This window comes from Erpetoichthys calabaricus, chromosome 12, assembly GCF_900747795.2.
Source record: "Erpetoichthys calabaricus chromosome 12, fErpCal1.3, whole genome shotgun sequence".
NCBI lineage: Eukaryota > Metazoa > Chordata > Cladistia > Polypteriformes > Polypteridae > Erpetoichthys > Erpetoichthys calabaricus.
The window spans coordinates 55,410,261-55,554,439 of NC_041405.2; the positions used below are offsets into that span (position 1 = coordinate 55,410,261).

Here is a 144,179-nt window from a genome sequence, read left to right on the forward strand (position 1 = left end):
TAACATGTAGGTTGTCTATTCCTTCCTTCTTCTTCCTTTTTCTATCTGCGGTTGCCCTTGAAACGTGAAATTTTCATTTCCTCTTCCTTTCCATGCCAGTATCGACTGTATATATACATGCAAAAAAGCATGCAAACAAATTCCTACACAGGAACTTGTTGGCAGCATGTTTATCGGCAAGCCATTGTCTCTTCCTTCTGTTCCTCTTATTTCTACATTTGAATTTGCGGCTCAGCTCCCTTGGATTATGATCATCAAGGCCTTCTCAACATTCATTCTTCTGTTGTGAGCATACAGTAACTCGTCTGAATATTCAGACATTAGAGGTTCATTCTTCCATGGCTTGCTTCATCAACATCTGAGCATATTTTTGTCAGTTGTCCTGTACTCTCTCAGAAAAGTCATTATCAATCCCCATCATTTACCACTGAGGTTACAACTCTGTAGATGTGGGCCCGATCCGTGTAGTGTTTGTGGTTTGGAATATGCACTGTTCTCGGTCCTTTTAGAGAATCTGCTATCAACTTCCTGCCATTGGTGCAGACAACTCTTGGGACTGCTTCAGTGAAGACAGCTTTAATGCAAGATCACTCAGAAAGACTTATTTAAATTACTTCTTTGTGCCTTGCAGACAGAAATTTTTATTTTGAACAGAAGCCTAACTGGAAGTTGGCGAGCCAAGGCCACTGTTAGAACTTTTTCCTGCTGACTGCAGTTTTGTTAGTGTATGCATTTCTTTAATTTCTCCCAAATCCCTCATTTGTTTAATTATGTTGAATTCAGTTTATGATAAAATTATGCTAAATTATTTTTTTCCTGTATTTTACTTATTCATTGTTGACCTCTGTCCATGTTGTTTCATTACTCACAAGCTTTGTGTGCTGTCTCCTGAGCTGCAGCAGGTTTGGCTGAGGCGGAGTACGTAATGCACAAGCTCCTATTTGGATTATTTTACTGTTGTTGTAAAATGTCATTTTTAATATTAATGTGTTTTGTGGTTGCAGCACGTTTCTGTGTAATTATTTTTATTTTTTGTATAATTTTATTCAGACCTCAGTATAAAAAAAAACCCGACTGGTGTGTTTTTTTTCCATTTATCCACAACGCAGAGTAGCAGCTGAGTCTCAGATGCAATGGCCGGCTTACATTAGCACGCCAAAGGGTAATGGTAGGGGTAGCCATGTGGCTATTATATGTGAAAGTTGTTTTAAATGTTCTCCACTTTTTAGGGTACAGTTGTTAAAACTACTTTGTCCATAGGGTGGTATGCTGCTGAATTCCTCAGCTTGCCTTCAGGCTCTTTGCTGTGTCCTATGCTACTTCATAGCAAAAAGCATTAGTCTGTCTGGCACAACAGTGTAGGTGCTAAAGTTCACCTCTTGAAGTAATGGCTGGGCTGGGTTCAGTCATAGGCACAGAACTTAGCTTGGCAGAGTGGATCTTCCATCTAGTTTAGGACGTCCAGCTCCAAGGATCTATGAAGAGTAGATTCCAGGGTAAAGAAAGTTTGTGAGCTTTTTGTTCCTCAGAGCATGGGTGGCTTCTCACCCCAGCCCTTGAGAGTGCAGCTTGTCAGCTTTCAGCTCCCCAAAGACTGCAGATCGGCAGTCCCCCTACACAAGAGGTCCCTGAAAAGACCAAAGAGATAAACGCACCTTGTTTTGAAGGAAGGTGTAACCTCTAGTGATAAGACAAAGGTCCCATCCATTTACAGACCCAGTGTCTGCTAATAGGTGCCTTATTTTGTCCATCACATCCAGCCAGCCAGAGACCAGTTTGTGGTTATAAGCATAACATCAATGTCCATCTGGGCACTTTTTTTGGCTGAAGGAGTCTCTGCAGAAGCGTCAGATGAACTCTGACTTACACTATTGGGAAAACTGCAGTTCGGCCATTCACTTTACTGTTAACTCAGGAATGCAGGCAGTGGGGGTGACTCCCTGTTACATCTGTTGTCTTGACAGACTTTATGCAACACTAAAAGCGTAGCAAAACAGGCAATGTCCACTTTGTCCCCTCATTCATGAGGTTTTCAAGGACTGGGCACAACATGGATGATCCTACAGAGTTACTGAAAGCAAACTGAGTTTTTATGCATTGAATGTAACTTGTAAAGATGATATTCATGCAGATGTTCACAAGTATTGGACCACACTTCTCAGTTTTTATGAATGCTTCAATTTTATTGGTAGTCATAACATAAGAAAAATGACACTGGGCTTTCTTTCTTGTCTTTATTTGTGTTGTTGGTTTAAAAATATCAGTGTAGGATGGTAAGGAAAAAAGCACATCATACTTGGCCCTAAAATAGCTTGAAGTCAAGTATTTTTTCATTGTAATTTACATTACTGTGAACATCTCTAGGTTACTTGGTGTTAAAGGTTTATGAACTTGGAACTTGAGAAGTTCTATAGTTAACAATTTTAATTTTAAGGTCTTTTCCTTTTGTCTCTTACTGACAAAAAAATTCTTAATAATTTAAGTGTGGTTTATTATTCATCTTTAGCATTTTCAATGGACTGTATAGCCTTTAATCTTTTATCATTTTGTAACAAACATATCCAATTAACAAAAACAATAGTGGAAGTAAGAATGCAACAGTCTTAGATATGCTATAAAAAACCCTGTTTCTGATAAGATTAAAAAAAAAAGATGGTGAAAAATGGCAGAATTTAAATGTCACATATTATTAATTCTTTCCCTTTTCAATGAATAGTTTAGCTTATAATCATTTTGTAATGAACATATTAATGTAAACAAGAAAGTAGCAAAATAAATATGTTAAGAAAATCCCCTGAACCCTTCTCTCTAGTGCTTAAATATTTTACAGAGCCATCCATAATTTGTGGGAGAGAGTTGTTTACCATCTGATTGGTTAGAGGTTGGTTTTATTCTAATAGTCTATCTTGTGCCAACAGCAGGGGCCACTCGCCTTCTCTTTCTGTTCTTGATCAAAGGTATGGCCTCACCACTTGAGCTCAGGAAGGTCTGTCTGAAGTGGTACAACATTCGGATGTACCGGTACTTTTAAAAGTTATGAACTATACATCATGTGTGTATTTCTTTTTTTTATATTCTTGTGCTCTCAAGCCATGCTTGGAGTGCCAAAGCAGGTCACTCCCTCGACAGACTCATTCAACAGGTTAAAAGTGACCTTGAAAAACAAAGACATTCAGTTTGTTGGTGATAAATAACAAATTATTTATATTTGTTGCTTTTAATTTAAGCAATGTTTTGGAAATGGCAGCAAAATATATAAATTCAGCAGTCCACTTGCAATGGAAATTTGAAATTGATATTTAATTATAAACAAAGTATTGCATTGCCTTAGAATGTGAATGCAGGATTTACTTTACCTGTTGGGGCAGACAACCTGGGACCTTGGCCCACTAGGATGCCTGGATCAGGGAAGGACCTGGAGAGGGGCAGTATCTCCTCTGGGCGCAAGAGGGCAGCCCCCCTGATTTCCATCAAGGACCACGGATACGGAGCTGGGAAGCTCAACCCTGTGGGGTTCCGTGGTCAACCACAGGGGACGCCTGGATGGTTCCCAAGCCCTGGAGGACAGCACTTCCACCACACTAGGAAGTGCTGCTGCTCCAGGAACTGTGTATGCCCGGAGTGAATTACGGGTGCAAGGGCAGCACTTCCTGGTGTAGCGGAAGACCATCTCAGAGCACCTGGAGCACATCCGGGGTGTTATAAAAGGGGCCACCTCACTCCATTCGGGGAGCTGGAGTCGGGAGGAGGAAGACGGAGCTTGCGAGACAGGAGTGGAGGCGGCCAAGAGAGAAAAAGGACTGAGTAGTCGTGTGTGAGTTGGTGGAACCAGTTTGTAAATAAACACGTGTGTTGTGGACATCAAGTGTCGTGTCTGTCTGTGGCCGGGCTATTTGTTACACTGACATTAGTCCCACAGCAGCCGAAGAAATGATCATTGGCACCTGTAACTTCAACAAGTGCCCTTTATGTTTAGCAGAAATACTGTTTTTGTTTTCAACTTAACTTTTTGCAATATTCCTGAATGCGCTGTTCTGAATGAAAACATGAGATTAACATCTATCCATCCATTTTTTCTCAAAACACACGGGAAGTACCACATACAAAATATTACTTTTGGGTAGAGTATTCCTTTAAAACAACATTCATTATGAATATGTTAATCACTCTGCAATCTTTATTTCAACACACCTGTCATTCTTGGTATTAACTTTATTTTAGTTAAAAGTCAATTAATTAAATTGCCCAGCAGCAAATGGTGTTATTTCTGTGTGACTCATCAGGAGTGTAATGATACTCAATAAATTCTTCTTTGAATCCCTGGAACACCCATTTCCTGAGTCCTTACACTATTTTTATATTGTAAATGCACTTAAAAAGCCAAAATATGTTCCATAATTAAGCATTGCTGTGAACTCTTTACAGGTGTTCTGTGCCGACTTGATTCCAGGACAAGTGCAGAGTTCAGCTGTATTAATATTAAATGTCATTTATTACATATTATCTTGCAATCTGCCTTGGTATTTTGTGTTCTTGTCCACTTTGTAAAAGTGCCTCATTACATTATTGTCTATGACAGAGGCTATAAGAACAACACAACATAATATTCTCAAATCTGAATAGTCCAATTCGTGGGCGCAGCAGGTTACAGTCTATCTCTATAACATTGACTGTCCGCTGCAGGATCCATTCAACACTGACAAAATTTACAGTCACCTGTCAAACTACCACAAATATCTTTGAGATGTGAGAATAAAAGCTGAGCGCCTGGAGAAAAACCCAGGATACAAAAAACAATGAAGTTTATACACAACACTAACCACCGCTTACAAACTCATACAAATGTCTACAGAAATACTGCAGGAAAAATTTAAAATGATATGCTACAACTAATGTAAGTGTTTGTTTTATTTAATTTTTTTAAAAAACATTTTAAAACAAAATAAGAAACAAGTTGAAACTTACAATGCTGAACAGATGAGGAAAGTCAAAATATTCCTGAAATCTCATATGAAACGTTGTCATCAACATTTGTCTTCTTTGCAGACAGTTTAAACACAGACAGTTGTCGTTGATCAGCCATGTAACTCATTATTTGAAAAGACCACATAATTTGTGAGTACTGATACATAAACAAGAACAACACCACTGCCATCCTCTGGTCTGTCCCGGTGACCTCAGCTCCCAATGGTCCTCATCCATTCCTCATTATTCTTGGCACTTTAAACTCCCCATCATTGACAGCTTATTAAAATGTATAAAGTTTTCAGAGAAAAAAGTCCTTTTTAAAAAAACACATATGCTGTCAACATATAAAAAAAAAGTTTTTTGTTCTCCAATAAAACAGTTGTGTCACATTTTAAAGAAAATTTAAAAATATAAAATAGATTTCTTTTTTCTATTATCTACACAAAAGCTGAAGGTATGTTGTCCTCCAAGCCGTCACTGCTGTCAGAGGCCTGGCATGATGTATGCAATGTTGTCCAAGGTATTTGACTGGAGCAACAGAAGAGAAACAAATATGGGAGCATAAATGAAAATGAGACACATAAACAGAACAGCAGCTTCATAAATTCTTTATTCTAAAAGAAACTTCGTTCAAAGCAATAATTTGTCAAAAACATAAAAGAAAAACAACACAAACTGAATTAGCTGTGTGTTTCTGTTCTCAACAAAAATATACCCTTTATTAACTGCAATTTAGTATTTATTCTTATATTTTTATTTCTGGTCAATATTTAACATATTTATAGGAGTCATGCACACTAAAAATGTTACAACCTGATATAAGGAAGAGATTTACAACACTTTTGTGCTAAATTTAGAGATCATGCATTTGTAAAGTACCAATGGATGTTGTAAGATGTATGTTAGTGTTCACTGGACTTTTGATGAAAATCAAAACTTGTTTAGTGTTACTGGGACATCTTTTATAAGGTTTTAATTACTCTTGTCTACTCCTTAGAAGACCACTGCTTACGCTCTTTGTCTCATTTAGTCCAGAAAAGTATACTTCCAGGTATAATATGCAGCCTGACCATATCATTCCTCTACAAGAAGTTTGACAAATGTCCAGTATGAAACACCCAGCTCCCTTCTTCAACCAACATTTACTGTCGGATGCATTTTTTGCAATTAATAAATACCTGTCAGGTTCAACCAGTTTGTGCTTTTATCCACTGTTGCCTAAGCTAATGAGGTTTTTATCTGCCAATTCTATGCCAACATCAATTCAATCACTATTCTTCATAAAGCCTAATACAGTCTTTCACTAAAATCTCTTTTACAGGCCATTGTAAATATTTATATACCTACCCTTAAGCATGTGGACATTAATTGCACATTAATCACATTGTCTACACCTGTGTAGAAGCTCTCGCTTCCACTGATGTTTGTGCTTCCTTCACTTGTCAGTTCAGCTTGTACCTCCTCCCCAACCAGAAATTGGTTCTCAGCTCTCTTCCACCTCAAACCGAGCAAACAGGATGCTTGATTTATCTCGAGCAAGGGTTGTCAAACTCATCCTGGAGAATTGCAGTGGCTGCTGGTTTTTTGTTCTGGCCACTTTAATTAGCAACTCATTACTGTTTCTCATGGAATGTATGGCTTTTTGCCATACTTTTTTCCATAACCAATAGCCAAACAATATTCTTGTTGGCTCACTTTGCATTTCATTATTTTTGGCTGCTTGTTAAGGAAAAAAAATAAAGGACACTCAACCTTAAAAAATAACTGAATTAAAATTAGGCAAGTTACATATACAGTAGATCCCATTGCTTCTTTTCCTGAATGCATGGGTCTTCGGTTTTGGTCTGGAAGGGCTGCAGGTTTTCAGTCCAACCAGTTTCTTAATTAGAAGCTAGCTCTTTCTGATCATGAAACTTAGCATGTAATTCTATGGTTTCTTTGTGCTCTCATTCTACCATATCAGATCTTTATAATATTGTAGATTTATTTTTCTGAGCAATTTATTCAAATGTGTTGTGGTTCAGAGTTAGATTTTTACTAGATATCATGGCTGGCCTGTACACTGACTGGTACTGTGAATGCTGTGCAGAGTGGAGGCAGAACCTCTGTGTTTTTCCCAGTTGATTCTGGCGTTTGTCAGGGGTGTGTTCTTGCTCCTACTCTGTTCAATGCTTGTATGGACTGGGTTTTGAGCAAGGTTGTGGGGTCCAGCAGCTGTGGGGCATCTGTTGGTGAAGAAAGATTCACGGATCTTGACTTTGCTGACGATGCTGTGATCTTCGCGGAGTCAATGGAGGCTCTGATCGGTGCGCTCGAGAGACTGAGCGAGGAGTCTGAGTGTCTGGGCTTGCGAGTATACTGGATAAAAACCAAGATCCAGACCTTTAATGACCTCTTGGGCACAGCCATCAGCAGTGTGTCCGTCTGCGGAGAGAGTGTCGACCTTGTCGAGAGGTTTACTTACCTTGGCAGTGACATTCATGTCTCTGATGACTCTTCCTATGAAGTCACTAGACAGAATGGAACGGCATGGAGGGTCATGAGGTCGCTGGAAAGGGGTGTGTGGTGCTCCCGATATCTATGCAAAAGGACAAAGGTCCAAGTCTTTAGAGTCCTGGTGCTTCCTGTCTTGCTATATGGTTGCGAGACATGGACGCTATCCAGTGACATGAGACGAAGGCTGGACTCCTTTGGTACTGTGTCTCTCCGGTAAATCCTTGGGTACCGTTGGTTAGTGTCGAATGAACAGTTGCTCATGGAGTCCCGAATGAGGCACATTACCTGCATTGTGAGGGAGCGTCAGTTACAGCACTACGGCCATGTGGCGCGTTTCTCCGAGGGTAATCCAGCTTGTAAGATCCTCATTGTTGGGGACCCAAGTGGCTGGACCAGGCCAAGGGGTTGCCCACATAACACCTGGCTGCAGCAGATAGAGGGTCATTTCTGGAGGGAGGGACTGGAGCATGTGTCTACCTGGGGAGTTGCCAACCGGGATCCTGAGTTGTTTCGTCATGTAGTGGGTGCGGCAACACACTGTACCAGTGCATGCTCCCCAACTTGACTTTGATAACTGACGCTACCCAAGTTCACTAGAGTAGCTGGTTACAAAAAGAATTAAAATTTGAATAGAGTTATTTAAAATGAAAATCAGCAATTAACGGTTCTGAGTATTAACTCCAGCAATAATAAATAGCTTCTAATTAAGAAACTGACTGAAGAAAAATCCTTCAGAGACTGTGGCCAACTGATTTAGGACTCCAGATTCTATTTGCCTTTTTTTCTTTGTATAGTTTTCTGCTTGTTTAGTTTAGAAAACTCTAAGCTAAATGATAGTATTTTACAATAATTTAAATAAAATGTATGCTACGTAAAAAAACACAGTATTTACAGAAAAAAAAAATACTCACTAGTACTGGTCTAGGACATCCATTCAGTTCAGGAACTTGAGCTGTCAGGCAGGCCAGAGGTCCAAGAGCACAAAGAATTGAGTCAAGTAAAACAGAAAGGCTACCAGATACTGCAACCATGCCCTGTGCACAACAAACAACAGAGAAAAAGAATCTTGAGAAGTGCATTTTAGTTAACTGCAGACTCTAAAGTGGTTATTTCAAGGGTATACTGCAATGCTGCTTCAATCCACCTTTCTGCCACACTGTACTTGAACAAGCAGGCTTGAACAATGAATGAGGGACTGAAGAATAACTGGATAACTAGAGTGACTCCTGTGGTCTCATAACTTAACTTGTTATATTTCATGTAGGAATTGACTACCAGATTAAAAAATTTTAAAAAGCAAAACCTAAACAAAACAATTTCAGAAATTATACCTTCAGCTGCACAAATCAAGAGTAAGTTTGCCATGAAAAAGTGGTCATACATCATTATACAGAAACAGCATGGCTTAATTTTATGATACAAAATCCTACAATAGAAAGAGTGCAGTACAGTGCAAGCTTTATAAGACTAGCAAAGATACTGTATGTCTGGCTATTTCACACCACAAGGCACTATACAGTAAGGTTTCCAAAAGGTTCCTCTGATGAACAGAGGATTTACATCAACAATAAAAGGATGACAAAATTTAAGTACACTGTAAATAAGAATGCAAAGGAGAACATAAAGGGTAACCTTCGGTGCCTTCTGTGATCCTGGGAAATGTGAACTCACTACCAAATAAGATCGAAGAACTGGCCACGCTAGTGAAAAATGTCAGGGCCTACAGAGAATGCAGTTTGTTGTGCTTTTGTGAAACGTGGCTAACAACTAGCATCCCAGATGCTAACGTGGAGCTACCCGGGTTTAGCACAGTTGGAGCGGACAGAGACGCAAATACCTGCGGGAAGTGGAAAGGAGTAGGACTCGCTCTATATGTGAATACAAGATGGTGCAACTCTGGACATGTAAACGTAAAAATCTCCACTTGCTGCAGGGACATTGAACTGTTGGCCGTAAGTTTGCGTCCCTATTACTTGCCCAGAGAGTTTGCACACATCATTGTTGTTATTGTTTACATCCCTCCTTGGGTGGACATGGAGATAGTGGGTGACATCATCCATTCTGATGTTGCTAAACTGCAAACGCAGCACCCCGAGGCACTTGTGCTAATCGCTGGAGACTTTAACCATGTGACGCTGGACAAAACATGATCTGCCTTCTCCCAGTATGTGGATTGTTATAACACCCGGGGAAATAGGACTATTGACTTACTGTATGCAAACGTTAAAGATGCATACAGCGCCACCCCGCTGCCTGCGCTTGGGAAAGCAGATCATAACCTGGTTCTGCTTCAGCCTCACTACAAACCAAGAGTGAGGGAGCTACCTACAACCACACGCTCATTCAGGAAGTGGTCCCCTGAGGCAGAGAAGGCTCTGAGAGACTGCTTTGGAACTACAGACTGGGATATCCTGCAGGGATCATATAGTGAGAACATTGAGGAGGTTGTTGACTGCACTACTGACTACATCAACTTCTGTATGGTCATTGTAGTTCCAGTAAGAACTGTACGCTGCTATGCTAACAACAAGCCATGGATTACAAGTGACATCAAGGGCCTTTTGAACCAGAAGAAAAGGGCTTTTATAGGCGGTGATCAGCATGAGCTCAAGCGCGTGGAGAAGGAACTCAGAGTCCAGCTCAGGGTGGCAAAGGAGCAGTACAGGAGAAAGCTGGAGCAGAAGTTGCAGAATAACAGCATGAAGGAAGTGTGGGATGGGATGAAGATCATCACTGGCTGCAACTCGAAGCAGGGTGCCACCATCAAGAGAGATGTGGAGAGAGCACACCAGATGAACAACTTCTTTAACAGGTTTGACCACCCTAACCCACTCTCACCTCAGGGTACTGCACCCTCCACCCATCCTTCTGCTGACAGCAGCATAGGAGAGAGTTCCCCTCCACCCATAATTACAGCAGCCCAGGTAAGCAGAGAGCTGAGGAGACTTCGTGCCAGCAAAGCAGTGAGTCCAGATGGAGTATCGCCACGACTGCTGAAGGCCTGTGCATTGGAGCTGGGGAGTCCTCTACAGCGCATCTTCAACCTGAGCTTGGAACAGGGGAGAGTCCCAAGGCTTTGGAAAACATCTTGCATCACTCCAGTCCCAAAGGTATCACGTCCTAGTGAGCTGAATGACTTCCGGCCTGTCACTCTGACGTCACATATGATGAAGACCATGGAGCGGCTGCTGCGGAGGATGCCATCATTTACATGCTACACCGAACCCTCTCCCACTTGGACAGAGGCAGTGGTGCTGTAAGAATTATGTTTCTGGACTTCTCTAGCACCTTCAACACCATCCAACCTCTGCTCCTTAGGGACAAGCTGACAGAGATGGGAGTAGATTCATACCTGGTGGCACTGATCGTGGACTATCTTACAAACAGACCTCAGTATGTGCGTCTCGGGAACTGCAGGTCTGACATTTTGGTCAACAACACAGGAGCGCCGCAGGGGACTATACTTTCTCCGGTCCTGTTCAGCCTATATACATCGGACTTCCAATACAACTCGGAGTCCTGCCACGTGCAAAAGTTCGCTGACGACACTGCTATTGTGGGCTGCATCAGGAGTGGGCAGGAGGAGGAGTATAGGAACCTAATCAAGGACTTTGTTAAATGATGCGACTCAAACCACCTACACCTGAACACTAGCAAAACCAAGGAGCTGGTGGTGGATTTTAGGAGATCCAGGCCCCTCCTGGACCGTGATCATCAGAGGTGACTGTGTGCAGAGGGTGCAGACCTATAAATACCTGGGAGTGCAGCTGGATGATAAATTGGACTGGACTGCCAATATTGATGCTCTGTGCAAGAGAGGACAGAGCCGACTATAATTCATTAGAAGGCTGGCGTCCTTCAACATCTGCAATAAGATGCTGCAGATGTTCTATCAGACGGTTGTGGCAACTGCCCTCTTCTACGCAGTGGTGTGCTGGGGAGGCAGCATAAAGAAGGACACCTCACGCCTGGACAAGCTGGTGAGGAAGGCAGGCTCTATTGTAGACATTGAACTGGACAGTTTGACATCTGTGGCAGAGCGATGGGTACTAAGCAGGCTCCTGTCAATTATGGAGAATCCACTAAACAGTGTCATCTCCAGACAGAGGAGCAGCTTCAGCGACAGACTGCTGTCACTGTCCTGCTCCACTGACAGACTGAGGAGATTGTTCCTCCCCCACACTATGTGACTCTTCAATTCCACCCGGGGGGGTAAACGTCAACATTATACAAAATTATTCTCTGTTTTACCTGCATTTTTTATCACTCTTTAAATTAATATTGTTTCTTTATCAGTATGCTGCTGCTGGAGTATGTGAATTTCCCCTTGGGATTAATAATTTATCTATCTATCTATTTTCATTTATCAATTTTATTTTTACATGGTATCTCTCTAGCTTAATGTTTACCTTCAAAAATAAACATAACTGAATTTTAAGTTAACCAATCACAAAATGTGTCAGGTGATTAATAAAATGTAAATCTGAATTCAAATGGAGGCCAATCTGTTGCCATAGGTGACTCAATTCCATTATATTCTTAAATAGTTTAATCCAAGAAAGGGTTAGAAAAATTTGAAGCTAATCATTTTCAAAATCAGGAGGAAGGCAGAATTAAACCCTGAAAAGTGATATCAGCCAATCACAGACTACCCATCAAGTGCACCCAGCTTATTTACAAATGCCAGGTAACAAGTAAACCAGTGTACTCAGAGAAAATCCAAGCTAATACACATTACATAAAATAAAGGGTTAAGGCAAAATAATTATTAAGTTCACCTGTATTACGTTTTTGCTGAAACTGAAAAAGAGAAACAGAGTTTAGTTTAATCCTGTATGCTATTCACACTGCAAAAAATGAAATCTAAGCCAAGTGAGAAATATTTAAATCATGACATTAAGTCTAGTTTTCTTATTGTAGGAATCATTGACTTATCCAAAAATGTGTACTTACGATTATTTAGCTTACTTTAAGAAATCTTGTCAAGTAAATTTTGCTTACCCCTTTGGCAGATTCATTTGCTAAATACAGCAAAACAACTCCTATTTAAAGTTTTTTGTTTGTTTTTTGCATATGCATTTTTTGCAGTGCAGTGACTCAGCCTCTGCTGAGAAAGGAAAGAAATGAGATTTCGGAAATAGGTAATAGTAGCTGTGCTACCCAACATTGTCCAGGAGAATTTCTAAGACAGTGGGCCTCAGTTATAGTTCCATTGGTTAACTGGATGTATCAGTAGTAGAATGTAACTAGCTAAGTACTTTTCTGTATACAATATTTATATTTTTTAACCAGGGGCTAATATTAATTCAACTGAGCTGCTTAGTGTAGATCAATTCCTACTTTTGTTGATGATCACTGTAAAACAGAATTTTATAGGAAACTGTATTCTTTTGAATTGTAACAGGTTTTGGTGCGACAAAGATTGCTGTAGAACTCTGTATTAAAGTGGTATTCAGCAATGTTACAAAGATAATTTAAAGATGATTTAAAGCTGATTTATTCAAGGGTAAAAAACACAAAAAATCTTGACTGTTCATTAGCATCAACGCCTAAAGTTACTACTATCTATATGTGTGTGTGTTTGTTTGGTTTTTTTTTTTTAAACTTTAAAAAGTACATAACACTCATCGTTGATTGATATTGTGATCCTTCATCACAATATGCTGGTGGACAACAGCGGAGTTTGCTTGTGAATATGTCACATTTTACGTTCAAGTTTGCTATACCAAAACTTATTAAAAACAGGTATTTGGGTGTGGGAGTCTTTTAAGGTTGGGGATGGGGAAGGAGCAACACTGCATACACTGGTTTTGACAACACATTTCTCAGAAAGGAGTCCAGATTAAAATAAACGGAGAAAATTGTCTTGTAAATACAGTATGTCTAAACACAATCCAAGATGAGACAAAAAGACTAAGATAATTGCTGTGAGACAGAGAAATTGCTACCTTTGATGAAATGCCACTTTTGCCGATGCTATTATTTAAACTTTGTGAGCACTGAAGAAATTGTCTGGAGCAGTGCACTGGCTGATGTAACTTTTAGTCCGCATTAACTTCCAACTTAGAATATTGAGACAAATACTGACTTCCTTTCTTCAAATTCAGAAGATTAAGACATTTCTAAGATGTTCATATAATACAGAAAATTAAAATATACCTGAACACTCTTTACAGGGGACATACATTTCTTATACCAAAACAACCAAACCAAACCAAACCAAAACAAAACAAACCAAAACTGATTCAGTCTAGACTAACTTTTAGGTGTTTTTCTTATTTCTCAGATTCTGGATATCACTGTCTGTAATACTTATTGCATTTAATTTTACTAAATTTAAAAACAAAACAAAACATGGTCTACATTCTAGCATAATCAGACCTCAATTTCAATGTAATAAATTCAGAAAAACAGTAAGTTATGCCTGACCTCAGTTTCTTGCAAACGATGTCCAATGAGGCTTAGAGATTCACCAAGCAATTGTAGGTGTGCTGCTACGTCTATTGGGTCGACATCTGGAACACGGGCTGGTGACATAGACATGGACACACTTCCTGTAGGGGACTTCCTACATGGTGAGGTTACACGAGGTGAAGGAACTAAAAGATAAGCAGAAGATGCCCATTAAACAGGTATCAAACAGCAAGCTACTTTTCTTCTATTTAAATATTTTATCAAAGATTAATATTTACATAATTCTACATGGGCACACAATTTATACCTAATGATTCACAGAAACCAATGTAAAACTGCACTTTAATAATTGCTAAATATTTTGAAGGCAAACCCTTTAGCCATTAGATATCTAAATCAGAGCTTTCTAAGTTATCAACAGAACAATGTTATTATATTTGCTTTTAGGAACACATCTGAAAAGTGTTTCTTACTGTTGGATTAATGTCTAAAAAACACTTCTGGTAAAAATTTTATGACACATCTAATTATAAAACTATAGCTCACTATAGCATCTTTAAACATGTGTGTCCTTAGGTGCATTCCACTTAACATTTATGATATATCTAATTATAAAACCATAGCTCACTGTGCCAAGTTTGAACATTTGTGTCTTTGGGTCCAATAATAAACGTTTAGGAATTTTAGAATACTTCTGGTGCATGCATGTTGATATTGCTTTCCACTAGCAAACTTGGATGCCGACTAAAGTTATACTCTATTTTGGTAATAGCTGTTACTTAGTCACTGCCCATCTTGTGTCCAATCAAAGGATTGCAGAGTAGCTATTCTGCAATGTAATCTCCACTTTTGGTTTCACAATGAACCCTCCACTTTGCGCTACTTACACCCCTACTCTATATCAATCATCCTTCTTTTCTTTGCTATCTAATCAACATTTAAATGTTGGTGTCTTTAAGCTAATTCAGGATATTAATGCAAATTCCAACATGAACCCCCAATTAGGCAATTTGTTCCCCCCTTAAAATCAGTGTAAACCCCCACTATACATGCCCCTTTTGCTTCTGAAGTAAATTTAGGTGACTCCCCTTAGTAACTACACCCCGAGGAATTTTCTTTTTTACTCTGCCAGGCAGACAAGACTACAGTAATTCCTCCTCCATCGCGGGGGTTGCGTTCCAGAGCCACCCGCGAAATAAGAAAATCCGCGAAGTAGAAACCATATGTTTATATGGTTATTTTTATATTGTCATGCTTGGGTCACAGATTTGCGCAGAAACACAGGAGGTTGTAGAGAGACAGGAACGTTATTCAAACACTGCAAACAAACATTTGTCTCTTTTTCAAAAGTTTAAACTGTGCTCCATGACAAGACAGAGATCACAGTTCCGTCTCACAATTAAAAGAATGCAAACATATCTTCCTCTTCAAAGAAGTGCGTGTCAGGAGCAGTGACTGTCACAGAGATAGAGAGAAAAGCAAACAAATCAATAGGGCTGTTTGGCTTAAGTATGCGAAGCACCGCGGCACAAAGCTGTTGAAGGCGGCAGCTCACACCCCCTCCGTCAGGAGCAGACAAAGAGAGAGAAAGAGAGAGAGAGAGAGAGAGAGAGATAGAGAGAGACAGAGTTTGTTTTTCAAGCACAAATCAATACGTGCCCTTCGAGCTTTTAAGTATGCGAAGCACCGTGCAGCATGTCGTTTCAGGAAGCAGCTGCACAAAAGATAGCAACGTGAAGATAATCTTTCAGCATTTTTAGATGAGCGTCCGTATCGTCTAGGTGTGCGAACAGCCCCCCTGCTCAATCCCCCTACGTCAGGATCAGAGAAAGTCAGCGCAAGAGAAAGTGAAAAGTAAGCTGGGTAGCTTCTCAGCCATCTGCCAATAGCGTCCCTTGTATGAAATCAACTGGGCAAACCAACTGAGGAAGCATGTACCAGAAATTAAAAGACCCATTGTCCGCAGAAACCCGCGAAGCAGCGAAAAATCTGCGATATATATTTAAATATGCTTACATATAAACTCCGCGATGGAGTGAAGCCGCGAAAGGCGAACCGCGATATAGCAAGGGATTACTGTATATCCTTTTTTCATATTTGCTTGCTCTTTCTGTTTTAAATGCCTGGCTTGCATAAGCTTCTCTCTTGGATCAAAAGTGTGTTCCTCACAATTTTATTTCTCACCATCACCCTTCCTTGCAACTCTTTGCCATTTCAGTAGAGTCATGTGAAAAACAAAGTACATCCCATTGTTGACTTTTTCAACATATTTCAACAGGCAAACATTATATCTTCATGCAAGCAGTGAATAAGGATGATATACTTGAACAGACAACACACAAAGCTTACACATTCTCATTACCTAAATTAACAAAAACACATATTTGTCATGTGGAAAAAGTAACTACACCTCTACATGTATCACCACTCTAAATCCATGAAACTAGAATCAGGTTTTTTAGATTAGGGGCTAATGATTACAGCATCATTAGTGAGTATACAGATGGACCCTGTCTTACTTAAACCAGAGCTATTGAGGGTCTGGTATTCTTTTTGCTATTGATGTGTTTCATGTCATCATACCAAGATAAAAAGAGCTCTCTAAGGCCCTCAGAAAATACAGTTTAGGATGCCTATGAGTCTAGTGTGGGATTTAAAAAGATTGCCAAATTATTTCAAGTCAATCATTTATCAAATCATCTACAGTGGCATGGATTTCAAATGACTGCTAATCTGTCCAAGACTGAACAACCCAGCAAATCCAGTCGAAGTGCTAAGCTTTGGTAGTAAAAGAAATCTCCAAAAACACAAATATCAAACTGCGTCATTTGCAGGTAATTCTTGCAAAAGTTGGTGTCAAAATGCCTGCAACTACAATCAGAAACAGATTGCACAAAGCCCCAATTTGGATACCATTGAAATGTTGCAGGGGCTTTGAAATGGGCAGTACATGCGAGAAAGACCACAAACATCTTGCAAGTAAAGGAATTTTGTATAAAGCAGTAGTTAAAAATTTCCTGAGTTGATGTCAGAGACTGGTGAGCAGGTGTGCAAAACATCTAGAAGAAGTCACTTCTGCTAAAGGGGGCAATACCAGCTTCTAAGGTCAGGGGTGTACTTACTTTTTCCACAATAGATCATCATATCTATTGATATTTTCACTGAAATTATTGAAATGGTGATTTTTTGTTGTGTTTTTATTCAAAAACAACATAATCATCAATAATAACATTTATTTTTATATTACAGGGGTGGGTAAAGTCGATCCTGGAGGGACACAGTGGTTTAATTAGGAAACAATACTTATCAATAATTTAATTTCATGGCTTGCTAGTGCTTTAACTCTGTCATGTCAGGTCATTCTCATATCCTAGATTTCTTTTTTTCCTTTCTAAGGATATCATCCAAATCATTTGAAGCCTAAAACTGATGGGTAATTCTCAGTCCTTCACTTTTTTTCTTCACTTTCCTTACAAGTATTTAATTGAACCAAATATTGCACGATGAATACACAAAGGAGGAAATGGAAACAAGCAAAATGGAGAACTGCTGGTTTATTTTTCCATTTGCATCTTACTGCTAATAAGGAGCAATTAAAAACCAAGAATGTTGTTTAAGACTAAAATAAGGGTTTAAAATCTTAACAAGCACCTTATTTCCTCATTTGTATTGATTGAATGAGATTTCCCTTGGAAACACAACCCCTTTTCAGCTCAGTTGTTTATGTTCTTTAACAATAAGCGTGGGAGAACATTAACCACACTCAACTGAGGTATAGCTGGAGAGTTTCTCTATGAAGACTACTCTAGTCACTGATACTTATTTTACGCTTTATTCACTTGATAAATCATAATACCTTTATTTTTTGGAGTTCCTCCATCAGATACTGAACTCTTTCTCTTGACTGTCATGGCTTCTGCTTTGTTCTGTTTGTGCTGCAGATACTGTGCCTTTTGCTTCCAAACCTGGAAAGTGCATAGAAATAAAGAAAAACTTTGTTAATAAAGGAAGATGCATATTCCTCTTGGATACAACTTCTTCATAATCTATTACAACAGTAATTTAAAACAGCCTGACTAACTGTCAGAATATAAGCAGGAACACCTTAAAAAAGATAATACAATTTGGTATTTCACGTGATGTTTTTTTAATACATGGAGTATAAACCCAAAGATGACTGCTCAAAACTCAAATGCCATAAAACCTGGCAATCAGCCCATCATTGTTAATGTACAGTAGCTGTGTAATCCAGTTTGTTTTTCCCTAAATTTTTTTTTTACCTTTCAATTCTTTACTTCATTGTTTTTTTATGTTATTTATGTGTACATTGACTCTTTGTTGAAAGCAACATTCAAATTAATAATTACTTTTACTTTTAAATAATTCAACAATATAATTATGCTGCTGCAAATTAAGCACTGCTGCCTCGCTGTTAGGAGACCTGGGTTCGCTTCCCGGGTCCTCCCTGTGTGGAGTTTGCATGTTCTCCCCGTGTCTGCATAGGTTTCCTCCGGGTGCTCCGGTTTCCTCCCACAGTCCAAAGACATGCAGGTTAGGTGCATTGGCGATCCTGAATTGTCCCTAGTGTGTGCTTGGTGTATGTGTGTGAGTGTGTGTGTGCCCTGTGGTGGGCTGGCACCCTGCCCGGGGTTTGTTTCCTGCCCTGCGCCCTGTATTGGCTGGGATTGGCTCCAGCAGACCCCCGTGACCATGTAGTTAGGATATAGCGGGTTGGATAATGGATGGATGGATAAGGAAACAAAGTAAACCTAATATGCATATGCCTAGGCCACTTCGGTTGTCCTACAAATAGATTTGCTAGCTCAGATCATGTTAGTATATACTGTATATTAAGCCTAAGAAAGTTAACACGTTGATTTTTGCGATTAATGTGGCCAGAAATGTGGGAAGAATGGGGGAGGTGGAAGGGAGGTTTATGGCAGTGAATGTATTTCACATTTCTGTAAGAAGATTAAATCAATGTCATACCACCTAAGTCCAAAGTATCTTAGTATCTTTATTATCTCTGTATTTAAGGCACTAGTCTGTCACGTAGCTTATAGTGCTGAGTGCCCTAATATAATGACAAAATTCTACGAAATAGAAGTTTGATGATTATCCCTACCCATTATTCCAGTGTGCAGTATCTTCGATAATTTATGCAAAGAACTCAGCATAACCACCCAAGTAATGCACAGTGTCAGTTTTTTGGCAAGAGAGCTGCTACAGAGAACTTTTTGCATGCCAGAAGCAAAGGTGTACAGCACTGTTTTCCATCCTTTTTTTTCTGTGGTGGCACACTTTTTGTGACCCAAAAAATCCCAAGGCATGTCATGATTGTACCAACTACAAAAACATGAAATGTCATACACATGCTAAACTGTCCAAAGGGTCTAGACTACCGGAGACGTGTCAAAAAACTCAGTTTGGAGACTGGCACTCACATAAACAAAACTTGATGAGCACTTGTTTAGCCCCTGTTGCTCAGTACTGTGAGAATCGCTGGAGAAAATGCACCCTGATAGCTGGACCCCCAACACGTTTCCTGGCTGTTATAGTGCACGCTAAGTGCTGTGTCTGCAAAACAGCAATCATTGAGCTGCTTTTATTTTGACTTCTCCAGGTAGTCCCATCATTCTTAGACAGGTCTTGACCACCTGAAAATGTGTTTCTCACAGGTCAGGACCCGGGGCACTACACTATTATTTCCATAGTGCACCAGTTGAAAAACATTTGTGTAGATGAACATTTGAGGATGGTATTTGCTCAGTTTTAACACAATTTTAATGTATGCCCATTTAGGAGATGCTTAAACTTTCAATTAAAAGAGTATTTAGCAGTGCATTCTAAAGTTGTTTTGATCATTCAGTTTTACTTTGACACGTCTGTATTTTATATTCAATGATAATTTGAAAATTAATGCAAGATTTTTTTGTTGTAATTTTGGTAGGTGTTTTCTTACTGCCTTCTTTTCAAGTTGCCTTTTAGGAAGGCATTCAAATTCAGGTTGTACTTGGTCAAGTAGTATTTTGTTAAAAGTTCAGGTTTAAGGTTATTACGTTTAAGCTATGCCATTAAAGTTTTTTTTTTAATTCCCTGGTGTTGATTATACATACATTGTTTTTGTGATTCAGTGTTTATTCACTTCATACTTAAAGTAATTATTTTATGATTATCTTTTAACATTTGATGCAATTAATACAATAATTACATACAATAATGTAATTAATTTTATTTATTTATTCCAAGCCTTAATATATTTTTTATACAACTGACTGACTAACTATAGCTAAATATATATCTATATATTATATGTATATATACTTACTGCTCAAAAATATTAAAGAAACAAAGATCTCAATGGGGAAAAAAAATCAAGCTGGATATCTATACTGATATGGACTGGGTAATGTGTTAGGAATGAAAGGATGCCACATCGTTTAATGGAAATTAAAATTATCAACCTACAGAGGGCTGAATTGAAAGACACCAGAAAATCAAAGTGAAAAAAATGATGCGGCAGGCTAGTCCATTTTAGCCAAAATTTCATTGCAGCAACTCAAAATCGTACTCAGTAGTTTGTATGTCCCCCTAATGGCAGTCAAGGTGCAGTTATCTAGCTTGTAGAGATCTGTACATCCCTCCATGGACATGCCTCCCTAAACCATCACTGACCCACCACCAAACCGGTCATGATGAACGATGTTACAGGCAGCATAAAATTCTCCATGGCTTCTCCAGACCCCTTCACATCTGTCACATGTGCTCAGGGTGAACCTGCTCTCATCTGTGAAAAGCACAGGGTGCCAGTGGTGGACCTACCAATTCTGGTATTCTATGGCAAATGCCAATCGAGCTTCATGATGCCAGGCAGTGAGCACAGGGCCCACTAGAGAATGTCGGGCCCTCAGGCCACCCTCATGAAGTCTGTTTCTGATTGTTTGGTCAGAGACATTTACACCTGTTGCCTGCTGGAGGTCATTTTGTAGGCCTCTGGCAGTACTCATCCTGTTCCTCCTTGCTCAAAGGAGCAGATACCGGTCCTGCTGATGGTTTAAGGACCTTCTACGGCTCTGTCCAGCTCTCCTAGAGTAACTGCCTTTCTCCTGGAATCTCCTCCATGCCCTTGAGACTGTGCTGGGAGACACAGCAAACCTTCTGGCAATGGCACATATTGATATGCCATCCTGGAGAAGTTGGACTACCTGTGCAACCTCTGTAGGGTCCAGGTATCGCCTCATGCTACCAGTAGTGACACTGACCATAGCCAAATGCAAAACTAGTGAAAAAAGAGTCAGAAAAGATGAGGAGGGAAAAATGTCAGTGGCCTCCACCTGTTAAACCATATTTGTTTCGGGGGTCATCTCATTGTTGCCCCTCTAGTGCACCTGTTATTAATTTCATTAACACCAAAGCAGCTGAAACTGATTAATAACTCCCTCTGCTACTTAACTGACCGGATCAATAGCCCAGAAGGTTCATTGACTTGATGCTATACTCTGATTAAAAAGTGATCCTTTAATTTTTTGAGCAGTTTATAATATATATATATATATATATATATATATATATATATATATATATATATATATATATATATATATACACACACACATATACACACATACATATATATACAATACACACACATATCTACAAGCACACACACATACAAAGGTCAAATCTCGTTATAATGAATTCTGAAGTAACACATTTTCAGAATAACAAAATTTTTTGCTGGCCCAAACAAATCTTCATACAACATCACATTTAACAAATTTTGTTTTAACAAAATGTAAATTTTGGGGTTTTTTGTCTCGTCCGTTGCGAGAGATGGACGTCTGAAGCGGAGCTCCGTTAGCAGCGGTGTTATTTTTTATATTATTTCCTTATTATCCTGAGATATCCTGTATTTATCCAAGCCGAGGGTTCTACTACAGCATATATAAACATGGTCGGCAAGAAAGGGGCTCAGAAAGAAATGGAAAAGAAAACTAAAGCTGCATCCAAGCTCAGACCGACAAGTCCAAGTTCAAGCTCAAGGTACGGCCTTTCAGAGACTGACCTGGAACAGATGGGCGAAAGCCCAGACTCCTTGGGACCACGGTCCGCAGCATCGTCTCCAGTTGAGAGCGAAATGGGGAGCGAATGTATGAGTGACACAGGTCACGATAGCTCGCCGATTGGAGAAGATCATTTGAAACTGGAAAAGGCCTTGCAGTCCACGCTTTCACCTACTCCACGTGAGCCGGGAACCTCGGCTGTAATAGAGCCCGCTGCTTCACCTACGGTGCTCAAAAGCAGAAATGATCTGTCTGAACTGAAGGTGATGATCACTGAGCTCAAGCAAGAGATAAAGAATGATATAAGGAAAAGCGAGAAGGCAAGTGAGAAGCTGCGACGGGAGCTGCGGCAGAATAACAAAGACTCGGAGAAACGCGTATATATCCGCATTGAGGCGGCCTTTAATGGTATGCTGGATAAAATTGAGGAGCACATTCAGGAAAACACGTCTAAACTAAGCACATTTGCCAATCAGCTGGAGGATGTTAAGCAGGCATTCACGACTCGAATTGAAATAGCCTAAAATCTAGCATCCACCGCTGATGGAAAAGCAACAGCTGCCAGTTCCGAATGCAAAAAACTCAGAGACAGATTTGCTGCTCTGGAAGATGGAAGCAGAAGGAATAATATTAGAATTGAAGGTCTACCTGAGAATCATGAAAGTCCAATCCCAGTGAAATTCGCAGCTGAACTATTCTCTAAAATAATTGGAGAGGACTTTAAATCAGATACCGAGATAGCAAGCAGCTTATTGCATACATGGATCAAATACCTTTAAACCTAGGTCTTTTATTATCCGCTTCGAAAGATTATTATGTAAGCTAGATGTGATGGCACTCCTCAGACGCAAACAAAAGATTATATTTGAAAATAACCACATTCGTATTTTCCCTGATTTCTCTCCCGCAACAGCTGCTAAACGTGCAGTCTTCTACAACATTAAACAGCGGTTACGGCAAGTTGATATCAAATACAGCCTCTTGTACCCTGCCAAACTGAAAGTGGATGTGCAAGGCCAATATGACGTCTTTTCCAGCAAGGAAGAAGCACAAAAGAAATTAAGAAAGCTGATCCCGACACTATTCTGAAACACAATAGTGAGTTGCATCCTGTCATGGCATGGCATGGCAAGGAGATATCACCTGCTGTCTGATCCACTTGTAATGATATGGGTATTATAATTATACATCCTTTTCATTACTCGGACGCATTCTGTTTATGTTTTAATTACAGTCATAGACGTGTGTGTGGAAGAAATTCACTTTTTTTTTTTTTTCTTACTACCCTAAAGGAGACTCTTTAACATCATACCCTTGGTTTATTGTTGTTACTGCATTAAGACTTACTATGCTTATCCTGGACCACTTTCTAACATCATCTCCTGGGTTTATTATTTTGTTACTTTAAGATTGCGGAAGATTAGATTATATATTTTATGCTTATAGTTTGTTAATGATTATATACAGTATAATCATAGTTTGTTAATGATTATATCTTAGGCATATAGCATTTAGACTATATTGGCAATAGATATCTCTAATTTTTAATCCTAAAACGCCGCTGCGTGGGGGCTTGTTTTTGCTTTGGACGTGCTCTGTCTCTAGGTATGTCAGAGGACCGAGACTTTGTGAAGTGGGGTCCAGCCTCACGTGGTGAGGCAAAATGGGGGGGTGGGGGGATAAGGGGGGGAGAGAAAGAGAGCAGGCTGCATCTAATCTATTCTTTTAATCCTTATAATTATAACTACCAACGTAACAATAGGCTGCATGGCAATAACTCATGGAGAAATAGGAAATTAAGGTTAAAGCTGTCTCACTTCCAGTTAAGACTATAAAATGACATCAAAAACTCAGAATCAATATCTCCATGATGGGACAGTTAACTTTGTGAGCTGGAATGTTAAAGGCCTGAATAACGAATTAAAGAGAAAGAAAGTACTCTCTCACCTAACAGGTTTAAATGCTAAAATAGTATTTTTACAGGAGACCCACTTACTAAGCAAGGATCAGTTCTGTCTGCAAAAGGACTGAGCTGGCCAAATGTTCCATTCTAGCTTTACAAAGAAAACTAGAGGTGTGGGAATTCTCATACATAGAACAGTCTCATTTGTAGCATCAGATGCAGTATCTGATCCGAAAGGGAGATATGTGATGGTCATGGGCAACTTATTTAACTGCATAATGATTTTGATAAATGTTTATGCACCTAATGTCGATGATAAGGAATTCATACAAAACGTATTTGCATTCATTCCCAATGTGAACACTCATAAAATTATAATGGCCGGGGACTTTGTGTTTTAAATCCACTCTTAGATAGGACTCCTGTCACAGGGGGGATGATATCTAACACTGCAAAGATAATTACACAGTTTGTAATTGACCACAACTTATCAGACCCCTGGAGGTTTCTAAACCAAAACTCAAGAACATATTCCTTCTACTCACCGGTACATCATTGCTACTCAAGAATAGATTATTTCTTTATACATAATAATTTCTTGCCTACGATTAAATCTTGCAAGTACGATGCTATTGTCCGACCATACACCTCTGATCTTGGAGCTAAAGTCACTATGCTCCACACACTCAGCTCGTAGATGGCGTCTTAACCTGCTTCTATTAGCAGACAAGAACTGTACAGAATTTATATCCAAACAAATCCGTTTTTTCCTAGAGACAAATACATCCTCAGAGGTTTCTGCAGGAATACTCTGGGAAACTCTAAAGGCCTTCTTAAGAGGACAGATTATTTAAAATCTTTCCCACAGGAATAAATTAGAAACAAAGAAAGTATCAGAACTAAAAAGTGAAATTACTAGAATTGATGAAGAACATGCCAGGCTTCCAAGCGAGGCTCTACTTAGGAAAAGGCAGGCTCTGCATTCAGAACTCAACCTCTTGACAACTAAAGAAACTGAACAACTAATTTATAAATCCAGACATCATTACTATGAACACGGGGAGAAAGCTAATAAGCTTTTAGCTCAACAAATCCACAAGCAAGAAGTTCGCAATGCAATCCCAGTAATCACCAACACGAACGGAGACGAAATCATTAACCATAAAAATACTAGGGGGCTCCGCCCCCTGCTCGCTTCGCTCGCCAACCCCTGGTGTTGGTAAATGACAAATAGTGAGACGTATGAATGAGATATAGCATAGTGTGAAGGGGTGGATGATGCATATAGAAAGCAAACAATAAAGTGTTTGGCACAGTGTAAAGGTTTATTGGAAAATCTCCTTGTATACAACATTAGTAGTAAAGATGGTGTCTTGTCCTTGAATGAGTTTTCCTTGGCATGGAGCACTTATAACCTTAACTTTAACATCAGATGAACGTCGAACTCGTGAGAAGGCTACATAAAGTTGTCCATGTCCAAAAACGGGTTCAGAGAGGTAGATGCCAACCTTGTCCATGGTTTGTCCTTGTGATTTGTTGATGGTCATGGCAAATGCAGGTTTAATGGGGAACTGTCGCCATTTAAGTTTAAAAGGTAATTCCAGGTCAGAACTTGTAAGACCAATTGTAGGAATCAGAACAGTATCAGTGTTAGCATGTGATCTTGTAAGAACTGTCGCTTGAATAACATTGTGTGTCATGGTGTTGACGACTAAACGTGTGCCATTGCATAAACCCTGTTTAGTGTTAAGGTTTCTCAATAGCATGATTATTGTTCAGTTTTTAAGGCTAAGATTGTGTTGTGGTAATCCGGCTGGGTTAATAGTGTTTAAATATTCTAACGGGAAATTAAGATGGTCATTGTCGTCATCAGAGTCAACTTTGTCAGAGCTTAGAAAGAGTTGTGCCTCTCCAGGAAGTAATGCAATGACCTGGTAATTTAGTTGCTTTTGTATTGGCCTCCTTTTCAACCTCATGTAGCATTTTTATAGACTTAGCTAATGGGTGATTGTTTATGATATGAGTGACGTTTCTCATTATAAGCTCCGTGCATTGTTTGTTTTCAGGAAGGTTTATTCGTTGATAGATTGCGTCATCTGGATCTAAGATGTAGATTTGTGCATATTTGCGTTCTTGATTTGTTTGAGGGTGCACTGTTCCAATGCGATGTAATATTTGTCCACATACGCGAAAGCAGTATGGGCCATTGCCTTTGTACATCGTTAGTTAGAAGCTTCTGTAGATATTCAGGATATGAATGTAAAGGAGGCAGTCTAATTTGACCCTTTTGACAACAGCGTGTAAATTCATTACTTGTATTGCCAGTTGTTTCTTCAGGGAAGTTAAGTGAATGACAATGATTGCAAATGACATTCATTAATCCCAATGAATTTTACTGAATAGTGGACTTATTATTGAACGCGTTGTCAGCTAAGTGGCGCAAGCATTTAGCAGGTGTCTGTCGTTGATGTCCATGACGTGTATCTTTTGCTTGTGCCGTTTGAGAGGCGCGTCGTTGCATGTCCAGTATTTGGGACGTGCTGTTTTGGAGCTGTAATCGATTTGCCTGTGCCGTGTGAGAAGCCCGTTGTAGTTTACGTGGTGCATTGTTCGTATTGAGCCTTGCCCGTTTTTGTCTGTCGGTCAGTCGAGCTTTTTCTTTTTGGAGCCTTGGCTGCTTGTTTTATGCCATTTCAGATGCGCGTTGTAGACGTCTGCGTTTATTTATGTTGTCCCTTCGCTGCCGTTTTTGTATGTCTGAGATGCGAGGTGTTTCGTTTTGAACCCGTGCCTGTTTCGATGGAGCACTTTGAGACGCGCGCTGCATGTGTCTACGTTCATTGTGTGTGTCCATTTGGGCTCGTCTCTGTAACTGTGTTAGTTGAGCTTTGCGTTTTTGGAGTCGAGACATTTTTTCTTCTGGAGTTTCAGAAGCGCGTTGTAGGCGCCGACGTGTATTTTTTTTTTTCATGCGGGTTGGTGTGTTTGGTCCCGTTATCCAAGCCATATCGTTTTGTACCCGTGACCGTGAATTCATGACTTATTTGTTCTTCAGCGTGAGAAATATGGATAAGTAATAAGGAGGATCGCACTCACTGTTAATATGGAGCCTTTTCTGCGGTTGAACGGTTAATAGTGCCTCATTGTAATGAGATCGACCTATGCTGCATAGTGTGAACGTGTTGAGATGACGTATGTTTAATACGGACGGTTTGTTCAGACATGGGGCTTTGTGTGTCATTTCTTATTTATGTTAGTGTGGTCGTGGGTCTGAATCGTCCTTTTTGTGTACGTTTCGCGTGCTATGTCCGTAGTCTGTCCCATTTTGTTTCCAATGGGCTTTGTGTGGCGCTCGCGGCTTCTTTTTTTTTGTGTGCTAGGGGCTTGTTGCCTGAGTTTTTTTTTCTGTTAGTGGAGGGGGTGTTTGTGTGTCGTGGGTCTGAATCGTCTTTTTTGTGTGCGAACCGTTTCGTGTGCTATGTGGCGCTTGCGTGTGACTCCTTTGTTTTTGGTGTTCTAGGGGCGCGTGGCCTCATTTATTATTTCAGTTACTGGAGGGGGGCTTTGGGTGTCGTGGGTCTCAATCCTCTTCTTTGTGTGTGTCCCGTTTCGTGTGCAATGGGCTTAGTGCGTTTACGTTGCATTCCATCCGGTTTCCGTTGCTTGGAGGGGGGGGAGTTTGTGGGGCGCCTGCACAATACGTCTTTTGCGTCCACGGCCCATGGCCGGATGTCCCTGCGTCCATCCGGTTTACCATTCTCGGTTAGTAATATGGATAATGCACACATTTAGAGACTACTATAAATCCTTATATTCTACTGAGTTTAAAGAAGACAACACACAATCTAACGCATTTCTGGACACATTACAGTTACCACAAATAGATACTTTTAGTGCGGAGGAACTGGATAAACCTCTGGCGCTATCAGAATTACTAGATGCTATAAAGTCACTTCAAAGCGGGAAAGCATCAGGCCCTGATGGCTACCCTGCGGAATTTTATAAGAAATTCTCCGCTCAGCTAGCTCCCCTCCTATTAGCAACATTTACAGAAGCTAGAGACAATCAAATTCTACCTCAAACTTTTCGCCAAGCATTAATCACCGTCTTTCCTAAACAAAATAAGGACTTATTACAATGTGCATCATACAGACCAATTTCACTTCTAAAAAATTATGTTAAGATACTTTCAAAATTCATAGCTAGAAGGATGGAAGTGCTGCCTTCGGTAATATCACAAGATCAAACTGGATATATCAAGGGTCGACACTTATCCTCCAATCTTCGACGCCTGTTTAACCCCTTCACCGCCCTCTGCCGGATATATCCGGCACCGCTGTTTTAATGCTAACGCCATACTGCCGGAATTATCCGGCACATTTGCCTGTGGTTATATGAATGCCTGGCAAGTAGTATAACTGACGGTTTGGCGTGGGTATTATTACTACGTTGTATTTCGACAAGTCTGTGGTTGTTTTGGCCGGTCATGTGACGTGATTCGCATGTAACAGCTGTGAATATGGCGAAACGTAAACTGACTTCAAGTGAGGCTTTGCAGGCGATTTTGGACAGTTCTGATCATGATTGTAGCAGTTCTGAAGAAGATTTTAGTGACAGTGATGAGCAGCAACGTGCGCTGCATGATATTGTGAATGAAGACGCATCGGATGACGGCGCTGAGTGGGTGTATCCCCAGCATCTCAGCTGGGCTGCTGCCCGAGGTGAACTACCTTTTCTGCATTCGTTTGAGGGAACGTGTGGCTTTATTGTTGATGTAAACAATTACACTGCTGAGCAGTTTTATGAGCTGTTTGTGTCACCTGATTTGATTAGACATTTTGTTCATCAGACAAATCTGTATGCAGCACAGTTTATTGAGAAAAATCCCAATTTACCTCCACATTCCCGTGTTCGTGCTTGGTTTGACACTGATGAAAACGAAATGAAAAAATTCATTGGGATTTTGATGTTGATGGGAATAATCAGAAAACCAGATATTGAGATGTACTGGTCTACAGATCCTATGTATGCAACACCTATTTTTGCAGCTGTCATGACACGTAACCGATTCTCTTTGCTGCTGAAATTCTTTCATTTGAATGACAACAGAAACGAGCCAGATAAGAAAGATCCAAACCGCGACCACTTGTTCAAGCTACGTCCTTTGATTGATCATTTATTTGAAGCATTTCAGTTGCCCTACATGCCAGGACCGTCAGTTGCAGTTGATGAAAGTTTATTGTCGTGGAAGGGCCGCTTACAGTTTCGACAGTATCTACCATTGAAAAGGGCACGGTTTGGTATCAAGATGTTTTGCTTAGCTGAGAATTCAGGTTACATTTATAGATTTCGTGTATACACTGGCAACTTGCACAACATTTAGTGGTCAATACTGCTTGAATAAATGTAAAAAATGTAAAAAAAATGTAAAAAAGTAAAAAAACAAAAATTGTTCAGATTTCGCCTGGCTTGGGGAATATTTAGGGAGTTGGCGGTTAAAGGGTTAATGTAATATACTCACCAACAAAGTTAAACACCCCAGAAATATTATTATCATTAGATGCAGAAAAAGCATTTGAAATGATTGAATGGAAATACCTTTTCACTACATTAGAGAAATTTGGGTTTGGTCCGAACATTTGTGCATGGATCAAACTATTGTATACCAATCCAGAAGCTTCAGTTTGTATTAACAACATTTGTTCAGACTACTTTAAACTAGAACGTGGTACCAGACAAGGATGCCCCTTGTCACCACTGCTATTTGCAATCACCATTGAACCACTGGCGGTTCACTGTCGAAATGCTGATCAGATAAATGGGATTATCAGAGAAGGACTGGAACAGATAATTTCTCTATATGCAGATGATATGGTACTGTATATATATCGAACCAACAAAATTCTGTGCCTGCAGTCTTAACAGCACTTTCAGAATTTCAAAAGATATCTGGTCTCAGAATTAATCTGAAATAAAAGTGTACTATTTCCAGTGAATTCTCAAGCATATAATATTAGATTAGACACCCTACCTTTTATCATTGCAGATCAGTTCAAATACCTAGGGGTACACATCACAAGTAAACACAAAGCTCTTTATCAACAAAATTTCACGTCTGTATGGAAAAAATTAAGCAAGACTTGCATAGATGGTCAACCCTTCATCTCACTCTAGCTGGAAGAATTAACGTTGTTAAGATGAATATTCTTCCTAAGCTTCTTTTTTTATTTCAAAACATTCCAATATACATCAATAAATCATTTTTTAAGCAATTAGATTCAACAATAACCTCATTTATTTGGAACTCAAAACATCCACGTATCTAAAGAGCGACACTACAAAGACCTAAGGCAGAAGGAGGCATGGCTCTACCTAACTTTCAGTTTTATTACTGGGCAGCAAACATACAAGCTATAAAAACCTGGACACAAATAGGTGAACACACACAGGCCTGGTCCGCAATAGAAGTAAAATCCTGCAGTACTTCTTTATATTCCCTGCTTTGTGCCCCAAAAATGCAAGGTATCGGCAATATACCAATTGTGCGTCACTCACTCAGAATATGGAACCAATGTAAAAAGCATTTTAAGATGGAGAAGCTTTTATCTGTGGCACCTCTGCAAGAGAACCACCTCTTTCATCCCTCGCAAACATATGCAGTTTTTAATATCTAGAAAAAATTTGGGATTAAATTGCTCAGAGATCTTCATATAGACAACATCTTTGCATCCTATGAACATTCCAAATCTAACTTTCCAACTACACATTTCTTTTACTATCTTCAAATTAGGAACTTTGTTAAACAGAACCTGCCCGATTTTCCTCATCTTGCACCCTCGTCCATGCTGGAAAAAATATTGCTCAATTTCAAGGACTTAGACACCGTCTCTGCAATATATAAAATTATTTTACAGTCCCTCCCTTTCAAAGATCCAAGAGGACAATGGGAAAAAGATCTCTTAATCAATATATCAGAAAGGGAGTGGAAAGTAGCAATGCAGCGACTTCACTCGCGCTCCATATGCGCAAAGCATACAATTATTCAACTCAAAATTATACATCGAGCACATCTGTCTCGCCTAAATCTGTCCAAAATGTTTCCAGGGCAAGATCCAACCTGCGAACGCTGCAATCAAGTCCCTGCCTCACTGGGTCACATGTTTTGGGCCTGTGCCAAATTGACATCATTTTGGACCAAAATTTTTAAGTGCCTTTCAGACAGCCTTGGTGTCACAATCCCTCCTAACCCATTAACAGATGTGTTTGGTCTTCTTCCAGATGGGTTTAAATTGGAGAAGGACAAACAAACTGTGATTGTATTCACTACACTTTTGGCATGCAGACTTATTTTGCTAAACTGGAGGAATCCTAACTCTCCTCTTTTATGTCAGTGTGTAACCGATGTTTTATACTATTTGAAATTGGAAAAAATCAAATATTCAGTTAGAGGATCTGTACAAAATTTTTTTTAAAACCTGGCAGGATATAATCAATAAAATTTTAGAATAAGCTCTTAAAGCACAGAGGAAGCAATTATCTTTGCATTTCTTTTTCTTCTCCATTCATTTCTACTGGCCTATTAAACTCATCAATTTAGGTATGTTTACAAGCCTTAAGTTTTACCCCGTTGGCCATGCTCTCTCTCTCAGTGGTGGTGGTCGACTTGTTTTTCAATCCTATTTTTTGTAAAAATTGATCAATTTGTATGAATGGTTACAATAAAATTAATGAAATAATAAAAAAAAATGTAAATTTCGGTGTAACTAACATTTATTCAACCAAAAATGCCACCAAAGATAATAATGCAATGCAAAAAATACTTAATGCCACGCCTATATTTCGCAGAGTCTCCAGAGCCTTGCAGCAGGCTGTCTCTTTCAGAACACCAGCGGCTTGGAATCACAGCCATGGCTGACGTGGTTTGGAAAAGAGAGATCAGGAAAGCGCAAGCAAGAGTAGATCATGTGTTATTTGTTCTAAGCATTGTGCGACAAGCACATTACCTAGTAAGCCTGATCACACAGAGGACAACCAATTACTTCGCCTTTGGTTTACTGTTTACCAGATGCAGCAGAGCAGCTATAGAGTTGTCCTTGCGTGGTTAGAGATGGCGAATCACCGGTGACCCTAGTTACTCATATTCATTAAAACAAAATTTCAGTATAACAAAATATTTTTATGGACCCATAAATTTCAGTACAATGGGATTCTACCTGTATATATGTGTGTATATATAAGGTTTATATAAACTGTACATATACATTTACAGTTTCGTAAGTTTAAATTCCAAAGGAAGGATATACAATTGATTTATGTTCTAACAGTTTTCTCACCAGTTTGTCTTTTTCAGGGAGATGTTTCCAGACTTCAGCCAACTTTTTGCTTAACTCGCCAAAGACTACAAAAGCAAAGTAAGGTACAACTGAGAACAACTTGATATTCTGTTTAAGTTTTACTAAGCTGCAATCACTTCTTACTAAATAAAAGTGAATACAGAATATTGTCATACATATTCACAACAATAAAAAGCAGAAGGAATTAAGGCTAAAAATCACCATTGGACTAATGTAAGCATGCCTTCAAATAAAATAAGCTCAAAAGTTTCACTAAAGGTTCCATTACTCAACACATTTCTTGTTAAAAGAATATGCCATTCAAAAGCAATATTTTTTAATCTGTTACATATTCCATGTTATTTGTAGTGATGGCTGCTAAAAAAAATATGAAGAACAGAGATAAAAAACGTTCCTGTCACAATAGGCTTTAATTGGGACCAACACTGAACAAACACAAAACAGTATTAAAACATCCATGAAAACCATCTCAGTGTACTAATGTGGCATAATCCACACACCTAACACCCAGTCGCTCAAAATGTTAGAAACACTACCAGAATAGACTCTCAAGAGGGTCTGGGTAGCATGCTCAAAAGAGAATGATCATTCAAATTGAATATCTACCACACTACTCATTCAATGGTCAGAAGTCTTGAACAGTAATAGCTTATTCATTGGCTAACATGATGCTTCACTTCACATCAAATGTGGTCCGAGGGGAGTATAATTAGAGATTAAAGGAAAAGCAAGTGAAAACATTATCAGGTGGAAAGTATGAACCATATTTATTCATATGCAAGGTACTTCAACAGTTGAATAGAGGTTTAATTGAATAGTGCAGTTTCACAGATTGTCATTAAAAATCCCAGAAACCTGACATTGTGGTTTAACGCCCACAGAATGAGGGGAGAGTTGGGTGCTCAAGCTCAACCCCTTTTGAATGTGCTGTCCAGCCATTCACAAAAGGATTTTCTGAAAGTGATTTATTTAACAATATTTACCAAAAATACATGTGTTTGAAATGCCATAGGTCACTGGATATTAGATAAATTGATTACGTGATACAAGTAAACTGAAAAATTTTCATGGATTTTTTGATACTGTTTGCTATTTACCCTGTATTGGTCCCCATAGTAGTTTATGTTGTTATTTCCATTTTCCGATGTAAACATGAGCTTAAAAATAAAAACACAGGGCAAGTAACAACTAAAAGAAAAAAAATCCTAATTTTTGAGTAGAGTATTCCTTAAAAACCCTACTAGATTTAAAAAGCCTTTACAGAACACTTCATTAGCATTTATAGATCAAGAAGGCTTTCTAGTATCTAGTAAATGCTATTTTCCACTTATCAAAATGGTCTAAAACAACCCTGCATAATCTAGAGAGGTCTTAATTAACATGCAACTGGATTTCCTAATTAAGCTATAACTAAGTTTTCATTACAAAAACAAATACATATTTTGGAAATCCAAAACATGCTGTAAATATATAGCAAGATATCTGAGTCAACAATTATGAGAAAGAAAACTGCATACTTACCAAGGCCAGGGTGTTCAGCATTAATATTGATTCTGTACTCTTTGCAAAACACTTGATAGGCTGTCATGTTCTTCTTTTTAGGCTAATAAAACAATACAATTTTAAAAAGAAAAACTACCAGTTCAAAGTAAAGACAATTTAATGTTTATCCTAATACTTATGAAAAGGAGGTAACAGTTTCTTTATTTCTGAATTCATTGGTCACTAAAGATAGGCCTCTCTGAAGTTCAATATAGTTTTTGTTTTTTTTAATTACCAATGTGACAAACGTTTTATCAAGAGTGGCTAATTTATGCAATGAAAAAACAGTACTTACAACAAAGAAGAATGTATATTTTTACCTTCTCCTTCTCTGATTTGTCTTTTTCCCTGTCCTCTTTATCTTTCTTTTTCTTCTTTTCAGCTGATGATTCTGTGGAATGATGATGATGATGATGGTGAATAATAGGAGGTGGATTAACCACAAAAGCTCCTGTGCTTGATGTAGATGTGGATGCAGAACCTGCAAAAACACCAGTTCCCGATGTACCGGAGGCTCCATGACTGGACTTGGAAACTGAATGACTATATCCATGTGTAGCTTCATTAGAAGAATGAGCTATAGTAGAACCTGTTGAAAACATGCTCAATTAACTTCACACATCTTTGATGATATCCAACACTTGCACATTTTTTCACTGTGTACTAAGATTTCAGGTACTGAAAAGAACAGTACTACATGAAATTTCAGATAAATAACAATTTAAACAATTGTTGCAGAGAATGCACCAACAGAATCACTGACCACCATGCTATAGTAATTTACAAAAATGGAATTTAAAAATGTTTTTTCTCAGCTTGACATGGACTGGTTGTCTCTGTTTTTGAAGGTTCTATTTTTGAAAGCAAAGCTTAACATAATCTATACTGCCAGGGCATGCAAGAAACTAGCCACATCTAAAATATAGGACAAAAAGAATTTTTAGAATAGGTAAATTGGGATTGAAATATGGCACTGTCCTGGAAACAGTAAAGTTATGCTACAACTAAATCATACATTTCATTTCATATATATCTTGCTCGTATTTGTAATGGACCAACTTGAATATGGTTTAGCTACAGTTTCATAAAAACTACTGTATGTACAAAAGACTATGTCTGATTCTGAATCCAGAGTTCACTCACAATTTTTCATGTGGTACTGTATTAATGTTAAACTGCTGCTGACATATTTGTTCAAATAGATCAAACATATCTATTGATATCAGAATAAACGAACATCATATTTGCTGTGAAAAACATTTTGGTAAATTTTGCTGATAAACACTATTTGTCAGTGACATTAAAAAGGCAAAAAAGGTTGGAGGACCAAAAAGGTCGAGAAACACTGCTTTAGAATGTGTTTTAACACTGGAAGGCTATGAGAAAGACTGTCAATATACTGTATGAAGGAAGAAAAACTGTAAAGTTCTTTGAGTTTGCGGGGCATAATAGTTGTTACTTAGAAAAGGATCTACTCTATCATGACAAATCTGAACTGGATCTATACTATATTAAACAACATGACCAGCACTTATACCATAGTCCTATTTAGATAAAATACTACCAGAATATATTTTGAACCAGATCTGATTATGTAGGGTAAACACACCCAATATACTAATAGGCCATATTACATAAACGTTTATTTCTTTTATTAACCTAATACTTAACAGCAAAATAGAAATAGAACAATAATAAATTGGGTTTTTACTATAGCTGTTTACTTATCGGGGTGGCACGGTGGTAATGCTGCTGCCTTGTAGTTAGGAGACCTGGGTTCGCTTCCCAGGTCCTCCCTGCGTGGAGTTTGCATGTTCTCCCCGTGTCTGCGTGGGTTTCCTCCCACAGTCCAAACACATGCAGGTTAGGTGCACTGGCGAATCTAAATTGTCCCTAGTGTGTGCTTGGTGTGTGTGTGTGTGTGTGTGCGCCCTGCGGTGGGCTGGCGCCTTGCCCAGGGTTTGTTCCCTGCCTTGCGTCCTGTGTTGGCTGGGATTGGCTCCAGCAGACCCCCCGTGACCCTGAGTTAGGATATAGCAGGTTGGATAATGGATAGATGTTCATTTATCAGGGAATATTGAAAGAATCTCTTGTACACAATCTCCATATTTTTATCTTGCTTTCCTATCAGTGGCCTCATTACTATGTTTTTCTTACCTTCTAATTTAACTAGGTGTTGATTTTTTGTGGTATTCTCAAAATTCAGCTTTTAAATACATATGAAATTTTAAAATTATCAAAAAAAAATGTTGCAGATCATATGCTACAGTTTTATATTCAACGAATAATCATCAAGACTGAAGAATGTAAACATTTCCAATATATTAAATAACAGATGATTAGAATAATTAATTACATAAGAGTAATCCATACGTTGTACATATGCATACCTTGGTTTCAAATGCAGGTGTCAATGTATGATTACATTTTTATAAAAGTTTGCACCACTAACAGCTTGAGTTGTCACAGTTTAGGTGAAACTCTCACTGCTCCTTCTGCAAACTTCTTTTTGGGAGAGGAAGATCCTTGGAAATGGTACAAGTTAAAAATTGTATGGCGTTATACAGATTGTAAGTGGGGTACAGAACAGAGGTTGAAAGTGTTATATTTAAAAAAAAAAAAACTGCTCAAATGTTACACAGCTATGCAGGTTACTAGTTTAAAATACTTAATGCTGAAGATTTTGGAAGCCACAGTCAGAGGAATAATGAAGGATTCTGAAAATTAAGAAGGTACTGTACAAATGCTTAAAGAGACGCTGTAAAGATTTGAGACCCTGGAGCCAGCTGGTTGAACGTTTTAAGAGTAGCAAGGCTAAGCCTATTTGTAGCATTCATCTGCAGTCTTGTAAAAATTACAAATGTGACAAATATTTTGCAAGTCTGGCTGATTTAAACAATGAAAAATTAGTTCTTAGAAAAAAAGAAGAATATACAGTATATTTATCTTTTGCTTCTTTTATTTATCTTTTCCCTATACTCTTTATCTTTGGTGATTCTTGAAAGGAGGTTGGTGAAAGTATTAATAAATGATAAAAAAACTTCAGTGCCTATTGGAGTTATGAATGAAGAATTTAACAAAAACACCAGTTCCTGATATACATGGGGTTCCATGGCTAGAACTGGAAATGATCCATGCACAGCTCACATATTTCCAATGGTATCCAACATATGCTTCTTTATCGTTATGTAAAAAAAATTTCAAGCATTGAACAGAAACATATTGCATGAAATTTAACATTCATATTTACCATTACAGGACAATGTGTGGCTGTTGCATTAATCTATTTTCACCACTATTTTAAATTAAATAAGTACAATATACAGATAATAGAATATAAATATTAAATAGGTTTTAAATATTTGCAATTTTGATTGCCGCATTCTGTTATAAAGTGTTTATAATAATTGTTACAAGTAATATACTCATAAAAATTAACAAATGGCAGAAGACCATTCAGCCAATTGAGTTCACTTCATTACTGTGGGCTAGCAAAGCTGCCCTCTAATCTCATGCAGAGACTGTTTAAATGTTGTAAACACGTCTGCTTTAAATGCATAACTCAGTAATTTGCTCTAGCCTGCCACAATAATGTGCATGTACAAGTGCTTCCTGGATTACCTTTCCTGTATATTTGAAGACTATAATCAATTTTTCTTGCCTAGTTACCAAAACAATCTCTAGATTTTTTGGTTCCATTGCATTGTCACTTAACATAACCATCACATATAGCTGTCAAATATACTATAGTATATAACTGAAAGATGATAATAAAACAGTAGATAGCTGCTTAAAAATGTAAGAGACTATTACACCTTGCACAAGCAAAAAAAAAAAAAAAAAAACTAACACCAAATATTTTAAATGTCATTGTTCAGAAATTTCATTTTACCTGGAGATGTCACCGGTTGAACATTACTACCACTGCTAGTTTTCTTCCCGAGTTTGCTATGTTTCTTCTCACTTTTATGTTTTTCTTTTTCTTTATCTTTCTTTTTTTTACTCTTTTTTGATTTCTTTTTCTTTTTCTGCACCTCTCTGTATGAATCATCAATGATAAGTTCTCCGGCCTCCAGCTCTCCACCTGAGGAAGATCCGGTGTCTCCAAACCCTTCTAAAGATCCACCAGATACACCAGAGAGATCAAACCCAGATACATCTCCATAGAATTCTGGTTCAAACCTCCCTATTTTAAAAAAGATAAATGAGAAATTAGATTAGCAAAAATAATTGAGTCATTATCTGCTATACACGTATGGAGTTTTCTCATTGTTTATATATTAGGACCAGACTTGAGATATTTGTCCTTCCTAATTATCTGTCTTTAAAGTCAAAGTTGTGCAAGTTGTCACATGTTATTTGTTATGTATTAATATTACATAAAATTAGAGATTTAAGACAAATGGTAAAAGTGCACAAGCCACTAGAAACCACTTAAGACCTGACTAAATCTCAGCTAAAAACATACATGGCATTGGGTTCAATAAAGCATGTTAAGAACTCTTGTACTTGTTCAGTAATCTCTCTGTCAAATATGACCAGATTGTCAGAATTTCGGCACATGAGTGAGCGATTAATTCCTCTGAAGAGATCTCCAAACAGCAACTCCTAGAAGGAGTAAGCAGTAGTTTAATACAGTATGTGTATATCTCCTCAATAAACACTTATTCCTACATTTCAAGTCTTGCTGTGATTCAAGTTGTTTCCATCTTTGTCTATAATGTCATGACCTGGGGCCTCATGTATAACACTTTACATAGAATTCACACTAAAACATGGCGTATGGTCAAAACTCGAAATGTGTGTACGTACAAAAAAATTCAGATGCATAAAACTGTGCATAAGCACAGTACTATGCACTTTCCCTTTATAAATCCCAATAGATGTGAATTTTAATGCACATGCAAGTGCCTATGGTCCCACCACAACTCCTCCCAGAATTACTATTTGAATATGCAAATTAATATAAACAGCCCCTTCCATTCAGTGTTTTGTTAAAGGCCAAATGCAAAAGCACATGTGCAAAAATAATTTCAGCAAATGTGAAATTCAGGTTCTGCTCAGTGAAGTGGAGGCAAGTAAAAATATACATTTTTGGTGGCTTAAGCTGTGGTATAAGCAATAAAAGGAAACTGATAGGAGTCGCACAGTGTTGCGAAGACACACAAAAGTTCAAATTCAGAAAGTTGCACAGTGCCCAAAATAAAAAAAGTTGATGTGAAAAGGCAAGTCACAGCGTTCCGTCTGAGTGTCATACTGCAGTGTATTAGGGCCACAGAGAAGAAAAACAAAATAAGGACACAGTGAAGAACAAAACGACTTCGATCTTGAAATTTCGACTTTAACATATTAATTTATTTTTGTCATTAAAGTAGAACGTTGTAAAATCCATTTTAAAAACAATGTTTAATTTACTAGAGTTTCTTAATCCCCATCATAACTAAAGTAGCACATTAAATGCTTCATATTCTAAGTGTTCTCTAACCCAGTCCTAAATTGCTACGTGCTTCTTAAACAGGCTTTCTCTCACGCCGACAGGTGGGTGCAGGCAGTGATCACCACACAGAATACAGTAATCCCTCCTCCATCGCGGGGGTTGCGTTCCAGAGCCACCCGCGAAATAAGAAAATCCGCGAGGTAGAAACCATATGTTTATATGGTTATTTTTATATTGTCATGCTTGGGTCACAGATTTGCGCAGAAACACAGGAGGTTGTAGAGAGACAGGAACGTTATTCAAACACTGCAAACAAACATTTGTCTCTTTTTCAAAAGTTTAAACTGTGCTCCATGACAAGACAGAGATGACAGTTCAGTCTCACAATTAAAAGAATGCAAACATATCTTCCTCTTCAAAGGAGCAAACAAATCAATAGGGCTGTTTGGCTTGTAAGTATGCGAAGCATGGCGGCACAAAGCCGTTGAAGGCGGCAGCTCATACCCCCTCCGTCAGGAGCAGGGAGAGAGAGAGAGAGAGAGAGATGGAGAGAGACAGATAAAAAAAATCAATACGTGCCCTTTGAGCTTTTAAGTATGCGAAGCACCGTGCAGCATACTTAAAAGCTGCACACAGAAGGTAGCAACGTGAAGATAATCTTTCAGCATTTTTAGAGGAGCGTCCGTATCGTCTAGGTGTGCGAACAGCCCCCCTGCTCACACCCCCTACGTCAGGATCACAGATAGTCAGCACAAGAGAGAGAGAAAGAAAAGTAAGTTGGGTAGCTTCTCAGCCATCTGCCAATAGCGTCCCTTGTATGAAATCAACTGGGCAAACCAACTGAGGAAGCATGTACCAGAAATTAAAAGACCCATTGTCCTCAGAAACCCGCGAAGCAGCGAAAAATCTGCGATATATATTTAAATATGCTTACATATAAAATCCGCGATGGAGTGAAGCCGCGAAAGGCGAAGCGCGATATAGCGAGGGATTACTGTACATTATATTCATAATATTACAGATCTCTGAATATTTTAGAATATTAAGATCTATATTTGATATCAATTTCATGGTTAAAACACGTGGGGGCACGGTAGCACTGCTGCACCAGTGCTAGCAAGCATCGAGGGCAAGGCAGGAACAATCCCAGGACAGGCCGCCAGCTCATTACAAGGGGAACACAAGCAAACAAATACACACATACACTAGTAGAGTTAATTTAGCATCACTAAATCCCCCATGCCTTGGAAAGAAACTGATGCATGCCGAGGAAACCCACTAGGAAAACATTAAAACTCCAGGCAGGGAACACCCGGGACATGAGCCCCTTACTGCGAGGCAGTACTGCTTCTACTGCACCACTGTGCCCCCACGTGTTTAATTATTAACAGTATACATTATTTAAATGAAGTTAACAATGTATCTGTAAAATGTCAGTCAGTCAGTCCAACCCGCTATATCCTAACACAGGGTCACGGGGTTCTGCTGGAGCCAATCCCAGCAAGGCAGGAACAAATCCCTGGGCAGGGACACACTAGGGACAATTTAGGATCACCAATGCACCTAACCTGCATGTCTTTGGACTGTGGGAGGAAACCCACAAAGACACGGGGAAAACATGCAAACTCCACGCAGGGAGGACCCGGGAAGCGAACCTAGGTCTCCTTACTGCGAGATAGAAGCGCTACCACTGCACCACCAGCTGTAAAATATAATATACATATTTTAATGCATTTCAACCCAAAAATGATATCAAGTATACATTCTAGTATTCTAACAGCACACAGCTCCAAGAGGGTAGCTCTTGGAAATCTAAATCAACTTAGAAGCCAGTCATCATCATTTGTAAATACACACTCTCTTCTAATTCTTTCATTTGTGATATCTTCTAATACTGCTGAAGCAGCCATGATAGTGCACCATTATAGATTAGACTATTTATTTATAAAAGCACATTTAAAAAAACAGAGGTTGTGCCAAAGTGCTGTACAAAAAAGCATTAAAATAAACACAATACAAACAATCATGTAAAAGCAGATTAATAAAACAACCAATTGTAACATCCACCACAATCTCATCACACACAATGAAAGACAGAAGAAAACAAGTAGGTCTTAAGCCGACTTTTAAAAACCTCGATAGAGGATGAAGACCTGATGTGCAGAGGCAAGTCATTCCAAAGCCTAAGAGCAACAACTGAAAAAGCTCGGTCTCCCCTTGACTTCAGCCGAGATCTTGGCACTACAAGGATCAGTCGTCCAGATGACCTCAGTGCTCTTGGTAGCACATAGGGGTGAAGGAGGTTACAGATATATTTTGGAGCGAGATCATGCAAGGGTTTAAAAACAAACAACAAGATTTTAAAATCAATGCGACACTTCACCGGTTGCCAGTGGAGAGAGGCTAAAATGGGGGAGATGAGATCCCTTTTTTTTTTCAACAGAGCAGATTTTGGCAGACCCACATTATAAGGAATTACAATAATCTAGTCAAGATGTAATAAAGGAATGAATGACTGTTTCCAAGTCCTTCTGTGATAGAAAGGATTTTAGTTTAGAAATTTGCCTCAGTTGGTAAAAACTGGACTTACTACCATGGAGATTTGTTTTTCAAAGCTTAGTGATGACTCAAAGATGATACCTAGGTTTCTGACATCGTTATGAATCACTGCTGCCAAGGGTTCTAAGTGCATGCCGATTTCAACTGCAGATGTGGTAGGAATAAAAATAATGACTTCTGTTTTATTTTCGTTTAATGGCAAGAAATTTTGTGCCATCCAATATTTAATGGCAGGAAATTTTGTGCCATCCAATATTTAATACCCTCAAAGCATTTCAACAGCTTTTTTACAGATGTAGTGATGTCAGAATTAACTTTGAGGTACAGCTGCATCATGTTTGTAAAAGATGGCCCTCAAGGGGAGCAGATAAAGGGAATATAGAAGGGGAGCCAGGATAGAACCTTGAATGACGCCTTGTGTGAGAGGAGATGGATGAGAGAAATTCCCATCTATGTTAACAGACATAGATCTGCCTTTCAGGTAGGACACAAACCATTTCAGTGCACAGCCTTGAATGCCTACTTCATCCTCAAGCCGTTTTAACAGAACTCCATGGTCCACTGTGTCAAATGTCGCACTGAGATCCAGCAAGACCAAGATCGCAGAACAGCCAGAGTCCAAAGTTAATAAAATATCATTTGTTACCTTCAGCAGAGCCGATTCAGTACTATGAAGTTTTTTAAAACCTGACTGAAACACATCACATTAATTGTTATACTCCAGATATAAAAATAAATGCAAAGGAACCATACTTTTGGACAGAAATGGGAGCTTAGAAATAGGCCTATAGTTTGAAAGAGCTGTAGGATCAAAGGCTGAACAATTGCATGTTTAAAGTTGTCTGGCATTATACCGGATTTTAGACAGTTGCTAATAATAGCCAACACAATTGGACTAAACGCTCTAAAAGTATCTTTAAATAGGCGTGCAGGTAAAATATCTTGCGGATGATTGGAAGGTTTCATATGCAGGATCATATCAGCTAGCTGAAAAGAAGAAATAGGTTGAAAGGAAGTAAACTGGCTGTGCACTCTCCTTAGAGTGATTGGTGTCTTCCCACAGTAATGAACACTTGGAAGAGTAATGCTGGAACGAATGGCTTGAATTTTATTTATAAAATAATAAAGAAAAAGCTCACAGGTCTCAGGCGTACTCTCAGGGAAGCCGCTGACAGGTGGGTTTAAGAGAGTGTTTATGGTGCTAAACAGCACCCTAGGTCTCAAGGCAGCATTCGCAATTAAATTGTATTGTTACAGATTGATTACAATCAAGTGAATTAAATTTGTAAACGATATGCAATTAAGTTTGGTTGTCATAGATGCGAATATAAAAAAAGAAAGGGAAACCACACAGAAACAGTAGCACTGCTTTGAAGTTGGGTGTCACCCGTTTACAACACCAAGCAGAAACATGCGTACACATGGTCTGAGGCTGTCTTCAAAATGTGGGTGGCATTACACCAAGTTTAGTTTTCATACATCTCAATGAGAGTCTGGAAAAAGGTGTATGCAACATTTTTGTGTATATGCACTGTTTATACATGAGGCCCCTATTTATTTCTTCTTTTTTTATTAATTATTCTGAACTTGTTTCATTAAAGGTGTACACTGATCAGGGCTTTATTTATCCAAGGGTAACATTCATATTCTTCAAGACTTTCTCTGTACAGAATTGAAATTTTATTTACTATCAATTTGCATCATCATTTTGTTTTGCTGGGGGTGTGCCAGTTTTTAGTATTTTCACATTGGTTACTGTCATAGAAGCCTTTCCCATAAGACCAGGGAAATGTCCTGTGTATAAAGTAAATGAAGCAACTACATAAATGTCAACATCTATATCCCATAATTATTAAAGACTGGATAAACTTTGTGTGTAGTTTGGTTATCAGTGATACGCAAAGGGACTACATCAGGGAATACGTGCACTGTATGAGGATAACTCTGATGTTACATCTAACGTATAAAACACTATGGGGCAGCAAATATAAGGTACGAGTTAAAAACAGAGAAACTGTGTTTTTGTTACTTATTAAAGGAATTTATCTTATTATAACTTATAACTTATTAATGGAATCCCATTTTACCTAATCTAACTGAATGTTTTTGTTTAGAGGGCAGTACATCTTTTAGAAATGTTATGGAAGTGGTCTGCAGTTTCCTTAATTTGTTACAGAATATACTTAATACAGATATTAATAACAGACCTATTATTTAAATAGAGTTTTAGTTAGATGACCTCATATTATTATTGTTTCTTTTAAAACAACCTTGCACAGACTGTCATTTTTCTTGACAAGTTTTGGATGAAACACTTCATTATCATAGTTACCAAATGGGCATCTGATTAAATCTGAAAAGCAAAATTGTATATTGGCAAATTTACATTTACTTTAAAAAAATCTTTTTAAAAGGAGTAAATGCTGTAAACCTTGAGCTGGAGAGACTCATTAGTTGCACATAGTATATTACCAAAACTCCTTTTTGAACATTTGACTTTTAATATTAATTATGAATACCACTATCTTCACTGCAGTATCTGTTGTTTATAAAAGCTATTCATCATTACAGTAAACTCAGACATTAAAGGCTGAGCTCAAAGCACCACTGCTCAAAACTAAGGTTTTCGAACTATACACTAAATAGTATATCCTACATACTGTACAATGAAACACCACTTAAAGAGTGTGAAAATTAGCAGTAATCAATTGCAGTCTATCAGCCTAAAATTAAATTATTTCATTTTGTGAATTTACCTAATCTATTTCAGAGTTGTGGTGTTCATATGAAACAAAGTAACCAGTAAGCGATGGAACACCAGGCCATCACGGGGCACAATCAACAATGCACCCTCTCTCACATATAATGATTTAATGTCCATTTACCAATTTACCTAAGCTGCACATTTTTGGTGCATGTGTATTTCTCCAAAACACAGTGGAGTTTAATTTAAAAAATAAGTAAATAAAAAAAAAGACAGTTGGGTCAGCATTTTCAGTATTTTGAACAGCTACACTACAAGTCAATTCTACCAATATTGTAATGGTTTGCAGTCCTAATTTAATTTCCCATAAGGGCAGTTTTCAAGTTAAACAGCTAGCAAAGTAAAGGTCGAAGGTCAGATAAATCTGTAATACTGAATATGAGTCACACGTGAACAAAAGATCTTTTCATTTATAAAGATGGAGGGGATAGGGGAGGACCAGCTAACCTGGATAAGTCTGTTAAATGGCTGCTAAATTGGTGATGAATATTACTTAATCAACATTCAGAAGAGATTATAAATTCAGAAAAAAAAACCAACTATTTAAAGCCATATCAGATTGAATAAGGTTCCTCGTGTTATAAAAACAATGTACTAAACTAGAAAAAAAATTCTTGTTTCTAAATTTATGTCTGATCACTTTATTTTCTTGATTGTATCTAGCACTTACCTTCAACTTCCACTTCTTGACCTACAATAGGCAACGGTTCTTTGGGATGTTTTTTACGAATAGTCTTACTTAACACTACTGTGCCTCCACTTCCATGGTCACGGCTGAGTTTCTTTGAAGATTTCTTTGAATGACTGGAGGTATGCATAGGGGTGCTATGTGAGGCTGGGTAAGTAAAATTGTCACTGTCCCCTCCTTCGTCTTTTGGAGAAAGAATAAGTTTCATCTTCAGTCCTTCTGCATCCCGCAGAGTCAGGGGTTCTGAAAGATTTGTATTCACATACAGTCCTGTTCCTTTAGAAGATGACTTCTTTAAGGATTTGTGATGTACCAAATCATCCCCAGATTTCCGACGCTCCTTAATACCACTGCCACTACCAGAATACATCGAGAAAGAGTTGTGGCTATAGGGAGAAAAAGCTGTTTTTTTGGAATGGCTGCTTGGTTTTGATCCTGTAGCCAGGGGAGAAGTTATGGCCTTCAGGAGACCCATTGCTGTATCAGTGTGTGAAGAAGATGAGGAGGATTCCACTTTTTTCTTCTTTTTCAGTGAGTGTAATGGAGAGAGCTCTAAAATAAAAAAAACACCATTACAAGAACATTTAGATTTGGGCTACATAAAAAACTATCAGAGCTTAATTGTACAATTATAAAAATGTTATTATGGTTAGTAAAGTGAATGACTTGACTGACAAAGACTTAAACACTATAAACAGATATGTTTTCCCTTTAATTTTATGGTCTGCTGACCAGATCCCTTCAGTTCTAGGAATCACTGTCTATCATCTACATTTAGAAAAATTAGATGGAGGCCGTCGCCTTCGCGGAAACTGATATGTAGTATGCCGACATGATTCAGAAGATTCAGTATTGCTTTACCAGTTGTAAACTTTAAGATATTTGGTATAACTAGAAAGTCTGTAGACAATGCACAGCACTGTTCCAGTACACTACAGAAGGAGAAGGCAGTCTGGAGAATGATGTTAGCACTTTGCAACAACATTTATTTCTATAGCACATTATCTTACAAACTATGTAGTTCAATGTTCCATACAAGACGTAAAAGAAGTAATTATATACAAAGAAAAACAGATTAAAATTAGTCAAGAAAAACAATGCTCAAATAACATACTGTATAAAAAATAATGCACACTTAACAGTTGTAGTAGCATTTAGTAATCCACTTTAATATTTTGTGTTTCTTAAGTTTCATGTGAACAAAGAAGCAAAACAGAACATTTTTCTGTATATTCTGTACATGTGAACATGCACAATTCATGCTGAAAAAGCATTTCACCCAAATAACTCAATAGCAAGCAATTCATAGGTAAAGATGTATAAAACAGCAATAAAAAATAGGGTAGTGCTTTAAGAATGAAAATATACGGTAAGTACATTATACAATAAGCAGCCCTATGCTTATGTTTCAAATAGTTTATGCTCTTAAATTTTGTTGAAGTGGGTTGTCATTCCAGTTATTTCAAAAAAGGGACTCTTAACTGTCTAATTTGCTAAATGAAAAACATTTTTTGGAAAAGCACCATGTAGCAATTTATTGATATACCTGAAAACCACAGAATCTCTTTGTTACACTTCTTGCTGAGACTTTACGTTTGCTTTTAAGTAAGTTTTTACTACTTCATTACTGTACATCTCAGTCAAAACACTGGTATTCAGAATCCCTGCTTGGCTTTGTTTTTCTCATATTTTAATCACAGCTCTGCTTGAATCCAACCCTAACTCGACACCCCCAATTCCTGACCAGCCCCAAAACCTTTTTGTAGTCTTGCTACTTTTTTATCTTCTGTAATATTTGTATTATGACTACTTCTAGGTTTAAATTCTTTCCCCTGTTTGTAAACTAACCTTTGGCCTAAAGAGGTCTCCAGGTTTTTTGTGCTGCTCACCCCCTGTATTTAGGTCTGCGTTTAAATACTGACACTAAAAACTTTTGTCTTTTTACACTGGCATAAGGCCTCTGTTGTCATTTTATTGTTTACCTTCAATTTGTTATCTGCATCTAAGTGAACAAAAGTTTTCTTAATTGCATATTTAGAGTTAGAGCTTTTGGACATTCTGGAGATATTCACAAAAGTTGGGGCAATATGAAATTTTTGACAGGGATGGTAAATAAAACATCATTAGAAAGGTGCTGCAACTGCACAGAAGCCTAACTATGTCCACGTAGCAGTTTAAAAAAAAAAAAGTTTTTTTTTTTTTTTTTTTTATTGTTTTATTTATTTTTACTCTCTTTATACGTTTCTTGTTATTCCTGTGGACTTTAAAGCAATGGCAACTGTATTCAACAAGTGTACAATACATTTACATTTGCATACACTTTCATAATCCTGTTAGTAATAGAAACATGGCTTCTACAATTACATCAAACCCTTATTCTTGTTTGAAACCGAGTTATTGGTCTCTGAAAAACCTGGTTAACAGATGTAGATTTCTCAGTGAATAACCCAGTTATCTGGCTATTTAACACTTAACCGGGTTACAGTTAAGGATTTCGTAGTCTGCGCATGTCTGTTGTCCTCTGTCAGACTGTTTGCTTTGCACACGCTTTCAGAAGCCACAGGTAGAAGATGGTGGAAGCATCTATAAGATAAACTTCCTGAGGCAAATGCATAAGCTACAGCATTATTCATTCTTCTCGTTTAAATAATCTGTCTCAATATTTCAAAAATCACCAAAATTAATGTTGATGAGGTAAACATACAGTGCTAAGCTCAGCAGCACAAATCTACAGAGCAGCAGGATAATAAGTAAAAGTAGCATGCATTAAATAGTAGATTACTTTTTAAAGTAACAAGTAACATAATGCAATACTTATTGAAGTAAAAATACCTTTGCTACTATTACTGCAGCAGCACTGGGTGTAAGGCAAGAAGCAAACATACCGGTTCAATGCTCTATAGCAGAACTCCGTCACAGACAGGCAGAAAAAAGTATGCTACATGCAATTTAGTAACAGAAAAACACTAATAAAGTGTCAGTTTAGTTTTCATCCGGCTATTTTCTATATATATATCAAAACAGTGTGATCAGGTGACGCAGCAGCCACTGTTCATCATCAGTAGCTCTGGGGGGTATTTTTCGTACGTTGCTTAAATCATCCGAGATCAGGTGCCTCATCTTGGATAAGTTAATGCCGGTGACACTCATCCAGGATAGGTCGGTTTTTCAAACGCAGCCGTGTAGTAGATTAGTCTAGCTGGATCTGTTCATCCAAGATGAATGCGCGTGCCCGCACTGATTGAAAAGCCCATATATATTGAGTCTAGAAAACATGATCAGCAAGTCTTTGATAGGCTGTAACAAAATGACGAAAGAACGGGCGCATTTTTTTTTTCACACACGCGGCGCAAGACCTTTTATTCGAAGGACATGAAGAATTTCAAGATTTAATATGCACAAGGGGTAACACTGCAAAAGCAGCCCAGACCAGAAAAGACGGCTGGCAAAAAGTGGCCGACAAATTAAACGCTAAGTAGTGTGCATTGTACTTACTGAATGCAGCGTTTCATTTCTTATGTGTCAGATTAATTATCATTTAATATGTCATAATTCCAGATCAAACGTGAGCACAAGGAGAACATGGGAACAGGTTAAAGTGAAGTACAAGAATATACTTCAAACTGGTAAATGTTGGTATATAACTATTTAAAGAATTGTTGACATAAATAATCATATATAATATAAAAAACATTCATTTTAAAGCTAATAAGAAGGCAGACAAGCAAAAAACAGCTGGAGGTCCTGGAGGTCCACGCGGTCCAGACCTAACCCCTGCAGAAGAGTTGGCTCTCCAGCAAAATGCCCATCAACCTGTTTCTGAGGGCATTCCAGGGGGAAGCTCCTCCTCAGAACCAGTGGCAGGATGCAGTGGTCACTTCATTTCAGGTAAAGGATGGTCATTGCATATATTTGTCCTCCATGTGTGCCATAGGTATGTTCCATATAGCCCTCTTTTTTGTTGGGTCAGTTGCAGGGAATGTCATATCTCTTGAACCTGTGTCTGACCAACGAGATATTGACGAAGGTCAAATATTTGATGAAGATACTGTGTCTGATTATTCATCAGGAGGAGAGGTACATTTTCCAAATAATGTTTGATCAAACTCCACTCTGATCAGTCCCATGTGCCCCAATCACATTTGGAAATCCTGGTAATGAGAATGTTAGGCTGATTGAGATTCTTCATGGAACTGTGGGTGTTTTAGCCTGTGTATTACCTACCTGCAATGGCATGAAACGCCTCTTTTATTGTCTGCACACTCAGGTGTCCAGGAAACACTATGAAAACCCGAAGGAAATATTTCAGAGCCAAACAGACTTTACGAATTGCCTGGCAAACTGCACTTTTAGTTAGATTTTCCGCATCGCCTACAATATAAAAAAGTGCCGCTTGTAAAAAAAACTGCATACTGTCTGTGTGGTTGTGAGAGCCCGACTTCGCCTAGTTTGACTTCAAATATATAAATCTTTGAGGTACAATATTCACCCTCGGCTAAAGTGGTATCTTTCGAAAAGAATTTCCTCCAGGAGCAATAAAGGATCTTGCCGATCGCGCAAAACCCTCTCTATATGAAATTCTCGTCTTATAATTTGCGCACCAATATCAACTGGTCGCTCATTCATGAACGGCGAAGCCATGACTGAATGAATTCCACGCACGGACACTGATTACATGTGTGAGCTAATCCTTGTTTACGTAGAACAATCCTGCTCCGAGCAGGTTTGAGGATTAGGATGTGTTGCTATGACAACACTTCCAGCAAGAGTTTCGAAAAACCGACAGATCCAGGATCATGCCAAATCGTCAACAATTACATCCAGCTAAACGACTAATCCACATATGAAAAATACCCCCCAGGTCAAGAACGTAAAAAAACAAAATGAATGTTATGTGTTTCTGAAGACATAGAGAACATAATTATAAAAAACAAGAAAATTATCACCGGCTTCTTGCTTATTTTCAAGTTCACAGAGGCCAATAATGACATTTAACTATTTTTTAGTGCAATTTAATGATGTTGAAACATTTTGCCAAAGAACAACTGCAGAAGATTATTTGCGCAAGTAAATGCAGATTTTTTTTTTCAGGTTTCTGGCTTAACTGGGTTACTCACCTTATCACTGTTTTGTGTGTGCATATAAACACACTCAATGATGCTGTTTCATTCCACTTACAATTTCTCATATTTAAATTTCCCTCTATATGAAACTAAGTTAGTCAAACATAACAGAAAATAATTCTATCAGCTTTTTAACTGTTGCCATGCTAATCGGCATAGAATGCATTTCATCATATACATATGTCCATAACAAGCACAAATCCACTTTTACGGCACTTTAATTTAACCACTTTGTGTCCTTTATAATTTAAAAACTAGACAAACAAAGCTGTCTGTTCTTTTACATATTGTCTGTACCTCCATAATGATATTCTTCATCATAATACTTCTTCTTTTTCTTATGCGATTCTCCGGGTAACAAATAAAACTCACTGTCCTGTGAATGAAAAAGCATAAAGTCAAGGGCTGGAGTCAGACAATTGACTGTCTCTTCATTTTGGCATGTATTACATAAATAACTTATCTTAACCTGTGCTTAGGCCAAGCACTACCAAAATAGTGAAAAAATACCCTAACTATGAAAAAAGAAGTGGGCACTCACTGTTTTTACTTAAACCATTTTTACTTTGTAGAGGCTGTTGATGGTTGTAAATGTTCACTGTTATCTTAATTAGCTGCCTGGTACATTAACTTCTCATATTCATTTTTGTTACAGGACGGTCTACAGGATGGTAGTGAGACCAGCTATGTTATATGGGTTGGAGACGGTGGCACTGACCAGAAAGCAGGAGACAGAGCTGGAGGTAGCAGAGTTAAAGATGCTAAGATTTGCACTGGGTGTGACAAGGATGGATAGGATTAGAAATGTGTACATTAGAGGGTCAGCTCAAATTGTACGGTTGGGAGACAAAGTCAGAGAGGCGAGATTGCATTGGTTTGGACATGTACAGAGGAGAGATGCTGATTATATTGGGAGAAGGATGCTAAGGATAGAGCTACCAGGGAAGAGAAAAAGAGGAAGGCCTAAGAGGAGGTTTATGGATGTGGTGAGAGAGGACATGCAGGTGATGGGTTTAACAAAACAAGATGCAGAGGACAGAAAGATATGGAAGAAGATGATCCGCTGTGGCAACCCCTAACAGGTGCAGCCGAAAGAAGAAGATTCATTTTTGTTACGGTGTACATCCTTTAAAATATCTATAACAACAAGAAGTTCTGACATTTCAGCACCAACCTTCAAATGCAAACACCTCTAGCCCTGAGATTAAACAAATAACCCACTGACCTGTCGCAAACAGAAACTCAGACGTGCCTCTACAACAACCAGGTCTAGCAATAATAAGCTCTGTCATGTTTCAATTGGCTCCAGCAGACCCCCGTGACCCTGTGTTCGGATTCAGCGGGTTGGAAAATGGATGGATGGATGTTTCAGTTAACTGGAGTATAGGGCAATGTTGTTAAGATAAGCAGAGCCACTTAATTTGGCAAATATAAACAATCTCTTGCCCAATGTCTTTCAAGAATGCACAAATATCTTTTCATTTTTATTGTATCTTTTGTTTATAATTTACCATTATGATGGTGACCTCATTATTGACATTATTTTATATAATTAAAGTGCCCTTAGTGCCACCATTTTGATATGCATTTGTTTGTTTATTTGGCTACCGCAATTTTAATAATAATAATAATTCATTACATTTATATAGCAATTTTGTGCTTCTAGCTTTCATGTGCACTGCCATTTTGTATTTCCGGTCACTACGATGCTACAGGATTGCTGGATACAAGATGTATGTTATGTGACTAGTCACATCACACCAGGAATGTCATATAATATGGCCACATATAAGTTAACTTAGTGTCCAAATTTTGTTTCACAGTAAAGAAATAAATTAGTGAAAAAACATTTTGAATACACTTCTTGAAAATCACTTGAATGTTCAGTTTAACAACAAAGGCAACATCTGCCTATTCTTTTGCTAAAATTGCAGTATCTCTACCACTCATTTAATACACACCTGAACTTTGTTTATAGTTTCACAGTAATTTCTTATTTGCACCAAGCCTATTCTGATGTAGGGCTGCCATAACTAATCAATGTAATTGATTAAAACTTTTAGTGAACTTGTATTTTCTTAATTGACTAGTTGTCCCTGCCCCTCACCTACACTGCATGCTGGCATGCTATGACTTTTTGTACTGTTTTTGAGTAGGCTAATCATGGCAGCAGCTGCACCACATTTAGTAGAATAAGGTTCCTCAAAATATCAGGCAAAAGTCTCCTCAGTGTGGGAGTATTTCACCCGAAAATCTGAGAAAGTGGTTGTTTGATCATTGTGTGTTGTTCCACAACAACACTAGCTCAATGAATGAACTCCTGTAGAGGAAGCCAACAATACTCTGAGCAACCCATTTACACTTACTTGGCTGTTCAACAATACTTCTTTAAGTGTTGTGAACTTGGTTACCTTGACAAACTGATCCTAGTGACGAGTGTTGAGACACAAGTTAAAACCACATTACTTCTTTGCACAGAACAGATAAATTGTCTGCTAAATGCACTTATCAGTTACTGCTATTACTACTCATTAAATTGTTTACAAAACGATTGTTTGTGGCAGCCCTCTTCTGCTGCTTTGCTTCCTCTTAAGTGTTGTGACTTTGGTATGAGAAATAGCACTTTTTTACCTAGATGCAATGAATTAACTCCTTAATAATAACAGAAAAGCATCATGCTTCAGTTTTTACTTTAACATATTTGCCAACAAATAAATTTAGCTTTTAAACATTTCATTTTCTGCAAGCCATACACATATAGTAATTATGATATCTAATTAGCTTTAGTAATCCAGCAAGTGAAAAACCCAGCAACAGGGGATGCACAAACCAGTGTGTTTCTTCGTGCCGGTCTCAAGCCCTAGTAAATGGGGAGAGTTACGTCAGGAAGGGCATCCAGTGTAAAATTTTGCCAAAACAATATGCGGACAACAATTTTAGATGATCCGCCGTGGCAACCCCTAACGGGAGCAGCCGAAAGAAGAAGAATCCAGTAAATGAAAGAGTCTGAAAATTTACAAAGAGGATATAAACCTTTAGCTACTGAAAAATGCTTCTAGCAAAAAAAGCTTTCTGTCTTCAATGATTTTAAACACAAGTGCATTCTGCATCTGGAGTTACTGCTTCTGAATTGCTGATTGAATTGCTGATATCACTGTGCATCTGTACTGCTGTATCGCAAACCAGCAAGTATCACTGATTATTCTAACAGACAAAATAAAACACATAAAAAATTACTTCATGATACATTAATTTTCAAAATGTTGATATTTTTTAGCAAATTAACTTGAAATTTTAACTTCAAACTATACTTCATCAAAAGCTAGAATAGATTACCTTGCGTTTCTTTGAGGATTTTCTCACTTGAGCAGCAATTTCCTCCTCTTCTCGGAGGAGATCTTTATAGGAACGTTTTTTTTCTCTCTGACTACGGCCTGCAACTAAGCCCACTTCCTCAATCCCACTCTCCAACACAATGCTGTCTATAAAAAAAAAAAAACATTTATTGAAAGCTTTACTTATTATATAAGATATGAATTGTTATTTTACAAATTGATATACTGTCAGTCTCAACACAACAACATCTGAACATTCTCTACACAACTTCAGTTGAGCATTTGCATTAGGTCTTTTAAGCTTTACCTTATTAATTTTTTAAATGCAAAAATTTTCAGAAGAAACAAGCAAATTAAACAAATCCAAAAATCTTTTAATAATAGTACAACAGGAGCCCTTAAGGACTACTGGTGTATTACTTATAACCCATGGATGTAGATAAAATTGAGGTGGCCATATATGAGGGACTGGATCTGTAGTATCTGTGTGGTAAGTTTTAATGAAGCCTAGCAAAATTAACACTGCCTTATTATAATTATTTTCAAACCAATTTAATACAGGAATCAGGAGCATATCTCAACAGCACCAACATCAAAGGCAATAATCAATTTTGGGCACGGTACCAGTCCATTGCAAAACACATTCACACACACTGGACCAATTCTAAATATCCAATTAGCACATTATACAGATATTTGCAGTTTGGGGTAAAAAACAGAAGAACAAAACAAACAACCCCAGGTGGGCATAGTAACAATTTTCAGCACAAGAAACATTGTCACCAGTCCCTGTCTAAAACCCAGTCTCCTGAAACCACTGCAGCATCATACTGAAAGCCTTCAAATTTACATGCTGCAAAACTGGCTTCATATCCATAAACAGACGAATCTGAACCACGTAAAGGATAAAAATTACTTCACATACACTTTCCTAGCAGCATGCATAACTACAAACGACTTCAACAGGCTGGCAGATTAACCTATCAGTTAAGTAGGTATGAATGTTCAAATTTCATCACTTCCTCAAATTGTACCTTAATTGTTAGCAAATCCTTTATTACATATGTGCTACAAATACCTTTATTAAATAAAAAGTAAAAGAACTGATAATTCATCTCTACCTTTGTTACTTATTTTGAAATAGCAGACCAAGCTCAGAGGGTATATGTTCTAAGAATAGGGGCCTTTATGGCAGCAAAAGTAAACAAAAAAGGTCCCTCTATTGCAAAATAACACAATGGAAAAATGAATACAGAAAGAATGCCGCATGCTAAAGTAAACAGGACAGAATCAAAACTGTTGGTCTGTTTGAATCTTCAAACTCCTTTTCCCTCCTGAAGTGGTAAGAATACATAACAAGTGTACCACTGAGGACTCCTATGTCAATTGCTTTCTCTCACTCTCCATACTCTGTTACATAACATGATACATCATTTATTAATTCTACCGTAAGTTTTAGCTGTAGTCAACTCATGTAATAAAATGTCCCTCTAACATATAAATATCTGTTTACTGCCTAGTGACAGAAGAAAGGCTCCTGGAGACATATCCTAAACCTACCATTGGCAACCTTCTTTTAGTAAACCATCAACACACTTTGGTACAGCTGTGGGGTATACAGGAAATCTTAAGAAATATAAATATCTTTGGAATCTGAGAAAGGAATAGCCAGCCAAAAATGGTAGGTTTTTATTCTGCTATGTACCCCTCCTTTTTTTAGTGATGGCACAGAAAATCCAAATCTCATATTTTCAAGGTGAATATACATAATAAAATTCCTGATACAAATGGCTTGAGCAGGGGCCAACACTGAACAAAACCAAATATAAACACATCCATAAAAAATGACAAATTACTTGTGTCGCATAACCTAAATGTCAGGAATCCTATCATATATTCACTATGTACCAAACACTTGAACTTTGGATAAAATATTGTTAACTGTATACAACTGGGAATGTGTTCACACAGAAACAAGCTTTTGAATTAAAACCATAAGCTGCCATGGTGGTTCACACGATATTAATATTGCAGCTTGTGGTCAAAAAAGATGTACAATTAGATATTAAACGATAGATAAATAAAAACATTATCAGGGTTAAAGTATGCCCTGGATTTGTACATATTTGAGGTTCTTGAACAAACAGAAGGTCAATTCCTCAGGCAGCTTCACAAACTCATTTAAAAAAATGGGAGTACTGGACTTGTGGCTTAATGACCAATGAATGAAAGGAGAAAGCATTATTAATTCAAGAACTTTATTCCATTAGACTAAAAATATTTCTCTGTCATCACGGTAAATGACACAAGTAAAAGTAAGTAAAAATTTTAAAATATAGAATTTTTGAGGGGAGTATTCCTTTGTCTTCTCAATCTTTAAAACACACAACTGATAATTCACTGTTTGTCCACTAGAGGCTACTACAATCTGAACAAGTTTGTTACCAGCTGATGAGCTTGTGAAGTTTCCTAAAGAGGATGGAACAAAACCTGCTGATACTGTATGTCCTTCAATGATAGACTGACTGTTTCAAACAGCAACTTAACCAAAATTTATAAAAATGGCCACTTTCTTTATTAAGTATTTATCAATATTCAATAGTTATTAAATTTTTTGTGATTCAGGTTTGCCTGTATTATTTGTATTTTCTTTGTAGCCTGTAGAAAAACAAATATATTTCTTAATGGCAGCAATTGTTTTTCTTTATTATCTTTACATAATCAGTGAAGTGAAGCTTTTTAAAGTACCTTTTGCTAACAGACACCCTCCCTCTGGAGAAGTTCCCAATGTGTTTATATCTGTTTCTCTTGCTCAGAATAACACACTCTGGCAATGGTCGAAATTAAGTGCATTCATTACCAACTTTATAAACTTACCATTTAAAAAAAAATAACCCAGAGAATACTTTGATTGGCAGGGATTTATTTCTTTTAACTTTAACTGGACTTTGCCTACAGTATGAAGGCCAGTTTCTGGAAGGCATAGATATTCTTCCAGCAACATTATAATTTATATTTTGTTGCAGCCGTTCCCTAAATTATTTTGATAATATTAAGATGTTTTGCTCAAACCGGCATGGGGTATGCAAAGCAACATGCAAATAAGATTCATAAGCTAAACATCCAAGATGTGGAAATAGATGCAAAATGTGATGTGTCTCAATCCGTAATACAGCACTTTTAAATTTATTAGACAGTAGATAATATGTGAAAATCAAGGACCACCCAGCCATTTCTCAACCAGCCAGATAACAAATGAAAAGCTATACTATAGTGTTAAAGTCTATTATATCTGAAACATTCCCTCTCAAAGGATGCTTGATAATTTTCAAGTTAAAGATATTTCGGACAATCATAGTATACTTTAGTTTGGCAAGGCAAATTATATTCTATGGTCAAGCAATGTTGTTAAGAAAAAAATGCTTGTTGTTAGTGTTTATAAATGGGTATTACAGGGCATAGTTCAAATGTGTGAAAAAAAAGCCTTCAAAATAATTAAATGCATCCCACTTTGATATGGTTAAAGCCTTCCACATTCCTAAGGTAGATTTCTGAAAATAAAAAAAATAATTACTCATGATCACAAATTCTTGGTAATATTTTCCTGGGGTAAGAGTATCTTTCTGTATATATCTCTTTTCACAGTGTAAACAATTGTGTAAACAATGACGCAAAATAGCATGAAGCCACACATATACCAGAAGCTGTTTACATTTTTTTAGTAAAATAATTTGAAAATTTACATACAAAGGATGTAAAAGTAAAATGGAAAAAAATAAAGTGTTTACATCTACTAATTATGGTATTTCATGATACCTTCAAGTTACCTCGCCAGTTGTCCAGAGTCTCACCTTGGCTTCAGGATATGTTTTTTCCTCCTTCTGTCTCTCTTTTTTTCTCATCTTCGATCTGTTGGAGCTCCTCATCAGTATATTCTGGCTATGATCTCAAAGAGATCAAGGAAGGCCCTGCCATCATGAATGGCACCAATGTCAAAGAGGTACATATACTCTTATACTGGGACAAACGAGAACAGAAGCCGACTATCCAGAAACACCAATTGAAGTCATACTGAATGAAACAGGTAAAGGTACTAGTTCATAGGCCTTGTTGAAAGTGCCTTTAAGCTTCCTCTAATGCTAAGGGCAGAGCACTGACATGGCCACAGACAAGCAAAACGGTTCAGAATACCATAGAGAAGTCAAAAGTACTGATCATCAAAAGCTCAACACAAACAAGTGAAAATCAAATATGAAAGGGAGCAAGAAAAAAGTGCATTATGCTATCTAGATTTGTTTTATAAGTAGGGTTGGTTGTCATGATACCAGAATTTTTGTAGTCGACACCAATACTGGTTACATTTCAAAGGAACTCAATACCCATTCAACAACACAGCAAAAACAGAAATCCCATTCAACACACACTCCTTGATTAAAAAATGCTTTACATGAACAAATAAAAATTCAAACAACGGCATCAACCTTCAAGTAATTCAAAAGTTATTTTGTTTAAGAAGTATCTCTATTATTCAAATGATCAATAAGGATTTTATGCTGTAAGAGAGTATAAAATGTACAAATACTAACAACAGTAACAACTTAAAAATGTTAGTATAGCCTTCAAGAAGTTACCTATTATCTAGTGTCACACACGTGCGCATGGGAGGCAGCTAAAGGGCTTGAGTGACGGCAGTTCTGAAACAGGCCGGGAGGTGGCAGAGTGCACTGACTCTTTTTCTCTCTTCCCTGTAGACCATTCCCGGGAGATCCCATCTGCCTCTCTTGACGTCACTTCCGGGACCGAACCAATGGAAGGAGACCTTACTGGCTCCGGCCACTGTGATGTCACATCCGGGCTCGAACCAATGGCTAACGAATATGGAAACTGATCCTTATGACCTCACTTCCCCCTTTAAAAGCCTTCCCTTTTCCCCTGTTTGTCAGTCTTGTTTTGGACTCAGTTGTGTGCACATCAGTGCTGTCATTGAATAAGAAAACGACTTTGCAGCCAGGATACCAGAATATATGGGTGGATGCCCCAAACCTTTTTCTGTGTATGTCTCAGTTTTGTGACATTGGCGTAGTCGGCAGGATGAAGAAGTCCTGGAAGACAAGGGGACAGGACCTGCAACACGTCCAGGTGGGAGCGTACCGGGGCCGAGTTTCCAGGCGGGGAGGGTGTCCCGTGTTTCGGAGTGGCCCGGTACAGGCTCTGCTCTCGGCAGGCTCCGCTAGGCAACCTAGGCCGGCCAGGGAGTGTTCGGGAGGGGCTCACAGAATTGGGCTGCTTCGGAAGCGGGAGGCTAAGAGGGCTGTTTATGCTCTCTCGGAGGAGAGTGCCCGCCTAACTGTGAAGCCAGAGCCCCGATTCCCACCTAGGGGTGCCCCAGACTGGCAGGTGAGTAACCTGAGAAACTGGAGGTTCGACCCAGAGAGGCCGACCCCTCAACAAGCCTGGTCCCTATGGGCAAAGATAGGGCAGTGTCTACGGCCACAGGAAAACAAGCCCTGTCATATAATAGAGCAGGTAGCTTGCTATCTGCTGCTGAATACACTACCCCATGGCTTCACCTAGCCGGTCTGGGGTAGACACTTTAAAAACATGGCAGAGCTCATACACCTCGTAGAAAAACAAAGGATGGCCTCACAATCTCGGGGAGCTGAACCGTCCCTTGGCCAAACTCAACCGGAGTGTGTCCCAAAACCTAGACTAGCCCCCCCCCCCCCAACCCCCCGCCCCCCCCCCCCCCGTACAGCCCAGAGCTAGTGCCGACGTCCCCGAGACTGCGGGCGCGTAAACCGCTTGGGAATGAGGTGGTATGCAGCTGGAGAGGGAGGAGGGGTTGGTGTGCTCTGACAAACCCGTTGATGGTCCCACACACAGCCGTGGTGATTGTTAACGTATAAAACTTCTGCTTTATTTGATTCCGGCAGCAACATTTCCATTGTTGCCCGCCGTTTTGTGCTACCGCAACAGGTTGAAAGTTAAGACCGGTGTAACCTGTGTCCACGGGGAAACCCGCTGGTACAGGACCGCCGCTTGTGTCATCAGCTACGGAGGGTCAGTTCAGAAAGTAACCATGGCGATCCTTCCTGATCCTCCACACCCGGTGATACTAGGGCGGGACTGGTCTAATATCAAAAGCGGTGAGACACATATCACTCCTGGGGATAACTTGGGCCTAGTAATAGATGGGGATGAGCCGTCTCAAGCTGCCTCCACGCCGTGTAATCAGCCGGCAGAGAGAGACGAAGCGGCCATCCTGAGTGACGTGGCAACTCCCGGGCCGTCACGTGCAGACACGTCATCCACCAGTACCGCGGCGGAGCGGGAGGAAACCATGCCCCTTGAGGTCGGTCCAGACCCTCTCTCCCTCTTACGCTTCCAGTTTAGAGAGACGCCGGCTTCCTTTAAAAGGGAGCAATGGAGTGATGATTCCCTGAAGTTTGCAAAAAATGCAATTGTCCTAGTCAATGGCCAGCGCACTGACCAATCAATGCCACAGGGTCCTCACTTTGTGTTAGATAACGACCTTCTTTATCGTGTAGCAATGCATGACGGGCAGAAGAGAAAGCTGCTGCTAATCCCGCGGACCTTCCGGCGGCAGGTCTGTGAGTTAGTACACGCCCACCTCCTAGGTGGCCACTTGGGCACCGAAAAAACCCTGGAGCGGATCAAGCTCCGTTTCTACTGGCTGGGAATCAATGAGGAGGTTCGTCGCTTTTGCGCTTCCTGCCCGGAGTGTCAACTGCAACAAATTCCAAGAAAGGACCATGCTCCTCTCGTTCCTATTCCCCTGATTGATATTCCCTTCCATCGAATTGGGGTCGATATAGTCGGACCTCTAGACCCCTCAGCCCGAGGACACAAGTACATTTTAGTCCTCGTGGATTATGCTACAAAATACCCTGAAGCTGTTCCGTTGCGCTCAGCCACTTCTAAAGCAATCGCATGGGAACTACTAGGGGTCTTTTCGCGCGTGGGTATCCCCAAGGAAGTCTTGACGGACCAGGGGACACCTTTCACCTCGGAGACGTTCAAGGAGACTGCCAGATTACTGAAAATAAAGCATTTAAAGACCGCGGTGTATTATCCTCAAACCGACGGTTTAGTGGAGAGGTTCAATCAGACTCTCAAACAAATACTGCGTAAGGTGGTCAGCGAGGATGGAAGGAACTGGGATCAGCTCCTTCCCCTCGTCCTTTTTGCCTATCAGGAAGTCCCACAAGCCTCCACGGGGTTCTCCTCTTTTGAATTACTGTATGGGCGACAACCCCGGGGTATATTAGATATTCTAAAAGAAGGATGGAAAGAAGAGGCTCTTCCCTCTACAAACATATTAGAGTATATCGCGCAATTACACGATAGGTTTGGAAAGATTCGGCCCCTCCTTAAAAGTCACATGGAAGAGGCCCAAGCAGCACAGGTCCGTTATTACAACCGCGGCACGTTTCTCCGGGAGTTCCGCCCGGGAGATCGGGTCATGGTCCTAGTGCCTACCTCCCACTCGAAGTTGCTTGCCCATTGGCAAGGCCCATACGAAGTTAAGGAGAGGAAGGGACTGGTCGACTATTTGGTGAGTCAACCAAATCGTCGGCCAAAGGAGCGGGTTTATCATGTGAACCTGCTGAAACCGTGGAAGGACAGGGATCCTGATCCCTCCTCCGGCCAGCCCCGCTCACTCTTCGCTCACACCCACAGCCTTAACTTCGGTGTGGACTTAAGTCCCAGACAACGGCAGGAGCTGGAAACAGTTATCTGGGCCGTTCGGGAGGTAGTCAGTGAGAACCCAGGAAGGACCTCTCTGGTTGAGCACAACATTGTGACAAAACCCGGGGTTATTGTCCGAGAACGCCCGTATCGTCTTCCCGAGGCAAAAAGGAATGAAATGGAGCTTGAGATCAAGCGCATGCTGGAACTAGGTGTGATTGAGGAAAGTTATAGTCCCTGGTCCAGTACCATTGTGCTGGTCGGTAAGCCTAACGGGAGTTGGAGGTTTTGCAATGACTTCTGTCGGCTTAATCAAGTCTCCCAATTTGATGCCTATCCAATGCCACGAGTGGATGACCTCCTTGAGAGGCTTGGACAGGCTCGATATTTGACCACACTTGACATGACAAAAGGGTACTGGCAGGTCCCTTTAATAGAATCCGCGAAGGAAAAAAACGCGTTTAGTACCCCTAGTGGACACTGGTAGTATCGTGTCCTTCCATTTGGGTTACATGGGGCTCCAGCAACCTTCCAGCGTCTGGTGGACAAACTGCTCCGACCTCATAACTCATACAGTGCTGCCTACCTGGATGACGTGGTCATCTATTCCAGCACATGGAAGGAACACCAACAGCATGTCTGAGCGGTATTGCGGACACTTGGTGAGGCTGGGCTCCAGATTAATCCCAAGAAATATGTCTTTGGATTAAGTGAGGCCAAATATTTAGGCTACCTGGTGGGTCGGGGTACCGTAAGGCCACAGTGCTCCAAAGTAGATGCCATTTTGAAATGGCCCCGTCCGCGAACCAAGCGGCAGGTCCAAGCCTTTCTCGGGTTAGCGGGGTACTACCGCCAGTTTGTACCCCGGTTCTCGGAGAGAGCGGCGCCCTTGACTGATTTAACAAAGAAGAGGACCCCGAACATTGTGGTATGGACTGAGAAGACAGGCGCTGCATTTGGTGACTTGAAGCAGGCCCTTACGTCCGCACCTATTTTGATGGCACTTAACTTTTCTTTGCCTTTCATCTTCCAGACGGACGCTTCGGACACAGGCCTGGGGGACGTGCGGAGCCAAAGCGTCGATGGTGTGGAACACCCCATCATGTTCCTGAGCCAGAAACTGTTGGACCGGGAGACCAGGTATGCAGCGGTGGAAAGGGAGGCTTTGGCGATCAAATGGGCGATTACTCAGCTTAGGTACTACCTGTTGGGCCGGGAATTCACCCTTGTCACGGACCATGCACCTCTACAGTGGATGGCCCTGCACAAGGAGTCGAATCCGCGGGTTACCCGGTGGTTTCTTGACCTACAGCCGTATAAGTTTTCGCTCGTTCATCGCCGGAGCACTCTCCATGCCAATGCTGATGCTCTCTCTCGGGTTCACGACCTCTCGGTTAGGGTCACCTGACCCGACAGGTCTGGGCTAAGGGGGGGCCTTGTCTCACACGTGCACATGGGAGGCAGCTAAAGGGCTTGAGTGACGGCAGTTCTGAAACAGGCTGGGAGGTGGCAGAGTGCACTGACTCTTTTTCTCTCTTCCCTGTAGACCATTCCCGGGAGATCCCATCTGCCTCTCTTGACGTTACTTCCGGGACCGAACCAATGGAAGGAGACCTTACTGGCTCCGGCCCCTGTGATGTCCCGTCCGGGCTCGAACCAATGGCTAACGAATATGGGCCCGATCCTTATGACCTCACTTCCTATCTTCCCCTTTAAAAGCCTTCCCCTTTCCCCTGTTTGTCAGTCTTGTTTTGGACTCAGTTGTGTGCACATCAGTGCTGTCATTGAATAAGAAAATGACTTTGCAGCCAGGATACCAGAATATACGGGTGGCTGCCCCAAACCATTATTCTATATATGTCTCAGTTTTGTGACACTAGGGAAACTAATATTGTAAGTACAGGGGAAGACAATGTGGAGGAGGCTGAAGCAGAGTTGGATGGATACAGCAAAAGTAGATTTGAAGAAAAACGGTCAGACTGTGGAGGAAGAGATGCAGGACTGAACTGTATATTGACGGCTGATCAGGCATATCGACTCCACAAAAAAGTGGGAAGAGATGAAGAAGAAAAAAAAGAAATAACGATATTCATAAATATCAAAATATAATGTACTCTCTATCGCACAGATTTCCATGCAGAACCTTGGAAGTGCTATGATAAACAAACATATTGATCAAAAAAAAACTTGACTGATTATGTTATGAATTGTCACAATAACCACCATGATCATGTTATGCATTAACAGTGTTTGTTTGATAATATGAACGTGCCAAAATGGAGCATAGCAGAATATTTAAAACTTAATTTCCTCATCTTTAATTTTCAGCATAATGTAGACTTTATACTGATATAACTTGAACTATGAGTAAAATTGTTTTAAAAATCAAGAGAACACAGTTAAAAAGTTAGTAAAAAAAACTACTTAGCAAAAAAGTGAAATTCACATGTTAAGGCCTACAGATAGCAGGTTGCCATGCTATACGTCTTTTATAACAAACAGAAGTTAAAATTTACTGACATGGTGACCAATACCAATACTATCTGTAAAGATCTACATAAAAAACTACCAGTATATTATGTTGAAATATGACTTAATGGGGGGTGGCGCGGTGGCGCAGTGGTAGCGCTGCTGCCTCGCAGTTAGGAGACCTGGGTTCGCTTCCCGGGTCCACCCTGCGTGGAGTTTGCATGTTCTCCCCGTGTCTGCGTGGGTTTCCTCCCACAGTCCAAAGACATGCAGGTTAGGTGGATTGGCGATTCTAAATTGTGTGGGTGTGTTTGTGTGTGTCCTGCAGTGGGTTGGCACCCTGCCCGGGATTGGTTCCCTGCCTTGTGCCCTGTGTTGGCTGGGATTGGCTCCAGCGGACCCCCATGACCCTGTGTTCGGATTCAGCGGGTTGGAAAATGGATGGATGGATGGATGACTTAATGGTTACATTATTGTCAGATATAAAAAGAATGGCAATATTTGCATTTCTGGATAACAACACATGATACTAGTTGCAAAATAATGTTACCATAAGCTGAAACTCGCTCTTCATTTAAAATGACAGTGTTGGTGCTTCATGTGCTAAGCCAGATTTAGATGGTTTCCCCTTTGGTTTGTATTGGTCAGAACCATTGTTTACAGACTGTTTATTCAAAACCTGTGACGCATAAACAAGACTTCTGGGCCAGATGGAATCGGCTCCAGGGTGCTAGCCAGCTCTGTGGGGTCTACAACACCTGTTCTCCCTTTCAGTGAATTTGCAGAAGGTTCCTCAGCTGTGGAAAACATCCAGTGTGATCCCAGTGCCAAAGAAATGTCATTCCAGTGATCCCAAGGACATTAGATCAATTGCTGTTACTTCATACATTATGAAGATCTTTGAGATGCTGATCCTAAAACAGCTATGGTCCTTGATTTCAGAACTTCTGAATCCTCTGCAGTTTTCCTATCAGACACGTATAGGTGTGGAAGATGCTCTCATCTATATGCTCCACAGAACCTACTCCCACTTGGACAAAGCTGGCACCAGAGTCAGGATAAAGCTCTTTGATGTTTCCAGTGCTTTTAACACCATTCTGCCTCATTGACTTGGAGAAAAGCTGAAAGCTTTCCATCTTGATGCCCCCACCCAGATCATGGACTACCTGACCAACAGACAGCAGTTTGAGAGGCTGAAAGACTGTGTCAGAAATGGTGGTATATATTACTAGAGCTCCTCAGGGAACTGTCCTCTCTCTCTTCATGTTCAGCCTCTACACAACAGACTTCCAGCAAAATAACACCACTTGTCATCTACAGAAATTTTCAAATGACTCACCCATCATAGGCTGCATTAATAACAGAGACAGATTACAGATCAATAAGACAAAGGAGCTTTTGGTGGACTTTAGCCGTGCCAAGGAGCCTTGAAGACCAGTCGCCATCCAGGGGAGGATATGGAAGTGGTGCAGAGCTACAAGTACCTAGGGGTCCATATAAACAACAAACTGGACTGATCTGACAACACAGTGGCACTATATACAGTGCATCCGGAAAGTATTCACAGCGCATCACTTTTTCCACATTTTGTTATGTTACAGCCTTATTCCAAAATGGATTAAATTCATTTTTTTCCTCAGAATTCTACACACAACACCCCATAATGACAACGTGAAAAAAGTTTACTTGAGATTTTTGCAAATTTATTAAAAATAAAAAAATTGAGAAAGCACATGTACATAATTATTCACAGCCTTTGCCATGAAGCTCAAAATTGAGCTCAGGTGCATCCTGTTTACCCTGATCATCCTTGAGATGTTTCTGCAGTTTAACTGGAGTCCACCTGTGGTGAATTCAGTTGATTGGACATGATTTGGAAAGGCACACACCTGTCTATATAAGGTCCCACAGTTGACAGTTCATGTCAGAGTACAAACCAAGCATGAAGTCAAAGGAATTGTCTGTAGACCTCCGAGACAGGATTGTCTCGAGGCACAAATCTGGGGAAGGTTACAGAAAAAGCTCCAGAGGTCCTCTGTGGAGAGAGGAGAACCTTCCAGAAGGACAACCATCTCTGCAGCAATCCACCAATCAGGCCTGTATGGTAGAGTGGCCAGATGGAAGCCACTCCTTAGTAAAAGACACATGGCAGCCCGCCTGGAGTTTGCCAAAAGGCACCTGAAGGACTCTCAGACCATGAGAAAGAAAATTCTGTGGTCTGATGAGACAAATATTGAACTCTTTGGTGTGAATGCCAGTCGTCACGTTTGCAGAAAACCAGGCACCGCTCCGCTCATCATCAGGCCAATACCATCCCTACAGTGAAGCATGGTGGTGGCAGCATCATGCTGTGGGGATGTTTTTCAGCGGCAGGGACTGGGAGACTAGTCAGGATAAAGGGAAAGATGACTGCAGCAATGTACAGAGACATCCTGGATGACAACCTGCTCCAGAGCGCTCTTGACCTCAGACTGGGGCGACGGTTCATCTTTCTTCTGACTACAAAAGACCTTCACCTTGCAACAAAATTCAAATTTCAACACCATAATGACAAGCATAAAGCCACACTAATACTAGAGTGGCTCCAAATATAGCAAATAAATTAGTGGCACTTGACCAAAGACATAAATTGAGCCCCAATGAAATTCAGTGACCTGTAATCAAAGACCTAGCTCAGATTTTGATTTAATGATGTGGAGAAAATTTAAAACTGCAAATCAAATATAATGATATAATACATTAAGCTTAAAGTTGGAAATATGGCCAAACGTGCTTCTTCCAAATGTAAGGACCCAATGACATTCATATATTTGAGGATATTTCAGTGGTATGTTTGTCTCGTTTTACTACATATAAAAATCTTTTACCTCTTTTAAACTGTTTAATACAGTATACTGTGTCTCAAGATAAAAAAAAATTAAGGCATTAAGTAAGAGAGCAAGAGAATATGTTACTGTAAAAAGAGTTAAACAATTTCTAAAGGTACCATACCACAATTTCATTTCAAATGTCTTATTATGCAACGGTTAGTATATGGTTAATCAGCTTTGAGGTTTCCATTCTCTATATGTCTCTTTCAGTCACCAAACGAGAGCCTTCTGACCAAATGCATTAAAAAAACCCTAAAGGTCTTGTGAAAAGACAGTTTCCCCTTGGGGATTAATAAAATGTATCAAAACAAAAATAAAACTTAACTGTTCTGCTACAATTAAGGAAACATCTACAGCTACATTTATGTACCTTCAAATACTGATATTTAAAAATTATAATAGAACATACATACAACTGATCGTGGTCACAGAATGACAGAATCTAGTTTCAGGCACTGCAAACACCGAATACGACAATGTAGGACCAGAGAAGCACTGAAGACACATTTAAACAAGCAATAGGATTATATAGTAGTTACGACAACAGATGGTCAAGTGTCAGCCAGATACAAAGAAATTTCCTATGTAAATGTGTGCAGATAAAAAATGTATACATCCGGCATGAGTATACAGTGTATAATGATGGAAAATATTTTGGTAAATGGTTCCAAAAACATTTGTTAACTAACATAAAAACAAAACCTTCACTAAATATATACTATACTATTTCATACCATGAATGATGAGCTGAAAAATTGTCACATCAGATCAACATAACACAATATTTCAGTACAGGAAGCCTTTGTCTTCAGTATTTCTTGCGCATGTTGTTGGACAATTTACAAGTAAACATGAATTTACAATGATATGATTTCAAAATTATTTTTATTAATCATAAAATGTATTCACATAAAATAGACACACAAGTACTATTTATATATCGTACCTCCTTTTTTCTTAATTTCTTCATATGCCATTGCAGATGGTCGAATTTTGTGGCTGTACTGCTTGAACATTGGTGAAGAATGACTGCGATGGGCACCTCCCTTCTGCATTGGAAACTGAAAATAAAGAAGCCATATGTAAAAAAAAAAGTATAAACCTAGCTAAGACCTCAGCTTAAAGAGTAATTATACAATTTCCTAATCATTTTGGTAAATATGTCAACATACTGTAGGCTATAGGAAGAGAGAGGAGTGAAAGAGAGGTAAGGAGCACACGCTGACACAGCGCATTGACCACCATATGACAAACCAATTTAGGATCCCAGATTAGGACCCGAGTGCAGACATGCAATGGGTGACACCTCAGCACCACACAAGTTCAGATGGAATGGAACAGTGTGAGGTTTTTTATGGTGACTAGAGTGCCAATTCTGCTACCAACCCCTCAGGTTTTTCCCTGCAGGTTGGAGGGCCTACATGCAGGGCTGGATGCAGATTAATGTCATAACTAGGAATATAAGGAAATTACAAAGTCTCAAATAACACTAACCAAAAGTCAGGGTTATTTTCTTAATAAAAAGCCAGTCTGGTACAAATCAATACTATAAACACATATTAAGTAACAAAACGCCTTCTCAAAAAGATTTCAACACTTTTGTTTTGCTGCTATTTTTCAGTTGACTGTCACTTGCACCTGCTTAACACAAACAGCTTAGTATTGCAGCAGTTACAACCTCCTCCTCAGTTGCCCAGCATCCTGAATTTAAATCTTGCACCCATGTCCACTGTCTGTGTGGAGTCTGCATAATCTCCACGTATTTGCATGTGTTTTTTTCAGGTACGCATTAAAAGTATGATAGTGCTAAATGCCCAGTTCTACACAAGCATGAATTGGATTAAGCAGATTTCAGAATGTAATGTTATATTATATTATTAAGTCTGTAGTGCTCTCTCACAAAAATAGTTGACTGTGAAGAAAAATCTCATTGTCCTAACAAATAAGAATGAAAAGAATACAACACTTCTACTCAGAATATTATCTATACTATGGTCATCAGGCTATGAAAGTATGCAATTTTTTTTAAACATATACCTTGTAAATTAATGAATAAAAATATTTCATGCAAAGCTCTACTAAGTTAAGAATGAACTTTTAACTATTTAGGGAAAATAAGCAAAAGCAGGCAAAATATGCAGGCAAAGATGGCAAACTATGCATTCTGTTTAATTAACGATAAATAGTAACAAGCTAGTATTAACTGTTTAACATCATCTAAAGTACAGCTCACCATTTAATAAGCCTGGGAAATGCTGATTGTAGTAACTGTAAACTAATTAAAAAGATTTGAGCACTAGGCCTTTTAATCAATAAAAATTTCTGACAATTCATATTTTCAATATTATTTACTTCATAGTTTTTTTTTTATATATTTTATAAGTACTGTGTTTGCATGTCTATGGCAATGACAACTCTGGAACAACAGATGATGAAGATTTAAAACGATCTGTGGTGATATTCTAAAAGACTCTGGGCAATACAGGACAAGGTCTGCGCATATCCAGAGTCACTGTAACATTGCCTGTGGTGAATGTTATAGATAAGAGCATGATCTTCAGATTTATTTCTTGGGACACAATGAGTTCAGATAAGGACAAAAAATACAGTTTAGAAATATATCCAGGTAATGCTATAAAATATTTCAGGATTTAAAAATGGACAAACAAATCTTAGCATTTCTCTGTATTTGCATTTTTCCCACGGCTAACAAATTATTACATTTTCACATGCAATTGGGTATTTCTAGCAAAATATTTAACTTCCTCATTTCAACATATTTTGTAAACACATATTATTAAATATAACTTTTATAATTGTGCATGTGCCTGTACTGTTCCCCTATATATATCTTCTCCATTGATAGTACAGTACTGCTTTACAACATCAGAAACCTCGGCTTGATTCCTGCAGAGTCACGTTCTGATTTACTGCCATGTATGTGCAATACACGAGATTCCACTAGCACGTGTGCTACAGCAGCTCACTGTGTTTATGTATTTAAATGTTCTTCCCAGATTCACATTGGATTCTCCTTGCATAATTTAAGATTCTAAATTGGTCCTATATGAGAGTATAATGGACTGTCATCCTTCCCAGGGTTGGATCATGCTTTTAAAAAGATGCTGCCAATATAATCTTCAGCTCTCTGTCTTCCAAACACTGTATTAAAAAATAAACTTTTAAAAAATGGATAAATGGAAAGCATAAGTAGTAAATTCAAAATACACGCCATAAAGACTAGCTTAAAAAGCAGGCAGAATATTTATTCTATTTAAATTAAGGGTGCATATAGAAAGTAAGTATTAACAGTTTAACAGCATCTACAGCCCACAATTCAATAATCCTGTGAACAGCTGATTGTATGGGAAGCTGGTCTTCTAGCTATACAGGACCGCAACAACCACTTTTTGTAATTCTTTCCCTGCATTTGCTTAGGCAGATTCTTCAGTCCTGCAATTCAAAATTCACCCAGAGGTGGACCTTTTCTTAATCACTTAATTCTACAATTCTCAGTTGTATAAGTGTCTTTATCTACGCTCCTAAAGTTCCTCGCCATAATTCATGTTGCCCCCTTTGGCACCCTGCTGAAGGGGTCATTCCTGCCTTGTGGGCATAGGCTCCAGCTTCCCGGCAGCCCTGCTCAGGATAAAGCTGGTTTAGAAGATGGATTGATTGATTCAAAGCAGGTTTAGAAGAGGAGAGATGAGGATGAATGTCTGGACTCTGCCCAGACTCCACTCAAGTCTCTTTTAATCTTGTCACATTTTCCTTTTAACCTGAAAGTAAGACAATTCTCATTATTCCGTCTAAAATTAATGAATGTTATTGTGTTTGTAATGCAAAATGTTCAAAAAAACATGGCATAAAGTACTGCAATACATGTCAATAATACTACTCTACTGATCAAACTAACGGGTAAAACAGGTGCACGAATGAACCCACTAATCATAATTGCTAAGTTTCAGCAGAAATAAGCGGCTACTTGGGTTTATTGTTAAGCAGCAGCACCTCAGATAAACTGAATGAGATCTGCCTGCAAGCAGCGTCTTCAAGACATTCTATAAAATACATGCACGCTTATGTAGCGACTTGTTCCAGATGATAACGGTGAGTTAAATTATACTAAATGGCCATCTTATAATTTATCGCTGGAGTGACATGAATGGCAAAAGAAGGCACCTCGCATGCTGCATACTATTATTATTCCCGAATTCGATTAGTTTCCTTTAAGCACCAAATTCCTCCTTTTTAAACCCCACACCACTCGCCCGGAATTCCCGCCTGCCATTTTTTTTTAAAAAACACAAACAAACACACCCCTTGTTAGCCCACCCTCCGCCTAAATTATTCCGTTCTTTTACTGTGCTGGGCCGTCATGGTGTTTCTCTCGGCAACTCTTCTAACTCGAGATGCGGGGCTCTGCCCATCTGTCCAGGCCGCGGAGGAACCGCCAGCTTATTGTACGCTTGCCTGGACATGCCAAAATAAGAAAAGGTGATAGGACAGCCATCGCAAGATATCCAGGCCAAAACAAGGCGCTTACGCGGTCCAAGTTTGCTTTGTACCTTTAGTGTGCAACTTCAGAGTCCCGATCACCGGTTAAATGCGCCGCCATCTTAGTGCTGCCCGACAAAAAGGATTCCCGGGGTGGAGACGCGAGAAGGGAGGTGGGAGCGGGGGTTGGCGGCACTGGGACAAGTAGACAATAGCTTCGCCGCTACTGGAGAGGACACTGTAGTCGCTTTTGTATACTGTGTGGAGCATTGATGTGTTTTAAAGTTCAAGAGTTTACTTGCGATAAGTGTGCACTTTGGCCAGTGCAATATTCATGTTTTAATTTCACTTCAGTGTAAAAGGTGAATGAGGTGGTGACATCTTTTAATCATGGCACTTCATAGAACGTTTGCTTCCAGGTAAAATCACAGCCAGACAAAACAAAATGGGTTTTCTTGTGTTTATACATTTGAGCACAGTCAGACTATAAATAGGAGCAGCATGCAGTAGTGTGGCAGTGGGTGCCGGTGCCCCGTGAGGACTGTTGTTGTTCCGAACGATGTAATGATTTAATGATCAGATTTTAATAGGGGATTGTAGTGATTAAACTGCGACTTCACGGTTCCAGTAGACGGGGTTCATAATCTGGTGAGTTACAACATTTGTGTGTGTGTGTTAACCAGTCCAGATTAGCCTGATATACGCATCAGATCCTAAACTATTAAGTGCTGCGTTAAAATCTGAACATTCTCTGAGAATGTAAATGTGCAGCCAACAGCGCCCGCCAATGGGCTGGTGTGGTATCTGGGGCACATCCTGCCATCGTCCTGCCATGGTCTGAGCGGATTCACAAGAAAAGTAGATAACGTATGACTTTGCTGTTCCCTACACCTGACACCTTTAGCGTATGCTGTGTTGCTTCTTTTTATCAACATTCAATAAAGTATGGTTGTATGTTAATTCTTGTAATATTGTCTGGCGCCTCTTCCTGATTCGACGATCCGAGACATCTCCACATAGCATATACTGTTCTACTTGTCTTGATGTCTAGTTATGCAATACGTCGAGCATTTTAAGGTTTCTTTTATTTAGTCAATAGACAAAGAGCCCGTTTCGACAACGTATGATGAAACGGGCACGATTTTGTGTCAGCAGTGTATGAAGAACAAATGATAAGTAACGAAGAAGTTGTTTTGTAATGATTGTAGTCCGGTTTACTCATTACTGTACAGGCTTGTACTGTTAGTTGATGAATATTCCAGGCCTATAGTATAATATTGAATGCTGAATGTTCCAGTATAACATGGAACAGTAATAAGTACAAGTAAGCCCGCGATTCGCTAGCAAATCGGAAATCCAAGAATGGCAATCAGTTTCTGTACCGTCCGATATCTGGATGGATGACATATCATGGAGGGTGGGTGCGTCTGGGGAAATGTCATTTAATTATATAAGCATATCTGTACTAAAGCGGATTCGTTTTGTGGAGACGTGATTCCGTTGCCTTTGCTGACACCGACTGCTGGCAGAGTGGAGCACAGCAAGTTTAGTTTACAGGTTGTGGTGTTGGTGTGCCAGCCACTGAGTCTGGGAAGCTGCTGGGTCAGAGTCTGTGACCGTTATGTGATCTATATTACTGGCACTGTGGATTAGAGCAAGTGTAGTGTACAGGTTGTGTTGTTTGGGCGCCACCTACTGATTCTGGGAAGCCGCTGCGTTTGACTCTGGACTCTCGGGCGGGCGCCACACTGAATGACCGTTATGTGATCTACATTACTGGCACAGTGGATTAGAGCAAGTCTAGTTTACAGGTGGTGTTGTTTGGGCGCTTACAGGTTGTGTTGTTTGGGCTCCACCTACTGACTTTGGGAAGCCGCTGCGTTTGACTCTGGACTCTCGGGCGGGCGCCACACTGAATGACCGTTATGTGATCTACATTACTGGCACAGTGGATTAGAGCAAGTCTAGTTTACAGGTGGTGTTGTTTGGGCACCACCTACTGACTCTGGGAATCTGCCGTGTTTTGGGAAGCCGCTGAGTTTGACTGTACAGGTTGTGATGTTTGGGCGCTCAGAGGTTGTGTTGTTCGGGCGCCACCTACTGACTCTGGGAAGCCGCCGCGTTTTGGAAAGCCGCTGCGTTTCACTCTGGACTCTGGGGCGGGCGCCAAGGCCGCAGTGCGCATGTGCCTCGGTGCGTCCGCCGTGCGTATCTATTATTAACTGTGGTTTAGTAAGATAGATAAGCACCACAAACCTAATATAGGTGTATTGAATGAATGCGTAATTAGGCCTGGAGTTGTAGTCGAAATCGCCTTTCAGGCCTCTAGAGCATTAATCGAAGTCGCCTTTCTCTTTGAATTTTTGTGGCCGTAAATCCACCGCCTGCCACGATGTTGGGGTTGGATGTCGGTCTCGTAAGGTTTTTCGGGCATCTGCGCAGAAGGCGACTGCGCATTTGGCTTCGGACGTGCGCAGAAGGCGACTGCGCATTCGGCTTCGGATGGACGTGAGTGAGTATGCATTAAGATGTTTACACAAGAAAACATGAAATTTGCCATCTCAGTTGCATCTAATAACAGACAGAATGAAATAAAACAAACAAATAGAACAAAACAGATTAAGGTAAGACAGTTAGATAATGCATATTTACACCAAACAAAAGGTTACAGGATATATATCAAAACCTTAATCATTATCTCTGATATTTCTTGTTGAAAAGTCGTATGGCACAAGGAAGAAAGGAATTACTAGAGCGATTTGTGTGGGTTTTCAAAGCGACTATCCTTCCTGATTTACTAAAGTATAGTTCTACATGTAATGGATGTCTGTCATCAGTTGAGATGATTTCCAGTTTCTTTAACATTGCCCTCAGACGCACACTAGTCAAATCATCTACATCAGCCCCAATAACTTTAGCTGCCTACTTCATAATCTGCTGAAGCTTTTTTGAGTTTTGGTTTGTCAGACTATTAAACCAGGCAATGAAACTGAAAGTGATCACTGACTGGATCAGACTGCAATAAAGGGACAACATGAGGTCCGTGTCTACTTTAAATAGTTTGAGTTTATGTAGGAGAAATAAGTACTGGTTGCATTTAGAGAATATTTTTTTTGTATTAGTATTCCAGTTAAGATTGTTATCTAGGTAAGTTCCGAAGTATTTATATTCAGTCACTATTTCTACCTCCTCCCCCAGAACTACAAAGAGTGAACATACCGATTTCTGTCTCTTAAAATCAAATATAATTTCTTTGGTGTTTTTAACATTCAGAGTGAGAGAGTTTTTATTGCACCAGTTTACCATACAGTCCACTTGATTTATATAGTGGCCTTCATCCTCCCAAGATATGCGTCCTATGAGCATGGTGTCATCAGCATACTTGATAATGGAGCAGTGGTCATTGTTCTGTCTCAGGTCACTTGTGTACAGAATAAACAATAATGGTGATAAGACACACCCCTAAGGACTTCCTGTGTCTGAATGAATGACTATTGAAAAAGTGTCCTGTACTTTAACTGTCTGTGAACGATTTAAAAGAAAGTCCTGAATCCATAGTGTAATAAATGGGTTTACATTCATACTGTTCAATTTCTCAATTAGTATATGAGGCTGTATAGTATTGAACGCTGAAGAAAAATCCAAAATAGTGCTGTGACATATGAACCAGGCTGATCAAGAAAGGTGTAGATTTGATGTAAGATAACAAACAGAACATCTTCCACACTCCTGTTTGCACAGTAAGCAAATTGATTTTTCTCTTGAAAAGACTTTGTCTCTGTCATTAAAATGTTTTTCACCAAATGTTCAAAGCATTTCATTGGAATAGAGGTAAGTGCCACTGGTCTGTAGTCATGCCTGACCTAGAAACCTTAGATACAGGGGTAATGATTGATTGTTTCCACAGATTAGGTACAATACCACAGGTCAGACAGTTAAAAAGCAAGTGAAAAACTGGAGAGAGCTGCTTAAAACAAGACTTTAAGTGCCGACCTGATATGCCATCTGGTCCCACTGCACTGTTTCTTTTAACCTGCCGCAAGCCTTTCTCCACTTCATTTAACCTGAACCCCATCACAGCAGAATTTCTGGTGTTTTTATAAAGCATCTCCTTTATTTCTGTATTTTGGGTGCTGAAACAACTTGTTTCAAATCTGGCAAAAAAGTTATTCAGTTCATCTGCTAAAAGGTTGTGGACTTTGTCAGCTGGAAAATACACACTCTTTTTACAGCCCAGTCCTGTAAATGTTTTTAGTCCCTTCCAGACCTGCTTTGGATTTTTATCATTAAATCACCTCTTGATTTTTTCCCCATACATCTTTTTATTTTGTTTAATTAACCTGTTAATCCTTTGCTGTAAAATTTGCTTATCTTCTATCTTATTTTCTTGATGTGCATGTTGCTTTTCCAATAGTAATGCTTTAACCTTTTTAGTGATCCATGGCTTACTGTTTGGGTACACCTTGACAGTTATTTCCTTAATGATCATAGACTCACAGAATTTCATATATTCACTGACAGTGTAAGTGGTCTCATTCAGTGACAGTGAGGATATCAGCACATCCCAATTTGTACAGGAGAAGCATTCCTGCAGTTCATCTACACTGTCGTTGCACCAGTTTTGTGTTATTTGTATGGCTGGTTTTTCTTGTTTCAGTTTCTGTTTGTACTTCGGAAGTAGATGAATAACAACATGGTGAGACGCACCCAGGGCTGCTCTGTGATGCGATATGTAGGCACCAGGGACGTTTCCATAGCACTTGTCCAGAGGTTTGTCCCCTCTAGTATTAATATTCACATACTGATGGTAATTTGGTAATACTGACTCCAAATTGCATAAATTAAAATCACCCATCACAAGTTTGAAAGAACCAGGTGATTTGGTTTCTAGTTTATGAGCAATTTCAAGAATCGTATCAGCTGCAGCTCCCACATCAGCATGCGGTGGTATGTAAATGACTGTCACAAATAATTGATTAAACTCCCATGGTAGATAGTATGGGCGAAGTCCAACGGTGAGTAGTTCAGTATTCGGCGTGCACATGTGCTCTTTTCCCGTCTGCTTACCAGAAACTGGATTTCTGTCTTGCCGTACACAAACAAATCCATCTACTTAAACTGCTATATCCGAGCCTGTATTCTTAAATCAGGTCTCCGTAAAGCACATCAGACAGCTTTCATGGTACTCGTGGAGGTATCGCGCAGATGCTCTCAGCTCGTCCAGTTTATTTCACAAGGACTGTGCATTGCATTTTGGGGTCACATCTCCGATTTTCCCCCATTAGAATCCAAAAAACCCTAATTTGTAGGCCATTTTTAATATATTTTGTGCAGGAAATTGCATCCTTATGATCAGAAGGAGCTGAAGTTGTACATGCCACATTAACACTCACCAGGGGTTCACACCCTAATGGGATACAAGTTATGGGTCTTGTTCAAAAAGCGGATGCCATCTTGTTCAAAAAGCGGATGCCAAAAATCAGACTTTTTAAGGTCTGGACACTGTACTTTTGATTTAGGACTGACCTGCCCCCACCAAACCCTAACCTTAAGGTCTATGAGGTGGTCCCTGATGTTAACATCACCCCTCAGGTCCCTGAGTTTAATATCAATTTATTGGTTCCTAATTTGGCGACTGCTTTTTGAACAAGACCCCAAGTTACTCCTTTTCATAACACTTTGAAAAAATGGGGCATGTGGAGTGTCGTTTTATGTTATTTCAAGGCTGCTGATCACGATGTTGATAATATATTTGATATAGGATTCTTTACTGTTGGTCATAGCCTTCTAAAATCCGCTCCCAAAAGGTTATAAATGACAAATTTCAATCATAAGAAGGTGGGGTATCTTTTAAGACCATCACAAGATCAATGATTAAGAAAATTATGTTATTTTTGGAACTTTACTGGGGATCCAATCCTCTATTGACCTCTATCAGTGGATGAAAAATGACAAATGTCCATTACAATCAAGAATATTTCAACTTTATACGTTAACTTTGAAGCACACATTTAAATATTTCAAATATCTGATGGAACTATCATTGTTTATTATGTATTTCTACCTCATGAAGTAAATCCATCCATCCATTTTCCAACCCGCTGAATCCGAACACAGGGTCACGGGGGTCTGCTGGAGCCAATCCCAGCCAACACAGGGCACAAGGCAGGAAACAGTAATGGGCAGGGTGCCAACCCACCACAGGACACACACAAACACACCCACACACCAAGCACACACTAGGGCCAATTTAGAATCGCCAATCCACCTAACCTGCATGTCTTTGGACTGTGGGAGGAAACCGTAGCGCCCGGAGGAAACCCACGCAGACACGGGGAGAACATGCAAACTCCACGCAGGGAGGACCCGGGAAGCGAACCCAGGTCCCCAGATCACTCAACTGCGAGGCAGCAGCGCTACCCACTGCGCCACTGTGCCGCTGAAGTAAATCCTATTTCTTATAAACACTTCGAATTAGGGCAGCTTGTGCTAATTCAGACTTTTAGATCTTATTTCTTTTATTTAATTGCCAACTCATTCACTGTGTGAAGTTTGGTTATTTTGCTGATTATTTGTATAACTTTTTTTTTTAGCTTTAATTTCCTTCCATGTGTGTACAGTTTGCAACTCTAAAGTGACCTGAGATTGATTAATATTGTTGTGCTAATTACTGTGTCATGCAGTGTTTTGTCATCTAATCCAGTTATGGTTCCTGCCGTATACCCAGTGTTGCCAGCTCACAATTTGACTCAATAGGGGAATGAACAGATCTAGTAATTAATAATATGCTGGTGCAAATTATTCAGAATATTCATCTCCTCAGAATGTTACTTTGTTATCCAAACCCATGTGTAATCATTATTATAAGGCACATACTCATGTCTTTAAAATATGTATTTTTGAAACAAGTGAATTACAATGGATGGAAAGGGGCAGAATGCATACACTTCCTTGCATCCATCTATTGTTTTTCTAACCCACTTCTCCAGATCAGGATCATGGTGAACTGGTGCCCAGTATTGGGTTCGAGGCAGGAAACACACCTGGGACATGCATGCCTAGCATGTACAGTATATATACACTGTATACATTATGTTCAAGGTTCACTTTGTCATGCTAAACCACACACAGCAGTGTACAGCACAATAAAATTGTGTCACCCAGCCCAAAATATGCAAGAATAGTCAACAAAATAAACAAGAATAACAAAATCAAACGACAGAGAATCACTGACATATTTCACAGATAATGTATATATTGCACTATTTTAACAGGTTAGCATCGTATTTTCAGACTGATCATTGTTGAAGAGTCTAATGACTTGTGGGAAGCTGTTATGAAATCTGTCAGTTCTGCACCATATACTTCAGTTCCACATTCCAGAGGGCAGAAAGGAAAACAGTCCATTGTCTGGTAATGCCAATGGCCCTTTTTGGCAGTGTTTGCAGCAGAGTTCCTGTATCGGATGGAGAGCTGTCCATATGATTTTCTCAGCCACTCTTACCACTCTCTGCAGGGAAACCTGTTTTGAGGCAGTACAGTCCCTATACCAGATGGAGATGCAGGTAGTCAATGCACTCTGTGCTGCTTCTGTAGAAAGAGATGAGAGTGGGTGGGTGAGCCAAGCTCTTCTCATGCACTTCACGACATGCAATCACTTTTGTGCTATCTTGACTAGGGAGGAGGAGTGTTGGATCCAGAAGAGACCATATTTGTTATCTACACTCCCAGGAGCATTGTGCTTCTGACTGACTCCAAAGTGGAGCTGTTGATAGAAAGGGGAAGGTGAGTGGCAAGATTCTTCCTAAAGCTAACAGAGATCTCTATTATTGTATCAACATTCAGGGTCAGGTTATAGTTCTCACACCATCCCACAAGTTACTTGGCCTCCTCTCTGTAAGCTGTCTCGTCACCATCACTGATGGGGCATATACTGTATGTATATTTGTGTGTGTGTGTGTCAATTTAAAAACATAAACCTTGTCAACTTGTTTATTAGCTAATAGCTAACTTGTCCCAATGTCTCACCCAGTTATTTTTTAAAGACTGTTAAATTTTCCACTTCAGCCACTTGATTTTTAGTTTGGATATGCAAGATTCTTTACAAGAAGATGTATTGTCTTAAATGCACATATCTTTTAAGTCCACTATTGTCCTTGAAATTGTGACTAACTGAACTAATCAGGATTGTACAGAAGTACTCCAGATGTGGTCTCACTACCACAATATACTCAGTGAGCACAACACGCATTCATTTATATTCAACAAATTTTACTGTATACTCTAAATATTTTACTTGCCTTTTAATAGTTTCCGCCCTAGATCAGGGTTTCTCAGTCTTTTTATCTGAAATTGCTAAGTACTTAATTCTTGTTAGCTAAAGCTAAAAGTGATATTTCATTATCCGACACACCAACGAAATATCTTATTGGAGGGCATTTAACCAGATATTGCAGAACGTTTTTTGTGGGTATTTGTGTCTTGAATTTCATGTGTGGCAGAGAGGAATTTTCGCCCAGGGTAAGAACAAGTGAGGGTCATTTTAATGGCTCTGAGTGATTTCACCAAAGGGTTTATAAAGAATGATATTATGATTGTAGACTACTCAATTTCATCTTCATTTTGTGCACATACTACATTTATTTACTTACATTTTTGTCTGTTAACTGAAAAATAAACACTGCTTAAAACCAATATAAAAAAACATAATTATATCATTGCCATGTGCATTAGTGAATGCCAGAATAACTGAGGACATTTACACTAACTCGTAAAGCTGCTTATAATCTTATACTTTTTAAATCATGTTTGTCAAAAAATTACTCTCTCAGGTTTGTGACATTTGCTGTCATGAGATTGTATCAGTGTATGGAGTAGACTTTAGCTTGTTAGTAACACGGAAGAGTAATGAACATTAGAAAAATTGTGATGAAAACAGGCCATTCAAGCTTTTTCATCTTGTTCACCTAGATAGTCCAAAATAACTCAATATATCTATGGTTCTTTGTGTAAATAAAACCTTTATAATGTTTGTGGAAAATCTGCCCTTAACAAGTTTCCAACCACGCACCCGTGTTCTAATTTCAGAATTTGCCTTAATTCCTTTCATAATTTTAAACACTTAAGTCATGCCTTCTCTTAGTCTCTGTTTTCTTAAACTGAAAAGGTTCAACTCCTTCAATATCTCCTCATAGTTCATTCCTCCCTGTCCCAGAATCAGCCTAATTGCTCTCCTCTTGACATTCTCTAGCCTTGCTATATCTTTTTGTGATTTGGAAACCAAAAATCTAGGTGAGGCCTCACTAGAGCATTATATAATTTCTAGCCATATGAGTAGCTGTATACCCTCCATTGACTTGTGACATATAACCTAATGTCCTTTAAGCCTTCTTGATCAGTTCTGTTCACTGTTTTGATGTAGGCAGGGATGAGTCCCCTTTGACAACTAGGTCCTTCTCATAAGGTGTACTTTGAAGTTTCAAATGTCCCATTGTTTATCTAAATACAACATTTTTACTTTCTACATGCAATACCCTACATTTACTTACATTAAACTTCATCTGCCACAAATGTACGCAAGTCTGTATGAGGACTAAGTCCCTCTGCAATGATTTAGCTGATTCTACATTATCTACCATTCCACCTAGTCGGGTATCTGCAAACTTAACCAACTTGTTATTTATGTTCCTGTTGAGACCATTTATGTTTATTAAAAATAGCAGTGGCCCCATCAGTGATCCCTGAGTGGTACCACTTTTAACTCTTTCTGTTTCCCCTAAACATAACCTTTTCCTTCCTGTGTCTGAGCCAATTTTGTACCCACCTACACACCACTCCCTGAAGTCCCACTTCTTTTAGTTTGATGTTTAATGGACAAGTCACCTGAAGAGTTTTCAAATCTTTCCCGCCTTTTAAGATTTGTTAATCTTTAAGGTTACTTTTGTGATTAGAATGTATTATTATTATTACACTTGTCAATTTAAGATTATTATTATTTCAGAATCTGCGGTGGGTTGGCACCCTGCCCGGGATTGTTTCCTGCCTTGTGCCCTGTGTTGGCTGGGATTGGCTCCAGCAGACCCCTGTGACCCTGTGTTCGGATTCAGCGGGTTGGAAAATGGATGGATGGATGGATTATTTCAGAACTGATGTAAAAAATCCTCAGCTCTCTCATTTTCATGCTGCTTCATACAACTGATCATGCTTTCCTATTACTTATGCCTGTATACTAATCCAGAATTCGCCATTGAATTGAACAGCAGCAATTACTGGTAAGTGGAGGCTGCATCCCCATCATTCCCATACCATCCAATTATGTGCCATTTGTGCTATCATCACATTTGGCACATTTTAGTTGTTATAATAATGAACATTTATTTGATTTCAAAAACACAACAACATAAATGTAGTGTTTGCTAATTCGATTTCAGTAATTAAGTATTCTGTTTTAGCAGCTCCGCTAACAACACATCTCCAGTTTTTTGGACTTATGTTAACTCGTTACATGTCGTATTGTTATTTGCCTGGAAAATGTCTTGGCAATGTGAACCATTTGAAACACTAACCAAATAAATTTTATTTTGGAATGAACATATGGAGCAGATCATTTTGTCACCTGAATAGAGGGACAGGTGGAAGGATGGAGTCTGGTTCAATGGTTCCTGTTGTATACCTACTGCAGCTTGGATCCAGAACTGTTAATATTTTTTATAAAATGGATGGGTGGTTGGATGCACAATTATATTCATGTTCATTACAAAATTACAATCAGAGGTTGAATGCAAAACCCCTAATCATTTATCAGGGCTCTTGTGCAATGGGTTTCTCGCTCTCTCTCTTGACCATGAAATATGTCTTCATAGAACTTGTCTTTCTTTTTTGTAAAAATGAACTGTTTATACTCTGAAAGCCCATACCTTGTTTAAAGAAAGTGATGGATGCAATAGAAAAAGAATTAGGTAGAGTACTATGAAAAAAGAAAGAGGAAATCCCCCACAAAATTGAGTCTGGCAGCAGGCCTCCAGCACCAGACCCCTCTTGGGCTGCTCTAAAGGGTTCTGCTACTGGAGGTTTGCAGCAGACCCTTGTCGTTATATTAAACCCTGTTGGCAACACAGCCCCCTCATGTGAATTAATTGCTCCCAAAGTGCTGTAGAGCAGGTTGCTGTTTATTGATAGGACCATTTATCCATTTCGACAACTGTTCAGATTTGCTGCTGTGGTGCTCCCGCCCAATCAAACCCTGTTACTATGTTTTAAATCCAGCTTGTCGTACAATTGGAGAGGAAATCCTCAATGCATGGTAATTATTATTTTTAACTGTTCACTGACATGCACCACTTCAGCAGTATCCATTTTTCATTTTGTCTCCTGTAACATCTTCAAGACCAACAGTTTATTATGGATCATTGGCTGAAATCTAGGACTTTGAACACAAGTCTAGAAAACATGTAGTGTCTAATTCATTTGCTATCAAACTGTCAGGCAACAGATACAACTCAGAACAGTGCGGGCCGTCTGGACCTGGAAGATGACTATAGGTGAGAGGTGGAAACTTGCAGTTAAAACCAAAAGAGAATGAGCCAGCTTGGCTGCTCAGTGAAGAAGCATGTGACACAAAGCGACAAAGGAACTGCACAGATTAGCAACATCCCACTTGTGGTGGGGTTCTTGCCATATTTCTTGCTTTGCTCCTGAAGCTGTAACAGTTGATACTGTAGAGGCAGTTAAATTATGGAGATGTATTCAAATAAACAACTATATTCATGGATACTAACCCACTACATGTACAGTAACACTATATGCCCAAAAGTTTGAGGAAACCTGACCATGAGCTTGTTGAACATTCCATTACAAAACCACAAGCATTAATACAGTATAGAGTTGTAACCCCCCTTTACAGGTATAACTGCCTCCACTCTTCTAGGAAGACAATCCACACATTTCTGGAGTGTGTCTTTAGGAATCTGTGGTCATTCAGCCAAAAGAACATTTGTGAGACCAACCATTGATTCTAGACAGGAGGACTTGGCTCACAATCAGCTTTCCAGTTCTTCCCAAAAGTGTTCAGCAGGGTTGAGGTCAGTGCTCAGTACAGGCCAAACAAGTTCTTACAGTTCTTTATAGACCTGGCTATGTGCACAGGGGCATAGTCATGCAGAAACAGGAAAGGGTCTTCCCCAGTCTGTTTGCCACCATGTTGGAAGCACAAAATTGTCTAAAATGTTTTTGCATGATGTGGCATTAACAGTATACTTCATTGAAGCCAGAGGGCCTAGCCCAAACCTTGAAGTACAGCTCCCAACCATTATCCCATGGCACCACACAATCTGGAAGGTAGCATTCCCTTGGCATCTGGCCAACTCAGATTCACCCATCAAACTGCCAGATGAGGAAGCATGATTCTTCACTCTAGAAAACATGTTTCCACTGCTCCAGACTCCAATGATGCACTTTACACCACTCCAGCTGACACTTGACATTGTGCATTGTGATCTGAGGCTTATGTGCAGCTGCTCGGCCATGGGAAAGCATTTCATGAATCTCCTGATGCATAGTTCTTGTTCTGATGTTGCTTCCAGTCTGAAACTCTGTTGTGAGTGATGCAACAGAGAATAGGCGATTATGTGCTATGCATTTCAGCACTTTGCAGCCCCACTCTACTAGTTTTTGTGGGCTACTACGTCATGGCAGAGCTGTTGGCACCCTTCAACATTTCCACTTTACAATAATAGCATTTAAGTTGACAATAACAGATATAGCAAATCAGAAATTTCAAGCACTGACTCGTGACAAAGGTGGCATCCTATAACAGTACCACATTTGAAGTCATCAAGTTCTTCATTAAGACCCATTCTACTGGCAATGTGTGTTAATGGGGATTGCATGGCTATGTGGTTGATTTTAGTGACCTATTAGCAATGGGTGTGACGGAAAAGGCTTCAGTCATTTGGAGGGTGTCCATATTATCTTTTGCCATATAGTATATTAGTGCGCCAGTTCTTCCTCTTTGCACTTTGTCAGTACACAATTTGTCTACATCAGTACATGCAGAAAAAAATGACGCTAACAAATCAATGCTGGCCAAAGGAGGTCAGACATCAAGTATGACAAAGTGGTCCTTGGCCTACTTTGAAAATCACCATGATAAAGAATTTGTTTTGATTACTCAAGTCACAACGTTTTAATCTATTAAACTGAGTAAAGTTGAAAGAAAAGTCCAAGCAGACTCATTTTATCTATAAATGTTGCTTCTGGCAAAATCTGGATTATTTCAGTTTTGGTTTTGATATTAGGATATGTATGCATTTTCCTGGTCATTTATATATTTAATCAAAAGGCACTGGCTCAGTATTTGCTCACATTTACAGGACCCTGAAATCAAGCATATACAAATGCAACTACATCACAGACTATAAAAAAATCCTTTGATGTACCTACATATGCAAGCTGTATCAAAATACAAATTCATTTGTTTTATCAAGTGTAAATTCTTACTAACTCCCACTAAAGTTCATATTGTTTAAATATTTTAAAGTGGTGGCAGTGTAGAAGCTAATGCACTGGACTACCAGGTTGTCTAATTCCCCAATGCGGACTCGCTGTGATCATGTGCAAGTTTCTTAACTTTTTTCTCTCAAATGTAAAACAAATAAACACTAGTACCATATTCTGATCTAGCAAGTTGCTTTGGATAAAAGGTGTCTGACAAATGTGAAATCATAACAGATAAAATGTAATGCAGAAGTAAATAGTTAGACTTTAAAATGAAACTTGATTAAACTTGAACATATTTAAAATTTACAGTTAATCAAATAACCTGCAACACGCAATTTCCATCTTCAGATGTTTAATTTTGTATGAAGACAAACAATACACAGAAACAAGATATTTACAAGTTGCTTATTGGAAATTACAGTAACATCTCTTTACTGCAGTGTTGTACCAGAAATTTTAGGACGTGCTAGTTACACTTCCTAAGGAAGCGTTCCATATTCCCAAGAGTGTAACAAAACAAAATCAAGTAATACAACCATAGACATAGAAAGGGATGACTGTCAAGATATTAATACTTTTAACTCCACAGCTACATGTGAACAAGTATTTATTATACCTCAAGAATACAGGAAAAAAATGCAAGGTGTTTGACAGTCAATTTTTTACGTGTGAACCAAAAGTGGAAACATTTTTCAAAAAACATTGTTTCATTATGTTGCAGAGAGTGGTTGTGAAGCTCATTTTGAACCAACTGCACTGCACTTCTCCAACACTGCTGAATCATCAGTCTCTTTGCCAGTACATTTTAATTCTATGTGGAGATAGCAATGAGAATACCTTGCCAAAATTTCTATCCTTTAGAAAAGGTTTTTCCAAACATTTACCAATTGAATGAATGTTCACCTGCCCGAACCTATGTAAAATACATAAAAGAATTTTATTTCAAAAGTGTAAATTTTGTTTGCCCAAGGTCTTCCTTATAATTACATCACTATTTTTCCATTTTAATTACATTTTGTTTTTTCCAAACAAGGAAACTCAAAAAACACAGGTATGGATGAGGCTGAATTATAAAGAAATTTTTTCACTTGTTATTAACATTTTTCTGTGGAGTTCTAACTTGTTCAAGCAGGTGTCGCTTCATATCTGATCTTTCTCTTTTAAAAACACAAAAATCTCCCAATTTGACAAACGAAATAGCTCTTTTTATATTAATTGGGATGAAAATTATGACATTGTATACATATTGTGAATTACAATATTGGCGATTTTCTGCTCATTTATTCAAGCTCCAATAGGCTACCTGCATTTTTTACTTTAACCTTTACAACAAACTACATTTACTGAAGTCTGCAACATTGACATGGGCAATAAAACTATTTTTGTGATGTAATATTTATATATTAAAAAAAAAAAAAAAAGACATTTTTGTTTGCATGACAGGACTAAAAACAGTTACAACATATACAAAGGTAACTATTCACAATAAAAGAGTTTGCACACTAATTAAAACCATTGATGAATATTCTGCTGTTAAAAAAAATAATCCATAAATAGTATAAAACATTATGGAAGCAATAAACAAAAATCTGCTTTTTCTGTATCACTCCAGCTTCTATTGGCTGTGGACAATTTGTGCACAATATATGCTATGATCATTTTGAACATTTTGACATTGAGCATCTAAATCTTCAGTCTGTTTGTAACATTCATCAGTCACTCTGTCACTTATATGATCAACTAACAGCATATCATATAGAGAAGCTAGTGTATACATCCCCAGTTGGATTTTTAAATAGTTCATGAAACACATATGGACACTTTGGTTCTGGACTGTAGACACCTTATTGGGAAAAAAAAACCTGGCAGAACATATTCCTTCTTGTCAGTTAAGTCTGTCTACCAAAATTCATAAACAACTGGACAAAAGATTTCACGTCAACACTAAAAATTATTTACAAACTGGTTGAAGGTTGGTCAATGATAAAAAAAAAAAAAAAAAAACCAAGGATTTGTCAAACAGCTCATGCTGCATTAAGTCTTTCAATCAGCTCTTTGTTGTTTTTTTTACCTCTCCCCAAAACTGTGCATCTGTAGACTGAGTGATGTGAAACTGGCAAGAAGATCAGTCACCTCATCTACCTGCAAATAGAAGGAAACTGCTTAGAAAGATTTAGACATTATAATAAATTACTCAATATTAGATACAGGGCACACACTCAGCATAATTCCACAGATCTCAAAAGTTTTCAGGTTAGGAGACTATTCATTCTAACTCATATAATTATCTATGGATAATATAATGAACCTGTATCTCATTGAGTAATTTCTTATAAAGATAGCAGTATCTGTTTCACCAAGACTCTTCAGTTTATTGCAAAATACAGTCGACCCTTGATATACGACCAGCCTGACTTGCGAACAACTTGGTTTACAACCAAAATTTTTGTTTTGAATTACGACCAACTTCTTGCATTATGACCCTAATGCGGTCACGTGTATCAGCTTGTGCGATTGTAAAAAAAAAAAAAAAATGGCCGAGAGCGTTTGTAAGCGTCAGTCGGAGCCCAGATACATGTGTTTGTGGACGTAATTTCAGTCAGTGCAGTGATTTATATAAATTTATTTCGATAATTGCTAAGGCAGGAAGAGAAGGTAAAGAAAGCGATCACAATTGAAATGAATAAGGAAATTGTGTGGAAATATGAGAGTGGTGTTCGTGTGACCGATCTCACTAATATGTACAGCATGTCGAAATCCACCAGACAATTTTACAAAGAAAAGATTTGTATAAGGAAACTCCTTCCAAACAATAACCACCTTCCATTTCATTCTCCTCCTCCTTCCTTCCTGCAAGCCAAAGATGTCAACTTAAATGGTGAGTACAGTATGAAATTGTTGTTTCTGGTAGGCTAGGCACTTTATATAAACTTTTTGGTTAGTACATTAGAAAAATTATTGGTGTTTTTGGTAAATTATGCACATTATACAACCCTTTTTTATTAAAAAAAAGTTAATTAAGTGTTGCTGTGGGAGGTTCGGAACACATTAAGGGCATTTCCATTATTTCTTATGGGAAAAATAGTCTTGACTTACAACCAACTTGAGTTACAACCAGCCCTCACGAACGAATTGAGTTCGTAAGTCAAGGATCCACTGTACTTTTTTTAGTTTACAACACAATATTTACGTTTTTTCATTATTTCATATTACACCGACGTGGACAAATCTGTTGATACCCCTCCCAAAAAAAAAAAAAAAAAAAAGAAAAGAAGAATCCACATCTGTCTCCTAAACAACTTGAAACAGACAAAAGCAACTGGCACCCATCATTGTTTATTCCCTATTTAATAAAAATCATACTTTGCTTTAGAGTTTTGATTCAACAAAATATTTCAAATAATAACACACATGAATATTGCATAAACTAAAATAATGGGGCCCCTTAACCTAACAAATTTGTTGTACAACCTTTGGAAGCAATGAATTCCTGGAGTTCTTATGAGACTTTTGCACCTGTGCACAAGCAGATTGTCCCACTCTACTTGAGCAAACAGCTCCAGCTGTGACAGGATTGATGGTTGCCTTCTCCTGACTGCATGATTCAGATCTTTCCATAGATGTTTGATAGGATTCATATGAGGGATCATAGAAGGCCTCTTCAGAATAGTCCAATGTTTTGTACTTAGGCATTTGTGTGCTTTTTAGCTGTTGGAGGATCCGTGACCTCTGACTGAGATAGAACTTTCTGACACTGGGCAGTTGCTCCAGAATTTCTTGATAGTCTTGAGTTTTCATTGTTTGTTGCACAGACTCAAGGCACCCTGTGCTATACAAAGCAAAACTGCCCAAAACCGGAGTTATGATGTTCTTTTCTTTCAAAGCTTGATTTTTTGAATGTGGACATAGAGCTGATGTGACTTGCCAAACAGCTCCAGTTTTGTCTCTTCTGTCCAAAGCAAATTCTCCCACTTGTTTTTCAATGTGCATTTTAGCAAATTCCAGTCTGGCTTTTTTGGGTTTTTCTATTCATCAGTGGAGTCCTCTTTGGTCTTCTTCCATTGAGCCCACTGGCCACTCAAAGCCACAGATGGTGCAATCAGACATTGACGGACCTTGAACATGGAGTTCAGCTTGTATCTCTTTTGAAGTTGCCCGTGCCTTTTTGTCTAACATTCTCACTATGTTCTACCTATTCTGGGGGTCAATTTTCCTCTTGCGGTCATGTCCAGGGAGGTTGACTACAGTCCCATGGACCTTAAAATTCTTAATATTTGCACAAGAACATCAGGCTGCTTGGAGGTTTCTAATCTCCTCAGACAGCTTTCTCCTTTGCTTTATCTGGTCTATGTTCAGTTTAACTGTATTTAAAATGTATTTCTGATAAACTGTATTGTATATATCTGAAAATGCTCTTAAGATATCTTGGAATACAATTTGAGAGCTCTTGAACTACATTCTAAAATATCTCAAGTGGAGCAGAGACTTATTTTAAGATATCATGAAATGAATTTGAGATATCCAAAATATATTTTAGAAACAGTGAATTTCAAAATATCTTAAATGCTTTTTAAAGATATCTTAATTATATTTTAAGATATTGTATCTTAAAATAACTTCACACCCATTTTTAAGATATCTGAAATGCATTTTCAGATATCTTAAAACAACTTCCTGCGCATTTCAAAATATCTAAAAATAGACTGTCCCATTGAAAGAATAAGAAATTTTACAGAAAGTGATTTTGAGATATTAGCTTTTGTGTAGTGTGGACAAGATATTACAAATCACATGTATGAAAATCTCAGAGGGTAAATGTTTTCTGTCTTACTAGTTTTAATAGTTCCTTAACCTCCTTGGTGTTAACCCCAAGTGTGACTCTGGCTTGGAATTCTAAGCAATTACCATTAAGCTTAAGTCAGTCTTACAGTGAGGTATAATGATTAGGTTTACAGTAGTAAGCCCAAATAACTCTTGGGACAGTATTCTGCTGCCATTTAGGGGATAAAATAACATTAAGCTGCAAAAACAAATCATGAATATTTCTATGCATTTTGCATTATGTATTAATTAGCTAATAATATTGCATGTTTCAGCACAGAAGTTAAACAAGACAATTCATAGCAGAAAATGTTGTAATTTAGATACAGTGTACAAATGATCTGCAACATCGTTAACTTGAGAGGAACACTGTTAAAGTAACTGCGCTTGGCTGTGCTTTACAACTAAAATGAGCACTGAGGAGACATCTTTGTTATATATTTGTGATCATAGCAAAGGGTGCATTTCTCATATACTTTATTGGGAGAATTTTATCCCCTTTGTTACTTACAGTATTTATCATCATAATTTACCACAATTCATTATTCTTTTCACACTGTGCATAATGGGCTGTTGCACAAACAACAGCTACAACAATTGTGCCAGCTGGATGCTTTGGTATAGATAACCTTATATCTATAGCTTCACTCACAAACTGAAGGCTGATCTTTACCTCTTCCTAATTCTAAATGTTACTGTAAATGAATTATGGTCATGCTGCCATATTATATATTTTTAAAATAAGAGAAATCCCATTCCTGCTTTATTCTCAGTTTGCCTTTTATTGCCTTTATCATCATAAGCTTCATATTTTTGACATCGGATATACAGCCTTCAGTTGTCTGTCCATTATAGAACAGAACCAGGTAACATGCCAAGCCTATATATACATTATGAATGTACTTTAATTTGGCACTGGTTCAAGAATTTAAAAAAAGATATTGCCAGGTGATGGGGGAGGAGCGGGTTTGGAATCATCTACCAAATATGGACATGTTACTGAAAACAACTGGCTCATACCTGCTCTTTAGTGCTGGTCATCTGAAGCTGTGTGCAGAGGTGATCAAGTTGTTCCTTGCCCTCATGGTGGCCTAGCTTGTTTAGATACTCACGCAACATTTGTATTATCTGCAGGTACAAAGATAAAGAATGGAAAATGAAATGTACTGCTATACACATTTCTAAAGTCACAATGAGCAGCTGCTAAAACTAACTTGTTTGACTTCTTTTCGTAGTGCTTCTAAGCTTCTAGAGTGGCCTTCTTGCAGTATGTTTAGTTTGGACTTGGCCAAATGAAGTGGTGTTCTTCCTGCACGGTCCAAAGCATCCACACGAGCACCTGATATACAAACAGAATACGACAGACTTTACTCAAATAGGTTGCACAAAGTTCATGGTTGCACTGAATACAGTTAATGACATTACTGAAAACAAAACAAAAAAAACGAACCTCCTCTGAGCAGAGTTGTGATGACAAGAATGTGGTTAGTGCAGGCAGCTGCAGGAAACAAGAATAAAATTTCTGAAATTACTTTAAAATGTCAATTTAGCCTGTTATACTGTACCTGTTACCCAAGTAGAAGGAAAGTTACTGTAATTATTTTCATACAGGATTTTCAGTTAAATTGAGATAATGTACCTACTGGCACTTACATTTGGTACTGTGTCAGAATTATTTTACAATACTGCTTGAATAATTTCCTAATGTTGGACATGGTGTATGATTGACAGTTCACTCTGGATATTTTTTTTTTTTAAATAATGCATAAGATACTGCGACTGTTTGCTTTTTAAACAGGTCAAGTCAAATAATAAATAAGCAACCCTTGCTTGCAGAATATATCACAAACAGCTTAATTACTTTAATTGGAAATGCAGGCAGCCTATGATGGTGTACACAGCATCAGTCACAAGAGCGTGATAGTTATCCCAGAAAGCCTTATGCAATCAGAGATTTCTTCAGTTCCAAGTCTCTTATTTAATGCTTGCTCACAAAAACACACAAACATGTAAGAAAGTACATTTTGTTTGATTTGGGTGTAATAAACAAATGTGATACAAATTCTGTTATATACAGAAGAGTAGCTCATTCCATGTACAATGTCCAGAAGTAGGGTAGTTCTATTTAGGGAAAAAAAATAAAAAGGTAAAAGCAAAACCTGGAGAGATTAACTATTTCAGAATATACAAACCTTCTACCCTTAATAAAAAGAAAATATCACACATGATTTAATGTTTAAGTTTTGTCGAACTGCTCAGAAGAAAACAAGTTATCTACGTACCGAATGACTGTATATGCAGGTCAGTTTCAAAATCAGTTAAAATGAAATATCTCGGTCTCAAGAATACACAAAGATGATATATGAGAAACAGTGCAATATAGTTTAAAGATCAATTTCTCCTTTCAACTACAATGTATGGTATTCATCTATTTCCACAAAGGCACTATTTTTAACTATTTTAAATACAAAGTGTCTGTAAGGGAAATAAACAAATACTAACAAACGTGTCTGATGCTGTGTCTCATAATAAATAAAAAGAAGTCAAGTTGTGTTATTTACTTCTGCATTATACTTACTAATCACTTACCTAAGTGTAGTGGAGTGTTTCCAAGTCCATCCCTTTGGTTGGGGTCTGCACCATGAGCCAACAGGAGTTGGACTGGCAAAAGAAAGAAGTTGTTACATGCCTGGGGTATATCACTAAAAACCATTTTAAGAACACTTCACTGTTTGTTATCTTGAAATGCTAGTAAGATTAGCAAAATGAAGATTGTCTGTAGCACAATTAAGTTGATTACTGTCCATTTTTGTGCCATCCACACCAAAAAATTGTAATTTGTTGTAATTATAAAATTCTTTTAAAAATAGCTTGCTCTTCAGCTCACACTACAAAGAACAGCTTTTTGTAGTAAATTTTTCAGTTTTAACTGAAAAAATGTTTTATCATATTGTTACACTAATAGTTGGTACTCAGAATACAAGAGTACCAGAACATCAAATGCAATTGCAATTATACAAAATTCAGGTAGATTTACGAAATTGTGGAAACACCATACAATAGAACATTAAATACCTCTGTGATGACAACTTGCCTTTTTTTCCTAACATGCCACAACACCTCACTTTCACTTATTTCTGTCTGTCAAAAGAGCTTATAAGTAAATTATTGCCTCAAACATGGTTCACAATATATTAGCACACTTTAACATCAGCTTACTCAGATTACTTCTCACAAAAGGGTCACTATGAGCCTATGGCACCAATCAGGTCAGGTAATGAGGAAACCAGCTTTTTGGCCCTTAAGCATAAAATAAAGCAGTACAGCCTAATGGCAGAAGTACTTACTGCATGCCAGTTACAAGAAAGACTCTTCTCCCCTAGTCTGATTGTTCTCTACTATGCAAGAGGTTTTACTCATTCTTAGGATAACATACTATAGCTGAAGATTCCTTGATGACTCAATGCAATGCCCATGAATAAAACTATTTCATATTCAATAGCTTGTCATACATACTAAGCAAGCACTTTCATACAGCAAAACACAAGGAATGAAAAAACATGTATATACATAACAGTGGATCAAATGCATAAGCAGTGTATACCCAAGTAATACTTAATTTGATAAAATGTTTAATTATTTTTCAGAGGAATACTTACTTCCTTTGCAGGCACAAGGAAGTAGCTTCACAGTGAATTACCAGTATTCATATATTAAAATTAAGAATATGTTATGCTACATTTTACTGCAGAACTAGAAAAGAAAATGTGAGGCAACATAAAACCTTTTAAAATTGTCGGTGGATCAATTAGAATTGATAACTTTAATGTGCTTTATATAAAACAATTCTAATGTAAAAACTAGTCTGAATTATACACACACAAATCATAATTTTGTCTACTCAAGCTGCTTGATCCAACTTAGGATCACAGATGCCCAGTGCCTATCTCACTAATGCTGGGAGCAAGACAGGAAACAGCAATACCTACTGTTATGTATATGTAAAAATTTAATACTAAATATAAGTTCTATTTAATGTTTCAAATAATTGCATTGAATGTGTTATGTGCCTGCACCCTGGTATTAAGGTGCACGTTACAGCTGGAACTTGTTTATATACATAAAATGGTGGAAGTTTGGTAATTGCCGTATTTGTGTCTTTCTTTATTAACTTACTATTATACTGTTGGTTTAAGTGTAAAAACACAACAGAATTGGCGACAAGAAAATAAATAACCCTGCCGCATGCCGACTGTTCAAAACCAACTGAGCTTCTCTGCTTTGCATTGAGTGAATTTCCATGTTTTCTATGTGCTTCGTGGCATACTGAAGAGCGCACCCTGGGCCTGCCAGAAGAGAGACGTGTTTGTAAAGAAAATCTTAAGAATTTGAAACAAGATGTATGGCTGTGTAGGACAAATGGCTGCTCTTGACAGCACCGAGGAGGAATGGGCTACTTACATTGAGAGACTTGAGCAGTACTGCCTCGCAAACGATATCGGGAATGAGAGAAAGGTGGCTGTGCTTTTAAGTGTAATGGGTCCGAAAACTTATAATCTGTTGCGCAGTCTAGTGGCACCGTTGAAACCCGCAGAATAATATGGGTGGCACCCAAAGTGGAAGGAGTGACATTAAAAATGGAGTTAGACACCGGATCAGCCCTGTCAATTATTTCAGAAAAAGATTATAAAGAAAAATTTCCAAATGTGAAACTGAAAGGCACTTCAGTAATACTAAAAACATACACAGGTGAAAAGATTGCTCCCATTGGTAAGCTTAAGGTGACAGTTGTGTATGAAAGCCAGAGACATCTGCTGGATTTATATGTGCTATCAAGAGGAGGTGTTCCCTTATTTGGACGTGAATGGCTAAAAAGTATCCAGCTTAACTGGCAGTCCATAAAAGAAATGCAGGTCACCTCAGGACTGAGCATATTTCCTAAGCAAGAAAAGCTGAATTCACTATTAGTTCACTATGCACAGGTGTTCCAAGAGGGAATTGGGACTCTCAAACATATCAAGGCACACATTGCAGTGGAAGAGGATGCACAGCCAAAGTTCCATAAGGCTCGCCCTGTACCATATGCTATTCGCCCTAAGGTTGAGGCAGAGCTCAAGCGTTTAGAAGGACAGGGTGTCCTCTCCAAAGTCAATTGGTCTGAGTGGGCAACGCCCATCGTGCCCGTGATCAAGAAAAATGGTGCTGCACGCATCTGTGGTGACTTTAAAGTCACATTAAATCCTGTACTACATGTCGACCAATATCCTCTACCACGCATAGAGGATATCTTTGCCTCACTTGCTGGTGGCGAGAACTTTTCAAAGATAGATTTGTCCCAAGCATATTTACAGATGGAATTAGAGGAGTCATCTAAAAAGTACCTCACTATTAATACTCACAAGGGACTCTTCCGTTATAACAGACTGGTTTTTGGAGTTTCGTCTGCTCCTGCTATGTGGTAGAGAGCAATGGATCAGATGCTACAGGGCATCCCTGGTACTCAGTGTTACTTAGATGACATAATTGTAACTGGTACAGATAATAGTGCACATCTGACAAACCTTGAAGCAGTCCTTACTAGGCTGTCAGAATTTGGACTGAAAGCAAATAAAAGTAAATGCCAATTCTTTAGGGACTCTTTAGAATACTGTGGACATATTTTTGATAAGAATGGCCTCCATAAATCCCCAGACAAGATTGATGCTGTCCTGAAGGCACCTCAGCCTGAAAATGTGACCCAGTTACGTTCTTTCCTGGGCCTTGTAAATTACTACCATCGATTTTTGCCAAATCTTTCAACAGTGTTGCATCCACTAAACTGTTTGTTACAAAAAGGAAATAAATGGGAATGGTCACAAGATTGTGAACAAGCGTTTAATACTGCCAAACAGCTGATTACATCTGATGAAGTGCTGACACATTTTAATCCAAAGTTGCCATTGCGCCTGGCTTGCGATGCATCACCGTATGGCATTGGTGCTGTTCTTTCTCACAAGATGCTTGATGGCACCGAACGACCAATTGCTTTTGCATCAAGGTCTCTAAGTCCTGCTGAAAAGAATTATGCACAGATAGACAGGGAAGGTCTAAGCCTAGTGTGGGCGGTAAAGAAATTTAATCAATACCTATATGGTAAACATTTCACATTAGTTACTGATCATCAGCCCTTAGTTGCTATTTTCAGTCCTCATAAGTGTGTTCCAACCATGGCTGCAGCACGCTTACAATGATGGTCTTTGTTTTTAGGCGGCCATGACTACCAAATTGAATTCAGAGGCACAAAACAACATGCAAATGCAGATGGACTTTCCCGTCTACCTTGTGAGTTTAAGGGAACTCAAAACCTTTCCGATCCAGCTGAAATTTTTCATCTAACACAACTGGAGCCCTTACCCATTACAAGTGCTGAAATTCAGAAAGAGACAAGTCGAGATCCCACTATGGCCAAATTATTTGACTTGATAATAAAAGGTTGGCCTTCTAGAAGTGATGCTGATCTCCCTGAGTACTCAAATCGACGTGACCAGTTATCAGTGTGTCAAGGATGCATTATGTGGGGCACAAGAGTGATTGTACCACCCAAACTTCGTACAAAAATACTTGAGGCACTTCATGAAGGTCATTTAGGTGTTGTAAAGATGAAAAGCTTAGCCCGAAGCTACATATGGTGGCCTGGAATTGACCTTCAAATAGAGAATCTGGCCATGCACAGGATGCCAACAGACTCGGCGACAGTTAATAGTTAGGTTCTAAGGAAAAATCAGCGACTTTGCGGGGGTCTACTGTAGTCATATCAGGTCAGATTGGGGAGCATGCACTGGCACAACGCATTGCTGCACTCACCACATGACGAAATAGCTCAAGATCCTGGTTGGCAACCCCCCAGGCAGACGCACAGTCCAGTCCCACCCTCTAGAAATGACCATCTATTTGCCGCAGCCAGGTGTTACGTGGGCATCCCCTTGGCCTGGTCCAGCCTCTCAGGTCCTGAACAATGTGGATCCTGAGAGCCAGATCACCCTCAGGGAATCGCGCCACATGGCCGTAGTGCCGTAACTGACCCTCCCTCACAATGCAGGTAATGTACCTCATTCAGGACTCTGAGTAACTGCTCAATTGACACAAAGTCAAAGCAGTAGTACCCAAGGACTTTTCGAAAAGACACAGTACCAAAGGTGTCCAGTCCTCCTCTCAGGTCACTGGATAGCATTCATATCTCACAACCATATAGCAAGACAGGAAGCACCAGGACCCTATAAAGACTTGGACCTTTGTCCTTTTGCATAGATATCGGGAGCAGCACATGAATGAGACATTAATGTCACTGCCAAGGTAAGAAAACCTCTTGAAGAGGTCGACATTCTCTCCGCAGACAGACACACTACTGATGGCTGTGACCAAGATGTCATTAAAGGCTTGGATCTTGGTTTTTATCCAGGACACTTGCAAGCCCAGACACTCAGACTCCTTGCTCAGACTCTCGAGAGGCCCGATCAGAGCCTGCATTGATTGTATAACTAAAGGTGTAAAATGATGCTGTGTAATACTGAGCATATCTATGTGCCATCCACATCAGTTTACAACCACTGTTTTCATCAGTCAGACATCTGTATAGCAGTGGTCTGCAGCACCAATCTTATGAAAATTCAGCTTAGTGCAACTTTCAAGAAAATTCAGTAAAATGCAATAGCATACTTCTTTCGATCTTTGCTGCTTCATATCTGGTTCTTTTATTTTTTAGTTTCTCATTCATAGTAACGTTGATGTCTCAAATTTTATATATTTTTTAAGTACATTGTGGAAAAAATGATGAATGCAGCACTTAGCTACTCACCTACGATATTTTAGTCACCCAAAATATTTCCTTTTAAACAAAACCTGTGACATCAGTGCCTGCGACTTACCTGGAATGAGACTTTCATGTATGAATATCAATCAAGTAAACTACAAGGCTGTTGCGGTATGTGTTAATGAGTAATGATGTCTGTATACCAGGGACAAGTGTGTTTTCCCCCCCCCTCTATTTGTACTATAATGCAGCTTCTTCACAGAGCAAAATAAGACAGTAAATCTCATCATGTTTGCCATTTTTCACAATGACTTATTCAATACACTAAATATAAAGTTGGTATATACTGTTTAACAAAGTATCAGATATACAAAAACTGCAGCTGTGTAGCATAAAGGCCCTAAACATTTCTCACAAAATCCATGTCAAAGTATCATTCAATTTCCATTATGTATTGTTAATACTACATTTAACAGGCTCACACTACTTTTCTATAATGTAGTGTTAAAATGAGCATCTGGTGGATGGTAATATTCAAGTTTAAAAGGTTACACGCCAAGTATTAGGGCTATGGTGAAAGGAGCTACAAATAACTAAACGTACACTGGTAAAACAGTCAAGTCAGATTTAACAGAATATGCAGCAAAACAGTAACACTGCCAATTTTCGGCACTGATATATGGCTCTAAAAATAAATTCAAGTCACTAGAAACTCACACTCACCTATTTGTTCATTACCATTACAGGAAGCAAAATGTAATGCTGTCCGTCCTTTGTCATCAGCAGCACAGGGATCAGTCTCCTCATCTAAAAGCTTCTGAACTAAAACCAAAAAATTTAATTTCAATTAAGTATACAATTTGAATGAAACGTCACTGCTAACAGTTGTTCTGAAATATTACATAATACCAATTCCAGGCTTTCTTATTGCCTATTGTAACGGACAGCCAGGATTCTTACCCAGCTGGGACGCCTTCATAATGGAAGGACTGGGGGGAAGAACCTTACACAGTGCAATACCTCCCCCCGGATGACAGAGGGCACCCCCCTGGCTTGCTACAGTGCCACAGGTTTGGAAACGGAAGCCCAACCCTGCTTGGGCCCGTGGCCACTGCCAGGGAGTGTATGGAGAACGGCCGAGCCCTCCTCTGCAGGGCTGCCACCAAACCCGGATGTGCAGCTGGAAGGAGATAGAGGAACACCTGGAGCACTTCCGGGTGCTCTATAAAAGGGGCCAGTTGCCACAACAAGAGAAGCCAGAATCGTGAGGAGTTGGACGAAGCTTGCTGGAGGAGGAGTGGAGACAGAGAGCCAGAAAGAAAAAAGGGACAGTGTATTCATGCTGTTCGGTGCTTGTACTGTGTTGTGTAGTGGGGAGTAAAGTAAAAGTGCTTCTCCAATTAAAATAAATGTGTGCTGTGTGGCAAGACTGAGTGTCTGCTGTATACCCCTGGTGGTTCACATTATCTTCGTGCTGCAGTGAAGAAAATGTATTATATATACACACATATACACTAGCAGAAGTACCCGGTATTGCCCGGGAATCTATAACTCGTGAATTTCCCAAATGAAAGAAACAGAACATAGAAATCGAATAACATTTTTCTGATTGACATTTTATTGTAATAGGTAATTCAGTAATCCCTCCTCCATCGCGGGGGTTGCGTTCTAGACCCCCCCCACGAAAGGTGAAAATCTGCGAAGTAGAAACCATATGTTTATATGGTTATTTTTATTTAGTCATGCTTGGGTCACAGATTTGCACAGAAACACAGGAGGTTGTAGAGAGACAGGAACATTATTCAAACACTGCAAACAAACATTTGTCTCTTTTTCAAAAGTTTAAACTGTGCTCCATGACAAGACAGAGATGACAGTGCCATCTCACAATTAAAAGAATGCAAACATATCTTCCTCTTCAAAGGAGTGCACGTCAGAGAGAGAGAGAGAGAGAGAGAGAGAGAATAAAGCAAACAGTCAAAAATCAATAGGGCTGTTTGGCTTTTAAGTATGCGAAGCACCACCGGACAAAGTAGCTGCAAGGAAGGGAGCAAGCATTTTTCAGTGGAGCGTCCGTATCCTCTAGGCCAGTATGCGAACAGCCCCTCTGCTCACACCCCCTCCGTCAGAGAGAGAGAGAGAGAGAGGAAAGCAAACAATCAAAAATCAATACCTGCTGTTTGATCTTTTAAGTATGCAAAGCACCATGCGGGAAGCATATCGCTTGCAAAGCAGCCACATGTAAGCCCAGCAAAGAAGGGAGCACTGTGAAGGTAATCTTTCAGCGTTTTTTGAGGAGCGGCCGTGTCCTCTAGGGGTGCGAACAGCCCCCGTGCTCACAATATATTTGAGGAGTTTTATTTAATACATAATATGCAATGTGGTTGGGTAGCTTCTCAGCCATCTGCCAATAGCATCCCTTGTATGAAATCAACTGGACAAACCAACTGAGGAAGCGTGTACCAGAAATTAAAAGACCCATTGTCCGCAGAAATCTGTGATATACTAGGGGGCTCCGCCCCCTGCTCGCTTCGCTCGCCAACCCCTGGTGTTGGGAATGACAAAGAGTGTGATGTATGAATGAGATATAGAATAGTGTGAAGGTGTAGATGATGCAAATAGAAAGCAAACAATAAAGTGTGTGGCACAGTGTAAAGGTTTATTGGAAAATTTCTTTGTACACGCCGTTTAAGTGTAAAAGGTAATTCCAGGTCAGAACTTGTAAGGTCAATGAAGATGGTTATTGTCGTGATCAGAGTCAACTTTGTCAGAGCTTAGAAAGAGTTGTGTCTCTCCAGGAAGTAATGCAATGACTTGGGTATTTATGTTTTCCACAATAATATTTTTTGGACATAATATAGTGCGTTGTGTTAAAAGGGGCATTTGGTCTAATGAGATTGCTGTTCCAAATCTGTCTGTAACTAAGTCGTCGCAGATAAAGGCTTGAGGAATTGTAATAATATCTGGGTGAAGTCTATCTGTATTGGTGAGTGTACCATCTCCCAGTTGTAATAACCAATTGTTATGATCTGGATCTGGACATCGCATGTTTTGTACTAACTGTATCTTTTGAAAGCAATGCCAATTGTCTGCGTATTTTAAGGTGCACTGAACAATAGCTGAGCGCATGGAATGTGGAACAATAGCTAAGCACTGTCTAAAATCTCCTCCTAATAAAAGTACCTTTCCTCCAAAGGGAATATTATCATTCATAAACGTTTGTAGAAGTTTATGAATGGTGTTGAGTAAGTGAGTGGATGCCATTGTACATTCATCAATAATGAACAGTTTTGCAAGACGGATGTCATGTGCAGTGCCACTGTTAATGTTCATAGTGGATAGCGATTTGTAGGATCTAATGCAGTTCATAAAGATTTCACTTTCAGTACATCGTTAGTTAGAAGCTTCTGTAGATATTCAGGATATGAATGTAAAGGAGGCAGTCCAATTTGACCCTTTTGATAACAACGTGTAAATTCATTACTTGTATTGCCAGTTGTTTCTTCAGGGAAGTTAAGTGAATGACAATGATTGCAAATGACATTCATTAATCCCAATGAATTTTCCTGAATAGTGGACTCATTATTGAACACGTTGTTAGCTAACTGGCGCAAGCGTTAAGCAGGTGTCTGTCGTTGATGTCTGTGACGTGTATCTTTTGCTTGTGCCGTTTGAGAGTCGCGTCGTTGTATGTCCATTATTTGGGACGTGTTGTTTTGGAGGTGTAATCGATTTGCCTGTGCTGTGTGAGAAGCCCGTTGTAGTTTACGGCGTGCATTGTTTGTATTGAGCCTTGCCCGTTTTTGTACGTCGGTCAGTTGAGCTCTCTCTTTTTGGAGCCTCGCGTGCTTGTTTTCCAGCAGTCCAGATGCGCGGTGTAGACGTCTGCGTTTATTTATTTTGTCCCTTCGCTGCCGTTTCTGTATGTGTGAGATGGAAGGTGTTTCGTTTTGAACCCGTGCCTGTTTCGATGCAGTACTGTGAGACGCGCGCTGCATGCGTCCACGTTCAGTGTGTCTGTCCATTTGGGTTCGTTTCTGTAACTGTGTTAGTTGAGCTTTGCGTTTTTGGAGCCGAGACATTTTTTCTTCCAGAGTTTGAGAAGCGCGTTGGAGCCGACGTGTATTGTTTTTTTTCATGCGGGTTCGTGTGTTTGGTCCCGTTACTCGAGCCGTATCGTTTTGTACCCGTGATCGTGAATTCATGAATTGTTTGTTCTTCAGCGTTAGAAATATGGATAAGTAATAAGGAGGATCGCACTCACTGTTAATATGGAGCCTTTTCTGCGGTTGAACGGTTAATAGTGCCTTATTGTAATGCGATCCACCTATGCTGCATAGTGTGAACGTGTTGAGATGACGTATGTTTAATACGGATGGTTCATTTAGAAATGGGGCTTTGTGTGTCATTTGTTATTTATGTTACTGTGGTCGAGGGTCTGAATCGTCGTTTTTGTGTACGTTTTGTGTGCTATGGCCGTAGTCTGTCCCGTTTCGTGTCCATTGTGCTTTGTGTGGTGCTCGCGGCTTCTTTTTTTTTGTGTGCTAGGGGCTTGTTGAATCCTCCTCTTTGTGTGTCCCGTTTCGTGTGCAACGGCGTCTGACTCCTTTTTTCTGTGGTCTGACTCCTTTTTTGTGTGCGCGATGCCTCATTTCTTATTTTACGTTGCATTCCATCCGGTTCCCGTTGCTTGCGGGGTTGGGGAGGGGATTTGTGGGGCGCCTGCGCAGTACGTCTTTTGTGGCCATGGCCCATTGCCGGATGTCCCTGCGTCCATCCGGTTTACCATTCTCGGTTAGTAATGTGGATATTTAAATATGCTTACATATAAAATCTGCGATAGAGTGAAGCCGTGAAAGTCGAAGCACGATATAGCGAGGGATTACTGTATAAGTAGTCATATTAGAGGCTTTGGATACAGTATATTTTTTGTGTTGTCCTGGGGTTCTAAAAATGAACAAATTGTGAGGATTCCCACTGTAGAACATGTAACGTAGTGTTGTCCGTGTGAAAAGCATAGATTTTCCAAATTGATGTCTTTAACTTGGAGTGATTGCCCTTCAGCCTTAGTAATTCACATAGCAAAATCCAAACGAATAAGAAATTCTAGCCTTTTGAAATCAAAGGGTAAATCATTCGGAATCAGCGGAATTCTTTGTATAAAAACGTTGACATCTTGCGCAAGGTTGAGACGGCCTTTAAATAGACTTTTTTGAACAGGAAATTGTAGACGTTTGAAATCAAAGGGTAAATCATTCAGAAACTGGGGAATTCTTGGTATGAAAACATCTTGATGTCTTGCGCAATGTTTGAGACGGCCTTGAAATAGACTTTTTTGTGGCATTGGAAGTGGACTTTCTAATGCCATGTCTTTTTTTTGGTGGCATGGGTATAATAATGACAATTATAATGTGTCACATGGTATTACGTACGGAATAAGCACCAGAGTGAGATGAATGTACATTATTTACAATACGTCAGAAAGCGAACAAATAGCACCAGTCAGTCAGAAAGACCAAGACTGCATCTTACTTTGAGTCGGAAAGCGAGCAAATAGCACCACAAATATGGAAAGCCAGTCACGCGCACTGGGTCGTTCACGTTTTACATCCATACAGCAGTTCCCCTTCACGCGATGCAAGCAGTCGGCTTTCTCATACTTGGACACTTCCACAATGTCTTGGCAATTTAACACTAGAATTACCAGAGCCTACGAAAAAACTCGTAAATCCGTCCCACCTTAAATCGCGTCTTAAATCCGTTTGCACCTCTCCGCCAGAGTCCTTTGTCATCTAAATGTGCTGATAAACAAAAGCTACTAGCAGCCAGCTATTCCATCCCCCCACCGACTTAGAACGAATTTCTCCTAGCTCATGCCTTGCCTTGATTTGATTATCTGGGATTGAAGTGGAGTTTTAGAGTGGAAATAATATAGTGTTATTTGGAATACACGCATTTCATGTGTGTTCCGTTTCTATAGTAGTCTGTGCAAACACATTTTTAAAACAGAAACGTTTTTCATATTCTAATAGTAAATGACAAAATGTAGGCATAAACTATATAACGTATGAAGCCTGAAGTCCATATATCAAAGAAACACTTTCACAAAAGGTACAAATAAGAGAACACGTGCGCTTTTATTCAAAAATATAACTGCACAAAAAAAAAAAAACCGCGTTAGCATGCCACATTGACACTCTTACTACAACCGCCGCGGTGGCGTAATGGTATCAGCTCCTGACTGGGAATCAGAGGGTGTTGAGTTCGATCCCGCACGGCTCCTCTTCGAGAAGTGAACTGCTCCTATTCTTACAATTTTAGAACAACAACATAAATTTGATTTCAGTCTGTAACAGCCGGTGTAACTTATGATACTGGTAAAGGTTAGCTTTTTTTTTTTTTTTTTTTTAAATTCACTTTTCATTCTCGCAGTCGCATTCAGAATCAATCCATACAACCCCATCTGACATAAAGACGCGCTATAGGTCTGCAGTGTACCACGATGCATACTACCGCCGCCCCCCCCCCCCCCCCAAAAGGGTTCTGACACACAAACGCTGGCGAAGCTGCCTTCTTCGTATCTCACCGTCACTTGAAATCAGCAGTTCTTAGCATTGCACCATGCAAGCTGTCGTATCAACCACCAACTGTAACTTGCTTTCTTTATTCTTCGGTTATAGTCTTGAATAAAAGTGCACTTTTATTTATGTGAAAACAGCTGTGTCAGATGGGGTTGTATGGATTGATTCTGAATGCGACTGCGAGAATGAAAAGTGAATTAAAAAAAAAAAAAAAAAAAAAACCTAACCTTTACCAGTATCATAAGTTACACCGGCTGTAACAAACTGAAATCAAATTTATGTTGTTATTCTAAAATTGTAAGAATAAGAGCAGTTCACTTCTCGAAGTGGAGCCGTGCGGGATCGAACTCGCCACCCTCTGATTCCCAGTCAGGAGCTGATACCATTACGCCACCGCGGCGGTTGTAGTAAGAGTGTCAATGTGGCATGCTAACGCGGCTTTTTTTTTTTTGTGCAGTTATATTTTTTGAATAAAAGCGCACGTGTTCTCTTATTTGTACCTTTTGTGAAAGTGTTTCTTTGATATATGGACTTCAGGCTTCATACGTTATATAGTTTATGCCTACATTTTGTCATTTACTATTAGAATATGAAAAACGTTTGTTTTAAAAATGTGTTTGCACAGACTACTATAGAAACGGAACACACATGAAATGCGTGTATTCCAAATAACACTATATTATTTCCACTCTAAAACTCCACTTCAATCCCAGATAATCAAATCAAGGCAAGGCATGAGCTAGGAGAAATTCGTTCTAAGTCGGTGGGGGGATGGAATAGCTGGCTGCTAGTAGCTTTTGTTTATCAGCACATTTAGATGACAAAGGACTCTGGCGGAGAGGTGCAAACGGATTTAAGACACGATTTAAGGTGGGACGGATTTAGGAGTTTTTTCGTAGGCTCTGGTAATTCTAGTGTTAAAGAAACATTAGTAAAGAGGGATGCACAGAGACCAAACATGCCGCTAAATGATGCCGCCGTTAACGTCTGTTGTAACATGTGGCCATCTTGTCAATGATAAGTATGGGGACTTTTTGCGAACATTGTGTTGGTTAAAAGGTGTCCGGCGCTTGACCAAGGATATTTTTCCCAACCAAACCCCCATGACCTCCTCCTGGTCACAAAGCAGCCCCATGCCCATTTTGGTGGCGATCGGACGCCCGGTGCAGATTTGTATGGCGGACAAACAAACATAGACTCTGCTTTATATATTAGATTTACACACACTACAAACACACATTTTTTACACTTCTTAATATTAAGGGTTAGTTTTAGTGCTTAAGATCTAGTTGAAATATGTGATATTACAAGTAAGGACTGAGAAATTAATCACAGCTGGTTTTATTTTGTCTGGGACAATAATGTTCTGTAAAGCTTTTTGTAAACAGAAGCCATCTTAAGTATTGTTAATTTTTCTCTTTTTTTAAAACGCTATTCTTTGTGAGAGACACATCATGGTCAGCAAACATGAGATCTGTCAAGTCTGCCATGCAGCCACAGCATTTTGTGTCATTTATATATTTTATAATTGTGCAAGTTTCCCCATTATCATTTTTCACACAGCTCAAGGAATTCACATTGTTTCAAAGAAATAAAAACAGAAAGAATGTTTACTTGACATCTGAATAAACAAGCCATATAAATTACATATTGTTTTCATGGGCAGATCAGTGGTTCATTTTTAGTGCTGTTGTCTCATAAGTCTCAAGTTTCAACCACATCCCATGCCCTGTGTATGGTTAGCATTTTCTCTTTGTGTGTGTTTTCTGCAGCTATTCTGGTTTTCTCCACTTGTCAAATATGCTCATGTTAGGCTACCTAGCAAGTCTAAATTGGTCTGGAATGAAGTGGTGTACCTTTGCATGGTATGAAATGGACTTCCATTGTATTTTGAGTAATGTTGGCTATGGCTTCCTAAACATGGATGGATGCAAATTTCTACTGCAGTATTTTGAAGCTTAATGGAATTTATGAAATCTAAACCAACTTACCAGTATCAATATCATTTGAATTAGCAGCTTCACGTAGCCTTTTCCCAGCTGAAAAGAAAGGGAGATAGAAAACTTTTACTTGCAAGTACAAATTATCTGAACCCAAGAATGGCATTATATATGCTATAATAGTTTCTCAGAAAAACCATATTTCATACATTTTTTAGGAAAACCACAATATAATCCATCAAACAACCATTCCATTAGAGAATGAAACAGTATTTTAAAATGTTTAAAAAGGAGAAGATCTTTAACAGAAATAGAAAGAGATGGTTTATTAATTTGTAAAGAGTGTGCTTGCCTGCTGAAGATAATCCACCTTTTGAATAAAGGCTTGTGTATGTTCCTGCCAGTTCAGCAATAAAGGTTTTGTGCTTTGGAAACCTGGTTCTTTTTTTTTCTCCAGTCTCCTGTGCAACTCTGACCCAAGCTTGACAATATATAATAGCAGGTCCAGTCTATGACTAATCTGCCACTTAACCCAATATGCAGAAGCATCATCTATTTATAAAAGAGTTCAACAGAGCATAACTGCAGTCCGCTATACTTATAATGTCACTCACAACACGCTCACACAAGAGCATCATTCACAATACACCCTTTCCAAAGTGTTTGTTGAAGTATAACAATAAATTGCACTGAATGCTTCATTCCAAAAGGTGGCATATACAATCAATACTATAACCTGATGAAGAAAATTTTAAGTATAAAAGGAAATTATGGAAAATAATAATCGGGAAAGTACTAATCCCACTGCACCCAACTGCCACAAAGAGGTACGTAGTTGATGTTATGACCACAGGGATCTCAAACTCAGGACATTGGACAGTGTGCCCTTTTTATAGCTGTTAATGGGATTTGTTATTGACTTACAAAATTTTATTCCTGCTTTCATTTTGCTATATTAATGAGAGTAGATCACAAGAATGTTTAATGGCCTCAGTTGAGAGGAGTAATCTCTCAATAATTCTTTTGTATTTGCTATTTTGTTCTATTTCAAGTTCTCTTTATTAATTACAATGCTAATTTGTCTGTTTTCTTCCTTATATTGGTATAGAACATGTAGTATATGTTCTCAACAGCAGTGCTAATGTTTGAATGTTAGAATGAAAAATGCAACGTATTTTATTACTATATAAATTACAATAAATGCCACATCCCAAACATTAAAGTTGAATACACCCAGCAGTGTATAACTATCAGACAGACTGAAATGTGCTTATATTAGATTTGGAAGTGATTACAATGTGGCTCAAAATATTAAGGTGCCTTTCATATCCCATACAGAATCAAATCACAAGTAATTTACTACTTCAAGTAATTTACATATTAATGGAATTACTAGGCAACCATACTAAGCAAATTATATTCCTTCTTCATAACCTACAATGAAGACAGAGTCAAACACAAGCTGTGTTGTGGTACACTGGATAAGATATAAATTTGACAAATAAAAGGACACCATTCTGAACATCAAGCTTGTTTGTTTAGCTAATAGCTAAGGTGAAATAATACACAGGTGTAGTACTTTCCCTGAAAAAAGTATATTTGAATACTACAAAAAGAGAAACATTTCTGAAAGATGAGAAATAACTACTGGTATTTTTGAAACTCTAATATAGTTCACTTTCAACTGAATCAGACAAAGAAAATACTTTTTCATGCCCTTAAGTGTTTTGCTAACTAAAATGTGTTTTTACCAGAAACCCATCTTCCCATTTCCTGAGCCCAATTAAACCCTGGGGGCTGGAGCCTTCAGCATCTGGTACAAGGTAGGAACCAACCATGGACATGGCATCATAGAGCACAATAGCAAACTTGTAATTGGAAAAACACTGGAATACATGGAAAAAATCCCAAATGGGCACAGGTTAAGAAGTGCAAACTAAGTATTATCCATTATTATAATCATTCAAAACACACAGGTAGATTACATTCTATGCAGAAGAGTCAACCTGAAGGAGATTGAAGACTGCAAAGTGGTGGCAGGGGAAAGTGTAGTTATGCAGCATAGGACGGTGGTCTGTAGGATGACATTGGAGATCAAGAAGAGGAAGAGAGTAAGAGCAGAGCCAAGGATCAAATGGTGGAAGTTGAAAAAGGAAGACTGCAAGGTTGAGTTTAGGGAGAAGGTGAGACAGGCAATGGGTGGTAGTGAAGAATTTACCAGACAGCTGGGAAACTACAGCAGATGTAGTAAGGGTGACAGCAAGAAAGGTGCTTGGTGTGACATCTGGACAGAGGAAGGAGGAAAATGAATCCTGGTGGTGGAATGGGGAACTACAGGAGAGTATACAGAGGAAGAGGATGGCAAAGAAGAAGTGGGAAAGTCAGAGAGATGCAGAAAGTAGACAAGAGTACATGGAGATAAGGCACAAGGTGAAGGGAGAGGTGGCGAAGGCTAAAGAAAAGGCGTATAATGAGTTGTATGAGAGGTTGGACACTAAGGAGGGAGAAAAGGACCTGTACCAATTGGCTAGACAGAGGGACCGAGCTGGGAAAGATGTGCAGCAGGTTAGGGTAATAAAGGATTTTTTTTTTTTTTTTTTATTTCGCATTATACAATTTCTTGTATTAGGAATTTGTTAGTTTTCGCATACCCCTTGAGATCAGAGTGCATTGTCAGCCATTGTACAGCTCCCCTGGAGCAATTGAAGGTTAAGGGCCTTGCTCAAGGGCCCAGCAGAGTAGGATCTCTTATGGCAGTGACGGGGATTCGAACCAGCAACCTTCGGGATACCAGCGCAGATCCTTAGCCTCAGAGCCACCAGGATAAAGATGGAAACGTACTCACAAGCGAGGAGAGTGTGTTGAGCAGATGGATGGAGTACTTTGAAAGGCTGATGAATGAAGAGAAAGAGAGAGAGAGAAGAGGTTGGATGATGTGGAGATAGTGAATCATGAAGTGCAACGGATTAGCAGGGAGGAAATAAGGACAGCTATTAAGAGGATGAAGAATGGAAAAGCCGTTGGCCCAGATGACATACCTGTGGAAGCACGGAGGTGTTTAGGAGAGATGGCAGTGGAGTTTTTAAACCAGTTTAATGGAATCTTGGAAAGTGAAAGGATGACTGAGGAGTGGAGAAGAAGTGTACTGGTGATGATATTTAAGAATAAGGGGGATGTGCAGGACTGTAGTAACTACAAGGGGATAAAATTGATGACCCACAGCAGGAAATTATGGGAAAGAGTAGTGGAAGCTAGGTTAAGAAGGGAAGATTAGTAAGCAGCAGTATGGTTTCATGCCAAGAAAGAGCACCACAGATGCGATGTTTGCTCTGAGGGTGTTGATGGAGAAGTATAGAGAAGGCCAGAAAGAGTTGCATTGTGTCTTTGTGGACCTGGAGAAAGCATATGACAGGGTGCCTCGAGAGGAGTTGTGGTGTTATATGAGGAAGTCAGGAATGGCAGAGAAGTACGTAAGAGTTGTACAGGATATGTACGAGGGAAGTGTGACCGTGGTGAGGTCTGCGGTAGGAGTGACAGATGCATTCAATGTGGAGGTGGGATTACATCAGGGATCAACTCTGAGCGCTTTCTTATTTGCAATGGTGATGGACAGTTTGACAGATGAGATTAGAAAGGAGTCCCTGTGGACTATGATGTTTGCTGATGACATTGTGATCTGTAGCAATAGTAGGGAGCAGGTTGAGGAGATCCTGGAGAGGTGGTGATATGCTCTAGAGAGGAGAGGAATGAAGGTCACTAGGAACAAGACAGAATACATGTGTGTAAATGAGAGGGAGGTCAGTGCAATGGTGAGGATGCAAGGAGTAGAGTTGGCGAAGGTGGATGAGTATAAATACTCGGGATCAACAGAGTAGAGTACAGTAATCCCTCGCTATATCGCGCTTCGCCTTTCGCGGCTTCACTCCATCGCGGATTTTATATGTAAGCATATTTAAATATATATCGCGGATTTTTCGCTGCTTCGCGGGTTTCTGCGGACAATGGGTCTTTTAATTTCTGGTACATGCTTCCTCAGTTGGTTTGCCCAGTTGATTTCATACAAGGGACGCTATTGGCAGATGGCTGAGAAGCTACCCAGCTTACTTTTCTCTTTCTTTTGCGCTGACTTTCTCTGATCCTGACGTAGGGGGATTGAGCAGGGGGGCTGTTCGCACACCTAGACGATACGGACGCTCGTCTAAAAATGCTGAAAGATTATCTTCACGTTGTGATCTTTTGTGCAGCTGCTTCCTGAAACGACATGCTGCACGGAGCTTCGCATACTTAAAAGCTCGAAGGGCACGTATTGATTTTTAATTGAAAAACAAACTCTGTCTCACTTTGTCTGCTCCTGACGGAGGGGGTGTGAGCTGCCGCCTTCAACAGCTTTGTGCCGCGGTGCTTCACATACTTAAAAGAAAAACAGCCCTATTGATCTGTTTACTTTTCTCTCTCTCTCTGTGACAGTCACTGCTCCTGACAAGCACTCCTTTGAAGAGGAAGATATGTTTGCATTCTTTTAATTGTGAGACTGAACTGTCATCTCTGTCTTGTCATGGAGCACAGTTTAAACTTTTGAAAAAGAGACAAATGTTTGTTTGCAGTGTTTGAATAAAGTTCATGTCTCTCTACAACCTCCTGTGTTTCTGCGCAAATCTGTGACCCAAGCATGACAATATAAAAATAACCATATAAACATATGGTTTCTACTTCGCGGATTTTCTTATTTCGCGGGTGGCTCTGGAACGCAACCCCCGCAATGGAGGAGGAATTACTGTAATGGGGATTGTGGAAGAGAGGTGAAAAAGAGAGCAGGCAGGGTGGAATGGGTGGAGAAGAGTGTCAGGAGTGATTTGTGACAGACAGATATCAGCAAGAGTGAAAGGGAAGGTCTACAGGATGGTAGTGAGACCAGCTATGTTATATGGGTTGAAGACGGAAGACGGTGGCACTGACCAAAAAGCAGGAGACAGAGCTGGAAGTAACAGAGTTAAAGATGCTAATATTTGCATTGGGTGTGACAAGGATAGATAGGATTAGAAATTAGTACATTAGAGGGTCAGCTCAGGTTGGACAGTTAGGAGACAAAGTCAGAGAGGCGAGATTGCGTTGGTTTGGATATGTGCAGAGGAGAGATGCTGAGAATATTGGGAGAAGGATGTTAAGGATAGAGCTGCCAGGCAAGAGAAAAAGAGGAAGGCCTAAGAGAAGGTTTATGGATGTGGTGAGAGAGGACATGCAGGTGATGGGTGTAACAGAAAAAGATAGAGGACAGAAAGATATGGAAGATGATGATCTGCTGTGGCAACCCCTAACAGGAGCAGCCAAAAGAAGACCATTATAATAATTTAAAAAACAAATCTAGGATTCTTACAAATAAAAATTCTGACTTCAGTGTCCCTGTAGCCACTACATTTCAAAATACTTGTATTACTGGGGGGAGGGGTAGTTTTTGACTCTTAGAAATCCAAGTCTGCAGGCTGATGAAAACAAATACATTTTTCCCCCAAAGACAATGGTCCCGAAACAACTTTGTCTCTTTTTACTAAAACTCAGAAACCAGCATTAAAAAAACTAAAATAACTGGATTATTTATACACAAGTTAAACTGTCTACTTTAAAACTATTCAGAGTTCTTGGAACAGCCAAATTTCCTTTAGCGTTTGTTTTGTGATCAGATTAAAGGTCAGCCTATTATAAAAGACTGCCCTTAAACATCTATAGCGATGTGCCATCCTCCCTATCTGCTTTTTTATAAATATTGAGAGAGTAGAAAGAATGGAATTTCTGAAATCTACATATGACCATGACCATATCTTTGGTTTAAAAAAGTTATTTAGCTGAAAAAGAACTATCACACAAGTAAGAAACTCAACAACAAAAGTAGTTATCCACCAATACTTTTGTGTTCCATTAGTTGAAAAAAAAAATCCATGATCCAGCTATCCAAAGCTAAGAACCAAACTAAAATTATCAGCTAGCTTCTTTGTGAAAATGCAAGGCTGGTTGGTATTAAAAGCAGGTGAAAAACAAAACCAATAAAAACTTTTCTGGCTTGGGTGTTTAGAATCTTCCATGTGCTCACAAAGACAATAAGCATCTATCACAAACCCTCATCAAATCTTTCAATAACGTGGGGCCTCATGTATAAACGGTGCGTACGCACAGAAATGTTGCGTACGAATGTTTCCACGCTCAAATCGCGATGTATAAAACCTAAACTTGGCGTAAAGCCACGCACATTTCCCTTCTTTCTTAGCTCCACATTCCTGACGCGGCTTTATAAATACACTGAAATTAACTGCATATTGTTTATTAGTGTAATGCATCTGATTGTAATTAACCTGTAGCAATATAATGGTCCAGGGAATAGCCATAGTATTCCAAATACCATAACTGCTTTAGCGTTGTTACTCTCACTGCATCTTGTTCTTTTTGCTGCTCCCGTTAAGGGTTGCCACTGCGGATCATCTTTTTCCATATTACTCTCACTGCACCACTCGGAGTATTTATATCACTGTATCTGAGTGTGAATCACAGCAGCAGATGATCGGAAAGAGAATTATCGGTATACAGTAATCCCTCCTCCATCGCGGGGGTTGCGTTCCAGAGCCACCCGCGAAATAGGAAAATCCGCGAAGTAGAAATCATGTTTATATGGTTATTTTTAGAATGTCATGCTTGGGTCACAGATTTGCGCAGAAACACAGGAGGTTGTAGAGAGACAGGAACGTTATTCAAACACTGCAAACAAACATTTGTCTCTTTTTCAAAAGTTTAAACTGTGCTCCATGACAAGACAGAGATGACAGTTCAGTCTCACAATTAAAAGAATGCAAACATATCTTCCTTTTCAAAGGAGTGCAAAGCAAGCAGTCAAAAAAAAAATCAATAGGGCTTTTAAGTATGCGAAGCACCGCCGGTACAAAGCTGTTGAAGGCGGCAGCTCACACCCCCTCTGTCAGGAGCAGGAAGAGACAGAGAGAGCGCCACAGAAAAACAAAGTCAAAAATCAATACGTGCCCTTTGAGCTTTTAAGTATGCGAAGCACTGTGCAGCATGTCCTTCAGGAAGCAGCTGCACACAGCCCCCCTGCTCACACCCCCCTACGTCAGCGCAAGAGAGAGAGAGAGAGAGAGAAAGTAAGTTGGGTAGCTTCTCAGCCATCTGCCAATAGCGTCCCTTGTATGAAATCAACTGGGCAAACCAACTGAGGAAGCATGTGCCAGAAATTAAAAGACCCATTGTCCGCAGAAACCCGCGAAGCAGCGAAAAATCCGCGATATATATTTAAATATGCTTACATATAAAATCCGCGATGGAGTGAAGCCGCGAAAGGCGAAGCGCGATATAGCGAGGGATCACTGTACAGTTTCAAGTACACACTACCTCAACCATGGCAAAAAGCGTCAAAGCCTTTCCTGTACGGACCTCGCATTTCAGAAACAGTTTCATCCCAAGAACTATAAACGCACTCAATCAGTCCATCAAGTGCTCCTTGTAGAACTGTTTGTACTTAGAAGTACAATCACCTCACTGTAAACTTACACTACAGTTATAATATTGCACAACCTGCGCTACTTTATAAAGCGCGTATGATGACAATATCATTTTTAAGATGAAATGCAGCAAAATATGTTGCTTATCGTATACAGATAAAACTTTAACTTCATTTAAATAATCTGTATTGTTAATAATTAAACATGTGAGGACACGGTGCCGCAGCATATAGCTAGTTCAAGGATAGCTCCTGCCTTGCGCTGTATTCTTGCTGGTGCTGATGCGACACTGGAAGGATAGACGAATAGAATAATTAAACATGTACTACGAAGATATTTCAATGTTCCTTAAAAGTTTTGAAGAATCTGCATTCTAAGCTTACAAACGGCTTAACGTCTATTACAGTGCTGATTGTGTGGTGATTGGAGAAAGAAAAGTATGGACAGGAATTGGAGGTTAGTACGTTTGAAAGAGACAGTACTTCTGTAATAAATTATTTCATCGAAGGTCGCACATGGTGCAGCAAGCCTCTTGCGTGAGATATGAACAATCACTGTGCCACCGTGTTCCCATGTTTAATAACATGCTTTCATTCCTATCATCATGAAAATGATATCACATATACATCTCAGTATTTTAATTATTCAGAGAGCTGTAATATCTCGAATGTAATGCATTCTGTGTCCTGTTGGAGAAAGAGAAAGAACGGAAGCACGTAGTGATTCACACACATAGAGCACATAGAAGATCAAATACAGAACAAAGCATTTAACATGCTATTTGAGAAACTAGTAAAATAAACGATTTTAAGATGAAGTTTATGATGTTCTACTTTAATGGCAAAATAAACGTGATTAAAGTGGAAATTTCGAGATTAAAGTTGATATTTCGTGCTTTTTTCCCCCACTGTGTGCCTATGCTACACTCTCAAAACAGATATCCTGGCCTTATTTGTCTTCTGACATTCACCCTTCCTCACAGGGAAGGCAATGTTGTTTTAAACAGTTATTTGCAAAGAAACTGCTTTGACAAGGTGTTTACCATAAAAAGTAACATATAAGGCGGGGGTCCTCAATCACAGTCCTGGAGGCCGCAGGTTTTTGTTCTAACCCGGTTGTTTAATTAGAAAGCAATTCTTGCCAATAATTTAATTTCATGGCTTGTCAGTGCTTTAACTCTGTTATGTCAGGTAATGCTCATATCCTAGATTTTCTTCCCCTTTCTAAGGAGATCATGCAAATAATTTGAAGGCTAAGATGGATGAGTAATTCTCAGTCCTTCACTTTTTTCTCTTCACTTTCCTTCCAAGTATTTAATTGAACCCAATAGTGCATGATAAATACACACAGGTGTAAATGGAGAAATGCTGGTCTCTTTTGTCATTTGTGTGTTATTGCTAATTAGGAGCAATTAAAAACCAAGAATACAGCTGTTTAAGACTAAAATAAGCCATAAGGTTTCAAAATCTTAATGAGCGAGACAACTTAAGTGACGCAGAAGTGTTACTTGAGCAATAAACGCTTCTTATTAAGCAAATGGTTGAAGCAAAAACCTGCAGCCACTGCAGTCTTCCAGAACCGTGATTGAGGACCCCTGATACAAGGTATATATTGGGGTCAGAGGCTACACCTTTTGTCAATAAAGTACCCCATGGGGTAAAGCCATGAGTAAAACGTACCTGCAACTACTTATATTTGCCCATTTATATATCCGAATGCAATCATCAAATGTAGTACCCGATTGTTTTTGAAACGATGAGAATGTATTCTATCAATTAAGGTTGTTGATTAAATAATAACCTTGTGACAATTCCTTTAGGAAAATGCGTAAGCATTCTCTTTTGGTTTTATTTTTCCAAGAAATGGCTGTTGTTAAATTGCCAAACCACGTGCAAATTTTTTCGACGACGCCTGGTGCTGAAATTCTCCAAGTGCCATTACAAGCTGCTTGGCGGTGAGGGTTCCCTGCATTGTTAATATAAGTTATGTCTGCTGTCCCAGCTTAGTCTTCCCATGCTTTATTTTTCTCTGTATAGTCTGTTGCAGATCTGCGAAGTTCCTATAGTAAACATTTTCGATTGCCTTCAAGCAGCGACTCTACTCACCGTGTACGTCTTTCCCTATGGGTCCCCAAGTCCGATGCGCTTTAACATGCCTTTTGACCCGCGTCACACTGATCTTGCCCAGGCGTTTTTGCTCTCCCCGTGCAGAGGACGCGGGTGCCGAGTCCGCTCCTGCTCGATTTGGATCCCAGAGCAGATGCAGGTAACTTACAGCGGCATCCGACCGTCCACAACTCAGTCTCATGTCCTCTCCGAGTCCCGAAAGCTGGAATGTCGGAGCCGACTGTGCCGCCTGCACTAGATATTCTCCTTCCTCGGAACTCGACTGCTCGTCATCGGAACCACCTTCCGCTCCTGTCGCAGAGTGACCCCAACTCGCCATAACGCCCTGCGAAAAAAGCCTCCTGAACCAAACACTAACACACAACCTCCTCTCGCCCACCTCGACCACGCCTCATGGGAGTGGCACGCAACTGCAACCCTGCACCCTTCATTCTGGAGTCTACAAACAAAGCAGCAGGTAGAAATCGATACTCTAAAGAGCCAACATGGCGCCCTTTTCAGCGCTGCTCTCGAAAATTCGAACTTCCGCCTCATGACTAGCAGGAAACGGTTAGATTGACGAGTATAATGACCAATCCAGATAAAGTATCGTTTACACCCGTCAAAACAATAGCGACAGTCGCAGAATTTAAAATATGACACGGGGCGGGCTGAATGTGCCATGACATTTGACAACTTGAAAATAAAAATAATTTTAAAATCTATCTTTCCATCATTTCTCGAAACCATTCTGGTTCAGTAAGAACCCAAACTAGCGTGCTTATAAAAAGCATTCACCCCCTTGAAAGTTTTCACATTTTTGGTTTTTGACGTTGATCAATAGCAAAGTGAAAATAGATCACCACAAGTGGTTAAATTAATTACAAATATAAAACACAAAATAAATGATTGCAGAAGAATTCACCTTTTTCATGACAGTATATAGTAGATGCACCTCTGGCAGTAATTACAGCAAAAAGATCTTTGCAAAACCGCTCCAGCTCTGTTGGGAATCCTGGGTGAAAAGACTTGTTCAAGTCTAGCCACAAATAATTAATATGCCGTCCTCCATCATCGCCAATGCATCACGGTTGGTTTTTGAAGCCACATTAGTGAAATGGACATTACTTGTGAATTTCCCATTGGGATTAATAATCTATCTATCTATCTATCTATCTATCTATCTATCTATCTATCTATCTATCTATCTATCTATCTATTACCTGTCTGGGTTTTCAACTGATTGTCATATAATGCACCTGTACCTGAGAGGCCCGACTTGTGGTGGTCACTATCATGGCCTAAGCTACTCAATGAAGACAAAAAAGAACACACTTGAAAAGTACAAACTATGGGATGGAAACAAGAAAATATCCAAGTCACTGAATACCCCTTGGAATCCAGTTAATTCAATCATGAAGAAATGACTGTAAATCTGTCTAGAACAGGCCATCTACAAACACTGACTGATCATGAAAGAAGACAACTAGTGAGGGAGACCACCAAGAGATCTATGATAATTCTAAAGGTGTAACATAGTTTGAATAGACTGTGTATACAGCAACTGTGCCCAAGTGCTTCATTCTTAGCTTTATGGAAGGGTGGCAAAGAGAAAAGCACTGTTTAAAAAAAAAAAACAACACATAGGACATCTTGGCTGAAGTTTGGAAGAAGGCACAGAGGAGAGTCTGAGGTCACCTGGAAGATGGGGTTATTGTCTGATAAAACCAAAATTGAGCCATCAGGTTTAATGCCATGTTTAGCAGCAGCCAGACATTGCACGTTTTACTAAAACACACCAGCCCTGCTGTGAAGCATGGTTGGTGGCTGAGTCATACTGTGTGGATACAGCAGGCCCTGTAAGGCTTGTGAGGGTACAGGGTTACATGAATCCAGCAAAATACAGGAAAGTCCTAGAGTAAAGCCTGATGCATTCAGCAAGACACCTGCCCCTTGGGAGAAGATTTATTTTCCTGAAAAACAAGAACCTCAAGCTTAAAGCCAAAGTTACACAGGAAGAGCTTAAAAACAACAACTTTAATGTCCTGGAGTGGCTGAGTCAGAGTTTAGATCTCAATCCAATTGACAATTTGTGGCTGGGCTTGGAAAAGTCTGTTTACTCATGATCAGCATGCAACCTGACAGAGCTTGAGCAGTTTTGCTAAGAAGGCTCATGGCTGCCATGGTTGACAAAGGTGCATCTACTAACTACTGATTTGAAAGGGGTGAATGTGTATGCAATTGATAGTTTTCTGTTTATATTTGTAATTAATTTGTATCACTTTGCAGAGATCTAGGTTCCCCTATCATAATTAGAGAGTCTTTTACTTTTGATCAGTTTCATAAAAGCCGAATTAAATCCATTGTGATTTAATCTTGTATAACAATAAAATGTGAAAACTTTCAAGAGCTTCTCATAGACACCATTTACATTTCAGAATATATAATTAGCTTTTGTTAAGTAAATAAAATATATTTAAAATATAAATTCATATAGACTTTACTGCAGTCTTATTTCCAAAAAAGCTAAATACAGTGGGCTTTTCATTAGTGTTTTAATCCATCTAAAAAAACTAGCTGTGCTAAATGTCTAAGACAGGTATGAAACATAAGTAAACAACTTAGACCTCAGGGTTCATGTTTGCAGTGCAGCATCTATTGTAATGTATTTTGTACATACATGTATGTTAATAGATAAGCAGCCATACCACATGAACTTCAGAACAGACAATCCACCTGAAGCTAAGCATGTTCAGGTCCGGCCAGTACTTGGGAGGGAGACCAGCCAGGAAAGGGTTGGGTTGCCGCAGGGTGAAATATTGTTGAGACCAGCAGGGGGCATTTACCCTGTGGTCTGAACGTGAATCCCAGTGCTCCAGTACAGTGACAGGGAAACTGTGTTGTAAAAATGGTGTCATCCTTCAGATGAGACATAAAACTGAGGTCCTGACTCTCTGCCGTCATAAAAAATTCCTGGGCACCTTTCATAAAGAGTAGGGTGTATCCTGATGTCCTGGTTAAATTGCCCACCATGGCCTAGTCATTCTGGCCCCGGATCATCCCTTGTCTCTAATTGGCTAACTATCTTTCTTCCCTTCGCCACCTAACAGGTAATGTATTGTGACTATACTGGCACAAAATGGCTGCCATCTCATCATCTAGGTGGATGCTGCACATTAGTGGCGGTGAAGTGGTTCCCCACTCACTATGAAAAGTGCTATATAAATGTAAATAGATATTATTATTATTATTATTATTAATGCATGTAGTAATAAAATGTAGTAGTAAAATGCATTGCATTAATAATTCCAATAGATGGCACATTACAAACATTTAGAACATTAGAAAATTAGAACAATCTAGATGTTTGTGATGCACCATCTGTTGAAGTGAAAGATGCAATGCATATGTCTCTGTTATAAGGCATTTTGTATGGGATTTGTAAAAGCAGTGTTAATGTTTGTGGTGCACCATCTGTTAGAATGACAAATGCAATGCATTTTAGTACTACACATGTTTGTAATGCACCATCTGTTGGAATGATAGAGACATAGCAACCAGATGAACACATGGATACACAGACACACAGACACTTGTCCTTTTGTTAGGGTGGATCAATGTTAAGAGAAAGCTGTTCGTCTGTATGAAGTCATATTCAGGAGTGTCTTCTCTACAATGAGTAGCTGTTCTTGCATTTTTTCTCAAGAGTATGGGCGGCATGGTTGTGTAATGGTAGTGCTGCTGCCTCACAGTAAGGAGACGTGAGTTTACGTCCCTTTCTGTATGGAGTTTGTATGTTCTCCCTGTGTAGGTGTGATTTTCCTCAGGGTGCTCATGTTTTTTTCCACAGTCCAAAGACTTGCAGGTTAGGTGAATTGGTGATGCTAAATTGGCCCTAACCTGTGGCTGGTGTGTGTGTGTGTTTGCCATGCGATGGAATGGCGCCCTGTCCAGGAGATTGTTTCCTGCCTTGCTAGCTATCGTTCTGCTATTTGGGATAGGCTCCAGCACCCCTTGCTATTCTGTTAAGGAATAAATGGGTTAAAAAATGACTAGGCTAATATTGGTTCCTGTTTTATTTCCAATAGCTTTTTTCTTCCTAGAGGTTTATGTATCCACTCAAGGAATTTTGAGCCTTCATTGATTTTTCCTCTCAGTACAGAAACTGTGTTGATGGGAATGAATGCAGCTAGACCATGGTGATGTCATAATCATTGACTGATTTCACCCTGTGTCTTTATAAATCATTATAGGACCATTACTGTAATATTTACAGTATGTTGAAATTCTTACTTGCATGTACAAATCAACATATGTGTTGCTATTCTCTGGTGCCAGAATTTGTGAGTATAACAAACCTGACTTCAAAACCACTGTCTGCCTTACCTGAAAAAAATCACAATGCATTTACCATGAACTAGCAGCATCACAAAAAACAAATAATCACCTCAAACACTGAAAAGATGTCTTTGTGTTATTTATCTCTCTATTATAAAAAAAAATCCTGCAGAGAAACAGTAGGGTGTCTTCGAGACATGATCTTCACGTTAAGATCACAGAAGACACTTAAAAGACCCGCGAGACTAAAGAGATTGGCCACGGAGCGTCTCACGGGGATCTTAAACATGAGACTTTGTGCCAAGAGATTGACCCATGGACCACCTCGCAATGACGTAGAACATGAGATTCTTGAAAAACACGCCCTACTTACAACCAAATAAGACCACGGTCATCAAAACTCTCAGTCGTGTTTTGGCTTTAAGCACACACAGATCCAGGGCTCTGAGCGCATATAAAGCATACAAAGACAATGCGTTATAGATGAAACGTAGACGACTAAGCGAAAAAGAAAGCAGCACGGAGAAAAGAGAGTCAAAAGCGTCAAAAGAAAAAGAATAATCTAGGTGCAAATTCAGAAAATAAGGAAAGTAATTATCAGCCCGGAACAAGTGGAATTGAAAAAAAAGCACGTCCCATCCAGATGTTGCCGATATACACATGCAGAGCAGGTTAGAGATTATGAAAGCAATGGAATTCAAAAGGCTAAAAAAAAAACGTTGGTGCGATACACATGTGGAGAAAGTTAAAGAATATGAAAGTAGGAAAATTAGAAAGTATAAAAAAAAGAAAGTAAAGATCACAGTAGCGTAAACAAACGGAAATTATTACTCGAGAAAGGGAAAATAATCACCATGGACTAGGGGCCTCATGTATAAATGGTTCGTACGCACAGAAATGTTGCATACGAACATTTCCACGTTCAAATTGCGATGTATAAAACCTAAACTTGGCGTAAAGCCACGCACATTTCCACGGTACCTCATACCCTGGCGTACGCAATTTCTCCGCTCGGTTTTGCAGACTGGCGGCACCCAGCGTCAAAGCAGTGCTACTGTTCCTGTGTGGTCACCCTTTCTTTCTTAGATCCACATTCCTGACGTGGCTCTATAAATACACTGAAACTAACTGCATATTGTTTATTAGTGTAATGCATCTGATTGTAATTAACCTGCAGCAATATAATGGTCCAGGGAATAGCCATAGTATTCCAAATACCATAACTGCTTTAGCGTTGTTACTCTCAATGCATCTTCTTCTTCTTTCAGCTGCTCCCGTTAAGGGTTGCCACAGCAGATCATCTTTTTCCATATTACTCTCACTGAACCACTCGGAGTATTTATATCACTGTATCTGAGTGGGGAATCACAGCAGCAGCTAATTGGAAAGAGAATTATCGGTATACAGCATGAAGCAGAAGCTGCCTGAGCCACGGCAAAACGTTTCAGAGACTTTCCTGTACGGACTTCGCGGTTTAGAAAAAGTTTCATCCCAAGAACTATAAACGCACTCAATCAGTCCATCAAGTGCTCCTTGTAGAACTGTTTGTACTTATAAGTACAATCACCTCACTGTAAACTTGCACTACTGTTATAATATTGCACAACCTGCGCCACTTTATAAAGCGCGTATTTAAATATGATGACGATATCATTTTTAAGATGAAATGCAGCAAAATATGTTGATTATATTATACAGATAAAACTTTAACTTCATTTAAATAATCTGTATTGTTAATAATTAAACATGTGAGGACATGGTGCCGCAGTGCTAGCTAGTTCAGGGCTTGTTCCTGCATTGTGTTGTATTCTTGCTGGTGCTGACGCGACACTGGAAAGATAGACGGATAGAATAATTAAACATGTACTACGAAGATATTTCAATATTCCTTAAAAGTTCTGAAGAATCGTCGTTCTAAGCTTACAAATGGCTTCACGTTTATTACAGAGCTGATTGTGTGGCGATTGGGTATTTGGAGAAAGAAAAGTAAGAACAGGAATTGGGGGTTAGTGCGTTTGAAAGAGACAGTACTTCTGTAATAAATTATTTCATCGAAGGTCGCGCATGGCGCAGCAAGCCTCTTGCGTGAGACATGAACAAGCACTGCGCCACCGTGTTCCCATGTTTAATAACATGCTTTCATTCCTATCATCATGAAAAAGATATCACGTATACATCTCAGTATTCTAATTATTCAGAGAGCTGTAATATCACGAATGTAATGGATTATGTGTCCTGTCGGAGAAAGAGAAAGCCCGTTTAAGAAGCAGGTAGTGATTCACACACAGAGCACATAGAAGATCAAATACAGAACAAAGCATTTAAAGTGCTACTTTAGTTACAATGGGATTTGAGAAACTAGTAAATTAAATGATTTTAAGATGAAGTTTATGATGTTCTACTTTAATGGCAAAATCAACTACGTGATTAAAGTGGACATTTCGAGATTAAAGTTGACATTTCATGCTTTTTTCCCACTGTGTGCCTATTTTTTTTGTCTATACCCTAATAAGCTTTCATATGACACTCAGACGGTGGGCTACGACTCGCCTTTTCACGGCGACTTTGATATGTGACTTCTTTTTTATTTCAGGCACTGTGCGACTTTGTGAACTTGAGCTTTCGAGTTTCTCCGACACTCTGTCACTCGATCAACTTCCTTTTGTTGATTATACTACTGTTTAAACCAACAACTAGTACGTTTTTCCTTTGCCTCCACTTGGTATTCGCTGAAATTCTTATATTTTCCCCGTGCTTTTCCCATTGTCTTTTCACAGAAGGCTATTTATATTGATTTGCATATTCAAAGAGGCGTAATTCTGGGAGGAGTTGGGGCGGGACAGAAAGCGCATGCACGTGCATTACTTTTCACGCTGATCAGGATTTATGTAGCGGAAGAACGTAGAAGTTTGCGTACATACAGATTCCTGCATCTGGATTTTTCTGTGTGTACGCACATTCCCGCTTTTGTGCTTACGCCATGTTATAGTGTGAGTTCTACGCACGGCGTTATACATGAGGCCCCAGGTGTCATTGAAACAAAAGCAGGATAAAGCGAGGTCAGAAATAAAAGTAGAAAACAAAGTAAAACGTCATAAAGAGGTTAAATAAAGGGGGCCAAACACATTTAGAGCAGATTAGAGATAATGAAAACTGGAATTCAAAAGCCTCAAAAAAAAGTAGGCGCGAAACACATGCAGAGCAAGATACAGAATATGAAAGCAGAAAAAAACAACAGTGTCAAAAACAGAAAGTAAACATCACATTAGTGCAAAGAAAGAGAAAGTATTACCCGGAGAAATAACGAAAAGGCAAATAGAGATCGAATATATGGACATAGGTGATATATCAGAAGTATGTAAATATTCTAAGGCTTTGAAGTTTAAGTCAAGACAGAGCCGGCCCTAGACAATTTTGGGCCCGAAGCAAATTGGGCCCGACCCCTGCAGCTAGGGGGTCTGGGGCAGAGCTCCGGCCGCCAAGCGATTTCCTGCATTCTGAGCTGCAGAAATGCGTTTTCCCGGCATCTACAACCATCACTTTTTGACGATTTCCATTTGACACTGACAACTGTAACCGTAACACACTGACACGAGCCAAATTTGCAGGCTGTCAGGCGCAGACTGTCGTATAAGGCCCTAAGTGAAGGGTATGAGTGATGGAGGTCGGAGTGGGCCCGCATAAATGTCTTTAGTGACGATACATTAACAGATAAAGCTACATTTTAGCCAGCTTTTGCTGTTTCCACCAGGCAGCACGTGGAGGTAAATAGCCAGGCCAAGCACTTTTTTTTTGCTTTTTATATTTTATATATATTTTTTTTTATTTTATGAAGATAAGATCCACATTATTTTGTTTTTACATTTTTATTCGGTTTTAAAGCTAGTTTTCATACTTTCGAGATATTCAGATTTCCGAATATAAAATAACTTACCAGCAGATATTGAAATCTATTTCACACAAAAGACACTTTTCGAACCTTGGCATTGGCAAACTCATGAAAAAGTTCAGAATAATCAAGAGATTCGACTAATGGAAGTTCAGTCCTGGTGCTAGTGCTGCTGCTGCTGCTAGAGCTAACCGTTTTCGTTAGGAAGCGTTGCAAAGCGCCTTTTTGGGTAGCAAAGAATTCATCTTTTGCTGCTTTTTCTTTACGTTTTTGAGCACCTGATTTATATTTTTTTGGCAGTGGAACTGAAGACATTTGGAATACAATAATTTCAAACTGTGGAAATTCGGCAAGGCCTAACTACTATCTACAAGACATTCTTTCTAACAAAATGGAAATATATTGATATGAAAGAAAGTGATGGCTTTATGAAGAGAAGGGCCCCTTTTATGCTCTGTCGAGAATGCAGTGCGGCCCTGACTGAAGCGTAAGTGGTCGCCTACTGAGGACAGAGGCACAGATGAGCCGTGGAGGCGGCAACAGGCACGCGGGCCTGAGTAAAGCGTAATGAAGATTGGAGTGCCGAGTGGAGATGTCCATGTGGAGTAATTAAGTGATGGAATGTTTCCGTGAATTATATATATAAAAAAATGAGTAATAGAGGTTGGAGTGAAGGAGTCTGTTGCTCCATTGGGCCCTCCGCAGCAGCGTCGCATCACAGGAAAAAAAAAACCTTGGGCGCAGTGGGCCCCCTCCAGCTGTGGGCCCGAAGCGGTCGCTTCGTTCGCTTCGCCCTAAGGCCGGCTCTGGTCAAGAGAATTTCAAAAACAGCGTTTACCTCACATGCATGAATTGGTTACTTGGCAAAAAAAATTATTAACTGTTGATGATGTGGATTGTTTTGTCTGTGCTGAAATTCCAAACAGAGAAACCTATCCTGAATTATGGTACAAAGTCATTAAACACATCTCACGGACCTCATTAAAAAGATTCAGCACATTGTGACTCAAAAGGTTCCAAATATTGTTTTTACAGAAGTTCAGAAATGAAAGTGAAACTAATGAAATAGCAACAATTCAAAAAAAAAAATCTTAAAAGTGTGTATCCGGAAAAACAAAAATGGGGGTTGGCAAGTGAAGCGAGCAGGGGGCAAAGCCCCCTAGTTCATATTAAGAGAAAAACAAAATATCAATTTAACAAACACCTAATTTTAAACGGAATGCAGGTAGTCAAGAAAATGGGACCAAATTCATCCCTGAAATGCCAGTCATTGTGCAGAAGACAAGACTATGGTGAAAGCAAAGTGTTGTATTTAAATATTTGCTCTGAATGAGATTTATATACATATTTATGTGAATTATATTTATATTTATGAGATTTACATATCTCTCTATATATAAAAGGAAATCCTGGAATGGAAAGCAAATGCAAGGCTACGATACGTGATAATCTCGAAAGACATTTAAAAGACCCGCAAGACCAAGGAGACTTGCCATGGTGCATCTCGTGGGGATCGTAAACATGAGAATTGGTGCCAAGAGATTGTCCCAGAACCGTAGCAAAAAGGACAGCAGCTGTACAGGCTTTAAAAAGATCAAAGGGCAGTGCGACGGCAGCTACCCCAAACGAACGCGAGCAGCGTTATACATCCTGCAAGAAAGAATTCAAACACGCCCGGGGCCAGACATAAAAGACAGGTATTGCTTTTACAAAGTCACGCGAGACCAGGCAGTGAGCCATCATTTAAAACAAGTCAACAGACCTCTAAGCTAGCAGTTGTTGGATTGTTTTTGGCAGGCAAGCATCATGTGCTCAGAGCTCTTAAAACAACGACATGCGACAGGCAGAAGAGGCAGCTAGCAAGCAGCAAAAAGACAGCAAATGATACAAAGGCATATCCTTAGCGTACCTTCAGCCGCAACACCCTTCACAACACGAGCAGTATTATACGTCTGGGAAGAAAGAGATGTAAACACGCGCTGGGCAGGAAATAAAGAAACAAGTATTGTTTTTACAAAAGGTTTTAAAGTAAAAGAGAAAATAATGCATATGTAACAATCCACAAGAAAATAACAATCTCTTTAAATTGTAGATTACCTGCCTAAGGTAAAGTCATCCCTGATGAATGGGGACGTGGGAATGAGGGGTTCTTTCATCGGATTAGCGCTATTTCAGATGTTGAATGGCAAAATGGGGGAGGCAGCTTGATGAATGAGGTCTCCAGGACTTAAAACAAATCCAAATCATATTATGTGATATCATCTAATTTGAAATTCTACTCCGTACTTATAGAATTGTTATTTTTATATTGTATTGAGGATTTATTCTGTTCTATGTATTGTACTGTATGGCTCAGAATTAAAAGACAATGAGTAAAATGACAAACTAGAACTTCATAAAGACGTTTACAAACGTTGATGCTAAACACATGCAGAGCAGGTTAGAGACTATGAAACCAGTGAAATTAGAAAGTCTCAAAAAAAAAACAAACAAAAAAAAAAACGGCGCTATACACATGTGGAGAAAGTTAAAGGATATGAAAGTAGGAAAATTAGAAAATATAAAAAAAAGAAAGTAAAGATCGCAGTAGCGCAAACAAACAAACTGCCTCATTTAACTATGCACCAGTCTAACTTTGGTTTTGCACAATACTACACTATTGCACCTTAATACTTAATTCTACTTTATTCACATAATTTTACTTATTTATTATGTTCTACTATACTGTTATCTTTCAATCTATGACTTTTCGTTAATTTAACTGATATTCTTCTAACTTTGCACAGTTTTTGAAAAGTAGATCAGGATTCATTTCACTGCGTGTTGTCCTGTATAACTATGCATGTGACAAATAAAGAATCTTGAGAATTTCAAAAATGGAGTTTACCGCACGTGCATTTATTGGTTACTTTGTTATTTTTTTTTTTTTTTTTTTGTTCTTTATTTAACCTTGGGGTCAGAGCGCAGGGTCAGCCATTGTACAGCACCCCTGGAGCAATTACAGGTTAAGGGCCTTGCTCACGGGCCCAGCAGAGCAGGATCTCTTTTGGCAGTGACGGGGATTCGAACCGGCAACCTTCGGGAGACCAGCGCAGATCCTTAGCCTCAGAGCCACCATATATATTTATCTGTCTGCTTATTTAAAAAGCTACATTTACCCCAGGAGTCAAAAACGTTCTGTCTAGCCCTTGTACAAAAACCTAGACAAAAGCTGGGGCATCACCTTGGTAACCCCATGTACCTTTGGAACTGTGAGAGGAAAATAGCACGACTTTACAGACAGGAGTCCAATGCAGAACTCTACTTACTTTTTTACTTTGTAAAAAAAAATTATTAACTGCTGATGATATAGATCGTTTTGTCTGTGCTGAAATTCCAAACAGAGAAACCTGTCCTGACCTCATTAAAAAGATTCAGCATATTGGGACTCGCAAGATTACAAATACTGTATTGTTTTTACAGAAGTACTGAAATAAAAGTGAAACTAATGAAATAGCAACAATTCAAAGAAAAAAAAATCTTAAAAGTGTGTATCCGGAAAACCAAACACGGGGGTTGGCGAGCGAAGCGAGCAGGGGGCAAAGCCCCCTAGTATATATATTGTGAGCTGCGAAGCTAATCGTACCCCCAAAAGATACAGACGCCCCTGGGAAAACCCCTAGGAAACCCCTAGGAAACATAGACAGGCTACCTTCACATTTCTCCTTTCCCTTCTGGCCAGCTCTGTCGCGTAATCTGCCTCTCGCGCGGTGCTCCGCCTTCTCAAAAAGCTTGTACGGGCTTCTCTCAGTTTTGTTAAATTGATCTCCTTATCTCTCTCTCAGACTTTCTCTGCTCCTAGCGGAACTGTCATCTCTGTTTTGTCATGGAGCACGTTTAAACTTTCGAAAAAAGACAAATGTTTGTTTGCAGTGCTTTGAATAAAGTTCCTTTTTTTCTACAACCTCCTGTGTCTCTGTGCAAATCTGTGACCCAAGCGTGACAATATATGTATATATATATATATATATATATATATATATATATATATATATATATATATATATATATATATATATATATACAGTTAGGCCATAAATATTTGGACAGAGACAACTTTTTTTCTAATTTTGGTTCTGTACATTACCACAATGAATTTTAAATGAAACAACTCAGATGCAGTTGAAGTGCAGACTTTCAGCTTTAATTCAGTGGGGTGAACAAAACGATTGCATAAAAATGTGAGGCAACTAAAGTATTTTTTTAACACAGTCCCTTCATTTCAGGGGCTCAAAAGTAATTGGACAAATTAAATAACTGGAAATAAAATGTTCATTTCTAACACTTGGTTGAAAACCCTTTGCTGGCAATGACAGCCTGAAGTCTTGAACTCATGGACATCACCAGATGCTGGGTTTCCTCCTTTTTAATGCTCTGCCAGGCCTTTACTGCAGTGGCTTTCAGTTGCTGTTTGTTTGTGGGCCTTTCTGTCTGAAGTTTAGTCTTCAACAAGTGAAATGCATGCTCAATTGGATTAAGATCAGGTGACTGACTTGGCCATTCAAGAATTTTCCACTTCTTTGCTTTAATAAACTCCTGGGTTGCTTTGGCTGTATGTTTTGGGTCATTGTCCATCTGTATCATGAAACGCTGCCCAATCAATTTGACTGCATTTAGTTGGATTTGAGCAGACAGTATGTCTCTGAACACCTCAGAATTCATTCGGCTGCTTCTGTCCTGTGTCACATCATCAATAAACACTAGTGTCCCAGTGCCACTGGCAGCCATGCACGCCTAAGCCATCACACTGCCTCCACCGTGTTATACAGATGATGTGGTATGCTTTGGATAATGAGCTGTTCCACGCCTTCTCCATACTTTTTTCTTGCCATCATTCTGGTAGAGGTTGATCTTGGTTTCATCTGTCCAAAGAATGTTTTTCCAGAACTGTGCTGGCTTTTTTAGATGTTCTTTAGCAAAGTCCAATCTAGCCTTTCTATTCTTGAGGCTTATGAGTGGCTTGCACCTTGCATTGCACCCTCTGTATTTACTTTCATGCAGTCTTCTCTTTATGGTAGACTTGGATATCGATACGCGTACCCCCTGGAGAGTGTTGTTCACTTGGTTGGCTGTTGTGAAGGGGTTTCTCTTCACCATGGAAATGATTCTGCGATCATCACCACTGTTGTCTTCCATGGACGTCCAGGTCTTTCTCAGGATGTACCAAACTGTAGATTTTGCCACTCGTAATATTATAGCAATTTCTCGGATGGGTTTTTTCTGTTTTCGCAGCTTAAGGATGGCTTCTTTCACCTGCATGGAGAGCTCCTTTGACCGCATGTTGTCTGTTCACAGCAAAATCTTCCACATGCAAGCATCACACCTCAAATCAACTCCAGGCCTTTTATCTGCTTAATTGATAATGACATAACAACGGACTTGCCCACACCTGCCCATGAAATAGCCTTTGAGTCAACTGTCCAATTACCTTTGAGCCCCTGAAATGAAGGGATTGTGTTCAAAAAATGCTTTAGTTGCCTCACATTTTTATGCAATCGTTTTGTTCACCCCACTGAATTAAAGCTGAAAGTCTGTACTTCAACTGAATCTGAGTTGTTTCATTTAAAATTCATTGTGGTAATGTACAGATCCAAAATTAGAAAAAAGTTGTCTCTGTCCAAATATTTATGAACCTAACTGCATATATATATAAATATATATACTGTATGATACAGTATCTGCCAAATAATACAAAGATTACACAACACGTGTTTCTCTCTTTTTAAAGGGTCGTTGGGTGTATGCACTTTTGGGAGTAGGAAGGGAAATCCTACTTCCTACTTTCACTATGACCCAGAGGTGCTTCCCAGAAGATGTGGCGTAGTCACTTAAGCATTGCCTGGTCTGGCATAAAAGGAAGCCAAATGGCAAAACTCAACTGGAGGATGGAAGTAGGAAGATTTAGCGGTTCATATGTATACTTTAAGTAGGGCCTCTTTAGCATTCCAGTTGTAATGGATATGGTTCTGGTCTGTAGAGTGTCTTTGTTTATTTTTTTTTGGTAAATGCTAACATGTCTAAAAGAGAATGATATTTTAGAAGCCAAAAATGCCTATTAATTGTTATATGAGTATTTTCGTGTGAGTTATTGTTTCTACCACAAGGTCAACATCATTGGATGCAGGATGGGAACTTGTACTTGCTTGAAGTCAAGTCTTCTGCAGGGTTCACCCACAAACATGGACACTTGATTCAATCATCAGTTTTCTGAATATGTCTATCTATTAACAAAGTCATAGATGATATATCTATCTATGGTAAATCACACACACATAGATAGATAGATCTGATAGATAGAACTTCTGCCTTGGCAGTCAAAGTCAAACTGAAGCATTTTGCAGGCATATTACCATTTTTTAAAGCTCCATTACCTTTTCTTGGCATACGTTTGCTAAATGACTAAATGATTCTTTGGCTGAAAGTCCAGAATGTTAGTGTGTCACAGACAGGATGTGAAGAATTGTTCATAATGGCACTCAGTTTTGTTTCATTCTCTCCTTTGCTAGGGTCCAGAGTGCATCTCATAACTGAGCAAGCCATTTTAATTAGCTTGTTAATTTGGTGGGCATCTGCTGAAGTGATGTTACCAGCCCAGCACACCACAGAGCAGAAAATCACACTGGCCATCACAGAGTTATAGAAGATCTGAAGGATGTCCCTCCCCACTTTAAAGGAATGCAGTTTCTTAAGAAAAAACAACCTGCTCTTCCCTGTCCTATATATTTCCTCTGTGTTATGAGACCAGTCCAACCTGTCAATGATGTGGACCCCCATGTGCTTGTAGAATCAACAATCAGCTCCTTGGTATTACCGATGTTAAGTTGCAGATAAATTATTCCTGCACCAAGAAACAAAGTTTTAAACTAGACTCCTGTACTCTGTCTCATCCCCCTTATCAAAACACCCCTAAGTGCAGAATCATCTTGAGAATTTCTGCAGATAACACACTGAGCCAGGATAGTTTAGCCCATAACCCTAACCGCATGTCTTTAGAATACAGGACTAAACTGGAGAACCAGAAAGATTGGATCCTAGCAGGTATTCTAACTAGATTCGTGGCACTGCATGTTGTTCCCTTGTAGTTCCCATAGTCATTTACAAGGGGAAAATTTTGTCATCTTTTTGGTCTTTTGGAGTAAACAAATGGGAACATGTAATAAGTAGGCTACTAGCCTGGGAATCAAACTGTGACCCAAGTTCTGTGAGATTACAGTGCTATTTGTCACATACTTGGCCACCAGATTGTTATCAATCAATTAATCTTTGTGCATCCTTGCTTTTATCAGCAAAAAGTGTCAGGCAGGAACCTACCATTTTTGGTATGCCAGTGCATTATTTCACTGTATTCTGTATATGTGGCAACACTACTACTAGTTAAACTAGTACTATTGCTACTAGGTACACTTGCCCACATCTGGTTAATTCAAAGCATACTGTCAACCTTATATGTCTTTAAGCTATGAGAAGAAGCTAGTGTACTAGGGAAAATCCACACAGACATGGATAGGATATGAAAAGATACTCACCAGGTAATAAAGCTGGGGTCAAAGCACTGAGGTTAGATAGCCATATCTCACACACTCTGGAGAATATATTATGCCATTTAAATGAACAGTTGTGAAAACAAAGGGCTCTTCTGTTCCCCCTGCAGGTGTTTCATTTTAAATAGGAATTTGATCTGAGGAATTAACTGTTTTACAGAAGGTGAAACAGCTAAACTAATAACAGCCAAAGTCAGTAAGAATTCTAATTTACCTTTCACTGGCTTTCTTGTAGTCCTATAAAAAAACCTTTTCAGATAAATGTTTTGCACTACAATGATCAGTGTTATAGTATTAGTAACTCCTAGAATAATTTAGCTTTAACGAATAACAAAAATGTGTTTACTAGGGAAATTAAGTTTAAGCAGTTTGGATCAAAGGTAAAAAATCAGCATTGTTTATGTTTGATCTGTTTGCAGGCTTTCATTTTCACAATGTTTCTCTTTATGGGTTATTTTACACTTAAAGCAAATCTGTGGCTTTTCCTTTAGGTGTAAATCAGACATGCATTGTTATTATAGTAAAAATACACATGCTTTAAAAGTATCATTCTTTACATGACATTTTTTTGCTAAATAATTCATTTGATAGGCAGCATGGTGGCGCAGTGGTAGCTGCCTTGCAGTTAGGAGACCTGGGTTCTCTTTCCGGGTCCTCCCTGCATGGAGTTTCCATGTTCTCTCTGTGTCTGCAGGGGTTTCCTCCAGGTGCTCCAGTTTCCTCCCACAGTCCAAAGACATGCAGGTTAGGTGCATTGGCGATCCTAAATTGTCCCTAGTGTGTGCTTGGTGTGTGGGTGTGTGTGTGCCCTGGGATGGGCTGGCACTCTGCCCAGGATTTATTCCTACCTTGTGCCCTGTGCTGGCTGGGATTGGCTCCAGCAGACCCCCGTGACCCTGTGTTAGGATATAGTGGGTTGGATAATGACTGACTGACTGAATTCATTTGATAACATTTTCAATAATGTTGAAAAGGAAATTCTGAGAAGAGCTAATTTTCGTTTGTGATGGTTGGGCTTACAAAGTAATGTTTACTTTGCTCAGTTGATGGGTGCAAAAACATAATAAAATATGTTTGCTCAGAATGTGACAATGTGCTCTTTATAAATATGGTACAATTTTTAGGAAATAAATATTTAAATAAATGAACTACATTAGGAGCTTATCCTAAAATGACAGAAAATGCCACTACAGTAAGTTTAAAAATAAACAAGAGAATGGAATACGGAGTAAGCCAGTCAAATTGCAATTGGCAGAATCCCAGTCACATAATCAAATTCAAATAAAAATATGCCTACCAGTCCCAAAAACTGTTACTCTTCTGGCAGTCTTTCAGTATTTTTTGACATCATTGGCATCTCCTAAAGATTCAAGCATCTTATTTAGTAATACTTTTGTGGTTTAAACTTTTGTTTCTAAATGTCCTTCAAATTGACAAAATATTGGTGAATATCCAATATGTTATTTTCTTTTCAGCTGCCATGAAACATTTTCAAGCTCTACGCTATCCCTTTCCACTTTTTATAACGTGGTAATATTATTGACATGAAGTACTTTGAGAGGTCAGCATTCAAGGTTGTCTCTGTTGTCATAATAAATGAGGGCCGTGGTGCAGAGAAAGTTTAAAAAACAAATTTATCATCTATGCATTTATTAAAACCATATCTGAAACCTAGTTGGACATTAATCTGTTAGAACAATGGGTTTTGGTCCAGAATTCAGTTGCCCGTTTTCCTTTTAAAACACCAATCATGTAGAAGGTGATGAATGACAAGAATTATTTTAATAATTCCTCCGGAGATTCCATATAAGATAGATAGACAGATGACATTTTATTTATTTATTTATTTATTTATTTATTTATTTATTTAATAAAGTTCTTAACATTAATGCTATTGCAAAATGGTTTACAAAGCAGCAAATATGAATAATAATCAGCAAAAAATATCTAGTGTAAAAGCTCACAGATTTGGCTGTGAGAGGCAACTGGGCCTCTCTTTTGGGGCAAGTTCCTGTCCTGTCCTGCTTGGTGCACTTTGAAAGACACTTACGGCCATGTATCTCAAAGACTTTTGTGATAGGTACTTGAAGAATATGATATTTTGGGAATCCTACTGCATACTAATTTGCTCCTTGTATTTCTGTATTAAGAGTTATGTCTCTATACGGGTGCTGGACTCTGCCACGGTTGCTTCTTTTCTCCTCTTCTGTTTGTGTTCATCTAAAGGGTATTAAGGCGAAGCCACACCTTATAGAACATCCAGTTTGGGAACCTAAGGATTGCATATTTTTTAATTGTATTTTTTTCTCTGGCCTCATCAGTCTATGATCTCTGGCACATGCTGAAATGGTTATGCTGAATTTGATGCAATTGGGTTGAAAATTAGCACTTTCAAATCTTAGGTTCTGGTCCTCTTCCAGAAATGAGTGTCATCCACTCCAAGACAGACTAAGTTCCAACTTGGACCCTGAGGAGAGAAAGAAGAATAAAAAGACTCAGTAATGGAAATTCAGGAACAGTTTCTACAATTGACTAAAAAAGAAGTATAAGACAGCAATATGACAGTTGCAAGTAAAATTAAGTAATTTAAGAACTCATGCTATATTGTCACACTCCTAGTTATGATCATTAAATGATTCAAATAGTCTGGCCACAAAGCATTACAATAGTCAGACAGTACAAAGGAGTGATTGTCATAAGAAAAACACAAACATCCAAACCGACTGGTCTATCTGTGCCAACCTAAAGGGTCTAGAACACTTAACTTCAGATAGGTTACTTTCCTGCTTGATTCCTTTTCAAAATAATTTTGAGATTGCATAAATATCATCATTGTAATGATGTATCCAGCTGGAGCACATGCTCCCTATGACTGTGTACTTTTAGAATTAAAGCCATATAACAACCAATATATCCCTTCTCAATTACCATGATGGAGATATTAAGACAAAAATTATAGCACTAAAGAAATAATATATTTAGGTTGTTTTTAAATGTTTTATAAACCATTAAAGGAAGCAGAAAGAACAGCAAATTGTCTCATAATTCTTCAGTGAGATCTTCAATTATTGTATGGCAATCTTCAGGAAAGTCAGAGGCTCTTGTGCCTTCAGCACATGAAATGGCCAACGTGGTGTGAGTTCTCCAAAATGTTACCACAAACCAGGACAAAATCCAAACTAGCCTGCCCAGAAATGATTGGTTTCAAAATGTTAAAACTATATAAGCAGAGTCCCAAAATATAGTCAAAATGGGAAGGGATTACTGTAAATCCCTGGTTTGAGAAGAGCTGGATGACACAAATAATCTTTATAAAAGGAGGATTTGTTTACAAAATCAGAAAAATATGACAAAATGCTGAAAAGATAAATAAAGTTTAGCAAAAGTAGTTGCCAAACAAGCAACCTGAAAAACAAATAAATCCTACTACAATATACTAAGTCATAATCTTAATCATACGGAGAAAAACAAAAAATTCAATGAAAACAGCAATACTTACAAACTGAAATTCTAACTCCACCAAAGACTGCACTTCCCTGCTTTCCTTTTATGGGGTTTGGGATGGTCTCTAGTGGTGGTGCAAGGGGTGGTACCACCTCTTGGGGTCCCACCCCCAAAACACAGGGAACATAAAGAAATTTAAGGAAACAGTACATAAACAATTCTAGACATACTTAAAACAGGAATACATAAAACAAAATGAATAAATGCTAAATGATAAGAACAATATTAACAGAAATAATCATAATAAGTAATTGAAACTGAAAAATTAACAGAAAAGACAAGGAAAAGGAATATAAACATAAGCAAGGGAAAAACCCTGGCTAAAACATAACAGAGGCATTTTCCTAGGTATAGTGCAGGCAGCAGGAGATATTTTCAGTCCATCCATAAGAAAGCGTTTAAAATTCAGTGGGCTTATTTCATTTGCATACCCTTAGAGAAGCCTCTTTGTTCTGAAAGTAATCAATCAAATGAAAACACACTTTCTGTTGACCATTACTGCACATTACATCATTTTCCATTAACCATCTGCTGACAGTTACTACCCATTACTCCATTTTCCATTAACCTCAAGAATACTTTTTCTGCTGACGAATACTGCATATGTTAGCAGGACCTTTTATTACCCTTCTTAGGTTCCTTCATTTATATTGCTCTATTAATAACTGAACTTTTTTTGTTTGTTTCCTGGAAAAGTCATTCTACTTGCAGCATTAATTCCCAAGTCTGTAATTACAGTATGTATAAGCTATAATATATTTTTTAAATATTATAATTATGTTTATTTAAATATGAGGTTCACACATCACATTGACAGATTGACTACTATTTGTTTAATTTGTCTGACTGCTAAAGGACAGCTGGAGACAGAAACAAACTGCAAGGTGTTGTCGAGATCAGTGGGAACAGTGGTATGGAAGCATGCTGGGGAACTTGGGTTAAGTTTGTACCAGTTCTCCAGGTATTATGATTTGAATGAGACTGTGTGAAAAAAATGAAAGTACTGACCAGGAAATTAATTAACTAAGTGTTTTATAGGGAAGTCTAGTCAGATTCCAAGATAAACAAAAAACAACTGAATAAGCAAAACTAAAGAAATGGAACAGAATTTGCAAGTCAAAGAATGTTTAAAAATTCCCCTAATTGTCTCTATTACGGACATTGATTTTAAATAAAATCCAATACACAGACGTCAGAAGCTTTTATAGACAGAAGCTGTTAACAAAATATGTTGTGTAACCTCCATGACATATAATCGGCAATGTGTATATCAACCATAAACAGTATAAAGAGACAAAGATAAAATGGTTTGCCCAAGAAAAATAAAGTTTGTAAGGTGTAGCTGAAATTATGTCATCATCTCATAATGATAAACATTATTAAATGTCATAAAAATAAACAAAAGCCATTCAGAAATTAAACAAATCAAAAGTAGGATGCCAAAAAGCCGGCTTCATCCCACTGGGATGACAGATGGCAGCAGCAGCATGATGCTGCAATATGTCAGACTTCTGCATAGGTCTGGGGAATTGTAATCTCCCTGGACTGTCGCACAGTGATGAATACATAGGGCTGATAGAGGTAGCCCCAGACAGATGGTCTCTTTGCTTTAGGACTATGACTGACTGAGGTGCTTCCTTGTTATGCAATAGTGATGCTAGACATTTTTCTGGGTCAGTCTTTAACAGGACACTCAAACCTTCATTCGGAGAGCTTAGAGTTTGGTGACTGTAGAAGGATAGGAGGATAAGCAGATAGAAGGGACCAGAAGATAAGTGCAAATGTTGAAGGAGAACGAAAGTAGGAGTCATATAGCTGGGTAAGATCATGAGAGAAACATGTTGTTATTAAACCTGCCATTAATTTGTGTAGGTAATCTCCATAATTCCTGACTGTATCTGAGGATCTAGTAAACTACTCCAGACTCATTTGGTAGTTGATTGGACCTGGGATAGCTTGAGAGCACTCTGACCAGACATTATCTTGTATTGTTTTATTGTATTTTTATTTTTTACTGTTTATTTTTAATGTGTGCCTCATTTTTCAGGCTATGACATGTGTCACATTTGATCTAATAGAGGCCATAATGAAAAAGAGTGCCTTGAAAATGTAAGAATTTTCAAATGTTGCTTGAAAACTAAGGGAAGACTCTGAAAGTGACTTAGTGCCTGAGCAAACAGTTTATTTTAGGTATCTAGCTTTGCTAACTTTCGTTTTAAACTTTCAGTTTAGTGTTACCCTGTGAATTAAGTTACCTATCTCGCTTACCTGTGTACAAACCTCTGCTCTGTCTGTCAAAATCTCTAGAATGACCTTAAAATAAACCAAAAGAGGATCTCTGCCATTATTCTAAATATTTGTCTGTTAGGACTTTTTATGGAAAGTTCTCAATGGTCACAACAAACTCCCACTGCCACAAGCTCCAAAATTCTCCCTCACTTACAGAAGTGTTTCCTACCCTTTTTTTTGTCTGGACGCACTATCTCACTGTCGGTTGGGCCTTTGACCCAGCTCACTTCCCAACACCAAGTTTAGTGACTTCCTGTGAGAAAATTACCTTAAAACTCTTGCCTAGTGTTCTAAGACAATCAGGAAAAACTAATTCTAGGATGAGAAACACATTCCGTATCTGGAGGGCTGATCGCACCCTCAGAGGACACAGACGCCCCTGGGAAAACCCCTGAAACAGCTGATAGTCTACCTTCACATTGCTTCTTACCCCTCTTACTTGCGCTATAATGCACAATAAACCTCTTGCGCGGTACTCTGCTTACTTAAAAGCCTTGTACAGTGCCTGTCAGTTTTGGAATTGATTGTTTTGCTTCTCTCTCTCTCTCTCTCTCTCTCTCTCTCTGTCATTCTCTGCTCCTGGTGGAACTGTCATCTCTGACTTGTCATGGAGCACGTTTAAACTTTTGAAAAGAGACAAATGTTTGTTTGCAGTACTTTGAATAAAGTTCCTGGTTTTTTTTTCTACAACCTCCTGTGTCTCTGTGTAAGTCTGTGACCCAAGCGTGACAGTATATTAAGCGCCCATCTTCCCAGAGCTCCCCTTAGCAACCCTAAGCATTTCTGCCTCACTTAACCACAAAGTGTTTTTAAAAGGACAATAGATCTTGGTTCCTCTAACATTTTCTGTGCTGTGCCTGAGCTGAAAAAACAGACGTGTACTGAAAACAACAGTTAAAAAGGACCAGGAAAAGTATTGTCAAAGGGCAAGCTGAAATCAAAACCAGAAGACAAATTACTGATTACTAAAAACAAAACCACTAAGCAAAGTCAAGGGCAGAAAAACATATGCAAGGGGTCAAATCAAAAAAGAAAAAACTAAAGCATGAAGTGGTGCATGTTTGTTTAGAAATCCAAATACTCAGTGGCTTACTGCAATATGTCAGCATGTTTTGTAGCACATGCATTATGATGTCACATGTAACTTGACACATGGTCATCACGGGTCATGTGACCAATAACTGTGATGGAAACTGAAAACAAAATGGCAACACTCATGAGAAATCAAAATGCTGTGGTAGTAATATAAAAAATAACCTTCTTCATCTAAAGAGTTTCCTACTTTCATGTGTCATTGCTATATTGCATCAGTAGATGTATCATCACACCCCTTTCTCCTTTAGATTCCCCTTCACACAGTCCATCCACTTTCTCTTTGCTCATCATCATCTCCTCCTTCCCAACACCTCCATATCCATAATTCTTCATTCCACATTGTTTACGTCACTTCTTGTGAGATACCCATACCACTTTCACCTTCTTACTAGTATTTTGTTTATGATTTCTCCAAATTTAATTGTAACTCTTACTCAGTTTTTTCCTGATCTTAGCTTTGTTACTTCACACACCTATCTCAACATCCTCATTCCAGTAGCATCTAGTGTTATTTCATGCATCTTTTAAATTTCCCAGGTTTCTCATCCATACAACAATGCTGTCTGACCACTATTTTATACACTTTACCCTTCACTCTTGAACTGATTGTTCCAGTTTTCTGAACCTGATCATGTTCTTGTATCCCTAAATCTTAAGTATTCTGTCTTTTTCCTACTAATCTTAAGGCATCTATACTTCATAGCATTTTTTCACTGCCCGTTTCCTCTCCACAATATTATTAGTGGTGCCACATTGCATGATGTCATCTGCAAACAACTTGCACAATTGGGTCTGCTCTACTGTTCCTCTAGCAGTAACATATATATAACTACAGTAAAAAGAAATGGGCTTAATGATGATCCTTGATGTAACTCAACTTTAACTACAAATCCATCTGTTATTCCTACACTACTTCTCACCTGTGCAAAAGCAGGTTTGGAGCATGCACTGATAGTGCATTGCTGTACCTACCACATTACAAACCACCTGGACTAGGACCCGAGTGCTGCATGTGACACCTCAGCACCACACTGGAACAGTGTGAGGTTTTTTTTACGATGGCTGGAGTGCCAATCCTGCCACCAACAGCTAAGTTTTCCCTGTAAATTGGAGGACCTGCTTGCAGATTAACATCATACCTAAACAGAGCAATTGCAGGTTAAGGGCGTTGCTAATGGACCCAACAGAGTAGAATCACTTCTGACTTTGAAAATCACATCTGTTGTACCTTTCCCTGGCATAAATCCAAACTGTTCTTCCCATATCTTTGTCTCTTTTCTTAGCCTTTCAGCCATTATACTTTTTCATTGTATGTGACATCAGCTTTAACCATATAATTGCCACAGTCCTGGATATAAAGCTGGTATTACATACAATGATAATATGGGAAATTATAATGGATAAAAGACTGAGTAGAGATACAACAATAGGGGTAGAAGAAATAAAAATAATAATTATGTTAAATAAATGTCCACACATTATCCCAAAATTACCCAGAAGACCCAACAGTCTATTTCTCATAAAATGTATTACAGCCAAAAGGTGAGCCCTATACTGCCACTTAACCGCATAGGGGCACTTTCTTTGTTTCCTACCCAAACATCATGATTGTTTTCTCTCTTTATTGCCTAAAAACTGTTTACTTAGGCCGATGTCATATTATGCAACTTCTAGTCGTTTGGTATGTCGGAGTTGCCAACCACAGTAGCTGATCTTGTTGCATTACTATGTCAATGTAATAAATGAAAATCTTTGCACATGTCAACTTTACTGAACGAGTGCCAACCTTCCAGAATAGCCATGCTCACCCCTTTAAGTGACAACCAATAGCATGCTGCCTTACAGGCAAGGGGACAATAGGTACAACAAATTTAACCACAGTCTTGTCCCATTTTTTTTTCCTTTATGTTGAGGTATGTAAAAATCGAGACATCAGAAAGATGAGCCTCTTTTCTGTTTGTAGGGTTTAAAACACCCTTGTTTCTTATTTGTTGTCTCTACATTCTATTCATTGTACATCTGGAAGAGCATTCATTAGTTATCAGCTTTCATGCACACATAGCCCACTCCTACAACTAAAGACAAAATCAAATATGTTTGATTTTATCATAGTAAGTAGTAGGCTAGTTTGAGTAAGTTGCTAGTCATGTCATATCAGATAATCAGCTTCATGGGAGCATGCTACTGACTCTGACGCCCTAAGGTTATGTAAATGAAAGCTACAAATTTCTAAACAAGTCACCTACTGTGACATAGACTTTACATACCACTCTTTAAACCTATACAGCACACAGCCTCTGGTTGGTGTTTACCACTAGCAAGAACAGGCTGTGTAATGAACATACTTGTATTATTGTATAGTGCAGTGGCCTTATTCTAATAGGTAATATTGTAATAGAGTAGACAAGTTGCATCAGCCAGTGATGAGCTGACATTCCATCATGCAAATAAGCAGCTTTAGAGCTAGCGGCAGGAGTACCAAAAAAAATGGCAAACCTGCAATGTCACAAACAGCTTTCCATCTAGTGTGGCAATGGCAAGCAGTTACTTTAAGGATAGTGAGACACTTAAAATAGCCACAAAAAGCGCAGAGGATGCATTTTGGGACTTGGTGCTAACACTACAATATAAATAGTGTGACCAAAAGGTCGAACACTTCCTCTAATTCATCTTGGGAGTCTGAGCAGAGCAGTACATTGCTCCTCACCAGAAAGCCAAATGCTTCTGATAAAATGATCTCTTCAAAAGCAACCCCCAAAGCCACAGAAAATTTGAACTCTACAGTATGTCTGCTAAAAGTCATGATTGGAAGCAAGGTGGATGCAGAGTGCCAGAAATTTCTAAACCTCCAGGCTCTCGCAATAAATGATACCTTTTAGAAATGGTCACTCATATTTGACTTGGACATTTTGGTTATCCTTACTTGGAGAATCCTTCTTGCCAGGCTTCTACGGAGCCTCTCAGTTCAAAATGGCCACATCTGTGACGTTTTCTGTGTTAACATGAATTGTAGCTTTTTCCAGCATTTCCCATACCTGATTTGGTGTGAAATTGCAAACATTCATGAAGGGCCCTAATATGAAGTCATTTAATCACCACTGGACACAGTTAGCGACAGTAGATATTGTATTTTATCAACAACCTATGAGAAATTGACAGGCTTCAGCAGCAATGATGTCATTTTGGACAAAATGAAGTAAATAGTATTGGCGAGCTTTGTTGGGCTAAATGTGTAATATTAACGAACATTAAGTGCACATGGACATAGTGCAAAACAGAAATTGGAAGTGCACGACCCACATAACATGTATACAGTGTACACATAATTTACTTATGCAATTCTACTGTTCGCTGTTTAATATAAAATGTATGGTTTTATATTCATAAACATAATTATTAATTAATTACTTGTTTGCCGTTTTGCATGGGTTTTAATCGGTCAAAGGATGTGTTATCCTTCATGAATCCTCTTGGGGTCGCTCTGGTGTCTTAAATTTTCCGAAGCGGACCCGTTCTCGTTAGTTATTACTTGAACGTAAAACGATCATCGCATGTGGTTTTGTTTTATTTGCCGTTTAATTTTGTGTTTTAAATTTTCTTGCTGCTCACCTACACTAACGAGACAAAAGTAATTATTGAAATGGAATCGACTGTGCGAAGAAAAAGACAGCTGTTCTCCGTGACTCCGCCTCTACATCTCAGCATGCATATCAGGTGACCGCAGCGTTCGCATAACCCGGAAGAAATTGTTAGAGTCTTTCCGCTCTTCTGTCGGAGGTGGTGGCTGATATTTTTCGACTCGTCCAGTTTCATTATTAAGTTTGAATAGCCAGCAAAATGTCCTACCCCACTGAGGAGGCAGAGGGAGAGGTGAGAATACCGCTGTTTGTATATCAATTAAGTCTGCGCTTCTAAGTGTACTGAGACGACACGTGCGACAACACAGTTCCACATGGCTTGTGTCCCGTTACCCGCAGTTGTTTCATGGTGGCTTCTTTGTACCTTAAAAAAAAGAACTGTCAGAAACATAGGAGATCGATGAATTCGTATTTGCACATTGAGTATTGAAAGGTTATCGGTTCTTGTTAGTGGTGTGAACTTGCATGTTTCACTGTCTTAGGTGTAAATCATACATACCATGGAAAAGGGTGATGATGATGATGATAATAATAATAATCAGTCTGACGCTAACTGCTGTAAAGAGGTCGTCTTTAATTACTTTCAAGCAAAGTTTTAAAGATTGACATCAGTTTAGCATGATCGGTGGTATCCATGTATGATGCATCATAAAACAACGCATTTTTGGTTTCTCTTAAGTGCAAAATATTACAATTGTTCTTTATACTATCAATGCTTTTTTGTGGTTTACGTTCCACCAGCGCTTGTTGAGGCATTAATTTGGGGAAAAACAGAAGTGAATATTTGTTTGCAGATTTTACAACTTGTTTTCTATTGTGTTTTTCAGTATGATCCTTATAACTATACAAATGATTATGATCTTCATACAGGTAAGACTACACATGTAACTGTACCTATACCTTGTACAAATAAAATACCTTTTTCATCCTACTGGTTCTCATTGTGTTGCCATGTACAAGTTGCTGAAATTTTTTATGCTCCTACTTTGTATTTCTAAATACCTTCGATGGAGTTCACAGTGAAATATCTTGCATAAATACATTAAATAGTTTTGGAGGGCATAGTGGGAAGGCTTTATTTTCATTGCCTAAAAACACCGTATAATGTTATCTGCTAAGTAATAAATGCAGCTTGATTTATTTTTTTGTATCAAGCATTATTACTTCATGGCCACCGTTTTGTTGATGACAGACTTTGGCCTGTTTCCAGCATGGGCTACTAAAATCATTAAAATGCCTCCTGGATTTTGTAAACGTATGTCCAATTTTTGTGTGATGCACTAACGGATAGATAATACCACAATTTGTACCGATGCATAATTAATTTGGATATACACTAACTGAAATAAACAAAGATTGATTATATTTGGAATTCTGTCTTTTACAATAAAAAGCTTATTGGAGAAATAGTGTATGTAAGTTAATTGAAAATGAGAGTATTTTTATCTGTTAAATTCACCTTATTTTTCTCGTGTAATTTTCACAAAACAATTATAAATAAATTCATATTTGATTTCTGGGTAATGGTCATTTATTTACAATGCTTCTATCTTCTCTAATTGTGTATTTATTAGGTGATCCAAAAGCAGATTTGGCTTATGAGCGGCAATATGAGCAACAGACCTACCATGTAATCCCAGAAGTAATCAAGAACTTCTTACAGTACTTTCACAAGACAGTTTCTGACATTATTGATCAAAAAGTTTATGAACTGCAGTCTAACCGTGTATCCAGTGAAAGTATTGAGCAGAAAATTTATGAGATTCAAGACATCTATGAAAACAGGTATAATAAATGTATTGTAAAATCCTCTTGTAATCATTTTTGACAATTGAAGTATGTTTTCTGAGCCACAGAATCCAGAATTAAAATACTTTTAATGGTAAACTCCAAAGGAGAAATGGGGAAAAAACAAATGATTTAGATTTAAAACTTTTGGAATACAATTATGTCCTGCAAACTTATTATGCTGTTTATATCTGTTGCCCAGCTGGAACAAACTCACAGAACGCTTTTTTAAAACCTCACCTTGGCCTGAAGCAGAAGCCATTGCATCTCTGGTTGGAAATGGTAAGTTATTTTCTAATTTTGACAATTATTTAAAACTTGTTGGTTAAAAATAAAAGTGGTAATTAATTTTTTCATGCTAGTTAATATTTTACCATTCATAATTGTGCAGATTAACCTTATTGTAACCAAAATTACAAACCTTAATATGGTTCTATAAAATTGTTACATTTGTTATTGGGGTATTTATTTTGTGAAACTTGACAGTTAATTAAGTGCTTATATTGCAAACATTTTTTCCATATTTCTGAACAGATGCAGTGTTTCTAATTCTCTACAAGGAATTATATTACAGACATATATATGCTAAAGTTAGCGTAAGTATATTGTAATTTCTGTTTCTGTGTGCAGATTA

At 39.0% G+C, this 144,179-nt stretch overlaps 3 protein-coding genes across 5 annotated transcripts in view; 1 reads left to right on the plus strand and 2 right to left on the minus strand.

Moving 5' to 3' along the window:
• Positions 1–4,890: 4,890 nt before the first annotated feature.
• hmgxb4a (HMG box domain containing 4a) lies at positions 4,891–71,425 on the minus strand. 3 transcript variants are annotated; one of them, XM_028815589.2, is made up of 13 exons: positions 71,264–71,425; positions 67,642–67,756; positions 53,648–53,793; positions 50,609–50,687; positions 45,171–45,740; positions 37,633–37,926; positions 34,061–34,329; positions 33,720–33,801; positions 32,178–32,242; positions 17,735–17,843; positions 13,894–14,063; positions 8,376–8,498; positions 4,891–5,496 (listed from the first exon to the last, which is right to left on the minus strand). In XM_028815589.2, the coding sequence occupies exons 2-13, from the start codon at positions 67,748–67,750 to the stop codon at positions 5,452–5,454; spliced, it is 2,061 nt and encodes a 686-aa protein (XP_028671422.1). In that variant the 5' UTR covers positions 67,751–67,756; positions 71,264–71,425; the 3' UTR covers positions 4,891–5,451. The 3 variants fall into 3 exon arrangements, with proteins under 3 accessions (XP_028671422.1, XP_028671423.1, XP_051790647.1); XM_028815590.2 differs by having other exon boundaries at positions 71,295–71,368; XM_051934687.1 differs by having other exon boundaries at positions 71,242–71,264.
• Positions 71,426–85,847: 14,422 nt separating this feature from the next.
• Positions 85,848–115,954, minus strand: ankrd54 (ankyrin repeat domain 54). The gene is made up of 8 exons (XM_028815593.2): positions 115,425–115,954; positions 105,872–105,919; positions 98,023–98,121; positions 92,100–92,171; positions 90,961–91,008; positions 90,725–90,849; positions 90,531–90,638; positions 85,848–86,831 (listed from the first exon to the last, which is right to left on the minus strand). Exons 1-8 carry the CDS (start codon positions 115,762–115,764, stop codon positions 86,757–86,759), a joined length of 915 nt encoding a protein of 304 aa, XP_028671426.1. The 5' UTR covers positions 115,765–115,954; the 3' UTR covers positions 85,848–86,756.
• A 25,891-nt stretch (positions 115,955–141,845) lies between these two features.
• The window catches only part of eif3s6ip (eukaryotic translation initiation factor 3, subunit 6 interacting protein), a 21,462-nt gene continuing 19,128 nt past the window's right edge, over positions 141,846–144,179 (plus strand). The window contains exons 1-5 of the mRNA XM_028815595.2: positions 141,846–141,989; positions 142,585–142,627; positions 143,332–143,542; positions 143,748–143,827; positions 144,080–144,141. Coding sequence (XP_028671428.1) covers positions 141,957–141,989; positions 142,585–142,627; positions 143,332–143,542; positions 143,748–143,827; positions 144,080–144,141 — 429 coding nt within the window. The 5' untranslated portion in view covers positions 141,846–141,956. The remainder of the gene's footprint in view (positions 141,990–142,584; positions 142,628–143,331; positions 143,543–143,747; positions 143,828–144,079; positions 144,142–144,179) is intronic.

What these genes read in the sequence shown, in the direction of transcription:
- hmgxb4a (XM_028815589.2), bottom strand. Translation starts at nt 67,750, where the DNA reads ATGCAGAAGGGAGGTGCCCATCGCAGTCATTCTTCACCAATGTTCAAG. An exon ending in AATCCTCAAAGAAACGCAAG is followed by an intron (nt 50,688 to 53,647) that starts GTAATCTATTCT and finishes TTTCATTCACAG; the next exon opens with GACAGTGAGTTTTATTTGTT. An exon ending in ACAAATCAGAGAAGGAGAAG is followed by an intron (nt 33,802 to 34,060) that starts GTAAAAATATAC and finishes TTGTTTTATTAG; the next exon opens with CCTAAAAAGAAGAACATGAC.
- ankrd54 (XM_028815593.2), bottom strand. Translation starts at nt 115,764, where the DNA reads ATGGCGAGTTGGGGTCACTCTGCGACAGGAGCGGAAGGTGGTTCCGAT. An exon ending in TTCAAATGATATTGATACTG is followed by an intron (nt 98,122 to 105,871) that starts GTAAGTTGGTTT and finishes TTTTGGTTTTAG; the next exon opens with TTCAGAAGCTTTTAGATGAG. An exon ending in TACGAAAAGAAGTCAAACAA is followed by an intron (nt 90,639 to 90,724) that starts GTTAGTTTTAGC and finishes TTGTACCTGCAG; the next exon opens with ATAATACAAATGTTGCGTGA.